The 118,322-nt window shown below is 46.0% G+C and overlaps 46 protein-coding genes and 2 non-coding genes across 48 annotated transcripts; 28 read left to right on the top strand and 20 right to left on the bottom strand.

Annotated features, from left to right (window-relative positions):
• Positions 1-4,434: 4,434 nt before the first annotated feature.
• F4817DRAFT_358074 (uncharacterized protein) lies at positions 4,435-5,768 on the bottom strand (the record flags this gene model as incomplete). The annotated part of the gene is made up of 2 exons (XM_049305984.1): positions 4,435-4,609; positions 4,666-5,768. 2 exons carry the CDS (start codon positions 5,766-5,768, stop codon positions 4,435-4,437), a joined length of 1,278 nt encoding a protein of 425 aa, XP_049160013.1.
• Positions 5,769-6,963: 1,195 nt separating this feature from the next.
• On the bottom strand, positions 6,964-7,053 carry F4817DRAFT_t70. The gene has a single exon. It is a non-coding gene; the product is annotated as a tRNA-Pro (tRNA).
• Positions 7,054-7,912: 859 nt separating this feature from the next.
• F4817DRAFT_t76 lies at positions 7,913-8,011 on the top strand. The gene has a single exon. It is a non-coding gene; the product is annotated as a tRNA-Leu (tRNA).
• Positions 8,012-8,670: 659 nt separating this feature from the next.
• Positions 8,671-12,045, bottom strand: F4817DRAFT_334463 (Metalloenzyme, LuxS/M16 peptidase-like protein). The gene has a single exon (XM_049302901.1). It carries the CDS (start codon positions 11,870-11,872, stop codon positions 8,834-8,836), a length of 3,039 nt encoding a protein of 1,012 aa, XP_049160012.1. The 5' UTR covers positions 11,873-12,045; the 3' UTR covers positions 8,671-8,833.
• A 253-nt stretch (positions 12,046-12,298) lies between these two features.
• On the top strand, positions 12,299-15,334 carry F4817DRAFT_334462 (myosin-like coiled-coil protein-domain-containing protein). Its single transcript, XM_049302900.1, has 6 exons — positions 12,299-12,678; positions 12,758-13,086; positions 13,547-13,818; positions 13,877-14,025; positions 14,094-14,337; positions 14,395-15,334. The coding sequence occupies exons 2-6, from the start codon at positions 12,783-12,785 to the stop codon at positions 14,875-14,877; spliced, it is 1,452 nt and encodes a 483-aa protein (XP_049160011.1). The 5' UTR covers positions 12,299-12,678; positions 12,758-12,782; the 3' UTR covers positions 14,878-15,334.
• Positions 15,335-17,063, bottom strand: F4817DRAFT_334459 (Low temperature viability protein). The gene is made up of 2 exons (XM_049302899.1): positions 16,812-17,063; positions 15,335-16,752 (listed from the first exon to the last, which is right to left on the bottom strand). Exons 1-2 carry the CDS (start codon positions 16,829-16,831, stop codon positions 15,441-15,443), a joined length of 1,332 nt encoding a protein of 443 aa, XP_049160010.1. The 5' UTR covers positions 16,832-17,063; the 3' UTR covers positions 15,335-15,440.
• Positions 17,015-19,494, top strand: F4817DRAFT_69752 (P-loop containing nucleoside triphosphate hydrolase protein). The gene is made up of 3 exons (XM_049307785.1): positions 17,015-17,366; positions 17,422-18,289; positions 18,343-19,494. The coding sequence occupies exons 1-3, from the start codon at positions 17,232-17,234 to the stop codon at positions 19,287-19,289; spliced, it is 1,950 nt and encodes a 649-aa protein (XP_049160009.1). The 5' UTR covers positions 17,015-17,231; the 3' UTR covers positions 19,290-19,494.
• A 1,268-nt stretch (positions 19,495-20,762) lies between these two features.
• On the top strand, positions 20,763-21,629 carry F4817DRAFT_69732 (uncharacterized protein). Its single transcript, XM_049307784.1, has one exon. It carries the CDS (start codon positions 20,946-20,948, stop codon positions 21,486-21,488), a length of 543 nt encoding a protein of 180 aa, XP_049160008.1. The 5' UTR covers positions 20,763-20,945; the 3' UTR covers positions 21,489-21,629.
• Positions 21,630-21,985: 356 nt separating this feature from the next.
• F4817DRAFT_69715 (Aldo/keto reductase) lies at positions 21,986-23,303 on the bottom strand. The gene has a single exon (XM_049307783.1). The coding sequence runs from the start codon at positions 23,188-23,190 to the stop codon at positions 22,219-22,221; it is 972 nt and encodes a 323-aa protein (XP_049160007.1). The 5' UTR covers positions 23,191-23,303; the 3' UTR covers positions 21,986-22,218.
• A 1,591-nt stretch (positions 23,304-24,894) lies between these two features.
• F4817DRAFT_334453 (HAD-like domain-containing protein) lies at positions 24,895-27,534 on the top strand. The gene has a single exon (XM_049302898.1). The coding sequence runs from the start codon at positions 25,269-25,271 to the stop codon at positions 26,787-26,789; it is 1,521 nt and encodes a 506-aa protein (XP_049160006.1). The 5' UTR covers positions 24,895-25,268; the 3' UTR covers positions 26,790-27,534.
• A 264-nt stretch (positions 27,535-27,798) lies between these two features.
• Positions 27,799-29,203, top strand: F4817DRAFT_334452 (uncharacterized protein). Its single transcript, XM_049302897.1, has one exon. It carries the CDS (start codon positions 28,178-28,180, stop codon positions 28,967-28,969), a length of 792 nt encoding a protein of 263 aa, XP_049160005.1. The 5' UTR covers positions 27,799-28,177; the 3' UTR covers positions 28,970-29,203.
• On the top strand, positions 29,204-33,454 carry F4817DRAFT_334451 (uncharacterized protein). Its single transcript, XM_049302896.1, has 2 exons — positions 29,204-29,824; positions 29,873-33,454. The coding sequence occupies exons 1-2, from the start codon at positions 29,685-29,687 to the stop codon at positions 33,282-33,284; spliced, it is 3,552 nt and encodes a 1,183-aa protein (XP_049160004.1). The 5' UTR covers positions 29,204-29,684; the 3' UTR covers positions 33,285-33,454.
• Positions 33,455-34,196: 742 nt separating this feature from the next.
• F4817DRAFT_334449 (periplasmic binding protein-like II) lies at positions 34,197-35,708 on the top strand. The gene is made up of 2 exons (XM_049302895.1): positions 34,197-34,823; positions 34,894-35,708. Exons 1-2 carry the CDS (start codon positions 34,556-34,558, stop codon positions 35,544-35,546), a joined length of 921 nt encoding a protein of 306 aa, XP_049160003.1. The 5' UTR covers positions 34,197-34,555; the 3' UTR covers positions 35,547-35,708.
• On the top strand, positions 35,678-36,948 carry F4817DRAFT_69656 (uncharacterized protein). The gene is made up of 2 exons (XM_049307782.1): positions 35,678-35,707; positions 35,845-36,948. Exon 2 carries the CDS (start codon positions 35,946-35,948, stop codon positions 36,819-36,821), a length of 876 nt encoding a protein of 291 aa, XP_049160002.1. The 5' UTR covers positions 35,678-35,707; positions 35,845-35,945; the 3' UTR covers positions 36,822-36,948.
• F4817DRAFT_334444 (nucleoside diphosphate kinase) lies at positions 36,879-38,798 on the bottom strand. Its single transcript, XM_049302894.1, has 8 exons — positions 37,872-38,798; positions 37,763-37,793; positions 37,664-37,707; positions 37,552-37,610; positions 37,449-37,493; positions 37,331-37,396; positions 37,225-37,274; positions 36,879-37,173 (listed from the first exon to the last, which is right to left on the bottom strand). The coding sequence occupies exons 1-8, from the start codon at positions 38,306-38,308 to the stop codon at positions 37,030-37,032; spliced, it is 876 nt and encodes a 291-aa protein (XP_049160001.1). The 5' UTR covers positions 38,309-38,798; the 3' UTR covers positions 36,879-37,029.
• Positions 38,799-38,892: 94 nt separating this feature from the next.
• On the top strand, positions 38,893-42,233 carry F4817DRAFT_334443 (glycoside hydrolase family 31 protein). Its single transcript, XM_049302893.1, has 2 exons — positions 38,893-39,195; positions 39,251-42,233. The coding sequence occupies exons 1-2, from the start codon at positions 39,105-39,107 to the stop codon at positions 42,112-42,114; spliced, it is 2,955 nt and encodes a 984-aa protein (XP_049160000.1). The 5' UTR covers positions 38,893-39,104; the 3' UTR covers positions 42,115-42,233.
• Positions 42,234-43,552, bottom strand: F4817DRAFT_334442 (P-loop containing nucleoside triphosphate hydrolase protein). The gene has a single exon (XM_049302892.1). The coding sequence runs from the start codon at positions 43,259-43,261 to the stop codon at positions 42,464-42,466; it is 798 nt and encodes a 265-aa protein (XP_049159999.1). The 5' UTR covers positions 43,262-43,552; the 3' UTR covers positions 42,234-42,463.
• F4817DRAFT_69480 (uncharacterized protein) lies at positions 43,376-45,465 on the bottom strand. The gene has a single exon (XM_049307781.1). The coding sequence runs from the start codon at positions 45,052-45,054 to the stop codon at positions 43,489-43,491; it is 1,566 nt and encodes a 521-aa protein (XP_049159998.1). The 5' UTR covers positions 45,055-45,465; the 3' UTR covers positions 43,376-43,488.
• A 94-nt stretch (positions 45,466-45,559) lies between these two features.
• On the top strand, positions 45,560-47,074 carry F4817DRAFT_334440 (uncharacterized protein). Its single transcript, XM_049302891.1, has one exon. It carries the CDS (start codon positions 45,877-45,879, stop codon positions 46,513-46,515), a length of 639 nt encoding a protein of 212 aa, XP_049159997.1. The 5' UTR covers positions 45,560-45,876; the 3' UTR covers positions 46,516-47,074.
• Positions 47,075-47,669: 595 nt separating this feature from the next.
• On the bottom strand, positions 47,670-49,442 carry F4817DRAFT_69453 (alpha-ketoglutarate-dependent sulfonate dioxygenase). The gene is made up of 2 exons (XM_049307780.1): positions 48,753-49,442; positions 47,670-48,692 (listed from the first exon to the last, which is right to left on the bottom strand). Exons 1-2 carry the CDS (start codon positions 49,197-49,199, stop codon positions 47,982-47,984), a joined length of 1,158 nt encoding a protein of 385 aa, XP_049159996.1. The 5' UTR covers positions 49,200-49,442; the 3' UTR covers positions 47,670-47,981.
• Positions 49,443-50,200: 758 nt separating this feature from the next.
• Positions 50,201-51,943, top strand: F4817DRAFT_314885 (MFS general substrate transporter; the record flags this gene model as incomplete). Its single annotated transcript, XM_049300465.1, has 3 exons — positions 50,201-50,583; positions 50,636-50,814; positions 51,006-51,943. 3 exons carry the CDS (start codon positions 50,201-50,203, stop codon positions 51,941-51,943), a joined length of 1,500 nt encoding a protein of 499 aa, XP_049159995.1.
• Positions 51,944-52,428: 485 nt separating this feature from the next.
• On the top strand, positions 52,429-54,093 carry F4817DRAFT_364433 (FAD/NAD(P)-binding domain-containing protein; the record flags this gene model as incomplete). The annotated part of the gene is made up of 2 exons (XM_049306752.1): positions 52,429-52,736; positions 52,911-54,093. The coding sequence occupies 2 exons, from the start codon at positions 52,429-52,431 to the stop codon at positions 54,091-54,093; spliced, it is 1,491 nt and encodes a 496-aa protein (XP_049159994.1).
• Positions 54,094-54,551: 458 nt separating this feature from the next.
• On the top strand, positions 54,552-55,439 carry F4817DRAFT_69419 (uncharacterized protein). The gene has a single exon (XM_049307779.1). The coding sequence runs from the start codon at positions 54,764-54,766 to the stop codon at positions 55,319-55,321; it is 558 nt and encodes a 185-aa protein (XP_049159993.1). The 5' UTR covers positions 54,552-54,763; the 3' UTR covers positions 55,322-55,439.
• F4817DRAFT_334429 (uncharacterized protein) lies at positions 55,250-56,915 on the bottom strand. The gene has a single exon (XM_049302890.1). It carries the CDS (start codon positions 56,581-56,583, stop codon positions 55,558-55,560), a length of 1,026 nt encoding a protein of 341 aa, XP_049159992.1. The 5' UTR covers positions 56,584-56,915; the 3' UTR covers positions 55,250-55,557.
• Positions 56,916-57,809: 894 nt separating this feature from the next.
• On the top strand, positions 57,810-59,640 carry F4817DRAFT_69391 (guanine deaminase). The gene has a single exon (XM_049307777.1). It carries the CDS (start codon positions 58,145-58,147, stop codon positions 59,498-59,500), a length of 1,356 nt encoding a protein of 451 aa, XP_049159991.1. The 5' UTR covers positions 57,810-58,144; the 3' UTR covers positions 59,501-59,640.
• On the bottom strand, positions 59,641-61,525 carry F4817DRAFT_69394 (uncharacterized protein). The gene is made up of 3 exons (XM_049307778.1): positions 61,091-61,525; positions 60,801-61,043; positions 59,641-60,749 (listed from the first exon to the last, which is right to left on the bottom strand). Exons 1-3 carry the CDS (start codon positions 61,368-61,370, stop codon positions 59,782-59,784), a joined length of 1,491 nt encoding a protein of 496 aa, XP_049159990.1. The 5' UTR covers positions 61,371-61,525; the 3' UTR covers positions 59,641-59,781.
• Positions 61,526-62,579: 1,054 nt separating this feature from the next.
• On the bottom strand, positions 62,580-64,397 carry F4817DRAFT_334425 (glycoside hydrolase family 43 protein). Its single transcript, XM_049302889.1, has one exon. It carries the CDS (start codon positions 64,118-64,120, stop codon positions 63,131-63,133), a length of 990 nt encoding a protein of 329 aa, XP_049159989.1. The 5' UTR covers positions 64,121-64,397; the 3' UTR covers positions 62,580-63,130.
• A 2,218-nt stretch (positions 64,398-66,615) lies between these two features.
• Positions 66,616-68,580, bottom strand: F4817DRAFT_69338 (putative rRNA pseudouridine synthase). The gene is made up of 4 exons (XM_049307776.1): positions 68,245-68,580; positions 68,030-68,186; positions 67,340-67,971; positions 66,616-67,286 (listed from the first exon to the last, which is right to left on the bottom strand). The coding sequence occupies exons 1-4, from the start codon at positions 68,360-68,362 to the stop codon at positions 66,739-66,741; spliced, it is 1,455 nt and encodes a 484-aa protein (XP_049159988.1). The 5' UTR covers positions 68,363-68,580; the 3' UTR covers positions 66,616-66,738.
• Positions 68,581-68,677: 97 nt separating this feature from the next.
• On the bottom strand, positions 68,678-69,585 carry F4817DRAFT_334420 (uncharacterized protein). Its single transcript, XM_049302888.1, has one exon. It carries the CDS (start codon positions 69,373-69,375, stop codon positions 68,899-68,901), a length of 477 nt encoding a protein of 158 aa, XP_049159987.1. The 5' UTR covers positions 69,376-69,585; the 3' UTR covers positions 68,678-68,898.
• Positions 69,586-69,915: 330 nt separating this feature from the next.
• Positions 69,916-72,643, bottom strand: F4817DRAFT_334417 (putative C6 transcription factor). The gene is made up of 4 exons (XM_049302887.1): positions 72,072-72,643; positions 71,988-72,015; positions 71,485-71,928; positions 69,916-71,434 (listed from the first exon to the last, which is right to left on the bottom strand). The coding sequence occupies exons 1-4, from the start codon at positions 72,488-72,490 to the stop codon at positions 70,223-70,225; spliced, it is 2,103 nt and encodes a 700-aa protein (XP_049159986.1). The 5' UTR covers positions 72,491-72,643; the 3' UTR covers positions 69,916-70,222.
• Positions 72,644-72,789: 146 nt separating this feature from the next.
• On the top strand, positions 72,790-74,515 carry F4817DRAFT_314876 (major facilitator superfamily protein; the record flags this gene model as incomplete). Its single annotated transcript, XM_049300464.1, has 2 exons — positions 72,790-72,939; positions 73,019-74,515. The coding sequence occupies 2 exons, from the start codon at positions 72,790-72,792 to the stop codon at positions 74,513-74,515; spliced, it is 1,647 nt and encodes a 548-aa protein (XP_049159985.1).
• A 288-nt stretch (positions 74,516-74,803) lies between these two features.
• On the top strand, positions 74,804-76,083 carry F4817DRAFT_334414 (SET domain-containing protein). Its single transcript, XM_049302886.1, has 2 exons — positions 74,804-75,030; positions 75,078-76,083. The coding sequence occupies exons 1-2, from the start codon at positions 75,015-75,017 to the stop codon at positions 76,037-76,039; spliced, it is 978 nt and encodes a 325-aa protein (XP_049159984.1). The 5' UTR covers positions 74,804-75,014; the 3' UTR covers positions 76,040-76,083.
• Positions 76,084-78,246, bottom strand: F4817DRAFT_334412 (uncharacterized protein). The gene is made up of 5 exons (XM_049302885.1): positions 78,116-78,246; positions 77,560-78,045; positions 77,441-77,504; positions 77,239-77,393; positions 76,084-77,178 (listed from the first exon to the last, which is right to left on the bottom strand). The coding sequence occupies exons 2-5, from the start codon at positions 77,822-77,824 to the stop codon at positions 76,454-76,456; spliced, it is 1,209 nt and encodes a 402-aa protein (XP_049159983.1). The 5' UTR covers positions 77,825-78,045; positions 78,116-78,246; the 3' UTR covers positions 76,084-76,453.
• Positions 78,247-81,896: 3,650 nt separating this feature from the next.
• On the top strand, positions 81,897-85,542 carry F4817DRAFT_364413 (carbon-nitrogen hydrolase; the record flags this gene model as incomplete). Its single annotated transcript, XM_049306751.1, has 4 exons — positions 81,897-82,695; positions 82,756-83,088; positions 83,145-83,157; positions 83,208-85,542. Exons 1-4 carry the CDS (start codon positions 82,560-82,562, stop codon positions 85,540-85,542), a joined length of 2,817 nt encoding a protein of 938 aa, XP_049159982.1. The 5' UTR covers positions 81,897-82,559.
• Positions 85,543-86,737: 1,195 nt separating this feature from the next.
• On the top strand, positions 86,738-87,960 carry F4817DRAFT_334387 (uncharacterized protein). Its single transcript, XM_049302884.1, has one exon. It carries the CDS (start codon positions 86,830-86,832, stop codon positions 87,382-87,384), a length of 555 nt encoding a protein of 184 aa, XP_049159981.1. The 5' UTR covers positions 86,738-86,829; the 3' UTR covers positions 87,385-87,960.
• Positions 87,961-90,455: 2,495 nt separating this feature from the next.
• F4817DRAFT_69104 (uncharacterized protein) lies at positions 90,456-92,626 on the top strand. Its single transcript, XM_049307775.1, has 3 exons — positions 90,456-90,948; positions 91,015-91,266; positions 91,325-92,626. The coding sequence occupies exons 1-3, from the start codon at positions 90,666-90,668 to the stop codon at positions 92,419-92,421; spliced, it is 1,632 nt and encodes a 543-aa protein (XP_049159980.1). The 5' UTR covers positions 90,456-90,665; the 3' UTR covers positions 92,422-92,626.
• Positions 92,627-92,755: 129 nt separating this feature from the next.
• On the bottom strand, positions 92,756-94,329 carry F4817DRAFT_334383 (Der1-like family-domain-containing protein). The gene is made up of 3 exons (XM_049302883.1): positions 93,979-94,329; positions 93,643-93,919; positions 92,756-93,263 (listed from the first exon to the last, which is right to left on the bottom strand). The coding sequence occupies exons 1-3, from the start codon at positions 94,023-94,025 to the stop codon at positions 92,832-92,834; spliced, it is 756 nt and encodes a 251-aa protein (XP_049159979.1). The 5' UTR covers positions 94,026-94,329; the 3' UTR covers positions 92,756-92,831.
• A 717-nt stretch (positions 94,330-95,046) lies between these two features.
• F4817DRAFT_364409 (uncharacterized protein) lies at positions 95,047-95,671 on the top strand (the record flags this gene model as incomplete). Its single annotated transcript, XM_049306750.1, has 1 exon — positions 95,047-95,671. The coding sequence occupies exon 1, from the start codon at positions 95,225-95,227 to the stop codon at positions 95,669-95,671; it is 447 nt and encodes a 148-aa protein (XP_049159978.1). The 5' UTR covers positions 95,047-95,224.
• An 854-nt stretch (positions 95,672-96,525) lies between these two features.
• On the top strand, positions 96,526-98,729 carry F4817DRAFT_358049 (uncharacterized protein; the record flags this gene model as incomplete). The annotated part of the gene is made up of 8 exons (XM_049305983.1): positions 96,526-96,853; positions 96,965-97,088; positions 97,176-97,324; positions 97,376-97,488; positions 97,543-97,681; positions 97,732-97,915; positions 97,971-98,611; positions 98,710-98,729. 8 exons carry the CDS (start codon positions 96,526-96,528, stop codon positions 98,727-98,729), a joined length of 1,698 nt encoding a protein of 565 aa, XP_049159977.1.
• A 247-nt stretch (positions 98,730-98,976) lies between these two features.
• On the bottom strand, positions 98,977-99,630 carry F4817DRAFT_314867 (uncharacterized protein; the record flags this gene model as incomplete). Its single annotated transcript, XM_049300463.1, has 2 exons — positions 98,977-99,008; positions 99,060-99,630. 2 exons carry the CDS (start codon positions 99,628-99,630, stop codon positions 98,977-98,979), a joined length of 603 nt encoding a protein of 200 aa, XP_049159976.1.
• Positions 99,631-102,132: 2,502 nt separating this feature from the next.
• Positions 102,133-102,808, top strand: F4817DRAFT_314866 (uncharacterized protein; the record flags this gene model as incomplete). The annotated part of the gene is made up of 2 exons (XM_049300462.1): positions 102,133-102,142; positions 102,348-102,808. The coding sequence occupies 2 exons, from the start codon at positions 102,133-102,135 to the stop codon at positions 102,806-102,808; spliced, it is 471 nt and encodes a 156-aa protein (XP_049159975.1).
• A 790-nt stretch (positions 102,809-103,598) lies between these two features.
• F4817DRAFT_358047 (DNA replication factor C-like protein) lies at positions 103,599-106,704 on the top strand (the record flags this gene model as incomplete). The annotated part of the gene is made up of 4 exons (XM_049305982.1): positions 103,599-104,083; positions 104,146-105,033; positions 105,667-105,887; positions 105,956-106,704. 4 exons carry the CDS (start codon positions 103,599-103,601, stop codon positions 106,702-106,704), a joined length of 2,343 nt encoding a protein of 780 aa, XP_049159974.1.
• Positions 106,705-106,839: 135 nt separating this feature from the next.
• F4817DRAFT_69056 (uncharacterized protein) lies at positions 106,840-107,549 on the bottom strand. The gene is made up of 2 exons (XM_049307774.1): positions 107,244-107,549; positions 106,840-107,162 (listed from the first exon to the last, which is right to left on the bottom strand). Exons 1-2 carry the CDS (start codon positions 107,411-107,413, stop codon positions 106,976-106,978), a joined length of 357 nt encoding a protein of 118 aa, XP_049159973.1. The 5' UTR covers positions 107,414-107,549; the 3' UTR covers positions 106,840-106,975.
• An 881-nt stretch (positions 107,550-108,430) lies between these two features.
• Positions 108,431-109,121, top strand: F4817DRAFT_358046 (Mss4-like protein; the record flags this gene model as incomplete). Its single annotated transcript, XM_049305981.1, has 2 exons — positions 108,431-108,903; positions 108,959-109,121. 2 exons carry the CDS (start codon positions 108,431-108,433, stop codon positions 109,119-109,121), a joined length of 636 nt encoding a protein of 211 aa, XP_049159972.1.
• Positions 109,067-111,100, bottom strand: F4817DRAFT_69050 (origin recognition complex subunit 2). Its single transcript, XM_049307773.1, has 2 exons — positions 109,404-111,100; positions 109,067-109,340 (listed from the first exon to the last, which is right to left on the bottom strand). Exons 1-2 carry the CDS (start codon positions 110,987-110,989, stop codon positions 109,226-109,228), a joined length of 1,701 nt encoding a protein of 566 aa, XP_049159971.1. The 5' UTR covers positions 110,990-111,100; the 3' UTR covers positions 109,067-109,225.
• A 226-nt stretch (positions 111,101-111,326) lies between these two features.
• F4817DRAFT_334371 (HAD-superfamily phosphatase) lies at positions 111,327-112,726 on the top strand. Its single transcript, XM_049302882.1, has 3 exons — positions 111,327-111,729; positions 111,803-112,141; positions 112,196-112,726. Exons 1-3 carry the CDS (start codon positions 111,508-111,510, stop codon positions 112,277-112,279), a joined length of 645 nt encoding a protein of 214 aa, XP_049159970.1. The 5' UTR covers positions 111,327-111,507; the 3' UTR covers positions 112,280-112,726.
• An 895-nt stretch (positions 112,727-113,621) lies between these two features.
• Positions 113,622-115,473, top strand: F4817DRAFT_364404 (uncharacterized protein; the record flags this gene model as incomplete). Its single annotated transcript, XM_049306749.1, has 3 exons — positions 113,622-114,107; positions 114,171-114,254; positions 114,308-115,473. The coding sequence occupies exons 1-3, from the start codon at positions 113,918-113,920 to the stop codon at positions 115,471-115,473; spliced, it is 1,440 nt and encodes a 479-aa protein (XP_049159969.1). The 5' UTR covers positions 113,622-113,917.
• A 484-nt stretch (positions 115,474-115,957) lies between these two features.
• F4817DRAFT_68998 (uncharacterized protein) lies at positions 115,958-117,064 on the top strand. Its single transcript, XM_049307772.1, has one exon. The coding sequence runs from the start codon at positions 116,102-116,104 to the stop codon at positions 116,909-116,911; it is 810 nt and encodes a 269-aa protein (XP_049159968.1). The 5' UTR covers positions 115,958-116,101; the 3' UTR covers positions 116,912-117,064.
• Positions 117,065-118,322: the final 1,258 nt, after the last annotated feature.

The raw sequence follows: 118,322 nt of genomic DNA, 5'->3' as shown, positions 1-118,322 counted from the left end.
TTTTTAAATAATATTTTATTAATATAAGTTTTATATAAAATATAATAATTAATTATTTTAGTTTAATAATATAACATTTAATTAATTTGTTTTTAAAAATGGTAATTATATTTAATATAAAAAAGTATATAAATTTGTTTATTTAAACTATATATTCTTTTTTATTATATATAATAAAAAATATATATTTATAATAATAATATTTTTACGTTACACCGTTATTTGCGATAATTTTTTAAATTTAAAAGTTTTTCAAATATTTAAAATAAAACCTACCATTGTTAAAATTATAACTATTAAATTAATAAAGTTATATTTAATATTAATAAATAATATTAAAATTATTTACGTTAAATAAAATATAACATATTTATAAAAAACAAGTTTAATTTTTTTTAAATTTAAATTATATCATTTTAAAAATTAAAAAATATTTAATTTTATATATTAACATTTTTATACAATATATTAACTTTACTATTATATACTTATAATATAAAGTAAAAATATTAATAAATACCTTTATATTTAATTATTTTTTAAAATTTAATTTATTTTTTTAATAATTAATATTTTTAAATATATAATTATTAACTTTATTACTTTTATATAAAATTTATATAAATTTTAATATTTATATTATATTTATATAATACGTTAACAACTAATATTAAATTAAATATAATAATTATATTATTATAATAATTAAATTTTAATGTTAAATAATTATAACATATTAACTTTACAATTTAAATTTATTACCGCATAATATTATTACAATTAATTAACTTTAATATTAAAATATTATAACATATTAAATTTAAAATTTAATTTAAAACTATTATATAAAAACCGATTTTTAATAACTTAAAATAAAATTAAAAAATATTAAATATTTATACTTTAAATAAATTAATTTTTTAATAAACAATATATAATAAAAAAATTAAATATAAAATATTTATATATTTAAATAAAAAGTTTAAAATATTTAAATAAAAAAGATAATACATTTACATAATATTAGTTATTAAAATTAAAGATATATTTAAATATAAAATAATTATTAAAAAAAAAATAATTATTAAAAAAAAATAATTATTAATAATAAAATAATTATTAAAACTAAAATAATTATTAAAAATAAAAATATTATAAATAATATAATAATTATTTATATAAAAATAGTTAATTGTAAAATAATAATTATACATAAAAAAATAATAATTTTTAAAAAAATGGCTTTTCCATAAAAAATAATAATTTTTAAAAAAATGATTTTTTTATAAAAAATAATAATCTTCGAAAAAATGGTTTTCCGATAAAGAATAATTACGTATACTACTATAATATTACCTATTTTAACGTTTGTTATGGCTAATACAATAATTTATATAAGGAATTATTTTGAACAACCACCCATTGCTGCTATGGTAGCCAATTACTATGTCTAAATCAACCTCCTTCCATCCTCCTCCATCCGCCACATTAGTAGTAGATCGACTATCACAAACGAGAACAGACATAATTCAGATCGTGAAGGTTGCAACTTGCGAATGCCTGAAAAATAATCCTAAAGCCGCTATCATATCTTTCGGCACATCTCTAATTAAAATCAACCCGGCCCGAAATATTCTCCAACACAATCTTAGAAGCGGTACGGTATAATCTGGGCAACACCTCAACACATAAATTCAGGTATCAACCTAATAAACTCTACGCTCCTATGATATCCAGGCGGATTTCGCTGGTACGACATATTTCCAAATCCCTCATTGTCTAGGGAGTGCTCTAATACCGGCCGTTCAATTAACAGCCGCATTCTGCCGCTTGTCTCTAGCGGCCATAACCTACGGGATAGAGGACTAGATATTTACGATATGCTACCTACTTAACCCTTACCATTTAATTTACATACGCCGTAAGGGTCTAACTAATATACCACAGGAGATGCAAATAGATCTAATCCTGTCCAACCTCGCAGATTGGGACTAAAGCTAGAAGAGTTGTGTTACAATCAGATGAGATCAACTCCCCACCCTTGCGCTATCTAGGTAACTCATGGCTGCAAAACACGTCTTCTGACAATAAAATATTAATTTAGGTATCTTTGAAATGCGAACTTCCAATTCTAGTCGTACCCCTAATTTGAACGAGGGTCGCCATTTGAAATTTTAGAGGATACTCCGGGAACACGCATTCAACAATCGGCAGTTAAAGAAAAGCTACGCCACTTTCCATCATATTCTGCAGTTAATCTGTGATATTGTTACACGACATTTTGCTTGTTTTCCTTTCAGACGACTAACTGGCCTGGCCTGTCCGCAGCGTCATCAAGTCTCGTGGCCTATCGGTTTACTTGTGGCTTATGCCAATACTACCACCCGAATGTTCCACAATACGTCTTTTCCGAAGACTAGCATTGGCAAGAGGAGAAAATGCTTCTATCACCATGCTTTATTAAGCGCCTCCACTCCCGGCACGCTCAAAATTGTGATGGTCGATCTATGTTGGAATCAGTAGTCATGCAACCTCATTCGGCAACCTGATCGGGCCTCAAAGCAGCATTGCACATGCGCTTGATAGAGTATCTTTAGTTCATATACATTTCAGCTATACCTGTAGTTCCCCTATTCGTGCCCAAACTCGGATCGAGAAAATCCCGTAGATAAACATCTATTTCGCTCAATGCAGCAGTTGTTCGTCGAGATCGGGTCCACGGATGCCCAGTAAAATTACGGCACAAGCTGGAAAGCTTGACTATGCGTTGGGCAATGTTACAATCGCGGTAGACCGGGGCGGCAAACCCTCCATCACGGATGCTCCGGCTTTCCTAAATAGGAAGCGAGAATGAGCAATATACGCAACACCTATGGAGCAAAAACTAACTCCAACAGCCGCATCCTACTACAATACCTTCACAACTTGGAGAGTGTTTACCCCCGGAAGGAATTGAGCGCCCTATCGGGGAGCCTATCGGGGGTTGAATCAAATGAATATTTAGCAATCCGTAAGAAATTCTGGTTCGTTGAGTATAGTAGTATTGACCACCCTCAAACTAGATCAAACAAAATATTCAAGAATGCCAAGTAGCAATTATTACTTTTCAGGTCCCATGAGGTTTAATTCTATATTTAGAGACGTACAATATCACGTATCTAGGTCCGGGTGACTATCGGACCACTGGAACCTGACATCATAGAAAGACAATCATGATATGAGGCTTTTATGGAACCTATATTTTCATGGTGGTTTACATGTGAATGTTACGAGGTAAAGCAAGAAGCATGGAAGCAACTTCGATATCCCGCAATGGACTTCGAACCTAACCAGGGAAGCTTTAGCTAAACATTAGGTATTGAAAATATTCTTTGTTCTGGGTGTCTCATCCAGAATCCTGACAGTGATAACGAACAGGGATGATTCAATGCGGCTCTTATGGTAATACAAACTAATAGTGACGACAGCTGCTTGTCGACCATAACATCGTATATAGTTGCGACGAAAAATGGGTGGCGGAAGGAGTTTAATAGGACACGCTTCCGGTCACAGTGGAAGCTAAAGAATCTGAGCTGGATCATGACTGATTCTAATCTCCAATTAACCCTCGGGCTTGAATGACTTCCCCCGCTACCCAAGCTACGATTATAACGCAATGACGTGAATTGCATCAAGGCGTGAAGGTTCTATTTTTATATTGTCTCTTTTCAAGGTAGAATAGTAGGTTCCGCAGAACACCTCCACCGCTTACTTCCCTATTAGTGTCAGTGATTCTCACCAGTGTGAATTGCTAAATAAGCAACGCACATTATGGAAGTTACCCAACATCTTAAAAGATAAGTGAACAAGGATGCATTACTAGATACTTGGAGTATTCATATGATAATGGCCATTGTCATAAAAACCTTTGTTTTAGCGATAAAATTTATGGCATATGAGCTGCCTGTGCGGCCTGATAACCAAGCAAGCCCCCCTATGAGCTAAGGGAGAAGCCCTTTTTATATTCTTAGGTATTGTATTATCAAAGAGCTATTAAGTACTTTAATATTAAAAAGTAAGATATCCTTGCCCCTTTTCTGACATGAGCTGCTGGTACGTATATCAATCATTTCCGTGTATACATAACCCTACATATAGGTTGGTAAAATAACAACAAGGGTCCTTATTAAATTAAAGCTTCGACTAATTGTATGTGCCTAGCTACCCAGGTACCTAAGGCAGTTTGTACCTAATGCTATCTAAGTGGTGATGGTTACCTCCTATACTTAGGTACGCTTACATCTTAGTATTTGATACCCCTCCTACGCCCTACTCCTATATGTATAAGTAAGTCCTTTCTTCATATAATATTTGTACTGCGAAACGTTCCATACATCCCCTTCATTGTTGAGGTTTTCCGTGACATAGTAGTAGGCGTAGAGTATGCTAGGTATTTTACACACGGTCTGAGCGCTCAATCAATCTTTCGATACGATCAATATACGAGTGTAGCCAACGTAGATCTCTCATCTTCCTTCCTAGCTCTATCGAATTGTTTATACTCCTACTGCTTTCCAAATATTCGAACACTCTGCTCGGGTCCTGTCCATTTCCTATGTCCCGGGATACTCTGGGAGAGTTCTCTTCGAGAAGAGCGGTCGAATATCCAGGTTCTGAAAAAAAGACGGGATGGAGTAATCTCCAACAGGAAGCGTGTTGGGGATCTGAGAAGGTATGGTATTGGGCTTCATGGGATAATCGATGAATGGCCTTAGCACCCAGTTCATTCTATTGGCTAGATGACGGATTAATCTAACTAGAATCACAATTTGTGCAGTTGAAGGTAGCGACCAGTCATAAGTATCGTTAGGACCGAATGTTGTGGCTGGAAATGGTAAGCTTTGGTGAGTCCAACTATTTGGTTGTCTATGCCCATCACTTTGTGGTGTATTCTTGAGATGTTCCGTGTTAGACCGTGTGACATTGGTATGGATATCCGTCGACAGTAAGTGACGATAGATTGAAGAGCATGTAGTTTCAAAGATACTCGTCAACCTGTGGTGGAAGGCGAGCATCATTAGTAGCACACCACTGTCTGGTTGTAAGCTTGTGTCGATCGAGGATTTGTTGCTTCTACAATTTATTGGGCTTGAGGGATCTAGCTCGCTCAGTAGCGAGTAACTAGAATGAGAAGTAAACATGTAATTAAACAAGGATCGATCGAGCTGATATTCCGAAACTTGACGATAAATTGCTATGAAGTTTCCCGTAGCCTCAAATATACCGTTGAAACTTGGTGAAGATATCGAAAGCTGCGTCGTTGCTAGGTCCCGCTCGACTTCTCTTGAAGACTGTAAGACTGGTAGATTGAGTTGGGCTAGATCTTGAATCTGTGCGTCAATGGAATTTGAACTTGTGGACTTGTTCTCCTTAACTTCGTTGTGGGTTGCTGGAAGGGTTGAAGGTGAGGAGACTGGTTCGAAAGAACCAATTAAATGTACATCTAAGCCCAAAGCTAGATCTGGGGGTCGAAAAGTTGACAGGCCTATATTGTCTATATTGTCGAATTGAAAGTGTGAGAATGGGTCTCCCGTATCAATCGTAATCCTAGGTTCACTATAAGAGTCGGTCTCGCTCAGTGTGAAAGGAGTCTGCTCCATATTTGTGGAACCCAAGCATCCGTTAATTCTTCTAACTGCTAAGCTTTCGGCGCTTTGAAAGGTATCTGTATAGTTCTCGGCGGATGTGATACCGGTGTCTGCCGAGTCTTGTAAAACGGCACGCGACATTCTTTTTAGGGCTAACTGTGCCGCTGATGGACGACCCGGTCTCTGTGGAGCTATAATTACACATAAATTAGACACCATTTATGCGCAGACCATAATAATTTCTTCAAAGCAATGGTAATGAGCAACCATTCCTTAAACCTACCACTATAGATACAAACAGTCCCTAATTTTTGGCAGCGAATGCACGTAGGAGGCCTGCTCTGAGAAACATTCGGTTGCCGCAGACATCTGACCTCCTTTTCATGACATCGATCGCAAGACTGTCGGAGTGATGGGTAAGCCCCTGAATGGGGGTTGGAAGTAAACTGACATATTATAGACATGTGGAAACTATAGAAATTAGTTGTTTAGTATTGATATTCCCTGTTTCGGATGGAAGTTATTCGGCGAAATATTTATTGTAAAATGAAAACTGAAACTTAAGTAGTAATTATACGAATAAGGATACCGGGAAGGGACGGATCTTACATCGATCGATGATGGACTAAGCACCCTCATATGTGTTGCACAAGGGGTAAATCTTATAAACGCTTACCAACAATCCCTCGCGGTGTAGGTCCTGGAGTCTAAAGTGGTATAATTGGTGCTGACGCTTCAAACCTTTAACAACAATATTACCAACATCGATTTGTACGCTGCCTTTGAACATAGTATTCAGCTCGCTATCAAAGGAACAATTATGTAACTCATATTGTAGTTATGGTTATGATTCCCCGTAACCAGTAACTCTTAACCTTCGCTTTAGGTTGGAGGCTGAGAAGACTAATCAATCATTCGAAGACTACGTTTCCCGGAAGATGTCAGAAGTGGAGCCTCCGGCGTTGTCCCGGTCGGCACCGGAGTACCCCGACACCGGAAACCTACCACCGGAATTCTGATTACTTACATTTAATAAATGTCACTTATGCTTATAATAAAATCTCACATCTCAGAACAGAGCTTTAAATAATGCCATTATATTTCAATTAATCTTAACGGTATTAAAATTTAAAGATATCATTTAACTATTAGATGAATGGCGTAAAAAGTAGTGCGAGAAGAAAATTTAAAAGAGATAAAAAAAAAGATGGAAAGAACTGACCATATTTGCAAAAGTGCAAAAATAGAAAGAAGACAAGTACCGCAGATGGATAGCAAAAAGTAAATATTCAAGTCGCTTTACCGGGCATCTTACACGATAAGAACCGGAACTAAAGGGTTTGGCCGGGGATTGAACCCGGGACCTCTCGCATGCACTGTTCAGGGTGGACCCTAAGCGAGAATCATACCACTAGACCACCAAACCAGAGACGTCTATAGGACTTCTTGAGTGAAGGTCTAGGCCTTCAAGTCCATCTATATTTCTGGCGACGAACCTTATCAGTTTGAATCAAGCCTGTGGCTGTAGGATATCTCGCGCTTGGATTACCTATATCTACACATACCTAGGATATAAGCAATCTTAAGGGTGTACACAGGCATTAGAAAGCACATTGTAAGGTTGTAGGTCACTTTGGCATGGTTATTGTTATTTGGTTGAGTAAAGAGATCAGAGGTATTTGATTTAAGAATATACTCAGTTTAGTGACGCCCGTACGCCATTACATTATGTGACATTAACGGAAACTGAGCTTTTGAACACGAGTCAGGATGTAATACTACCAAGAGGAATCGTATTCGATATATCAAAGTGGAAGCTTGGTATACTATATTACGGCAAGGACTGGATAACATCTTCAAATTAAACATTATGTTCGGTCTGATCAATTACTCTCTTGTAAAACTACTCCCGTTCATACTCATAAACACTCTCTAACGCTAGAGAAATATAACAAAAATCAGTCGGCTATCAATTTTTTTTCTTTACGTACCTACAGTAGTACTCAGTACTCTTCGGACTACCCGATTTTTCTAGCCCTATCCAATGGGTAAGATGGTGGGCTTCCATAGCTCCACCGCACAACCACTAGAGATTTCCTAGCGTCTAAAGTCTCCTCTACAATTTTGCCATTGGCTATGGTGATCTTCTAAGACCCGAATGTGTACATGACTAACCTGGGCCCTTAATTCCTAAAATGTAAAGCTGTTTTTATAACTAGTTAAACCAAATACTTTTCATCAATTCGTCTACTCCGGTGGATCAATGCCTACTTTTAGGCAAAATAGGCAAGATGGCCGAGTTGGTTATGGCGTGAGGTTAAGGTCACCTTAATTCCTACATCCTCATGGAGCAATCCGCGTGGGTTCAAGTCCCACTCTTGTCACATATTTCTTTTTTGTTCTGTGCAGCACAAATCCATTCTTTGCCGGAGGGAAGAAACGACATATATTTTGCGAATTTGTAACGGATGGGGATAGATAGTTGATTGATACAAGCTCATGATTGAGTACCTTATATATAGAGTATATGGTAACCGCCATGACAGGAAAGGGGTAAGGGGTAGTGATTTATCTCGGAACATATGGGCTGGTTCCCGTAGCTTTACCTAATCTTTAATTAAAGGTTAAAGTCATTAGGTTAATGGCAATGACAAGACTGACTGTATGATAATTTTAAATGGGAGCTGGAAAATGTAGTTTATTTAAATATACTGACTGAACAGGTGTGAAATGCACAGGTTAACTAGGTAGTCTATATCGTTTTACTTCCCACTAGAATAAGCATGTACTCTGTTCTATAGTCCAGAATCCTAAATCTAAGGAATCCGGGTCTGAAAGAACGAGCGTAGGAGGTCGGTACTTATGTCTAACAGCCCCTCGCAGGGCGTTATCCACAGACCTTACCTCTTATGTTTTGGTCTCGCGTCTTGTTGTGGTCTTCATGCTATGGTGGGGTCTCTTGTGAGAGACACCAAGCAAGAAGACGTATCGTATCTGAACGCTGAAATGGAATTTCACAATTGCATGTTGCTGGATATGACATTTCACCTTGTAGTTAGTTGACTACCGTCGAGTCGGAACAGACCAGACCATAAATGTCGGGACTATATACAATCCGTCTAATTTGTAAGAGATGGGTATATGCACAGATATTGTACAGGCAATTGTTACATCTATCGTCTATCGTCTGTCGTTGTCTTCACTCGTTACTCAGTACTGTCCACGTTAATCTCGTTCACCTTCCAGGTGTCATCCACCCAATCTTGTTTCTTTCCAAGGAAAGCGACCCTTTCCTTCCCATTTGCTAGAGCGTCAACGATGTACTTCTGAGCAGCCTCGCGGACTTGGTCCTTTGAAACGTCCAAAAGTTGTTCACGCCTCTTCTGCTGCATTTCATCTGTGACACCAGACATGAATCGGAGCATACCCTCCGCACTCACTGACCTGGGTGCATCGACACTCTGGAAAACCGATATCTTGGCCTCTTCAAGGTCTCGGTCGGACCATTCCTTATCGACCGCCCATCGGCCAGCATTTTTCATAATGGAAAGAGTATTCTGCGGGTTTGGATCTCGGTATGAGTAGAACCCGAATATTCCTTCAAGTCCCTTCATGTAAGCACCGCCTCCATATGCGCCACCCTTTTCACGAATTTCGTGATGAAGGTGTTTATGAGTGAGAAGTTGAGCTAGGATTTGAAGTGGTGCGCCTTGTGGTGATGTATAGGAGGTAGTTGGGAGTGCGAGAGAACCATAGTAGACTTGGTAAGGAAGTGGGAAGAATGCTTTGATATCTCTCGCAAATGACTGCTTTCCAGCAGCGGGAAATTGGACAGGATCAGTTGATCGAGATGCCAGGAATTGGGATAAGGCGGTAGAGTTGGCTTGAACACTATCAGAGCCACATGTTAACGCTGTGCGAATGTCGGTACCCGCTAATGCGTATTTCTGTATCTGTTTAAGTTTTTCGATTATGTCTTCGAATTGATCAGACTCCGGTCGTCCAGCCAGCGACGTTATGAGTTTAACCTGTGATAAGCCGCTTACTTGCTCGGCCAAGTAGCCTTCGCGTGTTAAACCCGACTCGGCGTACCTTCGAGCATAGGAATGCCCGGAGGAGGCAATGTCGTTCACAACACCATCAGCTGCGGCTTCGAGTAGTTGCCTTATCCGAAGGGCTGCCTCTGGACTGTCAAAATTGGTCTCCGAGATGAGCTTACGGAGTAGGTTAAACATTTCGGGTACGTTACGATCAAGAGCCGTGCCCCGTAATAGAAGGCCCTCGGAAGCCTGGCGGAAATCGGTTGGTGATGCGGTCGACAAATAGCTAACAGATATACCGCCCGTCTTAAGCTTGATTTGATCCTCGAGCTGCTCCATGGTCATGTCCTTCGTTCCCAGCCGCATGATAGAGTCTGTAAACAATGGAATGAGGGATCGGAGCTCATCTGGTAAATTTTCGAATGTATTGATAGCTCGGAAGTAAGTGAGTCCATTTGTAGGAGCTTCGTGCCACTGAATAGTAGTGCCGTGTGCCGCTTCATCCCTTACTATTACAGGCTCCTTCTGTCTTGGGATATCTTTAACGTGAACGGTCGGTAGGCAACTTAAATCTTCGGTGTTTGACTTGTTTTGTTCAACAAGTAGATCCAGTTCTCTCTGCTCGAAGAATTTTCGAGCTTCTTGTTCCCCACCGGCTTGTTGAGTAGCTTCGGAAATCTTAGCCAGCAGCCTGTCCTCTTCCTCCTTCGCAATCTCCGCGCCGTACGTTTCCGAAGGGGCCATTGTGAAGGTAAGAGTATTGTCGTTGAGGAGATATTTATCCATTAGCCCTTCTAGATAGCCTCCTTCAGTAAGCTTCGCTTCAAATGCCGCAACTGTATCGTTCCATGCTAAGGAATCGAAGGGATCGGTTCCAGAAAACCACTTCCCCTTCAGACGATGTAACACCGAAAGTCCAAAATTGGCGGTCTTATGTTTAAGACTCAATTCGAGCTGATGGAGATATCCTTCTATCTTCGTTCTCTCAAAGCCTTTGTCACGAACTTCGCGTAGTATATTTTGAATCTCGCCCTTAATCTTCTCGACATTAGGTTGCTCGACTCCGCTTAAACCGATAGAGAAGATTCCCGTAGCTGCTGATCCGTCATAGCCGGAATTTGGACTCCAATCCGTACCCAGCCCGCTCTCGATGAGCCCCCTGTAGAGCGGAGATCCATATCCATCCATTAACAGGGACGAGAGTAGAGATACAGAAAAAGACTCCAACACGTCGCTGGTACTACCAGTGACCCACGACACTGACGTCTTATACTGTTTTTCCGGATCGGCAAGAGGATCTACCGGCCCGAATACCGTCACGGTACGCGGCCCATCACTAAGGTCGATTGGCTTTTTATGTTCTATATCTGCCTGTATCTTCTCAAATGCCTTCATTTGGGCGTCAATTTCCTTGAGATGGTCGGCCAATGGCATATCGCCGTAAGTTATAAGCTTTGCATTACTGGGATGGTAATGCTCAGCATGGAACTTACGTAGCTGCTCGTACGTCAGATCGGTAATCTTTTGCGGATCGCCTCCAGAGTTGTTGATAGATGGGAAAATGTGGTCTTGAAAGCGAATGTAAAAGAGGTAGCCTGCGTCCGACATTTGACCCTTCATCTCATTGTAGACGACACCTTTGAAGACCAACTTGCTATCCTCGGCATCTTTTTCTCCATCCTTCTCCGCAACTCTGGGGTTTTCTGGTCCAATGCGCCAACCTTCCTGAGTAAAATCCGTCTCCTTTAACAGGGGGTGGAGGGTCGAGTCGAGATAAACCGACATCAGATTCTGAAAATCTTGGGCGTTGGTCGTAGCGAACGGATAGTAGGTGTGATCGGAAGCGGTGAAAGCATTCATAAAATTGGACAGGGTTCGCGGCAGCATCTTAAAGAAGGGATCTCGTATAGGATACTTTTGGCTACCGCATAATGTGGTGTGCTCAAGGATATGAGGAACACCCGTGTCATCCGGGGGGTTCGTCTTGAAGCCGATTGAGAATACATTGTTACTATCTTCGCGAGCGATGTGTAGATAGTCCGCGCCGGTCTTATCGTGTCGTAAATGCAGTGCAGTTAGCTCTAGTTCTGGTACGTGCTTTGTCCTTAACAAAGTGAAGCCATGGAGTTTCTCGCCAGGCTTCGGGTACTGGGACAGGTCTGTTATAGCTTTCCTAGCTGCACCTTTCACCACGTTACGCAACATCTTATTGATGATTAAAGGAACCAGCCGCAATCATATCAAAGAGATGAAATGATAAGGAAAGAAGAGGTAATAGAAGTAACCTGTATAATGAACCGTAATTACAGGGATTTAAACAGCCGGTGTCCAGGGCGGCATATTTTGATGGTTGAAGGAGAGAAGGTTAAAGATACGAGCGGTATGTATTCTAGAAAATTTCCAAGGGCAAATGATACTACGGGTTATGCTAGATGACGCATATGTCGGGCTAACCCCTGCCTAACAGGCTGGATATTGGAATACCGAGGTATGGTTCACGTTGACAACCACTTAATCGCATTAGCTAAAAAGCAATTGGACGGATCGTAACGCAATAGTGTTTAAGCGTATATAAAGTGCAATTAAGTAAACTTTAACCCCACATAAAACCGCTGCTCCGGATCTGCTAGTGTCAAATTCAATTTTTCTAGGCCATTTTTATTCGTATATTGTGTAGTGCTTGGGATATTGCAGTGTGTGGTAGTTGTAACTTGGCACCTAAGAGATTACCTAAGTCCGATTTGGTCGCATGTGCAGTTGCAAGGCGGCAACCCGGAGTTCTCTCGTACTTGCTTGTTGATTAAGTAACCAACACTAAAACGCCGCGCTTCATCTCAAACCCTCAAAAGTCTGCATTCATTGTAGAACTACGCTTCCAACATCCACATAGCCCGGTTAACCAAAGCTAAAGAGCTGACACCTGTTTCTCTTATCGGCCCAATAATATCCTTTCAGCTATATAAGTTCATTGCCTTAAAAACCATCCCAATGTCTTCTAGCAATCCAGTACGGTAAGTTCACACTGAATCATCATTACCTTCTGCTATGTCATAAGTCTCTTCGGAATACTAACACCGCACTCTCTCGTAGAATAGTTGTATACATTTAGGAAAATATGGCGACAACGAACCATCGTGCCGCATCCGCCACGCCAGCCCCTCTTGCATCCGTACTTAATACGAATGGAATCGCTCATTCTCATACACCACATGACGACTCATTACCAAATAGCCACCATGTTCATGTTCAAGAGCCCCGACCTGCCCCAACCCCGACGCCCGCCATGGCTTCAAATGCCGCGAAAAAGGGAAAGGGGAAAAAGACCCTCGACTCGAATGAGGCATCGAAACTTGTTGCCGCAAGAATTTCCCAGTTGGAGGTTGATACAGCCGCAGAGAAGGAGCAAGAGGCGGAAATTGGTAGGTTCTTTTTCATTTCAGACGCTATGATGACTACAGAAGGGCTGGAACGTGGCGAGACCTTTGAATTCGAACTGCGAGACTACACAACTGCCGCGAAATGTTCACCAATTCGAGATAGCGTGACCGGGGCTAGAGGGATAAAGGTGAAGCATCAAACACGATAGCGCGCTCTAGCAATGCCGGACGAATCGGAAGAGACATACCGGTGCTTTGCGATGTTATAGGTCTACAGGAAACCATCTTCCATCAGAGTAGCATATGCCATAAACCCAACAGTCAAGCCGCCGCGCGTTTCGAGGTGATATCTATGGTTTTCGATATGCAGTCCGACTCGGTTGTACGAATGCTGCTACACAACGCTAGACTAGCATGCGCTGGGAAATTCTCTGTTCGCTGGATCTGATTTCGCCAGCTTTATTTATGATGTCAGAACCTTGCTAATATTGCTTTATAATAGATCGGGAAGTACGTAGGGCGAATCGCGAGCTTAGCAACCAAATGAACAAGATGGACGATATGGACAAAATAGAACTCTTAACAAAGCGATCATCAGAACTCTTTGCGAACTTAAAACGCCTCGAGCGCGAGAACATTAGGAATAAAAAACGCGCCGATCTATTACAAAAGGAAAAAGATGCCAGCCGTACGGACCTGAGCAAGCAAATTAGCTTGAAGGAGAAGTTAGAAAAGCTGTGTCGCGAACTGCAAAAAGAAAATAACAAGCTTAAGGTACATTGAGTCCTACTGGAAATTTTGCGGAATTCGCGCTGACGGGAATGGCTGGTAGAATGAGCACCGTGCTCTGAATGATACCCACGATCGCCTCAAAGCCTCGTCTGACGAGCGCTTAAAGAAAGTACTTGACACTTTGGAAGGTTATCAAGAAGAGAAAGACAACCCGCGGAAGCAGGTTGTGTATATGAAAGCCGAAGAATTGTGCGCCATTCCTCCACCCCTAACGTCCATCTACACGGGCACGCTTTGTATTAACACTGAAGGTGTAGGTTCAAGGGAAGATTCAAATCTCTCATCGATCAATACGAATTACGGGAACTACACTATCATTCTTCAATGCGAACTAAGGAGATCGAGGTCCAATGGAACATGGCTCGTTACGAGCAACAGAAGAAAACGGCGGAAGCAGAAGCCAACCGTGCGCGACAGCTGAATAGCCAAGTGCTTACGTTCTCCAAGACCGAAACTGAGTTAAGAAACCAGTTGAACGTTTACGTTGAGAAGTTTAAGCAGGTATGCGCCCTGTGCCCCTCACTAGCCCGCCGTGCGAAGGCATTAACAAATGAGGAGGTCGAGGACACGCTCAATAATAGTAACGACCTGTTCTTAACTTTTCGCAAGGAGATGGAGGATATGTCCAAAAAGACGAAGAAGCTAGAGAAGGAGAACGAGGCCTACAAAAGGAAAGAGGGCGCCCTAAATCAGAACATCTTTAAGATGGCCGAGGAGCGTAATAGGCACCTGAAGGACCTCGAGGATATCAGGAAGAAGAACGATAAACTGACGAGCATCATCAACCAGATGCAACAGCAAGGCCGCGGTATACCTCAGGGCATGCAAGGTACGGTAGAAAGCTGTTATGCCGAAGGGGTAGAAGGCGACGAAGAAGGAGAGCTGGACGAGGGCGATGATGAAAGCGAATACGAATACGAGGACGGCGACGAGGAGGTTAGTGATGAGGGAGAGTTCGACGACGACACAGAGGAGGAACTTCCGCACGCACCCGGTGCTTACGGCCCCGAGCGCCCGCCCGCTATGAATGGTCATCGCTAGGAGGACGACACAGTAGGGCGGCATGCAGTGGAATTGCCTCAACCTGTCCACGATCTGTGCCGCTGGTTTTCTGACTTGCGGACCCAATTCTTTCAGAGCGAGAAACCTCCCGCCGAGTAAGCATCAGAGGGGCCTCCTACGATTCCACGATTCCGCAATGTCTCTTCCGCGGAACACTCGAGCACTCGAAATCAACTAGACTTCGTAGGCTAGACTTCGTAGGACCGTTCGCTTTTGGAGGACTACTGCTGGGCTTCCCCCTTTTTCGCAGAACAGACGCCCGAGTCGTCAAGGTATTGGTCTATGTAGGCAGCAAGAGCAGCTGAGGCTTGGTTGTCATCGGAGCGAGTATCCTTCCTTGCTAGCGATAACATTGTAGCAATAAATGCGAATTGATACTTCCCTCGGAAAGCGTACAAATAGGTACATAGTTCACAAGTGTGTAAAGTTGCCAATTATTGCATTATTCAGGCCAGTTTTTATTTTATTTCCCGTAAGTCAATTTATTCAACCTAGTTGCCATTGCCGTGGATTTCCGTGGGTATCTCTATGAACATGTCCCTCTACCTAGACGCCGACGCCGACGCCGATGCCGATGCTAATCCGGACGCTTGCGGCTGGCCGTATCTACCACGGATCTTAGCCGGCCCTAACTCACGCCTGATCTCGTCGAGTTCAGCAGTGCCGCTCTTCCACTTGCCCTTCTTTATCTGCTTCTTTCCACGCATCGAGTAGCCTCCCAGGAAATCATCTAGGATGTTATCAAAATCACCCCGCACAGATCCCGTCACGCTAGACGCCGTCGAGATCTGAGACATGGAGGCCCCGCCATCTTCGTCATCTTCATCGAAATCATCCTCATTGTACTGCTCCTCGATCTTGTCGAAGCGAGCGTCGAGGATACCAAGTTGTTCAGTGCGGAATAGCGACGACGATGTCATCGAGTAGCCCGACTGACTTGTAAGCGCGCCCTTGCGCTTCTTCCGTCGGCCGCCGTTGGTGGTGGTTGTCATGAGGGAGGATTGCACCTCTGACTGTGATGGTGCGACTGCGAAGGATACCTTTGCGCCGGGCTTGCCTTGGTCCTTTTTGAACTTCTTGAAGTCCTCTAGCCAGTCCTCATTCTTAACCGCCTCTCCGTCCTGATCATTTACAGTGGGAACTAGATTGGGCACTTCGGAGCGGTCTTTATACTCCTTAGTCGGCTTGGCGGTGTCGTCCGATTCCCAACCATCGTCTTCGTCAAAGTGTGCATCAAATTCGACGTCTTCCAGTTCCTGGCCATCCTTTGCTAGCTGTGCGAAAATATCTTCGTCGTCATCAACGTACGCCTCGTCCTCAAGCGCCTCTAGTACCTCGCGCAGTCGGGGGTCCATGTCCGGCTGGAACCCACCGATGGCATCGGGGATATCTTGTTGCGCCTGGTATGTTATATGCTGCAGATTCTTAGATGGCAAGAAATCATCACCGAAAAGATCATCGCGCTTGCGCTCCTCATCCGCGACGTCCAGTTTTCTCAGCGCATCCTCCAAGCTCTGCTTCTGTTTTCCCTTGCCCTTGTTTTTAGGTCCATTGTCTGCTTCGATGAAGACAACCTCCCCACCGCCGGCAGAATCTAGGTCGCGTAGATGTTGCATATAGTCATACTCGGTATCGTCGAAGAAAACGCCATGGCTGGCGGCCTCACCCTCGTTGGCACGGATGTGTTCGGCGTCAGATCCCAGCTCAGATGCAAGGTCATCGAGCTTCCTCACCTTGGAAGCATTAGGAAGAGGTGTAGGGTTCAGCACCATAGACGGCGCATCAGCGTCGTGGATCAGCGGGTCATTCTGTGGACGATGAACCAGTGTGAAGTGCTGGGCCGTCTTCTTATCGCTGGTTAAGATATTAGCAGTTCATCGCTAACCGAATGATCGCTTTATCAATTTACGTACATCCACTTGCCTTTGGGCATTTTCGCTATCTTTCTCTTTTGTTTCTTGACTCTTTCTGGGTCTTTGTTTATAAGTAATATGCAAGCAAATCTCTCAGTTTTGGTTTAGCACAAGTAGAAGTAGAGGATGAGTGGTTCTAGGTAGGTAGGTACTTTGTAAATGGCAGAATGGATACTTCAGGGTTCGGCCTAGAATTAAAAAAGTTTTGGTGGGGTAAATTATTATCGCGGGGCTTATCGTACTTAGAGTGACGCAGAAAATAATTGCCCCTCGATTATTCAGCGATTAGACTTTACAAAACTGCCTGGAAGCGACAACCTTAACCTCAACTTATGAGGACTGAGTTTCGGGAAAAGGTAAATCTTATATTATTGCATTTTGCATAACTCTACAACATCATATACCAACAAATTGCCCAACATGGTGCATGCAAAGTCCAAGACCTCGGTCGGGTTGGGCAATACGCTCATGAACGATCGTTTTGGGAAGGGTAAAGGATCCGATCGCAAAAAGGGTTCAGCAGTCACGAGAATCAACCACGCAACTGGTGAAGAGGTATGAACACTATTTCTCTATATCAGGACAGTCGCTTACCAATTTACTACCATAGTATATCACAAATGACAGAAAAGAAGCAGCATGGGTGAAGATGCGCTCCGTAACGCAGCAAGGTGCTCTAGACGAGTTCCTTGCGACGGCCGAGCTTGCCGGTACCGACTTCACCGCTGAGAAGATGAACAACGTCAAGATCATACATACAGATCAGAGGAATCCATATCTCTTGTCGGCAACCGAGGAACGAAATGTCATAGGGAAGCACGCTCAACATAGAGGAAGATTAACGGTGCCTAGACGACCAAAGTGGGACTCTTCAACTACCGCCGATGAGCTTGATCATCTCGAAAGAGAAAGTTTCCTCAACTGGAGAAGGGGTTTGGCAGAACTGCAGGAGCATAACGACTTACTCATGACCCCATTTGAGCGTAATCTAGAAGTTTGGAGGCAATTATGGCGTGTCATCGAGAGATCAGACCTGGTCGTTCAGATTGTCGATGCACGAAATCCGCTGATGTTTTGGTCCGAAGATCTTGAATCATACGTGGAAGATATCGACCCAGCCAAGAAAAACCTGTTGCTGGTCAACAAGGCAGACATGATGACGACAAATCAACGGAAAGCATGGGCGAAATATTTCAAAGAGAAGAAGATAGCCTATCGCTTCTTCTCCGCTAGCTTGGCAAAGCAATTAAACGATGAGCGCGATCTAGAGGACGAACCGGAAGAGCCTCTCAACGGCGAAAACTCGAATCCAAAAACTATTCGCAGATCTAACCAGGATGCCGATTCGGAAGATGAGAGTGACGAAGAGGGCGTAGATTCGGGAGTGTCACCCAGTCAAGATGCCGATGATGATACCAGGATATTGACAGTTGAGGAGCTGGAAGACATATTTCTTCGGCATGCACACGATCCCGATGGTATGTACTTCAGTTACTATACTACCTTGATTATAAAGCTTACAGACAAGCAGATCCGGAGAAGAAGCTGCAGATAGGTCTAGTTGGGTATCCGAACGTCGGAAAGTCGTCAACCATCAACGCCCTCATTGGCGCCAAGAAAGTATCCGTCTCCGCAACGCCTGGTAAGACAAAGCACTTTCAAACCATTCACCTAAGCGACAAGGTCATCCTCTGCGATTGTCCTGGTCTTGTGTTTCCCAATTTCGCCACCACAAAAGCCGATCTCGTCTGCAATGGTGTCTTGCCGATTGATCAATTACGAGAATTCACGGGTCCCGCTGCACTCGTCGCACACAGGATCCCACAGCCATTTTTGGAAGCTATCTATGGCATTCACATCAGGACTCGGCCGTCAGAAGAGGGAGGGACGGGAATTCCCACCGCCAGCGAGCTTCTGTCGGCATATGCCAAAGCACGAGGTTTCACAACCCAAGGTGTGGGACAGCCAGACGAATCAAGAGCTGCTAGGACTGTCCTCAAAGACTACGTTAACGGAAAGCTTCTGTACGTTGAGCCTCCTCCCGGTTGGGGTGACGGCATGGATTTCAACCGCGAGTTGTACGACTCAGAACACCTACCCGCAAAGCGCAAGGCAGCTTTAACCGCAGCCATGGGTGCACTAGACGTAGACGACGGTGAGTCGACAATTGATACGGAGATCTTAGCCCTACCAAAAGGCGCCAAGTCGGAGAAGCTTGATAAGGCGTTCTTCGCGCGCGATGCGGGAAGCGCGGGACACTTAAAGATGCCGTTCAGCCATAAATACACGGAACAAGGTAAAGCACAAGAACAAGGTCCGGCTAAGCAGCTTAGCGGACGAAAAGCCAGAGCGATGGTCGCACTAGAAACGGGAATAGACCCGCAGGACGTACAGATCGGCTCGAGTAAGAAGCACTTTAAGGGAGGTCAGAAGGGCAGAGGGAAGAAGTTTGATAACAAAATGTTGAATGAGGCTTAGATATCGATTCGATGGGTAGAGGATGAAAATCATAGATACGGCGGTATGGTGACATATGGTAACTGGAGCTAGCACCGTTAAGACGGGTGTAGCTAGAAATCATTATTGACATCAATGAAGTCAATTGGCCTTATAATTGATTCTCTCTAGTCAATCTGCCTTGTGGAGTCTTCCATATGGTCTGCGTAGGTAGGTATCATCAAGGTTACCTTGGCTAGGGCGGTTATGGCTATACAAGTCATACATAATTACTGTGACTCGTAATACCTTTTGAGTTACTAGGTTATACCTTGTCGAATCATACGTAAACTTCCGCCTTCTCTCGGTATGACGAGAGCTAGTAGAGAGTGGGCCATTCGGTTATGCCGTGGTAATAGCCTCAGTTTCTAATCCGGTCACCCGGTCTATGAAAATTCAATTCATTTATTACAAACTGATACGCACCGAAGTGGATTGTTGAGGCCCCATTACAGCATAGCTGAACTCTCGCCAAGATCAATATTGAAAAGATGGTACGTTTATGTGGACTTCTTAAAAAGCTTTAGTGTAGATTTGAGCATTAGTCAAGGTAGTTAATCTCTCTCGTACGGTTGAAATATATCGTATACGGCGGCTAGTATGTTAATAGCCAAGAGGGCTACCTTTAGCTGCTTAACATAAAACACCGAGGCTGTTTAGGTATTTGCCTTTAATATAGTGTTGAGATGCCTTGTTAGAAAGTACCAGGGAATATATAGTCTGGAGTTATACTCATCTGATCGACGCGTGTCAACTACATATGGAGACCATCGTCATCCCAGAATTTCATTCCATTCGTGTGTTTCAGGCTTTAGAAATTAGCAAGGGGCTACTGATGGTCGTTTTGGTGCCTTGCAACAATAATTTTCCAGACCCATACTACGTATTGAAGATAACGTGACATGGTTCACGATCCGCAAAACGGGATTTTTCCATCCCACTCTGACACGGTTTTTTTCAACCCACTTTACGTTGTGAACCCGAACCACCCCTCCGTTCGTAGGGCTCATGCACGACATTTCAGAGCTCGATTTCACCCCCGGCTCTCCTTGCGTCCGGAACCGCTCGCTTTTGATCTACGGGAGGGGTGTTCAGTACATAAGCAGCCAAGGTCACGATGCGGTCACGATGCACAAAGGCCTTGAAGCAATCTGTGCATCGTCAGCACCAGATCGTTTTACCATGCTCGACGACCCCACCGCAGAGTTCAGCCCTGCTGATTTTATCTCGATTTCGGAGCATCACAAACTTAGATCTAACACCTTATTTTGACCACACTGCATACAAGATCAGACCACCGCATGGAAACATGTTGGTGCAACATAGTTCGAAAGGATTGTTCTAGTTTTAGCATCCCAACGCTACCGGTAAGCATTGGAAACAACAAGGTTCAACCTACCCTTGAGTAAAGCTTCTGCGATGGTGTCCATGGTTATTGTAAATGCGATGGTATCTCCAGAGCAGAGAACGTAAATATCATATCTAGTTCCCTATATCCAAATGAGCAATTATCATTTTCTCGCAGTAGGGCATCGAGGCCCGAGAGGAAAGGAGAAAAGAATAAAAGAAACACCAAAATCGTCGAGACTGCACAGTTCCCTTTCGCAAAAAGGAGCTTCGTAAAAAAAGAAAAAGAAAATGCCCGTAGAAACAACCATCTCGACACCCCTCCCCGCCGGCGTGCAGCCCAGCGTCGTCGTCGCACAGCTGCACAACCACGAGATCTACATCCGAACCACCTGTCCACAACTCATAAGTTACAGCCGAATCTCACCACCACCACAATCTACTACTACTCTTACTACTACTCTCCTCCTTCCCCTCTCCTCCGACTCCTCCAAATCCTCCGACTCCGACTCCAACCCCAACGTCGCACCCGTCGACGAGCCCCACGCCTTCCAAGTCACGGACCGGCGACCCACCGGGCAGACGACGTACCGGCTGACGCTGACCAACCGGGCCGAGGGCATCGACGCCGCGGTCGACGGCAAGGCGCCGACGGGGTCCATGGCCATCCGCGCGCGGTGGCGCGTGCGCGTGCGCGGCGACGCGGGCCTGCTCGAGGAACACGTCGACATCGAGAGTAACATGATCACCAAGAAGCTGGTCAAGAGTAACATCGAACGCAGCCACCCAGCGTACCATCGGAGTTTTCTCGCCGAGGCGGCTAAGGCGTCGTGAATTGATATTTCAGTATTGCCTGCTGCTACTGTTACTACTACTACTACTACTAGGTACTACTTGGTGTACTTGGTGGTGTACTTGTGCGCCGTATGATGAGATGTACATATATACCGTGGGAGGTTTTGTTCTAGAAAGGAGGGGGGGGGGGGGGGGGGATAACTTGATATTTGGTTAGATTAGACGAGAATCGTGGGATGAAGATTGAAGATATTGGTACGGGAGTGGGAGTAAAAGAACCAAGATTTGCATTTCTTTGGATCATCTACGTAGCTTCATAGGACCATAAACCGTCATCTAATTTGTTAAACGTGCACTTCGTAACCACCATTTCGGAGAAAGAAAGTCTACCCCCATCTTTCTAACCCCCCAAAATCCATCCATCCATCCATCCCATCCCATCCATTCATCCATCTCCGATTCTTTTTTTATCCCCCACCTCCTTTCTATCAACGCCAAAAAACCTGAAGTTTGGTTTTCGAAATGCTTCCAACGCAACCGTCATTAGGATATCTAGCAGGCTAACATGGAATAGGTTGTATCCGGTATCCCCCTGATTAGAGGCGGATACGGGCAGTTGATTCTACGTGCATTGTTGACATTCGGTTGGTCACCACCACAACCCTACATGTCGCATCCGCCTCGACAAAAATGCAGTCGGACCGACGAATCGAGTGGTCCGCTGCTACGCGACAGAGACGCTATCTAGCTAGCTAGCCTAGCTACTACTTTATTTCGCCTCGTCGGCCCAGACGTCATAGCCAAACGTGTCTTTCATGTTGACGAAGCGGGTGTGACGGCCCTTAGCAACGCTATTGACAGCCTCGAAGTCGGCATCGGACAATTGCGGGACTTGGAAGTTGCTTGCGATGCGCTCGGGCGTCGAGCTCTTGGGAAGCACAACGTAGCCGCGGCGGATGCCCCACGCGAGCAGAACCTGGGCCAGCGTGTGACCGCTGCGCTCGGCGACCTCGATCAACGTCTTGTTAGTGCGCACCTTCTCGCCTGTGTTCGGTACTTGATCCTGGGAGCCTAGGGGAGAGTAGGCGGCAGGTAGAATGTCGTTTTGTTGGCAGAACTCAACCAGCTCCTCGTTGGGTAGGAAAGGGTGGATTTCAATCTGGTTGACTGCCGGCTTGACCTTGGCGATCTGCAACAGCTTCTTGAGGCCGGGGATGGTCCAATTAGACACACCGATGGCGCGCGTCTTTTTGGCTTCATACAGCTCCTCCATGGCGCGCCATGTCGGCTCTGGGTTCTCGGTGAGCTCCTTCTTGATGATGTACTTGCCGTCGGCGCCAATCTTAGGCATGTAAGTATCATCACGCTCGGCAGCAATAGGCCAGTGGATGAGGAACAGATCAACGTAGTCGAGGCCGAAGTTTTGGAGTGAGTTCTCCAACGACCACTTGACCTCATCCGGCTCGTGCAGATGCTGCCATACCTTAGTGCAGATGAAGATGTCTTCACGCTTCACGGACTTGTTCTTTGCGAGAAAGTCACGAAGAGCTTCGCCGACTTCGGCCTCATTCTTGTAGAACCAGGCGCAGTCCAAGTGTCGATAGCCGACTTCTAACGCAGCGGTAACTGCCTTGTATGTCTCGCCCTTGGCGCCTTCGTTTGCGAAGGTACCAAAGCCGATGGCGGGGATCTTCACTCCGTTGTTTAGAGTGAAAGTCTGCTGGTTGATTGGAGTCGCCATGGTGATGAAGACTTAGATTTTCGACTGAGATGTGATAGAGAGAGCTATGGAGGGGTGAAAAGGGGTTGAGGAGTAGATGTGAAACAATTGCGTCAGGAAAGAAATTAGTCGAGACGGTAAATACTGTTGGCTATCGTGCTGGCAGTCGGGAATGGAAATATTCGGGTAGAGAGGTAAGATTGTAAGGTTGTAAGCCCGTAAACGGCCGGTTTGATTCAAACTTAGTATGTTTGTGGATTGGATGTATGTATGTATGAATGTATGGATATATGGATGTATGTGTACGTTAGTGTATGAATGTCTAACCACACGATGCTGCACTATTGCATCATTCCCGGAAACTCGCTTGGCCGTTACCACCCCTGAGTCCCTGACTCAGCGGAAAAGAAAAAGTTTTTTGCGCTTGATAGAAGCCGTCGGTTTCTTTTTCAGTCTGATCGCTGATCAGCGACTCGGGATCCAGTTGTTTGCAGCGACAGTTGGCACGTCGTCAGCGAAAGCCACCACTCAGTTTTGACTTTGGTTACTTTAGATATCCATCAATGACATGTGAAGTGGATCATATGTAGTAAGTGATAATACGTTGGTACATCTACAATACTTGTGATACTTGCGATACTTGTGACAATAAGTGATAAAAAGAATGGGTTCGGGTAGCATACAGGGTTTTGCTATGTACAAATGCAGAAATGCAGAAATGCAGACGGCTCGTTTGCAATTGCCTGTTCCAAATATTAATGCTTTGACTGGCTTTATCAGCCTGGTATCGGTTGGATATGTACTAACAATGTTACTAAGTTACTATGTAATATAGGAGGGAAGTTGGAGGGAAGATCCATGGGTCCCCCTAATGCAAGTTGGGATAGGTTAGGGTAGGATAGGAATGCAAGCTCAGGGCGGTCAGGGACGTGCCTTATAAAAGAAGAACCTATGAAAGATTATGGTTTAACATTAGTGTACATTACCTGGCGTCTGTGGCGTCACCTATCAAATCGTTCGCTGACACCATTACAACTTTACAAGTATTGGAACACCTGAACACCACAGATCTGTAGGCTGTTAATGTGGGTAGCACCGAGAATGGCAAAGATGAGGCAAGGCGCTAGAAAACCCTAGAAAACCCTGCAGGTCGCCGTATCCACCTTCCGACTCAGGGGGCGGATCTGTAGCGGATACACAGCGGAGCGCAGCGGACCCGGAATGATGTCAGCGTGAGGCATGACAGCGGGTACCGTACGTGGGCCGTGTGGATCCGGGATCCAGTTCGGCTGGTTCTGCGGCTCCTTTTCGGACTGACATTTGATCTTTACTGGTCCCTGTTGACTCGGTTGGCTGCGTGTTTGCTGGACATGCATCACACTGGCAGCACACTGGCAGTATATTGGCAGCACTAGACGACGACCCTACATACCAGCCTGTAAATTGTAATTAATAAACCCTGAATATATCCCGATAACCTTGATAACAAACAAAACGGCTAAGAATAAACAGCGTTTACCCCCGTTTCCCAACGTTAAACTCGACGTTAATAGGTCTGAAAACTAAGAAAACATCGTAACTAATTAACTAGGTAGTTTACGCGACCGTTTCATCAAGCTGCAGCCTATGCAAGGGACCGCTTAGGGACAGGCTCCAGCGTGGCGGCGGATACCGTAGATTACCTAGGTACCTGTGTAGGCTGTAGCAAGACATCATCCATCCTCCATCATCTTTTTCGGCTCTTTGTTGATAACGTACCGTGCTTTGACAACGTACCTTGACAACATACCTCGATAATGTACCGGACAATGTACTCCTTGTCTGATGTATGAAACGTAGTTGCGTTGTGGAGGGTACGGGCAGAGCCGGACTTTGCACCGTCGTCGAAAAGTGCGAGCTATAGCGCGATAGTACGGTGAATGATAAGCATCATGGTTGAGCCGATGACTAGATATAACGCGACCCTCCCGTCATAGATGGCAAACTTCTCTTTGTTCCATATGTTTAAACCTTCATCTACTTCTACTTCAACCTACCTACTATTATTGGATTTTTTTTTTGAGACAGCGAGCTAGCTAAGACTACAGATTATATTCAAGATGCCTATGTTCGAAGATTACGACATTGCCCAAGCCACTAAGATGCAGGACAAGAAGGATGCTTCTACAGCCACCTCCAATGGCAACACCAACGGACACTCTCACGGCCACGGCACAGAGTCAAACTCTTTGCCCATTCCTGGAGAGGATGGTGATGGACCTATCGAGGTTCCCGCCTCGAGATCGTCCGTCTCTGAAGCAGCAAAGTACATGCACAACTTAAGCATGTCTCCCTCTATGAAGGAGAGAAGAGGCTCTCGTAACTCCTTCGGCACAGCTCTTCCCATCCCCCGATCTAAGAGACAATCACGACTATCGTCGGTTCACTATCCCGATGGAGATGAGTCTCTCGGCCGCCCGACGCGCCCGGGCATGCCACCCATCCAGGCCTCTCGTGCTATCCTAGCTTCCCAAGTTCAGAGCGTCGAAGTCGAGAAGGTGAAGAAGGCCAAGAACATGGCTTTCGCTTTCGACATCGACGGCGTCCTTGTCCACGGTGACCGACTCATTCCTGAGGGACGCCGTGCTCTGGAGATCTTGAACGGTGACAACGAACTCGGCCTTAAGATTCCCCACATCTTCTTAACCAACGGATCCGGAAAGCCCGAGAAGGCTCGTTGCGAACAGCTCTCCAAGATTCTACAAAACCCCGTCGACACGGAACAATTCATTCAATCACACACTCCCATGAGCGCTCTTTCTGAATACTACAAAACCGTCCTAGTTGTCGGCGGCGAGGGCTACAAGTGCCGTGAAGTTGCTGAGCAATACGGCTTCAAGGACATCGTTGTCCCTAACGACATTGTTGCCTGGGACCCGTCTATCGCACCTTACCGTGTGTTCACGGATGAGGAGCGAGCATCTTCTCGGCCACGAGACTTCACCAAGACTAACATCGAGGCTATCCTAGTCTTCTCTGACTCTCGAGACTACGCGACCGACATGCAAATCATCATGGATGTACTACGATCCGAGAATGGTCGTCTAGGTACTATGGCTAAGGACCCTCTCTCTCAACGCGTCCCCATCTACTTCTCGCAGGGTGACATGTTGTGCCCCACAGAGCACTGGACACCCCGTATGTCTCAAGGTGCATTCCGTATCGGTCTTGAGGCCATGTACCGGGCCCTGACCGGAATCGACCTTGAGCGTGTCGTTTACGGAAAGCCCGAGACTGCTACATACAAGTACGCCGACGAGGTTCTCACCTCGTGGATGGAGCAGCTCCACGGCGAGGAGAAGCTTCCAGAAAACATCTACATGATCGGTGACAACCCGGCCTCCGACATCATCGGCGGCAACATGTACGGATGGAACACATGCCTCGTCCGCACTGGTGTATTCCAAGGCGGCGAGAACGACGAGAACAACCCAGCCAACTTTGGTGTCTTCCCCAACGTTCTAGAGGCAGTCCAAACGGCGCTGAGGAAGGAATTGGGAGATGACTTCAAGATGCACTTCGACGAACGGATCAACCCCGTTCTGCACGGCGACGGAGCCGACACGGCTGCGATCATTTGATTTGGATGATATCATTTGGGATTTAAGTGGAAATTTTGGGAGGAGGGGCGTTTTTGGATCGGATCTTGATGACCTTTTTTTTTTCTTCTTTTTTGTGATATCTAGAGCTTTTACGACATCATCATCGTATTCAGCAGCATTGACTAACGAACTCAAGACGAACTTAGAGATATTGGAAGACTGACTCTCTCTGAAAAGATATTTAGAAATTTCTCGAAATCTTTAACCAGCTTCATGCGCACGGCTTGTGAGAGGAGATACACTATTGGTGCTTGTTTCTAACCTCCCTCCCCCCCTTCTCCTCCCCTCGTTCCCCCTCGTTCTTAGCTCCGTGCCGCCGACATTTACTGGGCCTCATCGCCATTTTCAGCATTTGCTAAGCCCACCGATCGCTTGTGCATGACTACGCCATCGCCAAAAAAGACTTTCGCCGTGCATGCCTCGAGAACCGAACCGTCTCTTCGACCTACATAACTAAAAGCTTATTAAACTTGTATTGTATTGACTGACTATCCTATGCTAAACAGAATCTTTCATTTTGCTACGTACTATTCGACATTAGATTAGAAATGGTATTTGATGAAGAGATTGGATTATAAATGGATTTGTCGACGTGGAAACTAACCTACTAACATCATAGAAACCCATTACTTGCCATAGTAATACACAAATATTTTCTACATACATACCTATCTACTGTGCTCACTGTAAAATTCGCAACCCGATACTCGAAAATACAAGAACGTGATCCGTGAAATGAAACGTGATATATGATCTATTGAAATGTCGATATGATGTAGATACGTTGGTTTTTAGAGCCATGCAGTCATGTTGCATCGATGGACTGCTGAGTGTGAGCCTCGTATAGAATATGAGGTAGGTAATGAAATGCGTAGGACTAAGCTGATGTGCACGCTTACCTATGTACCTAGGTATACATCGCTAGGTACGGAATACATACGTAGAACGTGGCATAATTAAATGTTACTGTATAAAAGACTGAATAAGATGTGATAGCAAGCATTAAGTAACGACTAAGATAAGACCTTGAGTTTTCAACCAATGAGCTTCAATTACGACCGGAAAAAGGGGTCCAAACCCATTAAAGAAGGCGTTTTAATGTAACATGGGGAACTAACCGCATACGGCATTTCATTCTCGGGCAATCTTACGAGGAGCGACGAGAACATCGCGAGTTTGGGCGCTTCTCCGCCCTCACGCCTCACGATATTCTTTCCGCCGATTGCTTTGCGGCTTGATGTCGGTTTCTTGCTAGAGCGTAGCTACCGCCGCAGAAGCGCGCGCGCGCGGTGGCCAGTCACTCATTAATTACATTCCTTAATATACGACATTCTCTTGCTTTATCCAGTCGCTCATTTCATATAGCAATGCGCCGCATATTCGCGCTTCTACTGTCCGTATGGACGACATCGCGCGTCGCCGCGCAGGACGGCAGCAGCAGTGGCGCCGTCTGGGCGACGCCTCATGACAGCTATTCCTCCTCGGTCGGAGTGCTGGGGTGCAAAGTAAACACCAATCGCGTAGCCTACTGGCCGGGCGCAGTCGACTGCGACAACATCTGCATCTCGCTGAGCTACGAGGACCGGTCTGTGAAGCTGCTGCGCGTGGACCGGTCCGAGGGCGCGCATGATGTTAGCTACGACGCCTGGAATTATCTCTACACGGGCTACTCGGCGACCGAGAAGCCCACGGCTGGCGGCGCCGTCGCTATGAATTTCGCAAATGTGGATGCTTCCGAGTGCGCGGATCTGATCCACACCGACGGCGGCAAGCTCCCTCTTAGCGCCGCGAATAGCATGAATTTCTTGGCTAGCTGCCTCGCGCGTCCCGATACCTGGGTCGCGAAGAATTATCTTCTATATAATATTCTCGACCCCACGTGCGCTTGGGGCCACGACGAGGTGTGCACGTTGGATTGGCCGGCTGCTAATCAGGCAAGCTGCCCTAGTACGCTTGGAGACCCTGCTACTTTGACGTCGGCTCCGGTCTACAATATCAGATACCCTTCAGGACAAACTGTTGTAGCCTCGTCAGGACAAGTTGTCGATCCCCAAAGTGATAGTAATGGGTGTGTTGGAATGTCGCCCAATTTTTTTGTTTTAATTCTGGTAGGAGTGGCTTCAAACTGGTTGGCTCATGCAGGTGGTGTGCACTTCTAGGAGCCATGTGAGTCGGGCGTGGGATTTGATGTCGTCATAACGCCGACTGGATGCCGCATGTAGGTTGGGGGTCATTGGCAGGTTGGCCGACAAGGGTGTGGCAGCCTTTACGATGCGGTTGGAATTTGTCCTATATTCAGCATGATTACGAAGAGATACCCTGTTGATTGTTTGACGTCTATTTACAAATATTTCTTATCAATATATTATACACCGAGTTTATATTTCAAAAACTCAGTCACAGACCACGAACATGAAAGAGTATCATAATTGAGGATACAAGAGCCAACCAGAGCCTTGCCGTATATCCTCAGCCTAAGCACTAGAGCCTGCTGCTGATATGCAGGATGGGGTGTAGATGATTGGATGGAGGTAATAATGCATGTGAAGACTAAGAATGTCGGTGTCAAAACCTGGCCATCAAAGCCTGGATAATGAAACCTGAAGCCTTGTCGTAACACGCATCCTGTAGCCTTAACTGACAAACCCGGATCAGGCTGAGCCGTATAGGATGTCCTACTATATTCGTAAGGCCAAAGGCCCCAATATGGATATCCAACAGCATGATACGGTAGGTATATGCATCCGTATCTACTCGGTTATATAAAGATTGGTATCTCTTCGTTTCCCCCCTTATCCTTAACGGAAAGTCAGTTCAATTCTTCCAGATGAGATACCAACATCTATCATATACGCATACTTTTCGTCTGTCAACATGGCTACCAAGACACGCAAGATTCCCCAAAACCATTGGGATCGTCATAAAGAGACAATCCTAAACCTTTTTCTGACTTCCGATCTCTCCGTTGACGAATTGGCCCAAACCATGGATAGGGATCATGGGTTCTTTGCCACGTATGTCAATGCCTTCTAATATCGTAGCCGAGCTAACTCTCTCCCCAGTGTTTCACAATATGAGGCTCAATTCAGAGCCTGGAATGCTCGCAAGAACCTGAAAGTCCACGAATGGGAGGGGATCTTCGAAATAATCGACCGCCTTTCATCTCAGGATATACAATCTAGAGTTGTCATTTCAGGCCACCCCGTGGCAATGAATAGAATTCACCGGGCAAGACGCCACTGCAATAGAGAAACTCGCCTTAGAAAGCGTCGCAGAGTGGAAACGGACCTGTCTAACGTATCAGATGTCCACAAGACCAGTGATGCCTTTATCGAAGTTCAAAATTCAAGCGGTGAATGGCGTCAATATACAAGTTCAACACACAATACCAGTTCTGATAGAGTAGTTGAGCCAGTCGCCCAAGAGCTGATCGTCGACCATGAGGTCAATCAAGCTAGGCCCGTATATGATAACGACCTAGACCACCAGCATCCCCAGAACTTACCAGGTGGTTCTCCATGGTCATTCTCGTTCCATACTCCTGAGTTTATATCTAACGAGGGCGAGAATCCTGCATATCCCACGGATCCTTCAATCAGCGGTCCCGAACCTCAGGTCGCGCAGGCCTTAATTCAGTATGAATTCAATGAAGACATCATATCTCCAGGTGTTGAGATGGTAACCTCTCCCTGGCGGCTAGATTCCCTAGGACAGTTTTCTCTCGGGACACTATGCATAAACGACTTGCCGTTTGAGCGGTTCGAACGGGGCTCGGCATTAGAACGCCTTATTCCAGCTTTGCACCCATCTCCATGGCAAGACTCTGCGCTATTATCCGGAATCCAGACTTTAGTGACGAAATTTGTTGTTGAAGTTGCCACTGCTATGTCAGAAACCAACGAGAAGCCCCCTACGCAAAACGTTAACAAAGTATGGTTTACCTTAGAAAGGTTAAAATCTATTCTACCCAGAACTCGACAGGGATCAGGACATAGCAGCTTGGCTCGGCCGTCGCATGAGATGTTCGATGTTGAACTACATCGGATTCTTTTATTCTCAATTTCTAATGGATTTGCTGGTCTAGATGAAATACCCCTCAAACTAGTATTCAGGTTTCTAGATCAACATAGCAACGTCAGTTCCTTATTATCGCGCTGGTTCCAAGGTATCCCAAATCATTTTGCAAAAGGCCTCGCAGAAAAGCTGTTTCAAGTGGCAATAGAAGCGGGAAACCACCAAGCAACTAGATTCTTCCTCCAAAAGGGTTTGGCAGATGTCGATAATACATTCTGCTTCGTTGATGGCCAGAAGTATACACCTCTAGAGCGTGCCTCTAAGCTCGGAGAGCTGAAAGTGATTCACGAATTACTCCGGTTTAAGCCAGATGTTAACCAGACATTCTTCAACATATATGACAAAGATGACTTCGACTGCGGGCGAGCTCTAGGATGTTTGATATATGAACCGAAATACATGATACTGGGCCCAGGTGGATGCTTTATCGAGCACAGGAACGACCGTGTATTTCTTCCTGAGTATATGGAAACCGTGGACGCTTTAATAGACGCTGGAATAAAGGTATCTCCTTTTTTGGTCCACATCTCCCTTGAGAGGTACGTCAAAATGGATCTTGCTAAGAAGCTTATATCTAAACTCATACCATCTGATTATTCAGAGGTTATTTCCAGAGGCATCCTGTCTATTATCATCCGGAAGATTCCAGCTGGGGATGCCTTAGAAACTGTTTCAAATATTATATCCAGTTACGAAGAAACTAGGTATAAGAAGTGTCTAAGTCACCAAGATGAGGTGAATTGGGCAATCATGACTGCCGCCAAGCAAGGCAACTTCCAACTTGTTCAACAGTTTTTCCAACATGCCAAGTCTTCAACCCAGATCCTAAGTGCAGCAATTAGAGGAGGTAACCAAGAACTTATCGAGTTCATCCTGGCTCAAAAGCCCGCTATCCGCCAGACACCTGCTGAACTAATTAAAAAACCGGACGATTTGAACGACCCTTGCTTTTCGGATTATACAACACCACTGGCCGAAGCAATAGACGGAGGGGATGAGCTACTTGTAAAACGTCTTGAAAATGAAGGTGCTCTTGAACACCTTGACAATGTGATCGCCAGCTATACTGATATACCTTCGCGGCTCGATACCGCGATTTGCGCTGCATCCAAAGTAGGAAATATCGCGTATATCAGAAAATTACTACGCATCACTACTAATATCAACGAAGAAGCTGCCATCAATGCGCTATCAGAGGCAGCGAAAAATAGACGAGAAGATATAATTCGACTCTTACTCGACTCGGGAGTTTATATCAAGAATGACGGCTCATTCGCATACTTTAAGTTCATGGCCGAATTATATAAGTGGAATATGCCGCTCCTATTCGATGTAATATTAACTTTCCCAAGCTTTCGATCAACTTACAGCCATGCAAAACTTGATCAAGGATCAGAATTCCTGGAGATATTGGATTTCCTTTTCCAGCACAACCTAATACCTAGCTTTGATTTAATGGATGGCCTTTGCCTAGCAGTCTCGCAGTCTCGCAACTCAATACTTCGCCATATTCCCAGGTTAGGATTAAATATAACCAATCCTAGCGCATTATTGGATGCCGCAAAAGGACAGCCAATTATGCTACGAACACTTTTGGCATATGTCCCATCCACCCAAGAAGGTATCCTTGGGTTTGGAACAAGTTGTGTTGTGGATGCAATTCGGCGCAGTGATCTAGAATCATTAGATATTCTTCTTGCCTGCAAAGCTATCGATTTCAAACAAGCACTTTTCCACGACCATACTCCCCTAGCAGTGGCTATCGAAGCCGATGCAGCAAGCTGTTGCTCCCAATTTACATTTACGGCAAGACTCCTCGACGCAGGTTGTGACCCCAACGAACTCGTAGCTAGTTATTTCATCCGGTCTGAGAGGTCATTCAACATCACACCACTTATTAGAGCAATTAAGGCAGGGAATAAGAATTTAGTACAATTTCTTTTAGATCGCGGCGCTGATGTTAACAAAGCAGCTACCCATGGGGTGAAACAGACCCCATTGCAGGCTGCAGCAAAATGTGCAGATCTTGACATGACTGAGTTATTGCTTCGGAATGGCGCAGATGTCAACGGGAAGCCCTCAACATGTGGTGGTGGTACGGCTCTACAGTTCGCAGCCATAAGCGGAAACTGCAATATTGCTGCACTTCTTATTGATCGGGGTGCCAATATGTGTGATGCTCCGTCCACCTTCGACGGACGATGGCCTCTGGAGGGCGCCGCCGAGCACGGCCGGATAGATATGATCCAGTTCCTCTGGAACGTCAGTCTTGGTGGCTTTCCTATCGAGCAATGTCGCAAGGCAATAGACCTCGCAGAGAAGAACGGGCATAGAGCGTGTAGGGACTTGGTTCGGGAATTGGCAGCTTCGAGTGGAATCATGCTGACACTTGAGAATTAAGGGTAAGGTTAGGTTGTTATTTTTTTTTCTTACTTACAACTTTTGAAACTATGAGATAAGGAGAGTTTAGAGTCATATAGGTTCTTATATTTAGTTTTCAGACTAGAAAATACTACTGTTAAAGGAGAGGCTTAACCTAAGAAGAAAGTAATGGCGAGTGATATGATGCCGGGGTATGACTACCTAGGTTTTAGATACTTATATTTATAAATCTGCAAGTTGGCAACACTAAATATGACTAAAAATCTAAATTACTTAAAGAGTAGACTAAGGAGTGTAGACTTCGACGTTAAGTTTTGATGAAGTGCTTCATGTAAGGGGTTAGGGGACATTCGGTGTTCATTATACAGATCTCAAAGTGCCTTCATTTCAACCTTACTGGTGTAAGTGTCCTCCTAGAATTCTCAATGAGCACCATTTTGCCAGAGGATAGTCTCAACCGTTCCTTGATTTTCTTCCTCGCCGTTAGCTTTCCGTGGTCTGCCAACCTTTCCCATCTCAGATCGGTGGTGCTTCTCCAGAGAATCGATACAGTCGAATGACGCACTGCATTGGCAAATATAGTGATTTTGATTCTGAAGCGGTAAGAAAAGTTCTACGGAAATAGTGTATTGTTTGAGTATGGTGCAGGCGCGTAGAAGCCCAAGTGCACCGCCCAAGTGAGGCTATGTGACTAGACGTGCACTATAGTCTATTGTAGTAGGGGGTTCAAGATACATAGGTGTTGAGACTCCTTGGGCTGGCCAACGTTACCTTTGTTTTGTATATGTATTAATGATATGATACTGAAATATAGATGTTGGCTTGAATCCGACTACTAGTGGTGAGTTGTTGAATTGAAATATGAAGTTTTCAAAGCATGGGAACACCCAAGTGTGATAAACAACTATAATTTAAATTAACTACCTCTAATGTATGTCTTCCTTCCCATATCAAAAATTAATACTGAGTTAATGCATATTATAATACATTCATTAATATAGGCTGTGGTTAACCTTAATAACTTGCATCAGAAGACGGAACAAGCTTTATATTGCCCCGCAATAAGCTGTCCCGCGCATATCCGCAACTGCGAGTAATTGCCGATCTGGTTAACCTAATGCATTAAGCACATCAACGTCATGCGCGGTTTGTCTCTCAACTTTTAAACAGTTGCGTCTCATTTTTCCCGTTTTCAACTAGCGAATATTTTGTCGGGACTAAAAATTAGCTGCTCATTTATTTGTAATACCTAGCACTTCGTGGTGGTGTATCGAATCAGAATAGTAGACATGGCAGAGTCTTCTCAACCCCTCCGGATCGGTTTCGTACCGGAGCACTTTTCCACGCCGCTCTACTTCGCCCAGAAGCATTTCGGTCTCACAGCCACACTGATTCCGTTCCCCTCCGGAACGGGCCATATGATTACAGCTATCCGGTCCGGCGAGATCGATGTCGGTATTGGCTTGACGGAAGCTTGGGTTGCGGGTCTTGGCAAGGAAGATACGCCTGGTGATGGCGGCTACCGCATCGTCGGGACTTACGTTGAAACCCCTCTCTGTAAACTACCTACCTAACCATAATACTGTATTGCATGAATCATATGAGACTTATTAATATTTACACATAGGCTGGGCAATTTCGACTGGCGCCAAACGGCCCGAGATCACTTCCGTGTCCTCATTGAAGGGGTCTAAGATCGGGATCTCACGCATCGGCTCCGGCAGCCAAGTAATGGGCTACGTATTAGCCGACCAGCAGGGCTGGTTGACGCCTGGTGCATCGCCGTACTCAGACTTCGTAGTACTGCAGAACTTCGCGAACCTCCGGAAAGCGGTTAACGACGGCACAGCCGACTTCTTCATGTGGGAGCACTTCACGTCGAAGCGGTACTACGATAGCGGGGAGATCCGACGGGTAGGTGAGATCTACACGCCGTGGAGCAGCTGGAAGATTGTGGCGTCGACGGCGCTGCTGCCGGAGCAAAACCCAGATAAGCGACTCTTAGACCTATTTAAGAAGCTAGATGAGGGCATCAACTACTTCTCTTCGCATTATGATGAGGCCGTCAAGTATATCAGCACCGAGCTTGATTATTCAGAGGCTGATGCGAGGGAGTGGTTGAGCACGGTACGGTTCGCTACCAAGACAGAAGGCGTGGACTTGAAGGTGATCCAGAGCTGTGTTAATATCTTGCGCAAAGCGGGAGTTTTGGCTGAGGGCAAGGGTTTACAGCCGGAGAGCATGCTGGCTAACGGATTAGGTGCGCAATTCCCGCAATAAGTCCCATGGCATTTTCATAGAAAAATAAGAATACAAGGTCTCTAAAAAAGGGGAGAGATTGTGTCCCCTTATTCTTATTTGTTTATTATCTACCTACCTAGGTACCTACATTTTGATCTTGCATCGTACCAAGCCTTTAGGATCGCAATGCGACATATATAGTAAGTCGTCATTGCTTTAGCCCCACATTGCAGCTCTCCACATACAATTCGATATCCAAGATATTTCCAAATCAAGCTTCACCTCAACAATTTCTAAAGCTACGGAAAGCCGTTTCTCTTCTCACACCCTACGACAGGATTGCCCTCCCCGGTGGATAACAATTGGACCTAGAAATTTACTCCTACAAATCTAGCATTCTCCGAAATCCACGTTACAATTAAACAGAGAGCGTCTAAAATGTCATCTACCATCCACGCCCGCTGGCTGCGACAAACCCGTTTCCTCTCCACCCACTCCCGACCTTCAAACCCAACCACACCAATCCACACCCTGCGCATCCGAACCACACCACATCCACGAAGCAGACGCTTCCAATCCACCAAACAACCCTCCCCTCCCAACTCAACCTCCGAGTCCCAAGCCCGCCAAACCCGCCGCTTCGACGCCATCCTCACACGCACAAGCCGCTGGCTCCCCAAGCGTCTTCGGCCATACCTCGAAAAACTGCGCTCGGCGCCCTTCTCGCACGTAGCCGCGTTCCTCGTGCTCCACGAAATCACAGCCGCAGTCCCGTTGCTCGCACTCGCATACGGCTTCCACCGCGCAGACTGGGTGCCGACGGCATGGGTGCTCGGGCCGTGGGCGGCCTGGGCAGAGGAGGGGCTGTCGCGGTATATGCGCTGGTTCCGGAAGAAAGGCTGGTTTGGGCTGGGGGACGAGGCGGATGGGGGGAAGGAGGGGGAGGAGAAGTTGGAGAGGAGGTTGAAGGCGGAGATGGAGAGGGAGAAGGAGAAGGGGAGGAGTGGGGGGAGTTGGTTTGGGTCTTGGAGGAGGCGGAAAGGTGAGGATGGTGTTGATGGTACATCCATGAGTGAAGAACATGTAGATGGAGCTGGGAAGGGCAAGGGTGCAAAGGCTTGGAGGAAGGTTAAGGATACGGTCACAGCCGAGAATACGGAAAAGGGGTATAAGATTGGCATACAAATTGCCGCGGCCTACGCAATAACAAAAGCGTTGCTAATACCAAGGATAGCAATTAGTCTATGGGCGACCCCTTGGTTAGCTAGGGGGTTTGTAACCGCGAGGCGCTCCTTGTGGAAAAAGCGTAGCTAAGAATAAAGCCACTCCCATCCGATTATGCAAATGTAATATCACGGATAGAGGCCCTTATTTGTCTATAATTCTTAGTTTATTGCAATGTGCACTTTTTGTCTGATCTGACTACATGGTCTTGTCTGTTTCGCTTGTCTAAGCTAGATCAAACTGCTATCACGTCATGCGGATCTCTACCACCATATTTTTTTTCCTACTCGTAGTTTTCTTACTCGTAGAGCCACTTAGCCTGGGCGCTCTCCCAGCTGACGACGTCACCCTCGCTGAACCACAGGGCAATCTCCTTCTTGGCGTTCTCGACGCTGTCGGAGCCGTGGCAGACGTTGCGGCCGGTCTGGAGAGCGAAGTCACCCTACAAGCTGTTAGTTTTGATTGGAATCTCGTGAAAATTCTGTTTACTTACACGGATGGTACCGGGGGCAGAGGCGAGGGGGTTGGTGGCACCGAGGAGAGCTGAAAAGTAACGGTTAGTGTTGACACGTTTAACGATATAGGGGGTTTGAGCGTACTTCGGCCAGTCTTGACGGCATCAAGACCCTCCCAGACCATGGCAGCAATCGGGCCGCTGTTCATGTCTAAGCTCGGGTTAGCTATGTTAAAAAGCGAAAAGCTGCTATAATGGCATACACTCAATTAGACCAGGGAAGAAGGGCTTGTCCTTAAGGTCGGCGTCTGTTATGATTGTGTTAGTTTACAAATGTTGTGCTTCGGTAGGGTGGCACCAGCTTACAGTGCTTCTCGAGGTGGGCCTTGCCGGGGGTAACCAGCTTGATGGCGACAAGCTTGAAGCTATTCTACCGTTAGACCGTAATCTGAGAATATAAAGGGGTTATTCTACCCACCCTCGGCTCTCGAAGCGAGAGATGATAGCGCCAACAAGGCCACGCTAGAATTAAGGGTTAGGGAGTGTTCGAGGGCTTCGTATGGGTGAATTGAAGTACCTGGACGCCATCGGGCTTGATAGCAATGAAACTATAAACATCCTATTAGATTTTATCCGTTCCATAGCATTTACTACCCTTAAAAAGGGCAAGGGGTAGGGTAACTCACGTCTGCTCGGTCGACATTTTGGGCTCTGGTACAGCTTCTTGAGTGTATAGAGGGGTAGGTACTGTTTGGTAAAGAGTGGTGGTAGTAGTAACCGTTGAAGTAGAAGGGGAAAAAGATCCCTTGAGGTTGTCTAAGTCGTACTTGATGCTTTGCCTAAATGTCCAAGCTTGACGATCTGGTTGAGTCTTCCAGGGAAAAAGGAAGAATAAAAGAAATAGGAGGACGGCGCTTCCAAAGATTGTGAAGAAAAGATGGAGGGTGGGGTGACGGCTATAGTGGGGTATTAGGCCTAAGAATCTCACATTGGGCGGTCGCTGTTGCCCGCGATTGGGTTTGCTATGGTTTTCAACCCTGTGGGTCTCATTTGGAACTGGAGCTGGAACTGGAGCTGCGACTGGGGCCTTGTGGCGTCTCGAAACATCCTGTGGCTTGTACATCTTGGATAACTGTATAACAGGGTCAGGTGCTTTTCTGCTTTTCTGCTTTTCCTCAACTATGTATTTCCAGGATAGTAGTCTCGATTAAGTATTTCAGGGGTTCTCGAGGATATTCAGGTCGATACACATGTGAGAGCAACCTCCGATATGATTGGTCAACTCTTTCTGATGGGTCTAAATAGGAAATAGGGGAGAGGGTGGAAAGTGTACAGAAGCAACCGTTACCTATGTATGATCACAACTTAGGAGCTTTGAGACTTATTAAAAGAACTGCAGTGCACTTGCGTAACTCATAGAGGGTGTGATGACAAAATACGTGAAGGATATGACCGCATCTTTTACAACAAACCACTACTCTGTGAGTATTCTAAGTAAACAAATTGAACAATTGGCCAATATTGTCCGTAGTGTGGCTAGTACCTAATAGAAGCCATTGCTATTGTGGCTTATGGGGCTGTTAGAGATCTCAGAGGTGCTTCCAATGGATGAGATAATAGTAGGAATAGTGGGGAAGATTAACCCCAATGTTTGGTTAAATTCGGGGAAGCTTGTACCTAAGCTATGTAGCATTGAGCTGTCTTTTTGAACGAACAGCTAGCATCAACTTCTTTGACCTCCCACAATTAAATCACATAAATACAATTGCTTGCGATTCCGCGAAGCAATTTCACAGCTAATCTCATGACCCTATATCCATGAGATCCTTTTATTTAGTCCTATCTTTTATTTAATACTTATTGCTGGTTCTTCCTACATTCATAACCCTTATAAGGGACGCCGTGCCAAGGGACCAAATATGCCCGGTGCCGGTACAAGTCGCCTATCCTCAAGATGGCCGGTTTTCTTGTGCCTTCTCACCGTCCTATGCTCTCTTTTTACACCAGGAGGTAAACATTTAACCATAGGCTAAACTAATATCCCTAGGTAGCTAATTGGAAATAGTGGCGGTTAAGGAAAACGATTTCAAGAAATGCCACCAGTCGGGCTTCTGCAAGAGAAATAGGGACTACGCTGATAATGCAGCTTCCCTGGGATCCTCATGGCAAGCACCGTATAAGATCTCTCCCGAGCTGGCCTCGTTCAAAGATGGCCAATTCCAAGCCACAATCCTGAAGACTATCGACGAGCAAGGAATCACTGTTCGGCTCCCTCTCACCGTATCTTTCTTGAAGTCGGGTACGGCACGTGTCTCTGTTGACGAGCAGAGGAGGCAAGAGAAGGACATCGAGCTCAGGCACAATAGCAAAGCCAGAAAAGAAAGATATAATGAAGCTGAAAAATGGGCTATCGTCGGTGGCTTGGACGTCGACACGGATGCCAAAGTTTCCCACGAGAGCAAGACCGGAATCAAGATCCAGTACGGCCCAAACTCTGCATTCGAGGCTGACATAACCTACGAGCCGTATTCGATCGATTTTAAACGGGATGGTGTTACTCAAATCAAGTTCAACGATCGAGGATTGATGAACTTGGAGCATTGGCGAGCAAAGATCGAGAAGCCAACACCCGAGAAGAAAGAAGGAGAGGAATCACAAGAAGAAAAGAAGGAAGAAACCCCTGAAGTAGCCCCGTCAGAAGACGAGAGCACTTGGTGGGACGAGGCCTTTGGTGGGAACACTGACTCCAAGCCCCGCGGCCCCGAGAGTGTTGCACTTGATATCACCTTTTTTGGTTACGAGCATGTCTATGGAATTCCTGAACACGCCGGTCCCTTGTCGTTGAAAGAGACGCGTGGCGGCGAAGGCAACTATGCAGAGCCCTACAGGCTGTACAATGCCGATGTCTTCGAGTACATCTTGGACAGCCCAATGACCTTGTATGGTGCAATCCCTTTCATGCAAGCTCAGCGAAAGGATTCCACAGTTGGCGTTTTCTGGCTCAATGCCGCCGAAACTTGGATTGACATCACCAAAGTTAAGGAATCCACGAATCCCTTGGCTCTTGGAATTGGTGCCAAAACAAGTACTCAAACTCATTGGATCTCAGAAGCCGGTTTGATGGACGTCTTCGTTTTCCTTGGACCAACTCCCCGCGACATAACTAAGAGCTATGCCGAGCTTACTGGTACTACCGCATTACCTCAGGAATTCTCCCTCGGGTATCACCAATGCCGGTGGAACTATGTCTCGGACGACGACGTCAAGGAAGTCGACCGTAGGATGGATCGGTACAACATCCCCTATGATGTCATTTGGCTGGACATCGAGTATACCGATGACAAAAAGTACTTCACTTGGGATAACGACATGTTCAAGGATCCGATTTCCATGGGTAAGCACTTGGATGCTCATGGAAGAAAACTGGTCACCATTATTGATCCGCATATCAAGAATGTGGGCGGCTATCATGTGTCTGATGAGCTCAAGTCGAAGGGCCTAGCCGTCAAGAATAAGGATGGCAATGACTTTGACGGCTGGTGTTGGCCAGGATCTTCTCACTGGATCGATGCGTTCAATCCTGCAGCCATCAAATGGTGGTCATCCCTTTTCAATTATGATGCGTTCAAGGGTACCATGGAGAATACATTTATCTGGAATGATATGAATGAACCATCCGTGTTTAATGGACCCGAAGTTACCATGCCAAAAGACAACCTTCATCATGGTGACTGGGAACATCGTGATGTTCATAACCTCAATGGAATGACTTTCCACAATGCGACATATGAGGCTCTCCTTTCCCGAAAGAAGGGCGAGCTACGACGTCCATTCGTACTTACCAGATCATTCTATGCTGGTTCTCAGCGTCTTGGAGCTATGTGGACGGGTGACAACCAGGCTAGCTGGGAACACCTTGGAGCCTCTATCCCTATGATCCTTGCTCAAGGAATCTCTGGATTCCCCTTCTCTGGCGCTGATGTCGGCGGTTTCTTCGGCAATCCGGAATTAGAGCTACAGAGTCGTTGGTACCAAGCTGGCGCCTTTTACCCTTTCTTCCGAGGACACGCTCATATTGATGCTCGGCGCCGGGAGCCATTCCTACTCGCAGAGCCGCACCGGTCTATCATTACCTCCGCCCTTCGCCTTCGTTATAGTCTACTTCCAGCTTGGTACACTGCATTTTACCACGCTAACCGTGACGGAAGCCCCATCATACGCCCTCTATATTGGACGCATCCAAGTGAGGAAGGTGGCTTCGACATTGACGACCAGTTCTTTGTTGGATCGACAGGCCTCCTGGTTAAGCCAATCGTGGAGAAGGACAAGACTTCTACGGATATTTACATCCCAGATAGTGAGGTCTACTATAACTATTTCAATTACAAGAAGCTACCTACGACCAAGGGCAAGCACTTAACCGTGGATGCACCCCTTGAGGCTATCCCTGTCTTGATACAGGGTGGACACATCCTCCCCCGCCGTGATATCCCGCGACGTTCCTCCCAGCTGATGAAGTTCGACGATTATACCCTCGTCGTAGCCGTTGGCAAGAACGGCGAAGCAGAAGGAGAATTGTACGTTGATGATGGTGACTCTTTTGATTACGAAAAGGGGCAATACATCCACCGCAAGTTCAAGCTCGATGGTTCAACGCTTGCTTCTACCGATGCGGAAGGTCGTGATGCCAAGAGCATTAAGGAAGGAGACTGGCTAAAGCGGATGCGCAACGTTGCCGTCGACAAGATCATCGTCGTCGGGGCACCTTCGTCTTGGGCTAGCAAGAAGGAAGTAATTGTTGAGTCTGAGGGCAAGAAAGTCTCAGTCCCGCTTACTTACTATAAGGCGGACGGTGATAGGGGCACATTTGCGGTTATAGGACGTATTGGTGCTAGGATCGGCGCCGATTGGACCATTACTTTTGCTTAGAGGATTAGATATGAATGTAGGTATTACCTATAGAGACGAATATGATGACCAGAAACCGTTACGGATTTTCCAAAGATACCTATGTATGGATACCTGATAAATGACGCTAAATTTTTGCAGTTAAAAATTCCTGTTGTATTCTGTTATCGCCAAATGCAGTGTCTTTCTTAACCCAAGTTTAACTAATCTAACCTGTATATTGGGTTAACCCTGCACCACAGGTCCTGCCACGTCCTATTATGTACCTAAGGTATCTTTTTATCCAACATATTGCTTAAACTTGAGCAACTCGTCTTCGAAATCCACGCTTCCAGGCGGATTTCTGAATCTATCTAAAAAGTCATTCATCTTAGGTCTCTTGCTGCCTGGAATGCTGTCGTACCCGTTGGTCCTTTAAAGGATGCACACGGACCAACGGGTACTTCCTCCATCTATCATCTAAAGTTGCAAGTCCCGGATCGGCGATGTTTTTCTGCGGTGGGTCAGGGATTTCTTGGGCTCTGCCTGCTCTGTCCATCTTCTGAATTGCAGAAGGGTCGAATTTCTTCGCGAAGTCTCGGATCTGCTGGATGGCGCCATCGAAAACGGTCGGACCGGTTCGGGCCAACGCGGCGTCGAAGTGCCCCTTGGTGAGCACCCGGGTTTCACTATACTTTTCCGACTTGTCGAGTTCGTCTTGGCAGATAAGCGCTGCTTGGGTGCAGATTGTCTTTATGTCTGATCCGGTGAAGCCGGCGGTGCGACCGGCTAGGTGTGAGAGATTGACGCTTGAGTCTACCTTCTCGTCTCGGAGGAATATGCCGAAGATTTTCTCACGAGCAGCGCGAGTTGGCAAGCCGATGAATAAACGCGCAGGTACACGGCGCATTACAGCGTCATCCAGGTCGTTCGGATGGTTCGTCGCAAGTAGCAAGAATGGCGGCATCTTAGAGCCTTTCAACCCGTCTTGCTGGTTTAGCAACTCATTGAGACGACTCCGTTCCCAGCTCCGGTCGTCCGGGCCACGCTTCCGGAACAGGGCATCTGCTTCGTCGATGAATATGATGCTGGGAGCAACCATCGAGCCGAGGTTGAAGAGAGCCTTGATCAGCTTCTCCGATTCCCCTACCCACTTGCTTTCAAGCTCTGCCGCGGAGACGTGTATCATCACCACTTTGTACTCGTGCGCCAAGACTCGCGCCAGTTGTGTCTTTCCTGTCCCTGGCGGGCCGTAGAGCAAGGCGCCGCGAATGCGAGACTTGCTTAAGAGGCCATATTGGGACTTTGGGTCTGAGCTGGCTAGGTCTACGAGTTTTTTAATGGTGCTTTTGGTATCTTCGTCGACTTCGATGTCTTTTCAGCTCTGTTCGACGGTGTCTAGATGTTTTGTTAGTCTTAGGAGTAAGGTTCTGTATATAGCAAGTAGGTAAGCTCACCGGAGTTGACAATAGAGTCCAGCAATGTGTTCTCATGCTTATATTTGCAGGAATCACCTTTGATAGTCTCAATTGCTTTTCGTGCGTCCTCGTGGAAGCTGTCCCATTGTCCTGGTGGTGTCTTCTCCTTTTCCTCCATCCACTCGTATAGCACCTTGAGTCTCGCAAATGCCCTTTCGACGTTCTTAATATCTAAGTTGGCGCCTAAGGCGCTTGCCAGTAACTCCATTTCACGATCCTTGAAGTCAGGGTCGTTGAGCCGTTTTGTGGCGAAACTCTCTTCCGAGAGTTTCCAATCAGCGTGTGGCTCCAATAATCCCGAGAAAGACCGGATTTTTCGTCCTTCTTGGATCTTCTCCTGTAGTTTCCGAGTATTAACTTTCTGCGTCGTCTTCTTGTGGTCCTGTTTAAGTAGCTCTTTCTGTAAGTCCGTTTTGATCGGCACTATTACCTGCACTACCTTGACTGGATTAGACCCGAGATCAGAGAGGAACTCGTCATCATCCGGAGGTGACGGTGGCCAATAACCATATATTGGATCGTCCTGGTTATCAATGGCAATAACAGCAATCTCCTTTCCTTGACTTCTGGCTTCTTTGACGGCATCCCTCAGATGCGTTAAAACATTGCGAGGGGGTTTGTAGATGTCTTCTGCGACTTCAGGTAATAATATGATTATAGGACGTTCTTGTTTTTCCGGAGTAGCTATCTGCGAAGAGCCCCTTTTATCCGATGTCGAGGTAAACAATTTTGCGAACGGAAATGGAAGCTTCTTTCTTGCTTCTTGTTTAGGCTCAGATTCTCCTGATTTGTCCGCTTCTGTTTCCATTGACTTGGGCTTTTCAGGATCTGATGTCGAATCATCTAGTTTCTCATCAGATTTCGGCGTTTCCGACAGCTTTTCAGGCTCTACAAAATAGAGATCTCTAAATGTTGACATTCCCTCAGGAAGAGAATGGCCCGATAGTGTGGCAAAATGAGTCGCAAGGTTCTCAAAATCGTGTAGTCCCAAGGTGATAATATCGGCTCCAATGTCTCTCGCAAAGCGCTGTACCACTAGATTTAGAAATTGCTGGCCGTGGGAGGCGTGTGGCATCCGGAGTGCCATAGCATCATGACAAAACTTTCTAGGGAGTTCCATATCCGAATGGTCTTGTTGCCCCTTCGTGTCTCGAGGAAACACAAGGTCAAACAGACTCTCATACATCACAGAATCAATAGCATAATGCTCAGGCTTTTCAGCCTCTGGAGCTTGATTGCTTGATGCATCATTGATAATCAACGGGATGTCGTATTCAGCTAGTTCTTCGAAAGTTTTAATGCAACTTTTGAACCAGGAGGGCAGTTCTGACTGGGCCACTTCATCTTCTGCAGTGGCAGGCGTCATTATGCCATTTGTCGAGTCGTCTGATGTAGCAGCGGACTCGCTATTGGCGTCTTCTATGCCCTCGGGGACTTTGTCGTTTATTTTTGGCTTGTCCTGGGCTGTAGACGCATTTTGCTCTGTAATATCTTCTCCAGTCATCGTAGCAAGCTAATAGTCCTACGACTTAGAGTACTACTGCTATCGGTTGACTGTTGTGAATTTGTTGCACAATCGAGGTGGCAACTTAGGCCGCTGTAGGGATAGAGTAAGACTTATATTAAAACGTAAATAAAAGGACTCAGAACTTGTTAAAATTATTAATATTTATGAAACTTGAATACTCTCTTATTCCCAAGCTTTCGGTAGTTTTCTCTCATTTCTATAAGGAAGCCGACCCCTATGTGAGGCATCCAGCGGGGCTGTGAAAATACAACTACCACCCTAAATTATTTCATAGTCTAGGTAGGCTAAGTTGTTAAGCGCTGTAGCCTGGTTGAATGCCTAATAGAATTCTATAAAATGCTTAGTTCGTAAGCACCATTGAAATCTAAGTCTTTAGGTCCTGCATAAGCCTCAGCCACTCACATTCTTTGTGATTGGTGTTTAGGATGATGAAGCTTTATGCATCTACAATTTCCTAGTTTCTTATTTTCCAATCAATAGAGGTAATTCTCCAATCAGCCTCATGCAGGCACTTTATAATATTGACTTAGCCCCTTCGGCTTTCTAGCTATTTCAAGAGTTGAAAATATGCCTTAGAGCCTCGTCGAGATTATTAACTTGGAGTGGGCGCTCTTGATGAGCATTCTGTGTAATGGTGGCTTTTATTCGGCATGGCAACTAAGTACGAGTATGAGATACTACTGTCTCCTCGGCACATCCGCCTATTGAGGCCCCATGGTGGTCAGAAGTCAGAAGACATATCATGTGAATTGGTCATAACATCCCTAGACGACGCCCCTTCTTTTGAAGCATTGCCGTATGTATGGGGTAATCCGCTTCCTCGTATGCCAGTTCGCTGCTCTGGGAAAGCTACAGAAATTAGGTCGAGCCTGCATAGTGTACTACGGCATACATGAGACAGAGTTATGGTGTCGATACGCGAGAATAGCCATCGAATCGGGAGATTTAGCACCTCTCGTACTTGTCGACACCTTACCTCTTGAGACCCGCCCAATATCGTGGGTTGCCGATCTATCCCGACTCTCCCAATCGACGATGAAAGATCCTGTTATGCTCTTATCGAAAAAGACGAGTTATTCGAAAACATCCGTGAGGGGCGAATATCCCGGCCAAATATTTTACAGACATGACAGGCAGCTCAACGCGTCCAGGACTACGAAGTCATCCGCTCACTTTTCCGATGATGGCACAGTGTTATGTATCGAAGGCATTTCTGTTGACAAGGTGGAGGAAATGACCAGTATGGCCAAGCCTAATTCCGAAGAAGATGTTCATTTCGGTGCTATCGAAAAGATGGGATTAAAATACGACGTAGAAAAAGATATGTGGGATGAAGCCGTTTCAATAGCATTCCGCAACACCGAGGGTCGGAGTCGGGCTGAGAAAGTCAGAGTCTGGGAAGAGCACGAAAGCCTGGCTATTAGATTTCGACGATAGCCTCTCCGCGGTTGACCTACAAAAGTACCACGCGTACAGGGAACGAACGCATCGGAATTCAGGGGTAAGTACCTTCGGAAATAACTTTTTCTTCGTCTAGACAGACAGTCGCTAACACATATTCCTTAGTGGATACAAGAGACGGCTGACACTCCCTTCAAGCCTAATCTTAAAATGATAATGGAAACACAGCAATTACGTGAGAGTCAAGATACACTGACGGCTGGATACTATTTCTGCCGCACTACCGAAGGACGACTGGGCTGGGTAGCTCCATATTCTCAACCCGGAGACAAGATCTGCATAATATTGGGTTCGAAATCGCCGCATGTTCTTCGGCATAGCGTTGATGGGACTTATAAGCTTGTCGGGCAATGCTATCTTCAGGGAATCATGAATGGCGAGTATTTGAAATACTTCCTTCACGAGAAAGAGGCTATTAAGACTGGAGGCAGCCCTGCGGGCTGCACAATATGCCCGAGTTTACATAATTGCGCATGTGCCAGATACTGCCCATTGAGTTACTTTCCTATTTGGGCCATGGAAAAAATTCGACACAACATGAGGGCACCCCTGCGGGGCACCACAATAGCCCGAGTTTACGAAGGTCGTAAGTTGATTACGTGCCGCTGCTGCCGGGGAAAGGCGCTCGGCACGCTTCGCGCGCCGAGCGCCTTTCCCCGGCAGCAGCAGCTGACAACCTCGAACATTAAGCTTTGCTAAAATTTTTTTAAAAAATGAAAGATAAAAAGATTAAAAAAAAAAAAAAAAAGGAGCATGTGAGATTCGAACCCAAGCTTTTGTAAAACTTGGATTACTTTAACCTAGGTATGTAATGCGTGGTTACGTGATTAATAACCGTGGCTAACCAGGCTATGGCAAAAAAAAAAGATACGTATTTCGAGAAAAAGATAGAAGTGGGGATCTGGAAGAACATGTGAGAGTTCCACTCATTTTTGGAGATGTACCCAATAAAAACGCTCCAGAGCTGCGCACGGACGAACTTCCTATTTCGAAAATTGGCCAGGCAAAAAGATCGTCTGACAATATCCCTCGTAAACTCGGGCATAACCCCTCGTAAACTCGGGCATTAGTTGAGATTTGTGATTGGTCTATTAAAACATACAAATTGTCGAATCTTGACGCGAGACCTCGTAATCATCTGTTTCGCGTGGGCTCTGCCCAACTGTTCAAAAGAGGTCATGAATTAATTTTCGAGTTTCAGTTAACACAGCATTATTCAGTCATCACTTCTATCCCTTTTATACCCTGGGCGTGGCTTGGCGAAGCTCAGTGTGGCTAGAAAGTCCGGGCGTCGGATTTCTACGCTCCATAATTTAAGCCCGTTTGAAACTATCGTCAATCAACTTTCACGACTCGGACCGTCGATAAGCATTCCTCCGGTAGAATAGCGTCAAGAGGCATATTGTTTTATTCCATTCTGTCTGACTAGGTACATTGGCCATTTAAGCAGGTCCGTCAATCTGCTTCTCGCTCTCATCCAAGAGCCCAAGAGCCTCGCGCCGAGTTGGAGCCGCCGGATCAAAGTATGGCTTCTCAGCTAATGAAGTCACACGGGTTCCGTGCCTAGGATACTTGCCATTGTAGTCCCACGAAGCGTTATGAATAGTTATGCGGTTGTCCCAGAGCGCGCTGGTTCCCGCTGTCCAGCGGAATCGCACTTGGATGTCAACGTTCTTCTCGAAGACATCGTAGAGGTAGTTCAAGATGACGTCACTCTCTGCACGATCCAAGCCAACGATGCGATCGGTCATAGCTCTGTTAACCCAGAGAGCTTTCCAGCCTGTGGCGGGATGGACGCGAACGAGTGGGTGCACGCGTTCAACGAACTTAGGGCCTTGCTCAGGGTGATCCCGGTCTAGGTACGCATGTGCGGACCGGTACACGGCTAACTTGCCGTCAATAATCTTGCGGAAATCCGGCGATAGCTTCTCGTAGGCCGAGTATCCGCTTGCCCAGAGCGTGTCGCCACCAACGGGCGGGACAGTGTCGTTGTGGAGATGCGTGATCCCGGCTGGCTGCAGCTCATGTACGAGATCTGTATGCCACCGCGAAGCTCCTCCCGGGTTTCTGAAGTTAGCCACCCGTTCGGTAGCTTGCAGGTCGGGCCAGATAACAGTCACGCCTAGGTTGCCAGGGACTTGCGCTACTTGGGGCTATTTCGGAAATAAGCATATACACATCACTAACAGCGTTTGTATTAGAATAACACTTACGTGAACCTCGACCTCTCCATAGTATTTCCCAAGCGCCAGCTGATCTTGAGGCGATAGATCTGTTTGGTTCCTGAAGAAGACGACGCTCCTCTCAGCTATGAGAAGGGCTAGTTCGTCTTTTTGTTGGTCTGTAAGGTCCTTCAATTGCAAACCCTCAATCTCAGTTCCGATATGAGCAGTGAGGTCCGTAACTTTAGTGGCGGCAGAGAGCAGTGCCGATTTTGACTTATCCGCACGCGCTCCGGCGTCGTTATGCTTCCATTCTTTGTTTCTAATGTTATAGACATCTTGGAGGTAGAGTGGCCTGGCCGGGCGGTAGGGATAACCGTTTGACAGGTCAATACCCGCCTTCTTTAGACGCTGGAGAGCGGGCTCAGGAAGGCCAAGCGTGTCTTTACGTGGCGCCGCAACGTCCCTGATACGCTCATCAATTGGTGCAGGTGCCATTGTCACAATATTCAGTCTTCGACAGAACTTTGGTATAGTAGTAATTACTTGACAGTGTTTGAATAAGTCTTTGGTAGACTCGTCTTACTTCTATACTATTACCCCCTCACTACCGTCTCGTACGACCTTTACGAATATATAACATTATAATCATTGAATTGGAGACTCCCAACCATTGACCTAATCTCCCAATGATCCGACGACAGGTAGTTCTCCATTTCAATAGGCAAGCTGTCCTGTCAGGATGTGAAGATTGGTAAGCCATATCTGCTTTGACACAATATCAGCAGTAATAGCCATGAAGTTGCTTGCAGCATCTACTGAGGAGTAGGCTGTTCCCCGCGATTTATCAAAGCCGTCATTGGAGTTCCTTATCAATACGTGATCTTGGAGAAGGATGATGCGAGAAATCTTGCGTCTCGAGTGCAGGTTATATGCGTAATGTGGTGCTATTCGATCCTTTCTGTGGGGTTATAACATGGCGTCATGGCAGCCATGTTTGAGGTGACCACCACCTTGTCGCCCAGGTCGCCTCAATCTCACTCGCTTTTTAGCAACAAAAGGACACAACATATTCAACCCCGCACTGTTGCAGCACATACAGTCGCATGAGCCGTGGAAGAGTGTAGTTCACCAACATGCTGCTCGGAAAGTAACTATAGATATCACATATCACCATATGACGGAAGTTCGCGATCGCGAGATACAGGTGACAGGGGGAGCGACCTCATTGATAATCATGAATCAGAGCTTTCTCTTGCTGGATCTATCTGGGTCGATAGAGAACAGGGGAATCTGCATGTGAGATGTGAGATGGCACACTAGAATCCTTGTTTCTCGAGGCGTGGGATGAACTTTTTCATCACGGAGGAAAGCGGGCTTAATTAACCCTTGTATAACCTCAGATAATCTAGATGTTTTTAAATCGGAATGCCCCGGGCGTTCTAACTTTTGGTTTTGAATCTTCACCTTTCCTAGAAAGTGTATTCGAGTAATACGAGATGGAAAGCAAGGAGATCTCCTCGACTAAGGTCATAGCCGAAGCCGGCGGCGACGTGACGGCTAAGAGCACGGATCATAGTGATGTTGACTCAACTCATACTCAGTCACTATCACCAGTCGACGAGAAACCAAAGCAGACATGGAGGTCCTATTTCTGGGACACATTTGACAAGTCCCCCGAGGAGAGGCGGTTTCTGTTCAAGCTCGACGCGGTGATTCTGACATTCGCTTCATTGGGGTATTTTATCAAGTATCTCGATCAAGTTAACGTCAACAGTGCCTTCGTATCCGGTATGAAGGAGGATTTAGGCCTTTACGGTAATCAGCTCAACTACATGGTCACATGTTGGACAGTTGGTTATGTTATTGGTGAAATTCCAAGGTTGGAACCCCTTTTCTCTATACTTCAACTTTGATTTTACTAACGGTAGTAGTAACATGCTCCTAACTAAGGTTCGGCCGTCAATATTTATCCCGGCTTGCGAGGTTGTCTGGTCAGTTTTGACGATTTTGCTTTCAAAATGTCAAACAGCAGAACAAATCTACGTCCTAAGATTCTTCATCGGGCTTGCAGAAAGCAGCTATTACCCAGGCATTCAGTATATTATTGGCAGTTGGTGGTATGTATTATCATGTCTTGACCCCCTTTTTAGATTACAGATCTCGAACGCGATGCTAACGTACCCCTAGTATGTTAAAATTCTATAAAATATCCATTCACCACTTTTCCTCCGTAGATTATAACCCGAGAACGGGCACGACGAATATCCCCACTTCCTTTACTAGGCGCTAACTTTATAGCAGATCGAAAAGATGAGCTCGCCAAGCGAAGTTGTATCTTCCACGCCAGTGGCTCCATAGGTAGCATGTTCTCTGGCTATCTGATGACGGCTGTGTATCGACTAAATGGTACAAATGGCTATCGTGGATGGCAGTGGCTTTTTATCATAAACACCACAATATCGCTACCGATTGCCATAGCGGGGTTTTTCTTCTTTCCAGACGTACCGGAAATCACTCGCGCCTGGTGGTTGACGAAGGACGAGATAGCGCTAGCTAATAAGCGCATGGAGTTTGAAGGCCGAGCCAACAGGGGAAAATACACAAAAGCCACGTTCAAGAAGATCTTCACATCATGGCACATTTATGCGCTTACCCTGCTTTACATCTTCTTTAACAACGGGACAGGCTACGGTGGCCAACCAGCTTTCTCGCTCTGGCTGAAACAGGAAGGATACAGCATCGCCGCTATAAATTCGTATCCTACTATTGCAGCAGCTGTCGCTGTGATCTTCACCTATATTTATGCCTGGACATCCGATTCTCTTTTCAAGGGTGCTCGATGGCCGCCTATGATATTCTCAGGGGTTGTCAATATCATCACCAACACGAGTCTCGCCGTGTGGAATGTTCCTACAGGTTGGAAGTGGTTTTGCTACGTCATTGGTATGATCGGGGGAGGAATCAGTGGCTTGACCTTTGCGTGGGCACATGAAATCTGCGGTGGTGATAATGAGGAGCGAGCTTTCGTAGTAGCATCTATGAACGAGATGGCTTATGTAGTTCAGGCGTGGCTGCCACTAATTATTTGGCAGCAAGTTGACGGACCTCAGTATCACAAAGGGTTTGTTACCATGGTCTTCTTTGCCGCCGGCCTTATCGTCACTTCCCTCACGATACGGACGCTACATCATCGAGAAGTAGCTAAAAAGGTCCAGCTATTGAATACAGGAGCGGCCTAGAAAACTAGTATTGTTACTATCAAATTCTAGACCATACTTCTAATATAAACCATGTCAAATATGCGAATTCCTTAACTTGTGCCGTACTGGGTTAAACATAACATGTCGGATTCCTCGAGGTTTTAGTTACGGGCCTAACTGAAAATAAGCCGAAATGAGACCATTGACTTATATTTGAGGCTGTTATCTTACTTCCCCTGTCAGGTAGTATGCTCTTCCACATGGTCCACTTGTGCTACGAGCATTTCTCCAAAAAGCACGTAATCGGTACGGCAGATGGTCTCATTTCACCTAGCCTAGAGGAATCCCACGATTTATAATCACACCAAAGCATTTTGAAATGGGCAGATTGTTATCTCAAGTAGAAAATGAGGTGATCAACAGCACTTTGTTCCACAGTTATCCGTAGATTCCGCTTCTATTCATATCTCGGTGTGGCCCCTTATGTCTTATGGCCTTTCACCCCTCTCCTAGAGACAATCACAATGGGCTCCCTAACTAATGATAGTAAGACTGAGAACGGGCCACTTCTCGGTAACATTACAGATGTGGCTGTCATCGGTGCCGGCATAAGCGGAGTGGTGTCAACGGCCCACCTCCTCCGGGCCGGGTTCAACGTCACCGCGTTCGAGCGGACCGGCGTAGTCGGCGGCGTATGGGACTACGAACCTCAAGCAGACAGAGCCCCACCATTCCCTAATGTTAGACCTCCTGTTCCGAATTGGTCAGAAGTCGAGAAAGAAGGGTTAAGCTCAGATGAAGTTGCGCTGATACATGCTCCGCCTAATCCCTGGTACGTATCAAAACATTATGCTTACAATTCTCTCTTCTACTCATACACAACACCAATTCTGAACACATACCGACATTGATCCCTAACCATCTTTGAGTCATCATGAAAATCTCATAATATAATGAGTTAAAGTTGTTAATTGAATTCTGACACATGATATTGACATTTTCACAGCTACGCCGGGTTAAAGAATAACATCCCAACCCCTGTTATGCGAAGCAGCCTACTACATTGGCCGGAAGGTAGTGAGGACTTCGTGGACCAAAAGGTGGTTAACACATATATCAACGATATTGCTCGGCTCCACGGCGTCAATGATCACGTACAATTTCACACCCGAGTGGAAAGCGTGTCTAAGCCGGAAGGCGACAGCAAATGGACCGTAAAAACGAGCACATTTTCGAGAACGGATTCTGGTCACACGTTGACGAAGAAGACCTGGAAGTTCGACGCGGTTGTAGTAGCGAGTGGACACTACCACACTCCGTTCGTCCCAGATATTCCGGGATTAGCAGCATGGAAGCAAAGATTTCCGGATCGAATTACCCACTCAAAGCAATATCGGACACCCGCTCCTTTCGCCAATCAGACAGTGCTCATAATTGGCGCCGGCGTCTCAGCCGTTGATATCGCGAACGAGACAGCTGCTTTAGGGGCTAAAATAATTCAAAGTAGGCGAGTAAGCAAGTATGATGTACTTGGACCGCGTCTCCCCGAAGGTGTCACCAGGGTCCCACTGGTCGCCAAGTTCGTCATCGACGACAATGCCGAAGACGATAAAGCCCAAGCATTAAAATCCGGCAATGCAATACCCGGTAAAGCCATACTCGAGGACGGGCAAGTTATAGAAGGAATCGACCGTGTCGTTATCGCTACGGGGTACATCACCACTTACCCCTTTCTTGGGGATCTAGAACAGCCTCTACTCCCGTGGCAAGATGCCGACGACAAGGTGCTCATAACATCCGACGGCTACATTACACATAATCTACACAAAGACATATTCTATATTCCAGATCCATCACTAGCATTCATAGGTGTCTCACACTACGTGTCGACATTTTCGCTCTTCGATTTCCAAGCCCAGGTTGCAGCCAAAGTCTTCGCAGGACATGCCAAGCTCCCACCCAAGTCGGCCATGAGGCAAGAACACAAGGAAAGGAAAGCTCGGTTCCAACCCGACGATAAGTTCCACAGTATGTTTGCCATAGAGGACACGTATATAGAAGAGGTCTTAAACTGGGTCAACGGAGACGCGGCGAAAGCTGGAAAAGAGCCACTGCCGGGTTTGGATGAGGAGTGGCACGGCGGCTACAAGCTCTTCAAGGAAAGACTTAAGAGCTCTAGAGGCCCGTAGAAAATTGGACGTATTGCTAGACATATCAAGTATTATATGGGATCGTAACATGGGACACAATCCAACTTACCTTGATGCATACCATGGATGCAATATTCGTGTATAAATTCCAGGAAATATTATGAGGATTCACCCCAAGAGATAGGTTCTAGTAAATATATACGATGGTCTTTGCGTTCCTGAAGGGGTACCTGCACCAATAGCTTTGAATCAAGCCGATGGCGTCAATGCGAACTAAAAGTGGCATTCATATGCTTATCACGCCATAATAAGATAGACTTTGAAAGATCTGCATAATGATCAAAGCCATAGTCAAGGCTTGTTTCATAGTTCCTACAGATTGTATAGAACTAACAGCGAGAGCTCTGCCCCTATTAATGCTCTCGTTACACTTCACTCCCTTATACACCCTCTACATGCTCTGCTAACTCGTAAGTAGGTAGCTATACAGTCAGTCGAAAAATATATCCGACTTCATCTCTATGTCATGCTAGAGGTAGCTTGACTCTGTGGTCTGTACGACAAATATTGTAGGTACATGACTGCACCATGAAATTTTTCTGCTTTTCTTGCCATTCGCCTCCAGGTAGCTGGAGGTGAGGTGATGAACTTAGAAATTCCGATTTAACTGGTATCCCCCCGATTACCAAGCCACAGCTCAAAAGTCTTAATGAGACTGCTGCTTTCACGAACATGTTGTCCTTGGTCTTTACAACCGGTGATACCGGCAGCGGCGGCAAGCCATAGTATGACATTGTCGACATTCGTAGATGAATACGGGCATGACGTCACCACATTCTTCGCATTCGCGAGGTCCTCTCTTAGAAAACCATCGGTCATGTTGACACTCGTGGTTGTGTCTGAGATCTTCCATGAGTTGCTGGATTCGCGTCCGTTGAAGGATGTCAAGGGCTGGAAATTGGAATATAGGCCGTTCTCGTGCATGTTGGAATACAGGCTGTTCTCGTGCATGTTGGACTACTGGTTGCGCCGCTACCTCTTCTATTTCACCTTCACTCTCATCTTCACTCTCTTCCTCAATTTCATGTATTATGTCCTGCTGACGACGCTCTTGATTCAAGGCCTGCTGCTGAGCCTGTTGCTGAGCCTGCTGCTGAGCCTGTTGCTGAGCCTGTTGCTGAGCCTGTTGCTGAGCCTGTTGCTGAGCCTGTTGCTGAGCATGCTGCTGATTGGCAACCGGGTGCTGAAAGGGTGGCCGACCATTTAGATGTAGTCGAAAAGGTATCGGATTTCCACGAGGTATCACCTCCTCCGGAGCATCCTCAACTTGGCCACGGGCATCAATCTGAGCAGCACGTGCGTACAGACGATGTTCATCCCAGTGCTCGCATTGGCAAGTCTTCCAGCGACCACCACAGACATAGCAAAATCCGAAACCGCATCGACAGCTATCAAAGGTTAAGTATGCATCGTACGAATCTAATAGTAAAAATTATCCTAAACTTACGTCATGTGATTGCATCCAGTGTTCAACTCAACCATCGCCCAGCAGTTTTGGCAACGTTGCCAGTGTTGTTCGGTAGCTAGTTGAAAGACTTGTTGAAGCTGTTCGTCATTTGGGCAATCGCCGTTATGGGTAGCACCCTTGCAAGTCATGCAGGTTCGATACCCGCACTCGCCACATGTCGCTATATCGTTTAGATAATTGGTTGCTGGAATAAATCGGGCGCAATTCTGGTTATGGCAGTATGTTCGACGAGGGGTAGAAAACTCAAGAGCCTTTTGGCGGAAGTGACGGACTACGTCGCTGTCAATAAATACCTGATTCTTAACTAATGGGATGGATTGTCTGCAGCATCGCGGAGGAAAGAGGGATTCATCGTTTGAAGCATCTCGGAAGAGACGTGTGAGGCACTCGCGACAATATTCATGGCGGCAGGGAGCGCGAGCCAGCTCTGCGAAGTGCTTTTGGTCTCCACAAGCGTCGCATGTCCTTGGTGGTCTACTAGGTTGGCGTGAAGCAGCCCATGAGGAACTCTCTGGCTGGTTTATGGTGGCTGTATCGTCGTCGTCGTCGTAATCGTCAGTGCCACTCATGGGATGATCAAAACCGGTATTGTAGATGACCGAGAGCTTCTCAAGGAATTCCTCATCGCTGCTCATAGCTTCAGGGGTAGCTCGCTGGGCCACGGCCTCATCTTGTCCATTGCTCAAAGCGAGTGACATTTCATGGTCAGCTTGAGCAATATCTTCTTCATCGTGGGCCTGGGAAAGGACAGCGCCGTCAGACTGAATTGCTCTCAACATGCTTCTAGTCATTCTTTCATCACTAAGACAGGTCTCTGCAGCTTGCAGTTCTTCCAGAAGAAGGTTAAAAGCCATCTGAGCGTCCGTCTCGGACCCCTCGACTTGTTTTCCCTTTCTGGTAGTAGTAGTAATGAATTGCTCGGCATCTTCCTGCATTAACCGAAAGGCGAGGGCGATATCCTCATCGCCCATAGCTGTGTAGACTGACATGTCCATGGCCATGATTGGTTAGAAGTTGGCGTCAGAAGTGTGTAAATATAGTTGGTGTTGCATAAAAGTGCAAGAAAAAGAGACGATTATGGATTTGGTGTGTGCGCGTCTATGTAATTTTAGGTAATTTCAAATGGAAAATAGCACTTTCCGTTCGGTCCAACTCCTTCCAAGGTTTTTCTTCCTTAGGCCCAACTACATGTACCTACATATGTGCATGCCTGAGGTAGGTACATACATTTCTAGAGGAGTTGACGGGGAGCAGTTGCCATTTGTTAGGTACATTAGGTAGGTACTCTTTTTTTGTCGCGTATCACTACTGCGAGGCGCCTGTATGGCAACACATAGTTGGCTACTACCTCTTTTCCCGCCACGTCAAACGCCTATCAGGGTAGCACGCTGCTGCTTCCATTTATTCTGGGTCGAGTTGGGCCAGGTACCTAAGGTACCTTCGTCATAGCATTTGTGATATTTGACAGGTCTCTTTGTATTTGGGGTTATGTCTGCTATGTCAATAAATTTTTCGACTCTTCTCCACCTTCGCAATATCTACGAACGCCTTCAAAAAAGTACATATAAATAGAGGATACAAGCCGACAATCGGAAGTACCTTTACTGATAGAACGGGTGGTCCATTGCTGGATTCCCTTTACCGGAGTTGACAGGGATCCATCTCCGACAATCTCTTGAAATACCTAGATACACTTCTTTCTATACCTCACATACGTTGACACCTTGCTTACATGAATTATATGCGTATTTTAAATTTATAAACTTCTGTTTTACTGAGGTATTAAATGCCAAGCAAGCCTTTACAGTCTCTATCGTGATGGTTACCATGGAGTACCTACCTAGATATAGCTTCTCCTCTAAACAATAAAAATGGGACTATGTATGTCTCATACTTTTGTGAGACGTCTTATCGTCGCGGGGTTCCGACAATCGCGAAAAGAAAGCGGGAAAAGTGAGTACCTAGGTAGCCATGACCACAAACCAGGCCGGTTCAAAAGACCATATATTAATGTAACCAAACTAGAGTGAGCCAGGTGGGACTTTGCGCCCTTCAACCTTCTTCAGTTGAGCGTAATTCAGTAAGATAGAACAACTTATTGAAGTCAAAGTAATCTTATACTAACTACCTAAGGATGAAGACGACAAGTAGGCTTCTGAGTACTATGTACATACTCAATCATTACAACTTGAGTAAAACACAGCTATTCATTTACAAAAGTCATCCTGCTTAATTGCCATTTCATTTAGCTATAACAGTAATTTCATCCCTGAAATAGGTAGTTAATGAGTAAAGCTACCTATCAGGCTTACAGCTGACAGACTTATCTGCCAATAGATCTTCAGCTGGCAAGATACGATATGTCTCGGGAGCTCCTCATTTACATAGTATAGAACATGTAATTTATATTCTCCCAATCACGTCAGGCACATTACTTTATCAGGCACATTACTTTATAAGATCTATAGATAGAATTCAATAACTACCTACCTATATAGCCAAAGAGCCTTATACTTTTATAAGATCCAATATTTTTTCGGGTAATGGGATGAGACGCATGAAATGGCATATCAAATCTTCCACGGCACCGTGATCCACTCACTCGGACCATCAGACCTCATCATACTCGAGAGCGCCTTACTCGTAGTTGGCGCCAATGGCAAGATAATCAACCTAGTAGAAGATACCCCCAAGGACAAAGTACCCTCAATACTATCATCATTAGACATCCCCTCCTCAGCCCTCAGGGACGTGCGCTACCTAACCCGCGGCCAATTTTTAATCCCAGGATTCGTCGACACGCACAACCACGCGCCACAATGGGCGCAACGCGGTCTAGGGCAAAGCATGCACATCCTCGATTGGCTAGAACAAGTCACCTTTCCCAACGAGGCGCGGTTCCGCGACCCGGCGTACGCACGCCGCGTCTACTCGAGCTGCGTCGACGGCTTCCTGAAGCAGGGGATCACCACAGCGTCGTACTATGGCTCGCTCCACGCGGAAGCCACCAAGATCCTCGCAGACATATGCCTAGAGAAAGGCCAGCGCGCCCTCATCGGTAAATGCAACATGGACCGGAACGCGCCGGAATATTACCGGGACGCGAACGCCGCGGCGTCGCTTGCGGACACAGAGGACTGCATCGCGCACGTGCGGCGTATCGATCCAGAGGGCGTGCTGCTCAAGCACGTACTAACGCCACGTTTTGCCATTTCGTGTTCGCCGGAGCTGCTTGGGGGGCTCGGCGTACTTGCGGCGGCGAACACGGATCTGCCGATCCAGACGCACTTCAACGAGGCCGAGCAGGAGATGAAGTTTACGCAAGAGCTGTTCCCGCAGTTCAAAGGCAGCGAAGCGGACCTTTACGCACACTACGGGCTACTAGGCGAGCGCTCAATCCTCGCTCACTGCTGCCATATGAGCGAGCACGAAATGAGTCGCGTCGCGGAGCTGGGGTGTGGTGTTGCGCATTGTCCCATCTCCAACATGACGGTTGGCGGGGGGTTTATGGCTGCGCCAGTTCGCGAGTTCCTACGGCGCGGCATCAAGGTCGGCCTTGGGACCGACAGCGGGGGCGGGTTCTCAAGCAGCATTCTAGATGCAATGAGGCAAGCCCTCGTAGCATCGAATGCGCGGGAAGTCATGAGCGGGGGTGAGCACAAAGGGCTTAATATAGGGGAATTGTTCTATCTGGCCACGTTAGGAGGCGCGAAGGTGTGTAGTCTCGATAGCAGAATTGGCAACTTCGAGGTTGGGAAGGAGTTCGACGCTCTATTTATCGACGCGAATGCACTGGGTGTTATGACTATACTAGATGATGAAGACTCCATTAGGACGATATTTGATAAATTTGTCATGACTGGCGACGACCGGAATATCAAGGAAGTGTACATACGTGGGCGGTCGGTCAAGTCTTAAGATAGAATAGGAATAAATGAAATTTTCGTCTAGCTAACTCCATGTATAGGTACGGATTGGGGTAAATAGGTTCTGCAGAAATACAATTTTTGTGAGTCTTATTCTTAGGCATAACGTAAGAGCAGCATCTAGAAAATAGGGGTATCTTCTGTTTTACTTTATTCATTTATGTAATGAGAGCTAAAGCCCTGTCGTACTGCTTTCATCTTCAATCCTAGCATATTATCAGATAGCCGCAATGTAGTTATTATACTTGTACATGGTATAAGGGTATATATAGGTTACCGCCCTGTCGGCGGAGGAGGGAAGTTGAAATTAATCTGCTTAGTCTCTACAGGACTTCCCGTATTACTGGTCCTCCGATTTTTTGCCGCGATACCGGAGGTCACCCTTTCCCAAGCTCCGCCTCCTGTCGGTCGGCTGGAACTGCGAGGTGGCATATCCCATGTTGGTGTACTCCGTTCCCAGGCGCGGCTTATGAGGGGGCTAGCAGTAGAGCCAGATATTGGGCTACTGAATACGGTGTTAGGGTTGGTGCCTATTTGTGGCGAGCTATCTGAGTACTCGGCAGGGTTATACTGCCTTAGAGGTAGAAGTTGTGCTGTGCTCTTGGTGCTAGTAGTGCTAGCAGGCTCATCGGTTGGGGAGAAGAATGCGGCCTTAGGCGAAGTTGAGTAGTGTACATTACTTGGGATCGCGGGGATGGCCGTAGCAATGTTGTGTGGTATGACCTTATTGTCTGACCTAGAGAAAGAGTTGAGACCCATGCTGTCGTTCAAAGTCTGTCTTAGTGACTCCGGGTAAACAGGGTTAGAGGCAAGGGCAGAGAATGGGCCTGCGTAAGGGTTCTCCTCTTCAATGGTACCGTCAGACGGATTTGGGAAGAACGCAGGCGACCGAGGAGTTAAGTGTGCTTGGCACCGAAACGAGAGTGTGGAAACAGTGCGATGGCGGTTCCTCTTCTGTGCCATCGCTGATGCTTTGACATCTCCGAGTAGAAGACGGCGGTTACGACGTCTACGGCAGCGTACGAATAAAAAGCCAGCTATAGCCAAAACAATGACAACTGCGCCAACTGCAATCCCCACTATCTGAGTTACGGATAGGGTAGATTGCTTCTCATCGTCGGATTTTTCGATAGAAGGATCAACAGAACTGATCGTAGTTTTGGTGAAGACTGTATCATTCAGACCGATTATGGTTCCAGTAGGTGGCTGCTGTTGACACCCTGCGTCAAGAGTGATGAGGACTGTACTAGTGATTAGTATTATGGTATTATATGAAGATGAAGGTGATTTACAGTTGGCTAAGTAGTCTTGGTCATCGGAAACGCTCACGCAAGCCTTGCACTCCGAGACTGCAGCATCAAGCATGCCATCCGAGCCACAATACGAATAACCATTCTTCTTAGGATCAAGATTGCCGTCTGTCAAAGCCTCTTTAAGCCCCCCACATGCGGTAGATGTCGCACATGGAGTGGATGCTACTCCTGTGGCATTAGGAAACCCGAAAATGCAATAGTCAAACGTATATCTGAGGTTATCTATATTTGTATTAGATGAGAATATTAAGTAGCTGTGATGTACTTACATAAGAACCAAAGCTGGTCACTTTCATCCCCCTGAGCAAAGTTGCTATCCTGAAGGCAACTCATGCATTTTCGGAACTTCTTGCCTGCAGGCAATGTAGAATATTCGGTATCATAACACGAAATATCCAAATTGCCAGTGCTTGATGAGTTGGGATCGGAAAAGTCGAGGCCAGTGGAGTCAACGCAAAGCGAGGCGCATGGCGAATTTGGCGTAACCTGCAGACTGGTGCTATATCGTACGAAGAGAGTAAGGATAAGAGCAAATGCAAGAGGAGCCATCTCGCCTGGAGATCAAATATTGGTAAATAGGAGGGTATCTCGTAATGAAGGAACGTCGATAAAGACCGAAGTATTATAAGAAGTACAGTAAAGGATGATATTAAATTTCGTAAAGTTAATACCGCCAGCCAGCTGGTCAAGGTCTTGGATAAGCTCACTAGAGAGCGTAGAAATAGAAAAGGTCTTAAGATGGAAAAGGAGTGTACAACATTCGATGAACTACTTGAGAGATTAGAAGCCCGGCACAGGCCGAATAATATATGAGATTCGGTCGGTTACCCTTTAGCTTAGGAGGCAGACGTTCATAGCGATGCATCGCGCGCAAACGATTTTACACTACTACCAACCTAGTGGTAGTCGGCGCCTATGTAGATGTAAATGTGCCGATAGCTTGCACGAAAAGGTAACATTGCAGCCATACCCACAATTCCTCCCTTGTACTAGCGAGAGAATACCCTGGGTGATATATCTCAAAGTAGGCGAGCGATGATTCTTACGCTGTTGAAAAGACCCGATCTTGGATAGTGTGAGATAGACCTACCTCTAAAGGTTATCCGATAAGAGGATGAACCAATGGGACAAGTATATGATCTATACATTCTGGTCCCTAAGCGCCGTGATTTGTTCGGTACCTATCTTACCCGGCAGCTCTAGTGGGTCGGTAATGAGGTCGCTGGCGGCAAAAAATCACGGCCATTTGGCCCCCATTTAGAGGCCGACAAGACAGGGCAGCCCTAATTTCAGCTCAGCTCCGTTTAAGGAGAATTAAAATCGTTTCCCGTTCAATTAGTCAAGTAAGTAGTTATCTAATAGGCCGTTTGATATATTGGATAGTCGTCAATATAAACCTACAATTATCATGGCTGCTTTGGAAGAGTTATCCTAAAGTGATTCGCAGATCGTCAAGCCAAGAATGTTCCAACTTGCGCAGTAGAGGTTTCGCTATTTAGTGTGCCATAGGTACTACGTAATGACGAGCAATTTGTTGTAGAGTTGCAACAGAGAGTACTAAAGGTTGCGGGGGCGCTTCGGAAGGAATATCAAGTGATCGGGAGATAATACGATTGGACGGAGAGATATAGGCAGCCCTACCGGAGAAGAAGCACATGGTATCTTCTGCTGGGCGTAGACAATGTAACTGTGATAAAAGGCTTGCAGAGTGCAGGTTGAAGATATTGCGAAGGTTGCAGATAATAAACAGGCGCTTATGTTGATACATAAGGGGAAGTACAAATCAGAAATAGTCCGTGCTCAGATTTATGACCAGACATATCACATATGTATATGCATAAAAATAGACTTAATCTATCCTCCATTTAGCTTAGACCAATCTCGGTTCGTCAATCTTATGAGCTTTGGAGAACTTCTCAACATCAAATTTCACATTATGTTCTCAGGATTCACTATAGTTAAAAGCAGGATGCGCGTATAGTCCAAAGGAACCTGTGATATTACTGATCTACTACGCTTATATAGGTCTATCCGCTTTGGTATCATTTACCCTCTATCCCGAATCCAAAGATATCAATATGAAATATTCCGAATCTATCTTTAATCTAAAGAGTGTTGTGAGCAGCGTCGGCGCGAGAAACATCAATTGAGCCATATTCCAACCTCTGACCTCGAGTATCCTCTCGTGTACCTGTTATTCTCACCCGGTTATCAAAGAAAAATTGTATCAAGACCTTGTGCTAGTCCAGCACAGCCCGTCCTTTCAGCATCGTGTTCGCGGAAATATGAATGATGAATCGTCGAGTAGCCTACATCATAACTCTTACTTCTCGGCCGTCGACCACCGTGTGTGATGTGTGCATACATCTCCCCTGTTGGCAATCTGCATGGAAAGCGATCCCAACTGTATCCCCAACATGTACTGCGGTGGCGCCGCCGGGTGCCTGCAACGTGTACTCCCCTGATTTTATTATCGGGCGCTGTGCTCGTTGAAATGGCCCCTTCAGGCTCGTCGACGTTGCGTAGTTCACGTTGTAGCTTGGCTCCAAGTAGCAACCGCTGCTGAAGAACAGGATGTACAGCCCATTGTCCGTACGCAACAAGCTCGGTGCTTCCACTAATGGACCATCCTCGTCGCTGCGGTTGAAAATTTGAACAGGCTCGCCAACTTTCGTTACACCATCCTCTTCGACTTCCTGGAGCATGATAGGCGTTGGTACAATCGGCTTTTTGGTGTTGCTGCAGCTTCCGCCATGACCGACACTATTTCCATCGATCTTATAAAGGACGTATTGTTTGCCGTCCTCGTCTTCGAATCCAGACGCATCGATAGAGCCACCGGCTGAGAGGTCGCAAGCAAAAGGTTCCTCCTCGGGTATGTACGGACCGGTGATGGCGTCTGCTACTGCCGCGCCGATGCAGTGGTGAGCCGAATCTTCAGCTACCTCGCCGCTGTAATACATAACGTATTTCCCGTTGCGCGCGCGACGCACATCAGGGGCCCAGGTATGTCGTCCGGTAGTCCAGGCAGCCGAGTGAGGAAGGGCGTCGACATCCTTTAATAGATTCCACTGCCCATCGAAGCTCTCTCCTGTAGCTACCTGGACTTGCTTATTCTTTCCAGCCGTCCCAAAGGCATACCAGGTACCGTCTTCGTCTTGGAATATTGATGGATCAGCGAAGTCATCGTCGAACACCGGATCATCGCTTGCTGTTCGGAGAGATTGTACGGGTATCGCCGACGCGGAAACGAAAATGAATGACAGCGCGGCGGCTGCAAGTAGACTAAGGAGCTTCATCCTTAATAACTCGCATATCGAGCAAGCCAGCTCGAAACAAATCTGGTGCTAAGGCTGAACCTTAAAAGCAAAGACAGTGTTTGTAGACGGAGCTGGTACGTGACTGAGAGGCGATCTATAGACTAAATAACTGGACCGAATCTCGCTTCGGCTTTGGCATGTCGATCCGGACGGTTTCGGTTGGCGCTCGTCCATTTTATAGAGAAATAATAGTATGTGTAGAACATGGCTCCGTAAGTCTAATTATTCTACGCAAGTCTGCTATCGTATCCTATTCTTCCCGATCTAAAGCATACGTGCAGTATCACAGCAGGAAGAAGCAATGGATATAGCCAATGATGTAGCCTAAATCACCGTGTAACTGGCGGTGTCGAACCATACTACTGAACCGCATATCCGTCTAGGTCACTCTGTAGGACGCTGTAAAGAAAAAGAAAGCATCCGGCTAGAACGGCCGGCTTGGCCTCTACGGATATGCATCTATGGCTGTCGTGGAGCCTAAAGTCGACCCATCTGCTCAAAACAGATTCAGATGTTCAGGAGGTCGTGACATTGTGTGATTTATGCGTCGTCATAAGTTATATTGCCTATCCCCGAGTGATTATGATTCTCAGTCGGATACGAGACGGAAACAGCGGGTCGTCTGCTTTCAAAGTAACATAAACAGGCATCCAAGCATCAAAACCAATGGAAAGACTAACAGTTCTTTCGCCTAAATCTTACTTGAAATCTAGGGGTTAATAAGGCAAGTCGTCTAGGTCAACTTACGGACAACTGCCGACAATTACCAATGCCAAATTTACCCATGGAGATGGCAAACTATTTTAATACATACCCCTGAAAGTGGCTTCTCTATGCTAGTGATGTTGTAGTGTAAAGTCAATAGTTAAAGATCTTCACCGAACTTTGTTTCGATCTTCCAACGACCAATGTTAAGGAATTCTGGATCAATATCAGTGCGGGTCTATGCAACATTGAGGCTGATATATACCCCTGTACCGACAGCCCTGAACCACCACCCATACAGACTGATCTACCTGAGAAACAGATGTCTTCTCAGACATGTTTGAACGACATATCAGCTTGGCGATCATCTAGTAGGCATGATTCTAGTCTCATAGCTACCTGTTAGTCTAATCAGCGAGCTTGAGAAATAGAAGTCGCACATATACGTATAAACTAACTTGACTCCGGCAGTCCGGATCTCCGCGAGTTGCACATACCTGTTCTAGAGCAGGCGACACCGTACATGGTTACAATAGACGTGGTTCGTGCACACTACCTCCCCCTATCTAAGAACTGTCGAGCAAATACTGTACAGATTGAGATATGGCCTTAGGTAAGTGATAATGAAGATCATGAGTGGGAATTACTCAAGCCAAGTAGGTAGGCATCAATGCCGATCACTTCATAACCACATCTTGGAACATCCATATCCCATGTCGATATGTACGCACGCACAAAATATCCCCGTTAATAACAGAATTATCGTATTATCAGTCGTAGCATAAAAAGTCTATTTGGTCTACACCACCATTCAACTCGCACAGCACCACCGCAGCGCCACCCAGACGATGTTCAACACATAAGGCACGCGAGAACACAAGCGAATTCAAATTTCCATGAGCGCGTGCCCATGTACCACCTACGGTAACACTGTCGGGGCAAAAAAGATCACGAGCTCGAACGACGTGAAGAAACTAGCACCGAGCAGACATTTGAGACAAGCACGCTTAAAAGAAGTTATTTTTTTTTGAGCTACCTCCCCACATAGGAAGGTAGATCCTCTTTTCCCACGTGTGCAACTGGCAAAAAAAAGAAAGAAGAGTCTAAGATGCTGTGGCCAGAATCACGATCCTGATCTTAGAGGGGCTGAGTCGGGATAAGAATCTCGTAGGCCCCGCAGATGACGAGAGTCTGGCATCACGATCAAATAACATACGGACGTATATATAAGCTTCATTGAGAGAACACAATACTAGATTTAGGCGTTGTTGTGATTGAAGCTGGGAATATCCCTACTGCTATAAGTCATCCCTCACAGTTTTACGCGCTGTACCAACTTATTCATTGGCAGTCTTACTATCGTCAGTTTTCTGTGGTCAAGTCTGACGATTTAACATAGATATCGTCCTAGTGCGTGAGCATATGGCTACGTACGTATTATTATGCAGCGGCGCGACGACGAAACGTTGCTTACCAAGAGCCGTGTTGTCGTGCTTATTAGCAGTTTGCCCGAGTAAACATAACACAAATGCGAGAAACATGTCGAGCTTAGAAAGTCAAGAGGGGCAAACATCAATCATCAGGTCACAGCATCTCGCCCAAGAGCGACAAAGTTGGATGAAACACTTCATGTTCAACTGGCGATAATTCGTGGTATCTACTATGTTCCAGAATCCACATGCCGCATTTCATCCTCTGAAATCTCGAGACATCGTAAAAACAAAATAAGCAGAGGTCCTAAACGCCATTTTCCAGACCCTTAAAAACTGTATGATACAGCAGATAACGCCGCAAGCCAAGGCATATACATGCAACTAGCCACTGACCGACCAAATGGTATCAACCAAATGCAACTCGGGAGAAACCCCACTCAGAACTAGATAGGTTTTCCTTTAATCTGAGTCAGAATCGTCCTTCTTTCCCAGCGAGGAGCGCTTTGCTTTGGCTGCCTTCTTCTCTGCCTTGCGTCTCTTGCGCTCGGCCTTCTCTTCGGCGGTCTCTCCATCGTGCTTCTTGCGCTTCTTCTTGTCATCCTCGGCTGTGGCAGGCGTAGGTGAAGGGGGATTCTCTTTCGAGGGAGTTTGGGCGGGAGCTTCGGTCATGGTAACATCAGCGGCAGCTGGCGTTGCTGCTACGCCATCAGCCGGAGCACTATAGTCCTTGTACTCCGACGTCCACTTGGCGGGTGTTGCCTCGTTCGCTCGTCCAAACTTGTCCAGCTTTCCAGATGCCTTCAGCTTCTTTTTCTCGGTAGCAGTAGGGCCCAGACCCCATCGTCGAGGGTACAGGTCTCGCTCCATGATACATCGCTTCACCTTTGCTACTACACCGTGATCGCAAGACGACATTTCGACGGTCGACATCATAGCAATACCAAGAGCAATAGCCTCACCCTTCGTTGTCATCAAAACAATCTCCTCGTGAACTTCAATGCCATCCTCTATAATCGAATATTAGTTTTAATCAACTTAACGGAGGGAGGAAATATCTTACCGTATCGTAGCAAGCCAGGGATCATGAGCTTTGCACCATAGCAAATAGCATTAACAGTGCTGTCCTTGACTACGATTCTCTTGTACGACGTAAGAAGAGTCTCTAGGGGCGCAATGACCTTGCGCAGGTAGGATTCATCTCTGGTATTGTCCATCATCCACTGGGCATCGAGAACATCATGAAGCGTCACAAGGTCCTTCGTCTCATCCATAGCACCACTTCGCACACGTCGCAGTTCTTGCATATGTGCACCTACACCAAGTAGGAGACCCATATGCACACAGAGGGTTCGGATGTAGGTTCCGGCCTCACAGCTGACCCAGAAAATACCGAGGTGGCGGTCATTGTCGAACTCGATGACTCGGCTCTCGTGGATGGTTCGGATACGAAGCTGTCGCTTGACAGCAGAAATTAGAGGAGGTCGCTGGAAGAGGGCACCGGTCAAGGTCTCGAGAGCTCGTGAGAATTGCGCCTCGCCACCAGGAAGCTTATCGTGTAATCGAATAACGGCAACATATTCCTTTCCGGCACCTTGCTGAGACTTGACCAATCGAGTAGCACGATCAACACAGACAATCAAGCAACCTGTGACCTTGGGATCAAGGGTTCCACTGTGACCTGTCTTCTCAACACTATATTCGCAGTCAGCTTTCATCATCTTCCTGCACGGGCCAAAGCACAAATTCATACCGTAAAATTCTCTTCACCCAAGCAACAACCTCGTGACTTGAGGGGTTCGAAGGCTTATCGAGGTTAATCACACCAGAGCTAATGTAGGACTTAAGGTCTCGAGTCAACGGCGAGCTGCCATTGGGAATGGGAGTGAAATGTCCAGTTCGGATGAGAACTATTTGTAATTAGGTCAGTGTCGCAGATTAATTTTAGTCATGACTTTATTCACGTACGCTTGTCGTAGTTCTTCAACAACAACGGCCATGTGCTCGTGTCAACAGACGGAGTGACCGTGGTTGGTTTAATAGAGAACTCGTCCTCCTTGGGCTTAATATCGTCCTTGGTCGCCATTTTAACCCGTCTTGATGATTACCTGTTTCAATTATATAAGCTTGTACGCGACGGTGTTGGCGTGAAGGAGATTTTCCAATGACAATTGCAAATGGAAGATTTGCCTCGGACGCCGGGTCTGCGAATTGAAAAAAATAAAATAGAAAAGCTCCAAAAATTTTCTAGCTATTGGATGTGGGGAAAACTGATGGAGACTTGGTCCAATCAATAGCTCTAGCCACAACTAGCGCTCAAATTGGCTTATCGATAGCATACTTAGAGCCGGAACTCTAGCCACTCAGTAAGCCCGTTCGTTCACTTTTTAACACTCCTTTTCCTCTATACACGTAGATATAACTTACTCTCTTGCATTAGACTAAATAAATAAATATCTTAGAAGTCAGCACTTAGTATCAGTTCACAGCTCATGATCCTTTATCCACTTCTGAAACTTTCCCTCCCCTTCCTGTTTCTTCTTGGTTTTCTCCTCATCCGAGATACGTTTTAGCATGCCTTCATTAACAATTCAAACGGGCACAACAAGTCTTCCAAGTCTCTCAGTGCAGCAATGGGCTCTTGTCCACCTCGCTCAGCTGTGTTTCTAATTTAGCGACCCATAGTTCCGTGTACGTATCAAACGGACCAGCTTTCAGCAACGGTGGCTGTCCGCCTACAATAACACCGCTATCATCTAGAGTTAACGCACCAAACTTGGTTACCATCTCAGGAATCTCAGAACTCTGTATAGCGGCGAAGATGCTAGCTAACTGCTGAACAGCATCAATAGCATCCTCTAGAGATAATGAATCAAATTGGGCATCTAGATCCGACCCAGGCTTGAATTCACTTATTGTCCACCCAAATCCAGTCTCGCCAGGTACTTCAGGGTACCTACATGGTGACCATGCATAGACAGCGGGAACTACCGCGTCAAGTCCCCTAGACTGAATTGACTTTCGGGCAAGATGCTGAGCTGCAACATCGTTTTCCACGCGGTTGGCGTTTTTCAGCCCTTCTGCAAGGGGGTTGCTCATGCGAACCACTAGCGTCGATATACCCTCAGCAGGCGGAGCTGATGTGCATGGTTGTCTATGGGGAAATGTTGCCAGAACTGCTGAAACTTCAAGCTCTACTTTATATATAAAGTTATTGAAATGAAAAGGGCAATGTTCAACGTATGCAATGGGTGTCACTCGTGTAGACTGCAATAGTTAGACTCATAATACACACTGCTAAGAGGCATCTTCTAATATTTACCTTCAAGTTATACTGCTGCAGTATTCGCTGTAGAGCCTCTAAACGGCGGTCGAAGCCTTCTTGGTTGAAATTCATCTCGAAATAGCAACTTATAAATATCTCAGGTCTGTTGATGTTCAAGCCTAAGACAAGTTATTTATACCCTCGAATCACAAGCAACGTTCTTACTACCTATCTTTTAATACCAAATTAGTTACCGGGAGTTCTGAGCCGTATGAACTCCGTGCCAGCAGTAACTTATAAGTAATATTCGTATAGGCTATCTAATCCTTACCTAGAGTAAGAGTCAAGACTGTAGAAACTATATCGATTAGAATCACAAGCAAAACCATGAACAGTTGGAGATAGTTGTACATTTTGAAAGAGCCATGATAAGTTTATATCCACGATTCCAAGATGCTCAGCTTGTAAGAAAACCCGAGGGTAATAATACAATACACCTACTTGCCTACCTCCTAATATAGTTGAATTCCTATCGTACACGTATTCAAGTAATCCAATTGCTCCAACCCAGCCGTTCATCTCCTAGTTTTCCAGGCAGCATAACCACAACCCTCTCATTCGACCCCATCTATAAACCATGCTTAGGTACTCACTCAACTCAAGGGTTATTATCCTGTTGAGTTAAGGGAAGCCGCTCTGTTCTACAATTATCTGATCCCATTGTATCCACTCGCTCGAGTCCATCTGGAGAGATAGAAGATCTGAGAAATCACAAGGCCCAAAAGCTTCTAAATCAGTGAAGTTCCCTTCACACACTTGAGATTGCATCCTGGTGTAGTCGAATGAATCTGGAGTAACAGGTCCACAATCCACCGCTGGACCTTTGGGTTTGAATCGTGGTTCCGACGACATTTCACGGCAGCGACGGATCCTCTCAATATACCGGGGCATTGGCGGTTCTGGGTGCCCTTCGGCTTTTAAAGCCGCAGCACACTCATTCCAAACCTGCAGTGTCCATTTTCCTATCGCTGTGAACACGGGTCCGGTGGATTCTTCGAAGATCTGGGGGTAGTGTGAGTAGACTTCTCCAATCAACTGCCACGTCCTATCAACCTCGGGACCTTTTTTACGATTCCGGGTCTCGATGAGCACGTAGAGCATTGTACCCCAGAGGTAGCTGGTGCCGATTTGCCACATGTACTTTTCCATATTATTCAGACCGCCGTGCAACACGGTTAAATATTCCAAAAGCTTCATACAGTTCGCGAATACTATGTTGCGCTCGCTCTGTGGCATTTTGATCGGTCTGTTGGCGGGCGACCGAGGGCTGTGGCCAAAGACTCTCATCTTCCCGATTGATGACCTAACCATGATTGATATGAAAGTATGAAGCGAGTTCAATGGGTCGCAATACCGTAGATACTTAGTTTCGAGGTGATCTTCAATCTGATCTATGATGCGGTTCTTTTCGGTGAGGGGGATGTCTGAGCCGCGAAGTGCATCCCAGTGTAACCCATTAATAGATACCGGCGCGAACTTGTCCAAAGCTTCTAATATCTCGCATCTGATCAAACAGAATGAAACGGAAGTGATGCCGTTACGCTCCGGGGGTAAATTGGCCATATTTGGGTCGAGATCTTCGTCGTTGACATTCAGCGGTATCTTAGTATCCTTGGAAACAAGGTCTAACGAAGGCCTTGTGCCGAGGATGTCGGCCAAGCGAAAGTCCACGTGGACGAGGTGCCACCAAAGCCGCCTCCGCATTTCAGTTTCGAATGGAGATAGCCCTAGAAGTGAACCGTCGCGATGTAATCCCATTTTCCGAGCCAGTCGGATCGCAACTCCTGACAATACGAACAGGGTATCATGTCTGTAACTCTTTCTTACACACATCTTCTTGAGTTAGAATGAGAGCGTACAGACGTTCAAGGGTAATAGCTTACCATGAAAATTGCATACGCCTGGAGCGTCATTGGACTGGAAGTAGACAGAAATCCAGCATGTACTAAAGCCTGGCGAGTTGCAATTCTGTAACGGGAATTGAGTATCGATTTCTCTATTCCAAATAAGTTTCGGCACTCCTCATCCGTTAATGATGTGACGACTACAAAATAGAAGGCTGATGCTAATGCTTCCAAACTTCTAGAGCGGTTATGAGGGTTCCGTAGCATGTCTGTTAACGCGGTCCAGAATGTAGGGACATGGAGTATCTTCGTCAGAGGATCAACTCGATCGATAAATACTTCCTTCATCTTTGCCAATATCGGCAAAGAAGGATGTAGGCTTGCGACATTGTCGAAGGCGTAATTTGGTTCCGACTCGAAGAAAATCCCACTTTCGTGAAAATTTGCCTCATCTGTTGGCTCACCAACCTCTGGATGTTGAAACTAGGCAACGCTTAGAAAAAGCTGGCAGTTGAAGTGGAGAAGAGATAGTAAATACTTACTTCCTCTCCTATAGTAGCCCAGGGTGTGCTAAGGAATGAATGTCAGGAACTAGGTATTAGAGAAGGAGTTAAGAATGAACATACATATCAAAATATCTCGACGTCCCCTCTTTTGTTATAAGCTTCGGATTACTCTCTTCTAGCTTGAAAAAGGGTTCGCTATGACTTGGGCTTCGAGACCTAGCTATCTCATCATCTGGGTGAGACATCGACTCCGAGTCGGAGTCGTCGAGATCATCGGACAGCTCAGTTTTCGCGCCATAAGATTTCAATAACTCCTCAAGCCGTTTCAATTTAGCATGGAGACTCTCTTTAGGTGGTTTCGTTCTTTTTCTCTTTCCTCGCACTGGGGCGACGAAGCTGCATTGCTTCTCTGCCTTGACGCAATTGGAACAGGGGTTGCGCCGGTCGCATTTGACCTTTCGCTGCCGGCAAATCACGCACGAGTAACTTTTAAGATCGTCCTCGGGACCGAGCGGCATCGTTACCGCAGATTGAGACATTTTTCTAGACTTAATAATTCTATGGAGATAAATGGAGGTAGTGTTGCAGTTCGCGGAGTTGCATAACGAGTGAGTTGACCGTGGATGTTTCTCGGTGCTCGGAGGCGAAAAATCGATTTTTGAACCCCGAGCAGCGGATCCGGCCCCTTTACGGCGTGGGTCCCCGTCTTATAAGACGAATTAGGGGAAAATCCAGCAACATTTCTAGATGTATAAAATGCTGCTTGGGTGCTTGGCGAGGTCTTACTTACCTATTATTATGTTCATTAGTTAATCATAGCTCTTCTTTCGAAGTCACTATGTCCCAACATACCGCGGATAGTGAAAAGAAGCCCCTTGAGGGCGCTGGGCAGGCGAACCACAAGCCAGAGATCGATGAGTACCCTAGCACTCAAAAGAGGGTTGTCATCATGATGGCACTTTACTTGGCGGTTTTCTTAGTTACTTTGGTATGTGATATTATAATTTTAGAAAGTCACCGTTTCTATCAGGGTTCAGATCGATTGCTAACCTTCAGTTCTATTGCAGGACCAAAACATCATATCGACAGCTATTCCCAGTATAACCAACGAGTTCCACTCTTTAGACGACATTGGGTGGTATGGCTCGGCCTATTTACTGACAATGTGCGGCCTCTCACTTGTCATGGGCAAGGTTTACAAATTCTACCCTGCCAAGCCTCTCTTCCTAGCGGGCTGTCTCCTATTCGAAGTTGGCTCGGCCATCTGTGGTTCGGCTCCCAACTCTATTGCCTTCATTTTCGGCCGTGCTATTGCAGGAATGGGATCGTCGGGGCTATTTTCGGGGGTGATGGTTATCATGTTCCACACCGTCCCGTTACGGCAGCGGCCGATTTACCAAGGCGCTTTCGGAGCCATCTTCGGAATTGCATCAGTTATTGGCCCCCTTATCGGAGGTAGCTTTACCGATAGGGTAACGTGGAGATGGTGTTTCTATATCAATCTCCCAGTCGGGGCGGTATCGATGATCGTCACCTCGTTGATCCTACACTTACCCAACCAGAAGCTCGACGCGAAGGCAACAGGTTGGGTTGAGAAGATCAAACAGCTAGACCCTATCGGCAACCTCATATTCCTCCCGGGAATCGTTTGTTTGATTTTGGCTCTTCAATGGGGAGGGACCGTGTATCCTTGGAACAACGCTCGCATCATCGTCCTTTTGGTCCTTTGTGGTGTCCTGTGTCTCGTCTTCATCGGTGTACAGGCTTGGAAGAAGGAAAGTGCATCAATCCCACCGCGTATCATAAAGCAACGCAGCATCATCGCCGCCGTGTGGTATGGTTTTTTCAACGGTTCCGGTATGATGGTCCTGACGTACTACCTCCCTATCTGGTTCCAGGCTGTAAAAGGCACCAATGCCATTGGTTCTGGAATTATGATGATTCCTCTGGTCCTCTCAACTGTTATTAGCTCCATCTTATCCGGTATTATGGTCTCCAAGCTTGGGTACTACGCCCCTTTCTTCTTGGTCAGCTCTGTTATAATGCCAATAGGAGCTGGTCTTTTGACAACATTCACTCCATCCATCAGCGAGGGTAAGTGGATTGGCTACCAGATACTCTTTGGAGTTGGCCTTGGAGTTGGCATGCAACAGCCAATGAACGTTGTGCAAACTGTCCTAGAGAGACCAGACATCGCAACCGGGACCGCAATCGTGACGTTTTCGCGCTTTCTCGGTTCAGCTATATTCCTCCCAGTCGCTGAAAACGTCTTTCTTAACAGCCTCATCTCGAAGCTCTCTAATGTTCCTAGTATTAACCCTAGTTCCGTCACTGGAGGTGGTGCCACTGAGCTGAGGAATATGGTTTCTGGAGGTGAGTTAGAGACACTTCTTTCCGACTATAACGCAGCCATAATCGATGTATTTTACATGGTGATAGCGACATGCGGTATCACTATCTTCGGCAGCGTTTTCGTGGAATGGCGCAGTTTGAAAGCTCGCGCCCAAGAGCAGGCGGGCAAAGCTAAGCCTGGGGAGCCTACCAAGGCCCAGGAATCTGTCTAATATCATTACATTAATCAAACGAACCAAAGTGTATTATAGACTATATCTTTTATAATTCCCCTCTTGTATATAACTGGCTGTCATTATGCTACCTGAAGCAGTTGTGATCTAGGCTACTGTGAATTTTCCGAAATGGTTTAAATGAGTAGAAATGTAATTAAATTACCATTCATGTACGGCGACTACGGCTTTAAATGAGGTTATGACGGAACGAAACCTGCATGTTACCGTAAATTGCACGTCCCGTTTGCATCACAGTGTTGGCGTGGCATCAGAGTGTCACGAGGTGGAACGAAACAGTATTTCGTTGTTCTGCAAGGAACTCTAAACTATCTATGAAGATCTTTCGTCTATACATACTGAACAGTTCCTTTGCTCTAGATGTCTCATCTAGAATCCTGACACAGAGTCCGAAATTCAGTTGTAAGGCACCGATAAAGCTCAAGCTACCCTACTTCTTCATTCCACGACCCCCGGACAGCAAGCATAGCAATAAATAATGTCCCAAGACCATCGTAAGCCTACCCATAACTTGGGTGCATCCCGTAGCTTACCCCTTTAGCCTATCGCAGACTCCAAATACCTAAAGATGCGCCTTTCGAACTAAGACCCTCTTCACCTGGGAAAGGCTGGGGTGCCTTCGCTACGAGGTTGATCAAACAAGGAGACCCGGTCTTGATAGAAAGACCACTCTTCGTTATTCCGAAACCGTCCCAATACATTACAGATGGAGATGTTTTTGCAGCATTCCAGCGGTTGACACCGACGGCAAAACAACAGTTTTTACTTCTTCGTGACAATGCCGGTGGTCCTTTCGAGAGCTTAAACGAAGCCCTCGCGGAAAACTCCCTCGCTATGTCAGCCAACTCAGGACATGGCCTGTTTCTGCTCCATTCACGTTTTAATCATTCCTGCGTACCCAACGCCAAGATCCCAGAGACCAGCGGTGAGATCATCACGATGTTTGCAATAAGGGACATCATGGCTGGCGAGGAGATCACTTTCTGTTATAAAAACGATTTTGAGTGCAGGACCAGACGTGAGCGCCATGAAGCACTACGTTTTGTCTGCGACTGCAAAGCCTGTCTACTCGGCACCCCCTTTCAACAGCTTAGCGACATACGACGAAAATTCGTTCGTGGGTTGCGGTACCTTACACTTGGTTTTGACATAGATGGGAAAAGACAAAATTCTTCGTCTCCGATAATCGCTGACCGTAAACTAAAAGAAGCAGCAGAAAACTTAAGTATTCCTCACTGTAATAGACTAATCTATCAACTCTTAGTCTCATTCTTGCTGGAAGAGGAAGGATTACTAGACTATCTCACGAGGGAAAGACTCGAACCCTCCATGGTAATAATGCCGTCCTTATTTGAAACGGAGAGCAATGCTAGAATCGCCAGGATTGCCATGGCGGAACAGACTTGGCTAGGAAAGGTTCAAATGGCTTTCAGACTCTATGGGCGAGCAGATGCTGCCGATGAATTACTTTCCAAGGCGTTTCGGACACTACGCGGCATCTGAAGGGCACTTGCTTTCGTGGTGCTTAACCTATTGGCATTTCAAATGCAATGACGATAAGGTGGGATTGGGTGAAATTGAGTGAAGGCTTGGTACTGGTGATTCATGAGGTATGGCAATCAGAATTCTCAAGACGAATCTATACCCTCAATCAATTGTGTAAACCAATTAAACAGTCAAATCAACTACCATGGTATAAATCTTCCCCAATCAAATCAAGGCCGCCACCCCTCAACCCGAAATTATAGCATATATTCCTCGATGATCAAGGAAATTCTATCGTGACTCGTCAAACACGACCTTTAGGTATCTCATCGTACACCACAACTCCTCGCTAATATTATAAGAGTAAAAGATTCAAGCCGCACCATATCCAACGATACCACCTAATAGGCGGTAACTATGCCGTACCCCTTCTTACTCTCGCGGGCTTTCCCGAGATCCTGTACTGCGTCTCCCGTAACCGGGATGGTTTAGCAAAGGCGGGTTATAGGCGTGCGAGGGTTGAATCCTGTTTTCGTAACCGCCGGCACTGTTCACGCCCTCTTGCAGCTCGTAGCCGTCATCTCCTACACTTGCAACCTTTTCCTTGCCCTTCTTATCACTCCATGGCGAGTAGACCTCACGGTCCGGGCTTATTGCAATACCGATATTATCAGACTTCTCTATTGGCCATGTCATGTTAGGGCCTTCGACCCCGCTGACGGGACTATTATATTGAGAGGAGTAAGGCGAGAAGTAGGGTGTGAAGGCAGTCTGGGTTGATGCACTGATAGGCGAGTCTTGCCAGCCCCGGAGAGGCTTCTGACTAATGGGTGTCTCAAACATCTCACCACCGCCTTGAGATGAGGGCCAGTTCTTAGTGGTTTGCTCCCGACGGCGGAGGTATGCCTTTCTCCGGCGCTTGCCATTGACAATGATCCCACATCCGACGATGGTAAGAAGAACGGCGAGGCCACCAACGACAATACCAGCAATAGCACCGGAGTCCAAGGGGCCTTTCAACCCTGGAGGAGAGAATGTGGCTGTAGGCGTAGGATCCGTCACATTCACGGCGTCCGTAGAAAAGATGTTACCTTGCAAGGGAAGGGTAGCTGGTGGCTCAAGTCTTAGTCTGCAAGCGCCATCCAGAATCGATATATCTGTAATAGGAGATGGGGGTCAGCTGTTGCGGTAGTAAGATAATTTACGATGGACCATACAGTTGCTAAGGTAGTTGTTGTTAGGTGAAGAGGTCAAGCAAGAGCGACAATTGTTAAGGTTATAGTCGGTCCACTGGTCACAGTAGCCATATATCGAGCTACTGGATGTAAGATTACCGTACTTGATCGCTTGTTCGATGTTACCGCAAGCGTAGCTGCTGAGGTTAGCATCGTGGTGGAATGAGAAGCGATAGACACATACGAAGTGATGCACGGGGTTGTTCTAGCGTCGAATAAACATACGTTGACAGCATATCGCATATTATCTGACAATATGAATTAGCAGCTATGACGCACATAAGAGAGCGAATGAAGCCTTACAGAGCATATACTGTAAGTCGGATTTGTTTTGTGCCCCGTTTGGTGTTGCGTACGAACTCGTCGACTCGCAGCCGATACAGGCTTCGTAGACTTGGCCTGATGATTCGACGCTGTATTCCGAATCCTCGCAGACTATCATATCGTTTGTTGTTGAGCCAAGTACATTACCGCATTGCGTCTCGCATGGTGACCCATCTGCGACAAGTAACGCAGCCGATGCATGCCAAAGGGCTGCGAACGACAAAACTCGGAACGTCGCCATCATGTTTTCTTGCCTCCTACCCGACGTCTGTCTACGGTCGAGAAATGCCGGGTATCGAAGTAATATAGATTTAATAGATATCGTACCTAAGATATCCAGTTCTTTCGGTGGTTATGAAATCTCGATACCTTTACTCAGAGAGAGCCTCCGCTCAACCGTGAAGCAAGGGAGCAGTGAGGGTGCTTCGTCAACGTGGTTTCATCCCTATCTGATTGATGTCACTTCTGAAGAGAAGACTGTAAGCGCGAACGTCTTGATAATATTTGCCTCGACCGCCTCATCGGATCGACGCACATCACCTCACTAGATCCATTCAGTGGACGAAATAGTCGACAGAGCTACATATGCAAATCATGAGAGGGGGGCCGTGCGGAGGCCATCACACACTCGATCAAGTCGGAGGATCGGGACTTTGCTATGGTTGTATAGTTAGTCCGGGGGGCAGAATCCAGGGGGAGAAGGAAAGGGTCCAATAGGATTTTAGAGCACGTGTATTGACATTGGTTCCGGATGCAAGGCCCCCTTGCTCATGGCACCTTACCGAGTGGGGATTCAAGTAGATGGCTTTGGCTACGACCGTTTATTGGAGATCAAAAATGACTCCGCTAATATATTCGTCCAATGGTTGAGTAAAGGAACGTTGCTCAACATGTCCCCCAAATCATCGATCCACCGAAATAACCTCAATCCGGAAAACGAACGCTTCGTCACACAAGCTGACAGGGCACGCTCACCTAAACACACCCTAATATGTAATTACTATGCAGAAAGTAACCCTCTTGGCCCTCATAGCTTCGGGGCTTTGGGGGGCCGCCTTATGCATGCAATGCGAAAATGGCGACGAGCCGAGAAATTAACCGTATCTATCGACTGTCATGCGGTAGGTAGATGTATTCTCTACGATCCTACTACGATCCTATTGTGGCGTGTATACCTGATCGTCCGTGTGGCTGTTTCGATCTACGTACATGATAAGAGTTCAACCGGTGGTAATTCTATGATCGGTTTCGTCTCACGTAACAAACGAGGAGTTTTATACGAGCGAGCCTCCAGGAGAATGTCTGTGTGCTGGGCGACCCAAACTGTCGGGACTCGATGACGGAGCCGTTGAAAGATCCATTTGCTCCTATTCTCCTAAGAGGTATGATGTATGATGGGCTCGTACTACGTAGCTAAAAAGCAAACACTTGATAGAGAGCGGCTAGAGGCTAGAGGCTAGAGGGCATATATTAAAGCAAGGCAGAAACCAGAATATGTCATCTAGTAGTTTCCTGTTCGTCATTTTCACAGATCGTCGCAATTTTGGCCAAGATCTAAGTGGCGCAGCTTAACTATGACCGAGACGGCATGCCGATTAATCGGATAACTCGACTCTCTTCCATTGCCAATGCCCCGAGCCGACGGGATCATACCTCTTGCCTTAATAAACCGACATGCTATGAGCCTAAGCGCTAAATAAACATCCTAGAGTAGGAAGGTTTGGTCAATGAGGTTCGAAGATTCGACCATTTTGTAGATTGGATCTATATTCACTTTTCAATCTTGCACCAACATACATACAGCCCCCTTCGTGCTATTGGACCGTTACCACTAGGTCAGTCTTCCACCAGAAAATTGAGAGAACAATGTTAGCTCAAAACACACATGCTACCTAATGTAGCATCGGACTGAATCGGCGCGTATTTGAATCTAATAGGTGGTAAGCCGAGAGGGAATGAAACGAATGAGGCATGTGAATTCGTTTCGGATATATTCGAGCCTAAGCCGAACGCTTCGTCCCGAAATCTCAGAATAATCGGGAAGCCGAGTATGCAGAACTGGTACACACCATTAAGCTTTCCGATATGTTTATATGTAAATCCATATCCTTGCCCGGGAGTCTTGATTCGCATTGCGAACATTACCTCGACTTTCAACACTTTCTGTTCTTCCTCTCGCTCCCCCTCTACGCGTAGGGTGCCGTACTATGTGGGATGAAGACTCTAGATCAACGGCGCGCCTGTTACTACTAAGGAGTACAAGACATGGATAGTTAACATTGGCTTTTGCCGATCAAATGGTAGTTACCTACCTATCTACTGTCTACCGGGCGTATCTACCAAAGAAGTGTTAGTTCCATGGGGCAGGACTGATTGCCCTTTGATAGCAACGTCTACTTCATAAAACGTGAGACTTCCGCTCTTATATGTATAAATATCATACGGAACTAACACGGAGTGTCAGCTCTCCTTAAACACACAGACTTGCTAGTAGTGGAGATATTTAGTTATCACTGAGCGTGAAATAACTCTGCGATGCTTTGCTACTCCAGGCCGACAGCATTGACCTTGGGTGGTCCGTTATACGATTCTTATATATCATGGTCGGTGCCTTATCCAATTTATTATTCCAGCAATCCCTCTTTCGTATCTCATGAGAACGGGATGGTAGTGATGGGTCTACCCCTTTGCTTCTCAAGTGAGATGTGCACTTGGTCTACTCGGCTTTTTCTCTTGATAGAAGCTCTATGCTCAAAGTTACACACAACATAGTCGCCTCCACTAAGGTACCTTATGGCTGATAGGAGAGTCGCGCCGAGGCTAGTGGGCCGTGGCTTCTCATACTGCGAGCTTCGGTGCTCAAGCTCGAGTTATTGAGGGAAACACTTCTATGCTAGAAGCGCCAACGAGTTTTTCTTTTATGTCTCTGCTTGCGCCTAGATAACTGACTATGCTAGTCTGGGCTAATAGTTTATAGATGTTAAGGTCTAAAACAGAATAGCCGAAATGGGTTTTATGTACTTCATAGGCCCAAGAGTCTAGTCTGAAGAGTTCCATATCAGCTCCTTGATATATGGCATAGTCCTTCGGCTCATGGCGACCGCTGTGAAGCTGTTTCGAATAGGGGATATACACCCTTCCCCATCAATTTTACGAACACCCAAGTCAAGATATCCGGCGACATTGGAGACGCTTCATGCTCTGTCTACAAAATACTGTGGAAGATTACGTCCTCTAAGGACTCAGCAAGGCGTCTAATATTGACGCTCTTGGTGACCCTCGCCAGCTTGGTTCATCGCCTAGGAACGCTGGACTGACCGGCTACACTCTTCCATTCATCATCAAAACTTCGACATTGTGGGGGTTATGTTTTGAATAAGGCTTCTCATCTCCTATACCTAGATCGTTGTGCTCCTTCGAAATATCATCTCGGTTATGCCACTATCAACAGCACTAAGCTAGGTACGTCACATTTCTGCAGGGGCTCATCCCACTATTTTTTCATATTTTTCATTCCAGCTGTCTACCTGTAGGTACCTATCTTGTGTTTCCCCAACTAAGACTTATCGGAAGTTCGAACCGGGTTAATAAAGAAACAAACGCTATATAGGTTAGGTAGGTATCCTCACCATACTTCGATAATGGCACGTGTGGAGAAGAACATGTATTCTCTGGCGTCTACATACGCAATATCGACCCATAAGCCCCTCGTTGGATCCCATCACTCTGGAAGATCGCATGCGGAGCACTACTCTCGCTATCTCACCCACTCACGGTGGCGTATTTAGCGCTTTCGAGGTTAGCAGGGGTTCATCGGCAGACCATTGGTGGGCTCTGGAGACTTTCCTGGCAGTCTACTGGCCTATCCGTGCCTCTGGGATTCTTCAGCGGCCTTTCCCGCCCCACGACGTTTTGAGTTACACCACAGCTACACCACAGCCAGAGATGTTCTGCAGCGGATCATTAATTATCGCCCAGCCACACCTTGAAGCCAGTTCTTTACTACTACACCACCATCGAAGCTTCACCGGTGGTTCATAATGATTGCCCCAAGTCAATTGGGTGATTCATGGTCATCCGAGCCACCCGCCAGCTGGATACGATGGGTTACCGTCGTTTTCGTAGTCCACACCATCCGTTAGGTACTAATCGAGTCGCGAACGAAGTAAGGTTGCGCAAGAATCCAAGTGTCGGAGCAGAACTGACGATGGTTAGTTTTGCTTTGCGTTTAAATCTTTCGAGTGAGTTATACCTATTCTTGGTGAGCTCGATATATGAATCATAACTTGAATATTTCGCTTGATGGAACTGCTCAGTAAGGCCGCGAGGCTAGGAAGGTCAGTCAATAACCCATGAAGCGCTTATATTCGCAGTACTGTTGGCTGCGCGATTAGACCCTCGTCCGGATACACGCATACTACTCTCAACCAGTCTCCTTTTATTCGGTTTATTGTAGCTGTACCTCAGGATCACCCCTTGTCTTAAACGTGCTATCTCGTAGGCCTCGTTGGTAATAGACGTAGCATCACAACTTGACCCCAGCTATAATTAACACCCCATCCTGCCCATCCCACCTTAGCCTACATAATATATGCTAGTGAATATGGTGTTATACATCCCCATCGATCGCCCTCTCCACTCTTACGCTTTCCTTATCACTCAATCTGGTATTCCTTTTACCATATCCCGAACTTCTGCTTTCGCTCGTGGGATCTCGAGTCGTGCGATCGTTGGGCGCGATACGATATCTGTACGCCGCTGCAAGACGGACGAGAACATTAGATTTAATTATCTTCCACGTTCTACTTAAGCGACAGTCGTATCGGACCCAGAACCACCGATTCCGACCTCTTCCTAATATAGTTACTTGGGTACAAAATTAAACCTTAGCACTCCTCTTCTCCTCTTCTTCTCCGTCATATTCCTAGAAATCGACAATACGGCCGCGTCTTCGGTTTCTATGAGACGGTGGATGGAAAATGAGGATAGGGTGTCTGCAATTCGCCCCGAAGCTCGGGGACGTTAATAATAACCTCAACCGCGCCGACGCAGTCTTGAGTAAAGCGAATCCCGAGAACCTCGACCTGCTTTGTCTACCCGAATTAGCTTTTTCAGGTATAGCCGTACCTAAAGTGCGTTTGAGTGTATTCAAATCATAACGCTGACTCCATCAAGGCTATAACTTCAAGTCGCTTCAACAAATCAGCCCTTTCCTCGAGCCTCAAGGCTCTGGCGTAACTGCGCTCTGGGCGAGAACGGTTGCACTCAAATACAATTGCGTTACGATAGTCGGATACCCAGAGAGTTGCGATGTAAAAGCAAAATGGCCCACCGGACCCGAGTACTACAACTCGGCCATCGTCGTCAACGGCGAGGGAGAAACAATCGGCAATTATAGAAAGAGTTTCTTGTATTATACGGACGAGACATGGGCTCTGGAAGGCGGCGAAGGGTTCTGGCAAGGATCTATCCCGGGTCTTGGGAACAGAAACACCTCTCTAGGCATTTGTGTGTATAGCCTTCACTATGAATCTTGTTACTCTTCTTGCTAACAATTTGTCTAGGCATGGATATTAAGTGAGCGATATGACTGAACATGTAGTTAACCCTACTGACTTTTCCTTTAGTCCATATAAGTTCGAGGCTCCCTTCCACGCTTTCGAATTCGCATTTCATGTCCTAGAGATGGGATCAAATCTCGTCATCCTTACGATGGCCTGGCTCACAAGGGAGGATGGTCGAATGTTCTCGCGCATGCCCAATGATCCGGATTTGGACACATTAACCTATTGGGTATCCAGATTAGAGCCGCTCATCAGAGCAGAAAGCGAGGAGGAAATCATCGTAGTTTTTGCAAATCGCTGTGGTATCGAGGATGACGCGGTTTATGCCGGGACCAGCGCTGTGATTGGGATAAAAGATGGCGAGGTTAATGTTTATGGGATCCTTGGTAGGGGAGAGAAGGAGCTTCTGATTGTTGATACAGATGCTGCCCCTTATGCTAAATTGGTGTATCGGCCTGATGACAATGCATCAGCGGTTACTTCGACCGATGACGAGTCAAAAGGCGGTTCGTCCAATACATCGGCTAGACCTGACAAGGAGGATACTTCGAGGAGGTCGGAACAGCCTAGATCAACGGGAGGAAATGGTTCTACTAACACTCCAACGACCCAGACACCGAAAAGCACCGACTCGGCCAGGATGTCTAAGACGTCCGCTCAGCCTATTTCACCATTGAGTGAGTCTACGCTCGCTAACTATGAATCGATATCACCTAGTGGAGCCACCAAAGACTATGATTACGTACCCTTGGGCCGTGGTCCCAGAGCTGGAAGTGATAGAAGTACGAAATCCATGCAAGGTTCAATCGGTTCAGGCCGTTCGAGTACATCAAAGAAGTCAAAAGGTTCAAGTCTCACTCGAGCTTCTAAGGAGACCCTTGATTCTAAGGGCTTGGCCTCCCATCGATTATCGTCTAAGAAAGTCAAGACAGCATCCCCTCGGATACAGATCCCACCTCCTAAGTTAGCAAATGATTCGATTCCGACTCCGACAGCACCAAGTCCGACGCCCTTGGCCGTCCGGCCTAAGCTTTCTATCCCGAAGGATGCTCATAGGCGCCCGCATATTCCCACACCCCATCCTGATTCGGGACAAAGTTATGTTCCAATGGAACAGCAGAATGCAATCTCAACTCCGACCACAGCTTTTGACGATTTGAGTCCGCAATTTCCAGCTAGGTCCTTTTGGACTCCTTCTGACTCGCGCCTGTGGAATTCGATGGAACTACGCGATGGGTCACCTTTATTAGAACACTCATCAATGTCCCCAAAACCGATTACTGAAAATAAGTCCAGAGCCGCAGAAGTAGACATGGAAGGCAGAAAGCCCTCACCACCTAAGTCGCGTATTACCAGCCGGTCGAGAAAACTTGAACGCTCTAACTCAGCGTTTGGCCAGAGGCCCGATTCTAACGCACTTGCTCAACGCCTTGAAACCACAAGTCCACGCCCGGAGTCTTCTCTTGGGCAGAGAGCCGATACATCTTCGCCTTATCCAGATCGCCCCTCTTCGCCGAAATCGCGAAATGCAAGTCGAAGTCGGCCTACTAACCCTATTCTCGCGGACGACCCTATAGAACAACAATACTTCGATGTCGCAGACGCTTCAGTCCTAATCGGCGCGAGCCCTAGCGTACTTAATAGCTCAGCGGCTAGAGGACCTTCTGCCATATTCCGTTCAGACACCCGCATGAGCAACGTCGAATCGACATATCGCCCTACATCTCAGGCCCCCCGGTCGCGCAGTAACAGTTACAAGACCCAAGGTCCATCAGTTCAAGGGGCTGTAGGAAATTCTTGGCAACCCCGCGCCATCAGCCGTGGGCGGCAGCGAGTACCGAAGGGCTTCACTGGAGCCTCCGACCATGCAGATACTAGCAGGAGAGGTGGCTCGCCCGAGTGGTCTGTTCAAGGGCACATGGACAGTGGGGATGATGATGAGATTGTGGAAGAGATCATTGTGCGACGCTCACCAAGCTGCGCAATTCATGGGGACAGACATAACCATATTGGCACTCCAGGACGAGAATCCAACCTGTACTCCAAAGATTCTAATGGAGAGAGGTTTGATTCGTCACGAGTTACTCCTGAGTCGGGTGGATCATTGAAGATTAAAAGTGCAACTGAAACCTCAATTCAGCCTCTCGACGAACTTGAGGTACACTCAAACTTTTACGCATCTTCTACCGAGACTCTTGCCGGCGCAGAAAGTTCGCTTGCCGCACCTTGGTTCTTGTTTGATCCAAAGACACCAAAAGCCATGGTTTTTAGGATGGATGAGAATCATGCTACACCTAATACGCCTCGGTCCGCTCCTTTCGCCCAGCCTCTGAAGATCGCGAAGCACATCGGACAAGAGGCGATAGATAAAGTTAGGCCAAAGAGTGCTGTTTGGTAGTAGTGGCACTTTAACGTATAATGAGCTTAGGAATGATTTGATGCACCTGGAAAATGTGTCACTATATTAAGCGAGGAGTTGGTTTGGTTAAAGACGGACATTCTTTCGATTTAGGCTCTGAATTCAAGTTATACCAGGACATGTAGATACTTACGTAGACATAGCAATGGCAAGTCTCATTGAGGGCCGATTGCCGGGCTTTGGCTGTGTAAAGTGAAAAGTTAGCAATGTCCTCACATTTCAAGGGAAACCCTAACAAAATAGATTAATTTAAGCGTCATATGCATCTTGGTGTTTCGCGGTTCGTGTTTTGAATATAGTTGAGCTTACGACTACTTTAGACACGATACAAAAGTCCCTTCACATTTAACATTGGCCATTTTGTCGGGATTCTCCTATACGGAAAGCTCTAGGAATAGTAGAGCGCATAGGTATCCGGTGCTTGCCCCAGACATGTTGCAAAGCAAGACGGTTACCTAACAGAAGCTTTGCTCTTTTGGTGCAACGGCAAACAAATTTCCCGGAGCATGTAGGTAAACAGCGTCCGAATCTGCTGTGAAACTGTAAGTATTCGAGTCAAGGAGCTTGTAGTCGTAATCCTAGTGTTATTACATCGTTATCCATGTAACTAAAAGCTACTACACGGATATCTGTCACACGATAATATGATATTGGCTCCATTTGTATGGTGCAGGCCTCCCAGCTTACATGGCACGACCAGTCAACTAATAACAATCAAACTGATATACAGAATGGCTATGACGTTTCGTACTGATTAGTTCGTTAGAAGTTGAAACCATGTTTCTGCTTTATTCCTAGCCTTTCTAACTGGACGCCTTACATTGATCGTGACCGATGCGACCAGACGCGTGGCTTTCCCAGGCTACCATCTACGGTTCTAAAGTGGCCAATGGTGATTGATCGTACGGAGTTATCCTACTATCACGCCGGAAGGCTAGAGGATGTTTACGTGGAAGTTGGCTTTGCGAGAAAGAGGAAGGGAAAAGTAATTGCGATCGTCAAACTGCCTGTCTATTATCCCGACGCGATTATGGTCTAGGATTGCGGGTGTCTGCATTGGTAGTCAGATCTGTGGGATGTCTCATTTTACGTAGAGTCCCGTCTCGAGGAGGACAATATAGCGTCATCTAAGGAAGCTGTATAAATACCTACGTAGGCATAGATCTCAACGATAGTAACTAAGAATATGGACAGTTCATCCTGAATTAACCATTTTACTTTTCTTTCTAAGGTAAATCTCTGATACCGTCGATATCCTATCTCAAAATGCGGACATTTGTAATTCCATTACTTTGCCAACTCTTCGTGCTTCTAACCCACGGACAGAAGCATCCGCAGCCGGTTGGTAACTGGACCCTTTCCAACGCCGTCCGAACTCGCTCTGCTGGTAACGAAACTTGCGACTGGAAGTTCCTGCTTTCTCAGTCCGAAGCACCATCGAACGGCGCTCCTACACTCTGCCAGTTCACAGTGAATGCGGATAATGGACATGATTGCGACACCGCTACTTTCTCTGGTGTAGCCTGCAATGGAACAGAGAGGTATAGCATTAACGGCGGACATGCCCCGGAGGGGTTCATAGTCATGGTTCTACTTGATTTGGAGGAGAATGTCGAGGCATACTTCGGGTTCGATGACAAGGCGTTGAACAAAGGCGCGCATATTCCCGAGCAAATCATTGCTGCTTACCCACCAAAGACCTCCGGATCACCTCGTGCTCGAAGCCTTCTCGAGAGACCCCTATTAGCGCGAGAGAACGGTACCACGTGGACTGTTAAGAATATGTATCGGGGTTGGTTACGATTCTATACTGCACTTTAGCTAATAGGATGCTGATATCATGTCCAGCTATAATACCATCAGAACATCGTATTCTCATAGACATGCTCATCCTGGACGGTTCCCCTGACGGAGTGGTTTGCCAGCTCAGGTTACAAGCCCCCGAAGACGTGGATCCTAAGACGTGGGGATTCTCAAATGCCAAATGTATTGATAACGACTGGACAGTCCATTGGGGATATCTACCTGCCCAAGATGCAGGTGTGATGACACTCGTCCCGTAAGTCAACCTACGTCTTGACTATTCGGAGGAATTATTTGGCTGATAGCTGATGTCGTGAACAGCCCGAGCAGGGATAGCAATGCGTTCTTTGGATATAACGATATTAACTCGCACGAGGCATTAGGTACAGCTGGGCCAAGTCAGGTGCTGCCGTGCAATTGTGGTTGAGCTCAATGAAATCCTGCTGGATGGCTTCGACTAACGGATGAGAAATTAGGAGGGTTGGTGGGGACGTCGAGATATAAAGATTGACAGATAGTAAACATGCTAATTTCTTTGCGTTTAATTCCACATAACTCTTGCCTACTATCGTGTATTTCAGGTCTAGCCCCCGGGGATAGAGCTCTGTGTATTATCTTGGCAAACGGCCTCAGCCAAACCATTCTTATATTCAACCTTTAACAATATTCTTGAGCTACTGGCTTTATGATCGTATCATCTATTTGAATATAATATCAAGTGAGGATAGTATCCACGAGTCAACAGCCTACATTCTGCAGGTCATCGTAAAAGGCAAGGCCGGGACATAGAAAGCCTGAGCTAGCCAACTCCATACGATAGTGCAGTAGCGTAAGCCCATTCCGCTCTTAGAGTTCACAAAATGGATTGACCACTTCGAATCTACATTAACGTGGCACCACAAGGGTTGCCTTCCTACATCTTCATATGCAGACGAGGGGGTTCAAAGATATTACGCACATCGATCGAGTAGTTTTGTATTTGACGGCTAACCGCGCAGGTTGGAACGCCGTAGATATGAATTAGCGTGGATTAGGTAGATAAATATCCTCCTACTCTATCTATTTGGCCGTGTGGGAATTTCACATAGATATTTCTGTTTAGTAGAGCAGCTAGTCGTACTCCTCAGTAGCCGTGCGGCACAATAGAAGACGCTAAAGAGATGTAATGGAAGAATTTCGTTCCAAGGTATCAGAAGAGATGACATGTGAGGTGAATAAACGACTCCTAATCTTTTAATATTTAATATGAAACTCTGCAAAGCATGGATGGATAGCGGCAGTCCCTTCTTTATATCTGAGGATATTCTGGAATTTAGATAGTTACGATCGTAAATTTACGTCCGGTAATCTATCATGTACGACCAACCTATGCGACTCCTCGGGTCCAGTGGCGTTTGGGTAGGTAACCCGACAGACGGTAAAGACAGCAGGGATGTATCGATATCATTCGCGCGAGAAGCTAACCCCTTCATATTACTTAAGCGCGATTAGGCCGTCTTTTTGGGCTAGTTCCCGCGCGCAATCTTCTGCGTAGCTTCAAGTTTAAGCGCCGAAGTAAGGGAACAGGCACTATTCACCCGGCAGCAGGGTATCGGGATATTAATGTCTAACAGAATCTGTATGCACACGATGATCCCTACTATGTACTCGGATAAGTGTTGACAAACAAGGACGGTGTTAAATAGAGAGCCACGATATTTACTTGCTAACGTAGCATGAAAAGGTAGCGATCGACTCCGATGATATATATTTTGTGTTTCAACATTCGCTCCGTTGAGCAACGGTTCTTATAAGGCAATGATCATCCTTTGCAGGGAGAAAACGTCATCCTGGTTTTAATGATGGATAGGTATCCAATCCCGTCAATTTGAAGATGTAAAAATGGTTCTTAAAGTCGCGTAGTGCCCGGACATGAGATTAGATATTCCGGAAAAACTGGATCCCGTGCCGAAAATGAGTGGAGCTTCGGCGCATCTTAAAAGAGGCAAGGTCGGGTCAGAATGCACCTGCAGTTCTTGCATCTGCAATGCAGCCGCTATCACTTTACGTGCATATGTAGTACATACGCGTTTAGATTCTATTCGTGGTTGTCCTACATTTACACTAAATCTTACACCAACAAAATAAATGAGCTGATTAAACGCGTTGAGGCAGCGAGGTCGGGCAAGCCTTGCCATATTTGCATCAAGGCTCTCATCTTCTCGAATTTCTCAGTTTCTGTCCTATCTACCTACCTTAGGTAGGTTATCTAGGTAATTTCAATTATTACCTAGGTTTGAAGAATATAGCTATAGCTCATGAATCTAGCGGAGCCATGACCCCAAGTGGTAATCTAACTTGAGTTTCCCGTTCTGCTCGTTCTATCCGCTATTTCGCGGGCTCGTGCTCATGAGCGTTTATAGAATGTCTTAAACGAGTCCTACGAGGGGTCATCAAGTTCATTAAAGCTGAGGACCCCGGCCGGCCGCTTCTCTGGCCGGCGTTTACCAAACCTGCTGGATCTGTCTGGCATCGTTACATGATAGCCTATCATTCTTCATACCCTTGTCTCTTCTTGGGCTAGCCCCAACCTCCCCCCGTACGCAGTTGGCCAATCAATACCAACGAATCGACTTGGCTTACATTTCGCGCTTCTACCTCTTCCCGCTCTGTTGTTATTGGCTACATGTCTTGTCGCCTGCCCATCCCCGGACCTTGTCATTGCTCAGAGGCTTGCGAAGACCTGCCAAAGCGGACTCCTTGGCCGGCATATTGGCCGCTCTCAAGCTTTCGTCTTCACTTGCCCAGTCCCGTTGGCTAGGGTATTGTTGCCGTCCCATTGGATCGTCTGTGGCCGTTTTTTCTGGCCAAAGAAAATCCAGTACTATTATCAGAAACATTCTCCACAAACGGACATAGGCAAGCTCTTAGACGCACTCTTTACTTAGCACAAGTGTAAAATTGCCTGCGAGCGAACAGGATGTTCGACCTCCGTCATCTCCGCGCAGCCGCTTGCCTTGCGGTGGGATGCGGGGTGGGCTGAGGTAGACGGTCATATATGAGATGGAGACCCTCCAACACGGCGGGCTTTGAGCCTCATACTCTTTACGGATATTGTTATCCACTGGCAGAGCCTGTTACTGTTGAACTTCGGAGAGGATCTTGTCTACAGAAGTAGATCGTGGATCGTGGATCGTGGATCGTGGTACTCGGAGGTTTGCCATGCGTTCTTCAACCCTATAGGAACCCCGTCCTCATAACATCCCTATCACTCCGCCTGCCCTAGATTTCTTCAACCACAGACCGTCATATCCGTCAAAATGGTCTCTTCAGTCCTGAATATTGGTGTACTACTTCTGCTATTCGGTTTTGTCAACTCTCTCCAAGTTACGCCAGGGTCACCGTGTGCTGCAGTGTGCTTAGACCACCAGGATGGCAATACACAAAACCCGGCAGCATCGTCAACGAACTCGTCAGATATCACTTGTCTCGATAGCGATTATGGTTCTTCGTCAACTGGTATCAAATTCGAAAACTGTCTCAGCTGTCTAAAAGATAGCAATGCTGTTAGCGGCTCTGAGAGTGATGTCTCTTGGTTCCTATGTGAGATTGCAACCTAAGTTATGATATTCCATATATGACCGTAATGACTGACATGGGCCTTAAAAGACAACTTGAGATATGCCGTCGATGTATGCGTTTTTGGCTCTCCAAATGCCCCAAAGGCCATCTCGTCCCCGTGCGATATTGATTATGGGTGTGCCCCTCTGGCCCAGTCGCTCCAATATGGCATATCAAACCCGAACAATGCGTCAGAATTCGGATATTGCACAGCGGGAAATGGCGCTTTCAAGAGCGAATCTGTTGAGGCGTGCTACCAATGCTTTCAAGCAAGCGATAACCAAGCTTACTTAGCTAACTGTATGATCTATATCAATATCCGGTTGTTAGGTAAACGAGACTGACTAACGGATAATAGTTCTCATTGCTCTACAAGCTGGTTGCGAACAGACTCCTGCGCCGGGTAGCTTAATTGGTTTCTCGGGAACACTGTTCTCTGATATTCCAATAAAAATCACCGCGCCGCCTACTGATGACAGTGGTAATGGCACTGATACGTCGAAGACTGATGACTCAAATCCGACATCGATGACCACTGGTGCCATAGTGGGCATCGCTGTTGGAGGGGCGCTACTATTTCTTGGTAGCCTGGGACTTTTCGTAGTTCACCATCGCCGCGAAAAGAAGGCCCGGGAGCGCGATGCCATGGGTTCGGATTACGATCCTCGGGGAGGAAGTGGCTCTATCTCAGCACCGAGCAAAGGAGCCTTTGCATCCTATGATAGCAAGCCCTCTGTATCAATGATAAGCGACTACGAGCTCAAGGCTCAGAGGGCATACACAAACAACGCTAATTACTACGACCTGGAAAAGGAGATGGCGGCGCGGCGGACAAACTACAACTTAGATCCACGACAACTTCCTACTCACCCTGCCTACATTCCCGGAAATACGAGTCGAGGTCCTTCTAGAACGGCTTCCCCCGCGCCTCCAGCAGCTGTGAAGTATCGCGCACCAGACTCGTACGTCATGCAGCAATATCTGAACGCGGTCGAAGACGTTGTTTCGATACATCTCCCACCACCACCACCACCACCGCCATCGCACCCCCCATCTCGAACCTCGAACCGATCACCCTCTCCAGCGGATTCTGCAACGACGAGGCTCTTAAAGAACCCCCAACCCGTAGCTCAAGTCCCACTCCCCCCTCCCCCAGCTCGCCACAATAAGGTTCCGTCGCTGTCTATGCCCACGGTACCACATATTAGGGTACCAAAGAAGTACTCTCCGCCGGTGATATCTTTACAGGGCGCGACGCCGGCCGACACACAAGAGAAGCAGCCTGGCGGCGATGCGCAGATATCGAAGCCGCTGACAATACACGAGCGGCGGTTTCAGGATCGTGGACTGTATATTACGTCCTCCACGGATATCCTTGAGCAGCAAGTCGCACCGCCACCGCGGCTAGGGGAGAATCTGAACGTAAGGACAGGGAATAGCTCTTTCTACGGTTAAACCCGTATTGTGTACGATTTATGTATGGGTGTATACATCTGCATAGATACCCAAGGGACTTTTGGTAATATTAGGGATGGCGTTCTGGATGCTTCGCTTGGGACGAGGTATTAGAAAACTGGAATGGCATAGCATTGAATGGGAAACGAACGGGAGACGATGCACTTAATTGTATGGCGCATACAGAAGCTATCTTACAGTTACTAGACGTAACAAGCTGTCCATCGCGTTGGTAATCGGACCTCAGATAGCGTGGAATATTGTATATAGACTACCTCCTAGTCATATATTACAAGACAAAAGAAAGGAAACAAAAGCCCGGTAATAAGACGGTAATTAGGTTATTAGGTACTTTGTATTGACTCATCCCTATGGACAAACTACTATTGGTCTATCTAAATCCGTAGCATCTAACCCAGACGTCGTCCAGGTCCCTGACTCCGCCACGAATCTGGCAGAGGACCAGTCCTTCCTCCACCGGTAGAGGGGGAAACCGACTGCCCGTAAACAGCATTCTGGACACGAGGCGTGCTCATGATCCATGAAAGGAACCGCGGCGTGGGAATTAGATTTGGACCATGTCCAAACTCGGGGTATATCCGAGTGAGAAAGTCGTGGAGATGAGCGGCGACTAGGCCGGTCAATCCAATCTTCAAATTCTCCCAGCCGTTCGGGAAAAGAAGCTGTACGACCAGAAGGCAATAAGGCATAAGTTGCGCGGGAATAGTGATAACGTAGAAGTGTGCGTTCATCCCTCGCTGATCCTGTGTCGCCGTGTAGCACAATGCGATAAGCAGCGCTTGTAGTAACACGAAGCCACCTGTGAAGAGAGCATTCAAAGGCTAATGCGCTAGTTAGCAAACTGCTCCTATCTCGAAGCAATGTCAAGATTATAGGAACTAGGGCTAAGTATGTAGGGCGCTACAAACCACCCGAGCAAACGCGTCCGAAGACATTGCTCGAGTCATCCAATTAGACATCCCACCATGCCCACACTCCGGACTGACCCTAAATGAGGTATGCGAATGACGGGCCAGCCACAGTGCAGGGGTGATCTTCCTCATCTCCAGGAACCGTCATAGCTGTAGAGGAAATCCACTATGCGGGCAGATATGTGAGGTGTTTTAGGGTGTAGGGTAGATATATAAAGTTTTTGGTGAAAGAGACGATCCATCTCTTAAACAGGTGATGGGTTACGGACGGTAAGGAGATATGACCTACCAGTATAATGCTAGCGATGAAGAAGAGGTACCATATCAAGTCCTCCTTCTTCGAGAACTTTGAGTTACCCGTCTCGAGCTGGCTCAGATATGTGAAAACGAAGTAGGTATCAAACAACACAGCCATCCCAGGTCCTGTCAAAAGGAAACTCGTTACGATTAGATATAAAGCGGGTGGGAATTGGATGAGCCGCGAATAGTGGAAGATGAAGGGCTCGGCATTTAGCATGCCTGTGTAGACTCCTACAGAACAGAGGAACACCGCCGTCGCGATCGTCCTATTAAGATACTGTTAGGTTTGTGAAGTTATCGAAGCAGAAGCGAGAATGCGACTAACCTGGCGATCGGAGGGGTGCTCATGTAGACACTAACCATGTCCGCCATGATTGCGGTATTTTAAGGATAGGTATTCAGTCAACTGCTTCAGGTATGAAATTTTTTACGAGATGTTGGTAGGAATAGAGGTGTTTTGCAGTTCCTATTGCAGTGAAGAAATAGAAAGCAGCAAAGACACGTATGCTTTCAACACGACTACAAGAGCCTCAAGGTGGCAATGACGAAGATGGTGGCACGGCACACGGGGAGGCAGACAGCGCTGCCGTTTGCATGGTTGGCCAATTGGAAATCTACCTCGGTCGGAAGAGGAATGACAGGAATAGAAGGTGAAAGAAAGAAGATTTTTTGTTCCGTGTCAAGTTTGAGCGAGAAAAAATACTTAGTTCAATACCTTATGTAAGCTTCAATCTAGCCTCATACGCCCCACTTCACTAGTACGTAGAAGCACGTGATGCGGCTAGCGGCATAGTGTCCCGCTCTTGTACGGATTAAGTTATTACATAGAAGTTGGGAAGAGCTAGAAAAGAACCGTTGAGTCTAATTGGCTAGAACAACTCTTGCATTTCATAAAGATTCTGTCTTGACCTTCAATCATATTCTGATCAATTTTATTGACGATTATCTTACTAGTCTTTGGTCGATAGACTTAGAGAATGGTTTCTAAATCTACATTATGAGCTACCTAAGTATTGGTAGTTAATTAATAATGTTATTTTTAATGTTATTTTCTATTATAAGCAATGGTTACTGCTGAAGATAAAAACTATTTCCGATATCACTAATAGACTATAGTGACATTCGACCACATATGCAATCATCCACTATAGCTCTGTAGGTTTCAGATACGACCGTTCGCAGGACAAGACTTTCTAGATTTGTATTTAGGACGCCACTAAAGAACAACCCGTCTAACTTACAGAACTTAGACGCCCCAAGTTTCTGCTGAATCTAATTTACTACCTATTTTAACGGCTAAAGCAAACCACCCCTATTAGAGGCACCTTCGCGCATATTAGCTACCTAAGCTATGTGAGGTAATTAGGAGGTATCTTTAAACTCAGATAAGTTGAAAAAGTTCAGTAATAGACTTTCCTCAAAAAGGCCCCTCGCCTTACGGAGAAATGTTGCTTATGTTTATCAAGAAGCTCTAAGCTTTCTAGAATATAAATATAACAGTAGGTCGACTTTTCAAGGCACTTATTCGATCATTTTACGTGCTTTGATCAAGTAAATTTGCTATAATCAAGATGCGCTTCTCCATCCTAGCTTTCGCTGTCGCCGTTCTTGGGCAGGATGTCCAGCCTTTGGACACTTGGACGCTCTATAACAGCACTATTACATGCGACCTTAAAACCTGTCAGTATAGCTTCTTCACGCACAAACACGGATCAGGAGAGACAGTTCAGTGTTACCTCAATATGAGAGGAACTCCCAGCTCGACGACTCTCTTCGTCGACCAGATCTGTCAGCCGGATCCCCTTCACACACTTACTCTGAGTTGGGCACCCGACCATTCAGTTATACTATGCATCGCAGACATCCATGAACGCGCGAACGCTTTCTATAGTCTCGAGAGATGGGAAGTTGCCGATAACAGGATCGCCCCGAACAAGACGGAATTCGCGTGGCGGGCTGGCGAGGTTCCGCTTCCAAGCACTACCTTCACACGCCCAGCCCCGACATTGCAGGAGTAATATCTCATGGGTACCTCGGATCCAGCCCCGGCATGCTCCGTTACGATCATATCAACCTACTACGACGGCCATTCTGTCTCGACAAAATTGATCCCTTGCTTGGAATGCGCTCGATCGGAACACTGGGACTCATATGCTAAAAATGATAAATGTTAAAGCGTCTTGTGTTTGGAAAAGGGGGTGGGAAAGAGGGAGATGCATTAGCGATATCTATGTACGATATGTTATGATAGCGAAATAATCTGCATGTTAGACTTGTAGACGATACATACCTACTTGATGTTTGCTGTTAAAACCTACACTGGGAATTGTCATGGAAGTTTCATAAGTTGAATAGAATTTAAAAGATCTACACACTAAAGCTGACGTTCATAAATTCCCATATACTCTTTAGATCAAACAGAATGTCCCCTCCTGTATTGATATGAATGGGAAGGTGCCGGTAAAGGGCTATTTAGAAAGCAAATTTGAAGGTGAAATCTGAGGTAGGATTATACCATTGTCAATATTCTTGAGGACAATTATGTAAAGCACGATTGCTTCATGTAGTTAGTCTCTTTTTTCTTCACAATTTCGTCGTATCTTCTCTTTCGAACTATAACATGGATTATGATAGGCCAAGATTACGCTTCAATCCTTTACCGGTGGGGTACCGAATATATATATCCCTGGGTCCCCGAATATCTAACATGTTTTATCCATTGCTCTTCTGTTTGCGCTTACAGTGTCGTGCAACGATTCTAAACCTTCTTTCTATAGTCACACTCCTCTGTATCAACCTCTGGCAAACGAAACAAGATATCGTCGAAACCCTCTACCCTTGATCAACGTATTCTCTCGAAAAAGGGGTAAAAATGTCGGGTCACGTGTTCGACGTTCGCTGCTCTACGGAGATCACCGTAGAGCCTAATTTACAACAACGGTTGGTGATGGCTCCTCATACTGACGTGAGCATTGTTACTGATGCAAGCTTTATTGCTCCGTTTAAAGAGGCAGAAAAGCGTTCTGAAGCCCTTAGTGAGAAGAATGACCAGCCATCTTCGGTCACCGACTATCCGATGACTGAAGACGAAGTACGCAATCTCCTCAACGTCGTCGACAGAATTCCCACCAAGCTTTGGGTGGCCTGCCTCGCCGGTATCCTTGAACGGTTTGTATGGTATGGGGCGACTGCCCCTTTGCGTGAGTGATTCATCTAATATATAGTGTAAGACGTATAATTTGCTGACTATTTTTACAGAGAACTACCTTCAAAACGCTCCCGGAGGCGAAGTCCCAGGGCTCTCGGTCTAGGACAGGCATCCGCATCTAATATCGTGAATGCGCTCATTATCGGGTCTTACATTACCCCTGTTCCTGCTGCTGTTGTTGCTGATAGCTGGCTTGGTCGTTACAAAACCATGCTCTATGCTGCTATGTATAGTGGAATTCCTATCTTAGTCCCCTTCATTCCTCCCTTCATGCAGTTTATTTTAGCCAAGAATTTAAGTTAACAATGTGCTAGCATTGAATGTATCGGGGCAACAATTCTATTCGCGACTTCACTGCCTGCTGCTATTCACGGGGGAGCTGCTCTCGGTGGCGTAATCCCCGCATGTATACTGCTGGCTGTGGGATCAGGGGCATTCAAAACTACCGTGGTCCCGTTTATTGGTGAGTAGGAACATCCGGACTTTGTGGGAACGTTGCATTAATCTCTTATAGCCGACCAGTACGAGCAAACCGAGCCTCGGATCTACACTAAGAAGACGGGTGAGAAGGTTGTTACCAGTCAAGAGTTGACTATTACGTATATCTATAATGCATTTTACTGGTTCGTGGAATATACTCATTTTTTTGAATGAAAGGAGTTTAACAGGATATATACCTAGGCCGTGAATGTAGTGGGTTTCTTTGCCGATTCCACGCCATTGCTAGAGAAATATGTTGGTTTTTGGGTCGCATACTTAATTCCTTGCTGTTGCATGTGGCTAGCCTTGATCCCGATTCTTCTCGGTCGCAATTACTTTGGTCAGTTTCATTAGCTAGTACATTATAATGGTTGACTGACGTCTTTCCAGTTCGGGAATCCCCAACAGGTAACATCATGCCTGATGTGGTGTCCGCCTTGCGCTATGGCATAGCCGGAGGCTTCCAAATGGATGCTGCAAAACCGGACGTCCAGCTCCAACATGGTCGTCAAGTCACATGGACTGACTCTTTTATCGAGGATATTAAGCGAAGCCTTCTAACCTGCCGAGTATTGTACGTATGGATCTTTCCAAATATTCTGCTTCATCATCTAATGTTAGTGTGGCAGGCTCCTTTTCCCTATTCACTGGCTCTGCTACAATCAGACATTCAACAATTTGATCTCTCAGGCTGGGCAAATGGTCACATACGGCATCCCAAATGACATGATAAAAATTGCCGGGGCCATTTCCGGTATCGTCGTCGCGCCCATGATCCAGAAAGGATTATATCCTTTCCTTACAAAGAAACAGATTTCGTTTAGTCCGATTGCACGTATGTCAGTTGGATTCGCTGTTCTGACCCTTTCTATGGTCTACGCAACCATAGTTCAAAAGCTTGTATATCAGGCAGGGCCGTGCTATGACACGCCGCTAGCGTGCTCGGCTGCTCTTAATCGTACCGTGCCTAACCAGATTTCGGTCTTTCTTCAAATCCCAATCTACTTCGGAGGCGCGGTGGCAGAAGTTTTGTGCTTGACCACGGGTACCGAATATGCCTATAACCATGCCCCTAAGAGGATGAAGACGCTAGTCCAATCCATTTGGCTCGCCATGGCCGGGTTTGGATCGTGCTTAGCCCTTGCATTTACGCCGCTGACCATGGATCCTCACTTGGTCACGATGTATGCTATCTTGTCCGTACTTTTAGGTGGGGCAACCATCCTGCTATGGGTGCTTTTTCGGAACGTGGATAAGGTTAAGAACGAAAGTGATGGAATCATTGAAAACATTAGTCACACGTTCGATATGTGGGAAGAAATAGTGCAGGGAGGGATCTAGGAATAGGAGCTTGTGCATGTTCCTTAGTTATGTTGGTAGGGCTTTAGTATGGAATAAACTAATACTTGACGAATTGCTTCAAAAAAATAGTGACTAGAAGCTATAGAGTTTGTTTGATCTAATTCTTAGGATATGAAGAGCCCATATTTTCTTCGTTGTTGAGACCTATCTACTCATATACTATGGGCATAGGACCCTTCTTCTCTTTAGTGATGTGGTTTAAAAACCCCTGGGCATCCTCTCTGAAAAAGGCCTTCCGGGTCGTACTTCTTGCTGACCTCCACAAGATACCCCTTATTGCGTTCGCCGTAAGATCCAATAGGGTCCTGGTCGACGAATGCATAATTCATATATATATATATAAGGTACCAATTTACCTTTGTCAGATGCCTCTGCCTTGATCTTTTCGAGCGCAACTATCATCTCTAAAACCCTCTTATCATCCTCGGCATCTTGCCAATAAGAAAGTAGTAAAACTGATACGAGGGGTCCGTTAGCTGCATTTAGACCCAGGGAATTACCCCCATTCTGAGCTGACTTTTCTAGTAGCGAGACAGGATATGGTTGGAGAGTGAAGGAGCACCTTAAGCCTTCTACCAGCTTAATAGGTTCGAGTGCTATCTTGTATATTTCGGAAGCGGCTATAATAAGGCCTAGGTCAACGGTGATACTATTTTGGATATTGGCGCAACTGGGCGCTGGTTGTTGGCCTCCCCCACGAACGGCAAATTTGGTGTCTCCTTTTGAGGCAAAAGGCTGGATTGCCCTCACGAACGCAGCCACATCTTGTTTAGATCGGGGTTGAAGTATGCAAGCTGGTTTAAGATCGCTTTCTAGCTGAGAAAGATACGAAGAGTTCAAGTTTTCGTACTCTGCCGTACCCCGAAGAGAGAATTGACCATCTGGGATAGCGTGCCTTAACGCGTCGATAGCCAGTGATGAATCCATTCTGACTGGTATTGTAATGATACGAGATAGATGTTATTTCCCAAAGTCCTATCACCTCTTTAACTTTCTTTTTCTCTTTATTAAGTAGTTGTCTATCCTTTTATAGGCATCTAAGAAATAAGGAAATGGTGCTATCCTAGATTAGAGAAGAATGAGCGGGCAGGGCTCTGCGGCACATCTATGACCGCCAAGGCGTAGATCCATCCTCTTGGCTTAACTTGATGCTGTATATTAGGTAGTTATCCGTAAGAGTTTGAATCAGGTTAAGAGAGACAATGTAATGCTATCTAACAAATCACTAGTCGTAAAATCTATAAATAGTCTTTGTCCCGGTGATGGTCTACATAAGCTGGAAATTCACATGTTCACATTACAATAGAGGTCCCTAACCCGATCTGCTGCCAGCGGATGAGTAGAATGTGACACTGAAATTTTAAAAATGACGGAAGCAGAGCCTGAAGCGATTCGGTGTCTTGAAGAATATGGTTTCTGAACGGAACAAATTAGCCCCCTAGATTTCCTTCGTTAGGTATGTAAAGTAATCCGAGTTTGGCGCTCTTGGCAACCGGGTATAGTGCACCGCCGGCTTTCTCAGCAGCTTACATGTGTGTAGTCAGTCATATAGATCAGCGTTAAAATATACCAATCAGAAGTCATTGTGCCACACCTTAACCTAGTATAACTAGCTTAGTAAAACTAAGTCAATAATAGTATAGCATCATTACTTCCTAACGTACCCAGATAGTATCGTCCTCGCATCCCTTCAGTCCGTGGAGATTTCGGGGCAACGGTTTAGAAGGCTAACAGGCTGGCAGGGAGCTGTCAACACGGTATTGAGCACTACAAGAGCTGGATTCCAGGAACGGAGAAGACTTCTCATAATGTCCTCTTCAAATTAATAAACCATTGAGACAAAATGGCTTACGGTATAAACTGGTTGCAAGATGGGAGCACTCAAGATGCTGTGCCTCTCGTAGACATAGCTAGCGCAAAGCATCCGGACGACCATCATGATATTCACATCGTGTGATACGACTCCACACACAAAGGCTGATAGGAATGGTTTGGTGTGTTTAGCCTTATAATGATACTAGTTAGCTCATTGATGATACTTGTTGTGATATCTTTCTTGTCAGTCATTTAGAAGGAATGTCAAATCGCCATCCGCTATAACCATCATTGCGGGTCACTTGTGAATCATAGCCACTATTATTTTGTTATTTTCCTTGTTTACCGACAAGTCAGAGCTTGGGAATATGTGGCAGACATTTGCACAAATAATCACAACTGATACTACTCCCATTCTAAAAGGCACCAGCAATCTACAAGATAAAGAAGTAGACAATTTAATACAATTCGGGTTCTCGGACTTGAGGGGGAACATAGTGTTAAGTTAGGGAGGATAAGGAATAATACTAAGAGCAAGACAGGTAAATTATTAAGGAACTTAGGGTAATCAAATATAACTTAGTATATACTTGAGTCAAAATTGTGTATTCTATTAAATCATGAACTTATTATGCTTATTAGGTCTGCTATAGAAAGTATTGTACTAATTTCTAGAATACTAGTAGCTAAAAAGGTGATATCGTCTTGCTAAAGCTTTTACCCCTATATTATCTTGTTGAGATTATTGTTATGTTCACCTACCAAGGCTTAAGAAAAATACAAGAGCCATATATTAGTGGTATCTAAATTAATTACTTGAAAGTATAACGGTTAGAAGATGTGAGTACCTAGTAAGAGACATCAACTAATATAAAGTTGCTTAATTCACCATTGTTTTCTCTTGATGTACATAGGTACCTAGCCATATTGTAGAAACCATACAATTATTCAAACTCGTACTTTAGTGTCTCTCTGGGGTAGTTTTCCTCTCTTGCTTATAAGGTATTCCATTCTCTGAAATACATTGCTACAAAGCATACTGCTAGTAGTATTGTTGGTACCGTAGGAGGTATGTACCTCCTAATGTATGCCCTGCGTTCTGACCGTCACCGCGTTGCCATGCAGCGCCGCCTTCACGACTACTTCGTTCACAGCCTTCTCTACCTAAGCACCGTAGATACAGGGCCTTTAATTAGGTACCTACACTAGGTGGGTACTTACCTCCAAGTTACCTTAGGCACCTAAGGCACCAGCCTATTATTCGTATGGCTACGTGGGTACTCCTTTTCGCTATACTCTAGGTCGTAACGGCAGGGGTTGTAGGTAGTAGCAGGTACTTGTTTGTAATTTAGGCAGTCGTCGTTTCCGTAGGCAGTTGCAAACTTCTCAGGAGTTGCCGCCACTACAGTAACGAGGCTATTCAGATTTCTATTAGATTTTTCGCCGACAGGAGCAAAAGGTCGTCTTCCTTTTCTTTCTACAACTTGCGATAAACGCCAAATCCTACTCGTCGCCGGAGTATGGTCTCCTATCTTCAGCAAGCAATCACTCGCCACACCTACATTTGAAGCAATACTAAGTTAGGTGACCAAGTTGAATCGGTCATGCACAAAGATGTCTGAGGGTGAGTTCCCCTAAACTACCTAAAATTCCCTTTCTACCAGTCTCAAACCCTGTATATTATGTACTATTTCTTACAAAATATACTTAATACTGGGGATATAAACCCATTAACACTTGTTTAATTGTAGAAACTCCCCCTATTTCGTCGCCGACCGGCAATCCGACCGGTGGCGTTCCCGATGACGAGCTCTCTTAGCAAGAGAAAGCCCGAAAGAAGGGACGAACACCGCTCCCAAGCCTCCCTCCAGCGCGGCTGGCAGAAATTCACAACATTGACCAAGCAAGAGTGGAAGCGGACAATGCTACCGACAAGGTGTTCACGGGCCGCCCACAACAGCCCCAGCCCAAAGCCACCAAGCGCCGAGAACTTCCCTACCTGCCCTGCGATATTTGCGGAAAGCTCCTCAAGGGGCCGACTATCTTAAAGTGTCATAAGAGAACGGTTCATATCGGTACGCGTTGCTATTGGGGGGCTTGTACTCAGACGTTCATCAGTACCGAGGAGCTCATCGAACACCTAAAAGATCACCAGACTATAGCATCGACAGGCGACAAGCCTGGCGATTTAATCTGCCACTGGCCCGGCTGTAGCCATCCTCATTCATACATCCACGAGCTGTACCGACATATTCGAATTCACAACGGTGATATGCATCAGAGTTACTAGTCGAAGAGTGTTCAAGCCTGCTTTTGTGAAATGGATATAGTAGCTACCGCCGTAGCAACGTCCATATTGACGGCTCTTTTTAGGGCCTTTTGATCTTCTGATCTTTTGCATGCAACCATCAGAGAAGTGGTTTTCTGTCTTTCCTCAATTAGGAACATGACTTCAACTGTGCTATAGCTTTGCCTTTGCGTTATTTTCAATCACGGTTATAATAAAGACTTTCATCGCACGTATCTGCACAAAATAATGAACAAATTCACCGTGACTAGTCGTATGCATCCTGGCTATTCTAGTCAGCTGCTGTTATAGATGTAGCCTGTAAGTGCTTATACACGTGACTAAAGTACTTTCGTGTTAGAAGTAGCAGGCTGAATGACGAATGACACTAAAGACATGAACTGCACTTGAGTAATTTGTTATAAATAAGCTAACTTCGGATTATAACGCTACGTGAGAACTTTAATGGGGCGTGGTTGATGCTTTTGATAGCAGCATGGACTTGTGTAAAGACAAAAACGCTAACCTTTCTGCCTTTGCACCTAAAGCATTACCTATGTAGAGATACGCTTAGGGGGATATAAGTACCTACTTAAGGACGGTCCGTTGACAGCTGTACTCACCTGCTCGACACGTGGCAGCACCCCTCAGCGGCTCATACCGTTCGGCAGTTAAAAAACCGCCAAGTATGAGTCAAAATCGATCCGCTTTCTTAATTCAATTGCCCTATAAGAGTTCATCGTGAGAAACTCGATCTGTCGTTCTTTTATTTGGGCACGGTCGAATGTTTCCCATGGCTCTTCAAAGCTCGTTGTGTCGGGTTTCCAGCCAATTGCGTCAATTGACCACCAAAGTCCCGGGTGCTCGTTTCTACTCAGCTCCTGTCAGTGGAAGCATTCCTGCTGCAAAGAGGAAATATGTCCCAACTAGCGGTACTTATCCGCAAGGATTCAAGGTTTCGGGAACGATAGTTGGTGTTAAGCCAAAAAATACAACCAAACCCGACCTTGCTTTCATCACCTCAAGCACACCATGTGCTGCAGCGGCCGTCTTCACCAAGAACAAGTTCCAAGCTGCACCGGTAACTTTCAGCCGGTCGCTGCTCCAGGAGCAGAAAAACTCTGGGATTAGAGGTGTTATTATCAATTCGGGATGTGCAAATGCCGTAACTGGAAAGGGTGGCCTTGAAGATGCTGAAAAGATGGCGAGAGAGGCCGATAAGGCACTGGGAGCTGACAAGGCAACAATCGTGATGAGTACCGGCGTGATTGGCCAAAGGTAACTATACTCTACAACGTATGTCACATCCATAACCTTCTTTTATTCTGATTGATTTCTAGGTTACCGATTCAGAAAATCTTGGATGGGGTTCCCAAAGCCTACGAAGGGCTTGGCGATACCCATAAACACTGGCTAACATGTGCCACAGCTATCTGCACGACAGATACATTCCCTAAATTGATCTCAAAAACTTTCAGTCTACCGTCTTCGCCATCAGTAGAGTACCGCATTGCTGGAACGACTAAAGGCGCTGGGATGATTCACCCGAATATGGCAACGCTCTTAGGTGTCATCGCCACCGATGCTCCCATTTCACCCTCTATCATCCCGCCTATTCTCAAGTATGCTGTAGATCGGTCTTTTAATAGCATCACAATTGACGGAGACACGTCTACCAATGACACGGTTGCTTTACTGGCAAACGGTGCTGCAGGAGGTCAGGGGGTAACTACGGAAGATTCGGCCGATTTTATCGCATTCCGAGATGTTGTCACTGACTTCGCGACTGACTTGGCTAAGCTCGTCGTGCGGGATGGCGAAGGTGCTACCAAATTCGTTACCATCCGGGTAACTGAGTCTTCAAGCGAAGAGGGTGCTCGAAAGATCGCCAGCACCATTGCAAGATCACCTCTTGTCAAAACAGCGCTCTACGGCAAAGACGCTAACTGGGGTCGAATCCTCTGCGCTACTGGTTACTCACTAATCAGCGAGCCTGGACAAGCCGTCAATGACGTGGCGGAAATAATACCCGAGAAAACCAATGTGTCTTTCGTCCCCACAGACGGGAGCCCGGAGCTGAAGCTCCTCGTCAACGGCGAGCCGGAAATTGTCGATGAGACCCGAGCAGCGGAGATTCTCGAGTTTGAGGACCTCGAGATCCTCGTGAGATTGGGAACCGGTAAGAAGGAGGCTACTTACTGGACCTGCGATTATAGTCACGAGTACATGTAAGTGAGGTACAAACCGTTTCTGAAATATGCATACTGATGATTTCCACTAGCACTATCAATGGTGATTACCGTACCTAACCGTTGGATATCTATGATATGATGAAGAAGGATCGATTTCTTCTATAGGTAGTTCCTAGACTTAAATTTACTTAGAACGGATAATTTAGGACCCTGAATTGGCATACAGTACGAAGTAAAGAAGATATGAAATATGAATTAATGATATTGATCCCTCGTTATATGTCTAAATACTATAAACAAATATTGCCCCTTGCATTATTGCATAAGGCGTAGGTATGCCCCACCAAAAGCACCCTTAGAAGCTTGGGCCATTTTAAAAGCTTAGACGCGTCTCGGTTTGCAAACACGCGTAAATTGATTTTGTATCCCGCTAATTAAATTCCCACCGGCGTCTTTCCGCAATTACACCCGCTCTAGCATAACACAGCAACGCAGCAACGCAACAATGCCAGCAGCAAAAGCGGAAGAGAGAGGCGAGTCTTCGACTTCAGCCGCTAAGAAGGCCTTAACTGGTGCCTCCAACGGAAATGTTACCTACGAGCTGCCATGGTACGTCGCTTTCCTGCCAGTCTATTTACTACCAAGCATGCGCTAACACACATTCTACAGGGTAGAAAAATATAGGCCTGTCTTCCTTGACGATGTAGTAGGAAATACAGAGACGATCGAACGGCTCAAGATTATTGCGAAAGATGGAAATATGCCTCACGTTATCATATCTGGAATGCCCGGTATTGGAAAGACGACGAGCGTACTATGTCTGGCCCGCCAACTGCTCGGAGACTCCTATAAGGAGGCAGTGCTGGAACTCAATGCGAGTGATGAGCGAGGTTTGTCCACCTTAATTTTCATATAAGAGTAACAGGAGCTTGTAACACTAACTGCTACCATTAACTAGGTATCGACGTGGTTCGAAACCGAATCAAAGGCTTTGCTCAGAAGAAAGTCACGCTACCAGCAGGCCGACACAAAATCGTAATCCTCGACGAGGCCGACAGCATGACTTCGGGTGCACAACAAGCGCTGCGGCGTACGATGGAGATCTATTCCAACACGACGCGGTTTGCCTTCGCCTGTAACCAGTCGAACAAGATCATCGAACCGCTACAGTCTCGATGCGCGATCCTACGATACGGGCGATTAACGGACGCACAGGTAGTCAAGCGGTTGCTACAGGTTATCGAGGCGGAGAAAGTACAGTACAGCGACGACGGGCTAGCAGCGCTCGTGTTTAGCGCCGAGGGCGATATGCGGCAGGCCATCAACAACTTACAGAGCACACACGCTGGTTTCGGCTTCGTCAGCGGCGACAACGTGTTCAAGGTCGTTGATAGCCCCCACCCTATAAAAGTCCAGGCCATGCTTAAGGCCTGCTATGAGGGCAACGTGGATAGTGCCCTAGATACTCTCCGCGAGCTGTGGGATCTTGGATACTCCAGCCATGATATCATATCTACTATGTTCAAGGTCACCAAGACTATACCCACCCTCAGCGAACACTCCAAGCTAGAGTTTATCCGCGAGATCGGCTTCACCCACATGAAGATCCTCGAAGGTGTCCAGACCCTACTACAGCTGAGCGGGTGTGTCGCCCGGCTATGCAAGATTAATATGGACCCGAAGCGTTTTGAGACCAAGGCAAAATGAGAATATGCTATATAACTTTATAAACGAGGGTGGAGAGAGGTGTATGTGAAAGAAGATTGGCGAAATGGCTTGAGGTATTTGCATGGCATTGCACTGGCGTTTACGAGGTCATGATTCCCTGATTTCTTTCAGAAAGCTGGTTGGTACAGGAGTGTCGAAAAATTTCAAGACATATCTACATGCTTTTAATATAGATGCATGGCCTAACAGCACAAAATACAAGCTTTGCTGCTACTGGTTACTCGAAATGGCAGTAAATATCGTTGATATCTCACTTCTTATTCTGCTGAGAGGGTGCTCCTTCGTCCTCCAACTCCATCAACTCCTTCTCATAGTCCGCCCATACAGCACGGTTCTGAGCTATCCTTCGTTGCATGCGTATGCGCTGCTCATACTGCCTCATGCGATAGTCGGCCTCGATCATGCTGCCGACGATCATGCCGGACATTTGGAGATATCTAGTCCGGCTTTAGTTCTTTTTTCTTGTTCTCCTCATTTGCGATATCATTTAAGACATCAATTGGGGCCCTCGGACTCACACTTTAAACTGGACGGTGAGTCCGCGATATAGTGGTGAGAAAACGTAACCGATACCGCCTAGAACGGCAGACACAGCGCCCCATTTCACGGCTCCGACGGCGGCGCCGCGCGCAGCTTCCCATTGCGCCTCCTTCGCATCGTCGCTCTCTAGGGCTTTGTGGGCGCGCATTGTCGCAATGTCATCGCGGGTATGTATCCTTCCCGGGTGGCAAAATCACTTCACGACACGACGCAGTTTTTTCGCCCAAGATGAGGTTACATACACTTTCGTCCCTCTCTAACTAATCGGAGCTGTTGGATTGAGTTAACCCCCGGTCTCGTGCCAATGAATCCCCGAAGGTAGCGTTGGTATGTGTAACTTAAGATGTATCTATCATGTATTTCGAATATTGAATTGAACGAGTCGTTGATATTTCTTTGATTGAGCTTATTTAGCGGGGCCTAGCCTGGCGCCGAGGTATGATTTGCTGATGTTAAAGCTGCAAGATGCCGGCGGGGTAGCGGGTTGCTGTTAAAGCTACATATTGGCGTCATTATTTTATTGGCTTTTCTTATAGAACTATGTACACTATACTTTAACTATCATATCTTTGAACAGTTTCATCTCATATTATGTATAGCTCATGATAGCATAAGATGCCCCCGGAAAGTCCTCTTCGCAACGACGTCTTACATGTAATCACTTTGCTCGATCGAGCTCCATTAACGTCATAATACGTAGATAGATGTCAAAAGCTTCCGAGGGTTCCAATGCGACGTTGATGGACCCTGCATTGATATACCATGCTAGCTTGGTATTGGCACGAAGCTTACCTCTTACACGGGCACACGAGTTGGTATAAGTGACGACTTATATCAATAATGTAGGTTAGATATTTAGACTGTAAATATTGACCTTGCGAGTTTTTAAGCCGCAATATGAGGTATCTAGTATTTAAATAGAACCACAATGGAAAAGAACATTGTCTCCCTATTCTCTGTTCTTTCATGCTAAAGAATGCTCAAACCGCGAGCGCTACCAAGTCGAACCTGGCGATCCAGTCTTCGACGTCATCATTCGCTCTGTGCCAAACCCCCATCTACGCCATCACCATTAATACCCACCACCACAGCCTATCCAGCACAGCACACCCATCCAAAGTCCTCACCGCTGTCAAAAATACGGTTTCGCCCCGCGCAGAAGAACATGGGACAGACGAGATCAGAAACAGAAACAGAAACCGGGGCCGAGACGGGAGCAGTCCGGGATAGCACCGAGGACTGGAAGTCGAAGCCGCCGTACCGCACTACGCCCGGCAACGAGCACTTCGACAAGAAATGGACGGCGCATTGTCACTGCGGCCGCGTCAAGTACTGGCTATCGCGTGACAAGCCTCTCGCCGTCAAATTCTGTCACTGTGTCGACTGCCAGGCCCTACACGGCGCTCCCTTCCAATGGGCCGCCATCTTCGAGAAGCAGGATTTACACTTCGAGAAGGGCGCCGAGGGCCTCGCTTTCTACCATTCTCCAGACAAGTCGACGGTGCACCGTCTGCCGTGCAAAGTGTCCTGCGCGTACTGCCACTCGCCTATCATGGACGAGGGTAGGAATATGGTGCTCATGTTCCCCGGCATTATTAAGTTTAGCGACGCCGAGCATAAGAAGCTGTTCGATCCGCAGTAAGCATTGCCCCTTAAGGAAATAGTATAGGTTATGCTGATCAATTTACTCTAGATGTCACATCTTCTACAGCCAGCGCGTAATAGATATACATGACGGAAAGCCTAAGTGGTCAAAGTTAGATAGGCAGAGCGAGCTCATGAAGGAAGTCGAGAGAACGGACTCTAGCGAGCACACTGTATTAGGCGAGGCTAGAAATGAAAATAAGGACGACTGAATTATCCAAGGGTATCTCGTGCACGCGTATTATATGGTGACCATATACCTTTATCCTGCCTGCTTGCTTATAATCGTAATGGCCTCTATATGTATATCCTTTTCTCATGACATTAAGTCTTCTAATATCGCCTCGAGCTCTTCCTTCTGGAAAGGTACGCTTAAGAGCTCGGTACCTAGAACATCCTTGCGACTTGTGATCATCTGGTGGTCGTGGAATCTAAAGCGAACGTGTTAGAATAATACCGGTATTTATATCAAAATAGGCGTGATGCAAACTTACTCTTTCAGCAGTGTCCGGAAAGCCATCTCCGAACTGCATATAAATTCCTCCACCGCCTTGTTATACACCATCCTGTATTCCACGCCGGGGTTCTCCCCGTCCGATCCGCCCTCGTCATCCATAATCGCTAGAACTTCGCCAACGAGTAGTCGGAACAAGTTCTTGGCGTTCTCTGGTAGACTGCGAAGAACATACGTCACGCCTTCCTTCCCACCAACGCGCCTAGCCTTTCGGCCTAGGAGCTCATGCACATCGTCGACAACTTCGAGCTCTGCCGTAAAGGGGGCAAACGTCGTGCAATCGTGGAACACAAAATTGAACGATGACCGCAAGCTACTGTCCCAGAGAAGAGAGAAGTCCGACGTGTCGGCAGAGCAGATGAGCCGAATATTCGGGTGTGCTGCTAATTGGGCGAGGACGGGCTGTATTCCAACCCTTCGTAGAGGAACAGCATCAACAGAGTTCAAGATCACTGTGACAACCACCTCATGAGAGGAAAGTAGAGCTTTCACGCTATCTAACATAGCTGAAGGATTTCCAGACGGTATTTTGTGGGCGGGGTTTACAGCGCTCGCGACGGTGCCCAGGATTTCCCGCAGAGAACTCGTCCGGACATATCCGTTGATAATAACAATCTTATTAGCAACATGATCTGAATATTTGTCATATACGTGCTTCGCAAATCTATGCAGAAGCGCTCTCTTCGACCCATACCCATATAGACACACACTAAACCCCTGAGACAACTCGAATGTCCACTGCGGGAAAGACTCGAGGTGTATTGATTCGAGGAATTCTATATCTTCGGCATGCGGGTCCTGGTAGTCGCGGAGGATTGAGAAGTATTCGTCATGGGTCAGAAGTTTTAAGGATGCTAGAGTGTTACCGGACGTCTTCGAGGCGCCAGGTCTATTTTGCGCAAAATAGAGCTCGTGAGGGGGTAAGTCTCGGGGTGGAGTTGGTGATTTCTTCCTGGCTCGCTTCGTATGCTTTGTCTTCGGTCGACCACGTCGAGGTTTTCCAGATGGGGTTGCAGGTTCGTCAGGGGGGGGTTCTTCGTCTTCCTCTTCTTCCTCGTCCTCATCACTTGACTCGTAGATTTCTCTGGCAATATCTTCGTCCGCTTCCTCGTCACTCCCATCTCCACCTATTACTTGCTCGATCAGTGCTCTAGCACTCTTCTTTCTCGCAGAGCGATCGTTCCGTTTCCACCTTGGTGTCTGCGCGCTGGTACTGCCATTTGTCTTTGAGGGTGTTACTACGTCGGCCTCGCTTTTCTTTCGACCTTTTGGAGTGGAAAGTCCACCATTCGTTTCAGCCCGTTTCCTTTTGCTCGGTGTCTCTTTTACAGACTGGCCAATTTCATCTTCGTCCGAAGGAAAATCATATGCGGAATGGTGGCCATCTGTGGTACCGTTGGAACGTGTCTTGGATTTTATCTGAGTGCTGCTCCGTTTGGATGGGGTATCTGGATTTTGGTCTTCATCCTCACGGTGATCGTCGTGGTGAACTCGTTTCCGAAGCGAACTCCTAGAGCTAGGCCCGGGTTCTGCAGCTCCGGGCTGCGGTTTCTTGGTTCGTACCATTATAAATTACCTATGACAGGAAATGCATCGCGATTAAGAGCGTTACGGCAAATATATCAGAACTCCAGAGAATGTTGCAGAAAATACAATTGGAAGAATAAGAATCTAGAAAAGAGATGGAGATGATTTCAACTTCTATCACTTATCGATCGCGACAGACGCGTCAATGCTATTTCCTTGCTGTGGGGCTCAGGCATTAGACCCTGGAAAGGCAGGGGCCAATTTAATCCACTATTCGGGCAGTTTTCCAGGGCGTCGGACCGTTGCAGGGGGGGTGGACGGAGGAAACTTCGATAAGTTCGATTGGAGCCGCAATATTACATAATACCGAACCGGACCTGAACTGCCAGGATTTTGTCAAAATCGGCCATAGCTACCCGGGTGTCGCATTGGTACCTACCAGAATAAAACTCGGAGGTTTCCGAGACGGTTAATTATACCTGTTTTAGTGGTTTTCTCTTTATAAAGGCCGACACGATTCCCCATTTGCGGGAATCGTTATCCTAACTGCAGTTAACATGAATCTCAACTTTTCTGGAACTATCAACGTCTTTAAGCTCCTAACAAAACCCTCATTATGTCTTCCTCACGCAACAGCCTCCACATTCAATGATATACCAACCCCTCTCAGCAAAGCGTTCGAAGGTCGAGGCAAAAAAATAGATATTAGGGCTGTAATACTCGACAAAGACGATTGCTTCGCTTATCCTGATTCCAATGAGATATACCCTGCTTATTTGGTGAGCAAATGCCGAAAGTCAACCATTATTTACGTTTTGTTTCGTCCGTGGCAGCCGTTGATTTTTGAAATAGGAAAGATTCCAGAAACTTCAAGAAGAATACCCCGGCCATCGTCTTCTCGTAGTTTCCAATACAGCCGGTGCGACTACTCATGACCATGATGGACGCCTAGCAAAGGAGCTCGAGGTGGCTACTGGAGTTTCTGTACTGGCTCATAAAGTGAAAAAGCCCGGCTGCAGCGACGAAATACTAGCTCACTTCAAAGCCCACCCTGAGGCCGGCGTAACGCATCCAAGCCAAATCGCTGTCGTTGGAGATCGTCTAATGACTGACATTATGTTGGCCAATATGATGGGCAGCTGGGGTCTATGGATTATGGACGGCGTTAAACCATTAGAAAAGAAGAGCGTAGTACGTTACTCGCATTCAACATGATACTTGAACTTATCTACTAACTTCAAACAGTTCTCTAAATTTGAGCAGCGTCTCGGGCCATTTTTAATGGCACGTGGTTACCGTGCCTCTGATCCTCTATCCCCATTCGAGTAACCTCTCCGTATATTATATCAACTCTCAACTTATATGGTCAGATCCGTAGGACTGACAGCGGCTGTCTCTCTTATATTAGGTAACCATTCAGGTAATTATAATCCCCCAAGCTTATATAGGAGGAAATCTATCCTTCTAAATAGCAAGGGGGGATATTAAGCTCCTTGGCTAAATCTCTCTTTACCATTTGAACTACTAAGGTATAGATAATGTGTTAGTAGAGATGTTCTATAGGCATTTTTTATTCATATATGCCTTTTGAATTGAGTCTAAAGTATATCAGGCCACGGTTTATATTTACTTCTATATGTTATAGTGTCTTTCCTTCTTTGAGGCCATGTGAGTAGAGCGTCGAATACCAATCATCCTCTCCTTTAATTTTCGTAGCATCGCGCTGTATATATCACTGATACAGATCCACGACAGAAAGTCAGCTTTGTTGTTCGTCATGTAATTTTGTAAATTCGCGAAGCATCTTCCTCTCACATGGCGTAACAATGCGAGCACCACATGTGTATCTTGAATATATCCCTTTGCGTGAATACGGCTTATCTAGACCCTTTTAGGTGACGCTTTTCTCACGCAGAAGCGTAATAAGTCGGTAGGGATCTAAAGCATGTTCATATTTGTTCATATGATCGTGTCATTAAAACAACACATAGGCAAACTTTTCAGAATGAGACGACTTCGGGAACCCCTGAGCAATTTAAGTACGTCTTGATATCCTATCCGACTCGTTAACTACCTAATCTATATACGTAAGGTACACAGGTGCCTCGGCTGCACGATGTCTGTCCCTGTTAGTAAAGGCTTGCTTATCCTGCTAGCTGAAAATAGTGAATATCATGGGGTCCACGCAAGGAGAAATACCTATATTAGTGCCTAAGGTATGGAGGAGTACTTTCGTCTGAACTGGTCCACTGTAAGCTATCATGCATACCATGCAGTTTGACGCCCCTATTTACGTCTAAGCATGCACTACCTAGTTTGTATTCAACTTTTAGCGCCTCATCAGCCAGTAGCAGTTGGGATAATATGATTATGAGATACACTCATTGATCCACCGTTCAGACGTTAATATGCAACCATTCTTATAGGTTATATTATTCTTAGTCATTCCTTCCTACCTGTTGTAAGTTTGCAGCAGATTAGGCTTAAACATGAGTTGTATCGTGATAATATTGGATGGTTTACCCACTGAGCGCAGTCCGAAATGCATAACACGGCCTAATTCACCATAGGCCCTGCAAAAGTAGCCTTACAGTGGCCTCTAATCGTAGTACTTTGCATTAAGCCTCCTGACTCAACGCTTTTTTACATGCATTGACCAATTGCTATCTAATGACGCGGGTAAACCAGCTGCATTTACCATTGCACTGTAGAAGGTAACCATCTACGTACCTCTGTCAACCACATAGGTAAGTACCTTACAGACTGTATCATTCCTCAAATCTTTTTCTCACACTTTCCAAGGCATCATCATTTCTATATAACCAACCTTATTCCAAGACCAAATTCACCTTTCCGTGTCTGACTTCTTTTCCTTATCCGCAACTAACCTCTTAGTTTTCACAGCCAACAAAAAGCAATTGACACCATCGCCATACATTACCTCTTTATCAGCACCTTTATTTCATCATGACCGGTAAATTTTGGTCTCCTGCAGAGGAGAAGTACTTCTGGAAGACTGTCGTCGCCCACTCTGTTAAGCGTGCCCCTGCCGACCTTTCTAACGACGAAAAAACGTGGGAAGAGCTTGCAGTCGACATGCAAAGGGAAATGGAGCGCCAGGGCACCGCTCGCCGATGGTACACTGGCTCTGTGTTGTGTAAGGATACTTACTGTTTTATTTAGTGATTACAATGAGAAATACTAACAGAGTTCTATCTAGTTGAGCACTATTTCCAGAATGTCGAGGGAGACAGAAGATCTCCAAATGCTACGCCGTATGTCGTCGAGTACATGAAAAAGCTTGGTATGTCCTTTATTCTTGATGCTTTTTGGACTACACTAACGGGATTGCTCAAGGGCCGTTCCGTCGCATCATCAATCCTCGTTCGGGCCCTCGTGGTGGCCGTCCTCGCCGCAGGGAGGTGACTATGGCTGAGCCCCAGGGAGTCCAGGCTCCGCCTCCGAGTCCAGACGGCTTCACAATTACCCCCCTAGAGGAAGATGATGTCTTCTCGCCAGAGTATGCAGCACGTCAAGCTCGGCAGTCTCGTCAGTCTCATCAGCCTAGCCAGTCCAGCCGGTCCAGCCAGTCTAGCCAGTCTCAAGAATCTCGGTATCCTAGTCGCCGTCTAAAACGTCGGCGCCTGCAGCAACTTGCCCCGGCTCCTCACCCCCGACCAGTCCAAGAGCCTTCATTTGACACTACTTCCCACAATCCTCATCAAATCACTTGGGGTTCCCAAATGGACGGGCAATCTGTTACAGAAGAATCTGTACCTGGATCATCCTTATCACGGTTTGATACCCTTCTCGCGGCTGCCCAATTGATGGATGCGGCAGACTACTCGACTGGGGAAAACCCGGTGCGAGACCACTTTACAATACAATCATCCTATCCCTCACCGTCGTTCCAGCCCCAGAATATCTCTGGCTATGGAATGGGGATTCAGACTGCCGATAATACGTCGTCTTCCGAATTCGCTTATAGCGGTATTGCTATCCAGGACCTTAGCCAGAATACCTCCGGCATCACTCCAGTTTTCCAGACACACTGTACATTAGCACATCGTACCGGAGAACCCTCTATTTCGCGTTTATCATCTAGCTCATCCCTATCTACTCTGTGCGGTCCTTCCGTTAACGAACATATACCAACCGGTGAAACAACTGAAGAGGAACTATCTACTGAAGACGAAGGAGAGAACAAAGAAAATGAGGGTGGCAGAGGTGATGAGGACATTCAAGTGCCGGGCTTCAGGTTGATACGAAGCAACCCAGTTCAGCAAGACTTCATCATCTATGAAGACGGTCAGATTGTCCAGGGCTTGCAACTCCATAGGGTTCACCAGGTATATGGGAACTTTGACACCTATGATGCTAACAAAGAGAACGAAGGTGTTCAAGGAGCATATGATGCGAGTAGCTTTGGTCTAGCGGGCGGTGTTGGTGGTGCACCGAGTAGTATCTTCGACACTACTGAGGGACTACATCCCGGAATTATCCCTTCTCTTGCCAGCTGGTAAGCTCATGCATGGACTACATGCGGTGTGGAACATGTTGGTGGTGGTGGTGGTGGTGGCAGTAAAGGTGGTATTGACCTTGTTGCATCATTCTAAAGATAAAGGCGCTGCTTTAATTGTATGAAGAGGTGGGAACAAGCTGGCTTACAAGAAAGCTGCCCTCAACTGCGAATAGTTTATGTGTGGCGCCAAGCCGTGGGAAACCAGGACAAGGATTGCTTTCGCAGACGGGATAATACTTTCATTATCCCCAGCTCTTGTAATGCCTTGAGTCTATGGAAACCTAGACTAATAATATGTTTTGTGTTCTCCGTTCGACTCTGAACTTGAATGATTACCTAATGAATGTCGAAGATTGTCTAGATATGTGTGATGATATATGTGATGAGATAATAAGCCTGAAATTTATACCCGTCCGTTATCATGTTTATCGATAACGGGTATTTACATATGCATTTACCCCATGTCAATCAAGTTTAGAGGCGCACGGACTCTCCCCCCTTTTCTTCCGAAACATACAACGTCGACTGACACTTACCTCACAGCTCGGGCTCAAACGGAGTGAAACTACAACCCTACGATAAAACAAAGATTAGTATTGAGTGTATTGGCGCTATTGTCACGGGAGATTATGACTATCGGTCTTGAAATACCAGTATTTGGTGCGAGTGCTGCTTCCAAAGCCATCGAGTTAGGGGCATCACGCATCGAACTTAATGCTTCAGGATCGTACTCAGATGGAGGCTTGACACCATCACTCGAGGAACTGAAAGGTTCCTCGTGCGTCAGAGTTCCACTGCGCGTTATGATCAGGCCCCGTGGTCCTCCGTCAGAACTCCAAGCCCGTGACTTCATCTACTCCGACGAAGAATTTGCGCAAATGGAGACTTCTATACAAAGGTTCAAAGATGCAGGCTTATTAAATGAGGGACGTGGCGATGGCTTTGTTTTTGGAATCTTGAAGGAGTCCCAGGATGCTGCTGAGACCGGTACTGGCAGGAGGAAATGCTGGGTTGATAAAGAGAGATGCAACCGTCTAGTTGAAGCTGCTCGCCCATTCAAAACCGTATTTCACCGCGCATTTGACGAAATAGTCAGCTGTGATGACACTGGGGTAGCTATCGATGATCGGCATGCTTGGCGGATAGGGCTGGACGATCTGGCGGCGTGTGGCTTTGATGCTATACTCACATCCGGCGGGCTCGGAAATGCCATCCAGAACGTAGCTATGCTAGACAGAATCATCACAAGAGCAGAAGTTTTTGAAATTGAGATCATTGTTGGTGGTGGTGTTCGAAAACACAATATTCAACGATTGTCTCAACAGCTGAAGCTAAAAGAAAGGCCGTCGACATATGTCCATTCGGCATGTCTTTCTAATACTGTATCTGAGGGCTTCGATGTTGACGAAGCTATTGGCGTCCTGTTACACTTAGGATAGAATCTACGTCTCTCTACTTTTAAATGGAATTATATAGATATAATTACTTAGATATTCCGCTTAACGATAGGTAAGTGAATAGATACACTCAGTTTTTTTTTCTCCTTTTTTTTTAAAAAAAAAAGTCCTAACAGGTAGCTACAATGAAATAAATGCCAAGCCTGGGTTCACAGTCTTTCCGTAAGCTAAAATTCCCGTGTAATCTCAGAAAGCATGGTCGTGTATAATATATTTCCAGTCCCATATTCGTTCGATATTGTTTTTAGATAGAACCGCCATCCCGCAGGGCCTTCGGTAAAAGTTCAGACTTTAAAGTGATGGTCCCAGTGTAACAAGGGCTGTAAAGGGCTTGGAATATAATCAGGATTATTAATAATTTTCTAAGGTCTTAAGGTCTTTAATTTTCCCTTTCTTTTCAAAAAAAGATTTTGGCTTATTTATAAATAATTTAAAGTATGTATTTTTTAGTTTAATTAAGTTTTTATTAATGTATTGGCTTTATTTGCATATAATTATATGGTTTTATAATATTTTTTATTTAATAAATTTTAAAATAATTATTTTATATTTTTTATTGGTTATTTTTTTTAATTAATAATTTTTTAATATTATTATCCGTATAATATTATTTTTTTTCTTTTTAAGTTTATTTTTAAGTTAAAATTTTAAATAAAAGGTATAATTTTTCCTGGTAAAATTTAAGAGTTTATTAGCTTTTTTAAATTTTATTAATAAAATGTTAAAACTATTTATTTAACATTTTTATTATTAAAATAATTAAAAGATTTTTAAATTTAATATCTTTTAATTAATTAATTTTTTTATTTAATTAAATATTTTATATTTTTTTAAATTTATATAAAATTTTTTATCTTATTTATATAGTATTTTTTAAACTTTATTAAAATTGTTTTTTATAAGATTTAATTAAGATTAAATAATGCTTAATTGTTAATGCAATAAGGTTTAATAAATAAAATGTAAAATAAATTATGGATTTTTTATTTTTTAAATAAATAAAATTTAATAATAGTAAAAAAAATTACTTTTTAAATTTTAAAAAAGTTTAATATTTTTTTATTTAATTTTTTAATAGGTTATTTTATTTTAATATTTTTATTATTTAATATAATTAATTGGTTTTTTTTAAATTTTAATGTTTTTTTTTTTATTAATTTAATTTTTTATACGTTAACAATTTTTCTTTAAATATTATTATATTTTGGTATAAATTTATTTTATTTAATATATATATAATTAATTATTTAAATTTTAAAAAATATTGGTAAATAAATTATAAATTATAAAATAAAAACTATAATTTATATAAAATAATATTATATATAATAATATTAATTTTAAATTATTATATATAAATTTTATTATTAATAATAAATTTTTTTAATTAATT

Source organism: Daldinia loculata (genome assembly GCF_022478755.1).
Source record: "Daldinia loculata strain CBS 113971 unplaced genomic scaffold F4817scaffold_18, whole genome shotgun sequence".
Lineage (NCBI taxonomy): Eukaryota > Fungi > Ascomycota > Sordariomycetes > Xylariales > Hypoxylaceae > Daldinia > Daldinia loculata.
This window is presented reverse-complemented; position numbering and strand designations above follow the sequence as displayed.

Excerpts from the sequence above, each read along its gene's own strand:
- F4817DRAFT_334420 (XM_049302888.1), bottom strand. The coding sequence starts at position 69,375 with ATGAGCAACCCCCTTGCAGAAGGGCTGAAAAACGCCAACCGCGTGGAA.
- F4817DRAFT_68998 (XM_049307772.1), top strand. The coding sequence starts at position 116,102 with ATGACTATCGGTCTTGAAATACCAGTATTTGGTGCGAGTGCTGCTTCC.
- F4817DRAFT_334387 (XM_049302884.1), top strand. The coding sequence starts at position 86,830 with ATGCGGACATTTGTAATTCCATTACTTTGCCAACTCTTCGTGCTTCTA.
- F4817DRAFT_334451 (XM_049302896.1), top strand. The coding sequence starts at position 29,685 with ATGGCTACCAAGACACGCAAGATTCCCCAAAACCATTGGGATCGTCAT. Across the intron at positions 29,825-29,872 it reads GATCATGGGTTCTTTGCCAC|TGTTTCACAATATGAGGCTC; the intron begins GTATGTCAATGC and ends CTCTCTCCCCAG.
- F4817DRAFT_69656 (XM_049307782.1), top strand. The coding sequence starts at position 35,946 with ATGTCATCTACCATCCACGCCCGCTGGCTGCGACAAACCCGTTTCCTC.
- F4817DRAFT_69419 (XM_049307779.1), top strand. The coding sequence starts at position 54,764 with ATGAGACTGCTGCTTTCACGAACATGTTGTCCTTGGTCTTTACAACCG.
- F4817DRAFT_334443 (XM_049302893.1), top strand. The coding sequence starts at position 39,105 with ATGCCCGGTGCCGGTACAAGTCGCCTATCCTCAAGATGGCCGGTTTTC. Across the intron at positions 39,196-39,250 it reads CTCTCTTTTTACACCAGGAG|TGGCGGTTAAGGAAAACGAT; the intron begins GTAAACATTTAA and ends AATTGGAAATAG.
- F4817DRAFT_69752 (XM_049307785.1), top strand. The coding sequence starts at position 17,232 with ATGGTGCATGCAAAGTCCAAGACCTCGGTCGGGTTGGGCAATACGCTC. Across the intron at positions 17,367-17,421 it reads ACCACGCAACTGGTGAAGAG|TATATCACAAATGACAGAAA; the intron begins GTATGAACACTA and ends TTACTACCATAG. Across the intron at positions 18,290-18,342 it reads GCATGCACACGATCCCGATG|ATCCGGAGAAGAAGCTGCAG; the intron begins GTATGTACTTCA and ends ACAGACAAGCAG.
- F4817DRAFT_334429 (XM_049302890.1), bottom strand. The coding sequence starts at position 56,583 with ATGGCCATGGACATGTCAGTCTACACAGCTATGGGCGATGAGGATATC.
- F4817DRAFT_69338 (XM_049307776.1), bottom strand. The coding sequence starts at position 68,362 with ATGGCGACCAAGGACGATATTAAGCCCAAGGAGGACGAGTTCTCTATT. Across the intron at positions 67,972-68,029 it reads TGGGTGAAGAGAATTTTACG|TGTTGAGAAGACAGGTCACA; the intron begins GTATGAATTTGT and ends CTGCGAATATAG. Across the intron at positions 67,287-67,339 it reads CCCTGGCTTGCTACGATACG|AGGATGGCATTGAAGTTCAC; the intron begins GTAAGATATTTC and ends ATTCGATTATAG.
- F4817DRAFT_69480 (XM_049307781.1), bottom strand. The coding sequence starts at position 45,054 with ATGACTGGAGAAGATATTACAGAGCAAAATGCGTCTACAGCCCAGGAC.
- F4817DRAFT_69732 (XM_049307784.1), top strand. The coding sequence starts at position 20,946 with ATGCCCGTAGAAACAACCATCTCGACACCCCTCCCCGCCGGCGTGCAG.
- F4817DRAFT_334449 (XM_049302895.1), top strand. The coding sequence starts at position 34,556 with ATGGCAGAGTCTTCTCAACCCCTCCGGATCGGTTTCGTACCGGAGCAC. Across the intron at positions 34,824-34,893 it reads TTACGTTGAAACCCCTCTCT|GCTGGGCAATTTCGACTGGC; the intron begins GTAAACTACCTA and ends ATTTACACATAG.
- F4817DRAFT_334459 (XM_049302899.1), bottom strand. The coding sequence starts at position 16,831 with ATGCCCAAAGGCAAGTGGAT. Across the intron at positions 16,753-16,811 it reads ATGCCCAAAGGCAAGTGGAT|CGATAAGAAGACGGCCCAGC; the intron begins GTACGTAAATTG and ends TATCTTAACCAG.
- F4817DRAFT_69715 (XM_049307783.1), bottom strand. The coding sequence starts at position 23,190 with ATGGCGACTCCAATCAACCAGCAGACTTTCACTCTAAACAACGGAGTG.
- F4817DRAFT_69453 (XM_049307780.1), bottom strand. The coding sequence starts at position 49,199 with ATGGCACCTGCACCAATTGATGAGCGTATCAGGGACGTTGCGGCGCCA. Across the intron at positions 48,693-48,752 it reads ATGGAGAGGTCGAGGTTCAC|CCCCAAGTAGCGCAAGTCCC; the intron begins GTAAGTGTTATT and ends TTTCCGAAATAG.
- F4817DRAFT_334462 (XM_049302900.1), top strand. The coding sequence starts at position 12,783 with ATGGCGACAACGAACCATCGTGCCGCATCCGCCACGCCAGCCCCTCTT. Across the intron at positions 14,026-14,093 it reads TATATGAAAGCCGAAGAATT|GTTCAAGGGAAGATTCAAAT; the intron begins GTGCGCCATTCC and ends CTGAAGGTGTAG. Across the intron at positions 14,338-14,394 it reads ACGTTGAGAAGTTTAAGCAG|GTCGAGGACACGCTCAATAA; the intron begins GTATGCGCCCTG and ends ACAAATGAGGAG.
- F4817DRAFT_69050 (XM_049307773.1), bottom strand. The coding sequence starts at position 110,989 with ATGGTACGAACCAAGAAACCGCAGCCCGGAGCTGCAGAACCCGGGCCT. Across the intron at positions 109,341-109,403 it reads TTCCGGACACTGCTGAAAGA|ATTCCACGACCACCAGATGA; the intron begins GTAAGTTTGCAT and ends CGTTCGCTTTAG.
- F4817DRAFT_334442 (XM_049302892.1), bottom strand. The coding sequence starts at position 43,261 with ATGATACACGTCTCCGCGGCAGAGCTTGAAAGCAAGTGGGTAGGGGAA.
- F4817DRAFT_69104 (XM_049307775.1), top strand. The coding sequence starts at position 90,666 with ATGGTCTCTTCAGTCCTGAATATTGGTGTACTACTTCTGCTATTCGGT. Across the intron at positions 90,949-91,014 it reads TGATGTCTCTTGGTTCCTAT|ACAACTTGAGATATGCCGTC; the intron begins GTGAGATTGCAA and ends GGGCCTTAAAAG. Across the intron at positions 91,267-91,324 it reads CCAAGCTTACTTAGCTAACT|TTCTCATTGCTCTACAAGCT; the intron begins GTATGATCTATA and ends AACGGATAATAG.
- F4817DRAFT_334440 (XM_049302891.1), top strand. The coding sequence starts at position 45,877 with ATGTATGGGGTAATCCGCTTCCTCGTATGCCAGTTCGCTGCTCTGGGA.
- F4817DRAFT_334425 (XM_049302889.1), bottom strand. The coding sequence starts at position 64,120 with ATGAAGCTCCTTAGTCTACTTGCAGCCGCCGCGCTGTCATTCATTTTC.
- F4817DRAFT_334463 (XM_049302901.1), bottom strand. The coding sequence starts at position 11,872 with ATGTTGCGTAACGTGGTGAAAGGTGCAGCTAGGAAAGCTATAACAGAC.
- F4817DRAFT_334453 (XM_049302898.1), top strand. The coding sequence starts at position 25,269 with ATGCCTATGTTCGAAGATTACGACATTGCCCAAGCCACTAAGATGCAG.
- F4817DRAFT_334371 (XM_049302882.1), top strand. The coding sequence starts at position 111,508 with ATGAATCTCAACTTTTCTGGAACTATCAACGTCTTTAAGCTCCTAACA. Across the intron at positions 111,730-111,802 it reads AGATATACCCTGCTTATTTG|GAAAGATTCCAGAAACTTCA; the intron begins GTGAGCAAATGC and ends TTTTTGAAATAG. Across the intron at positions 112,142-112,195 it reads CATTAGAAAAGAAGAGCGTA|TTCTCTAAATTTGAGCAGCG; the intron begins GTACGTTACTCG and ends AACTTCAAACAG.
- F4817DRAFT_334412 (XM_049302885.1), bottom strand. The coding sequence starts at position 77,824 with ATGATGGCGACGTTCCGAGTTTTGTCGTTCGCAGCCCTTTGGCATGCA. Across the intron at positions 77,505-77,559 it reads CGACTTACAGTATATGCTCT|ATAATATGCGATATGCTGTC; the intron begins GTAAGGCTTCAT and ends TCATATTGTCAG. Across the intron at positions 77,179-77,238 it reads CAACAACTACCTTAGCAACT|ATATATCGATTCTGGATGGC; the intron begins GTATGGTCCATC and ends CTCCTATTACAG.
- F4817DRAFT_69391 (XM_049307777.1), top strand. The coding sequence starts at position 58,145 with ATGGCATATCAAATCTTCCACGGCACCGTGATCCACTCACTCGGACCA.
- F4817DRAFT_334417 (XM_049302887.1), bottom strand. The coding sequence starts at position 72,490 with ATGTCTCAATCTGCGGTAACGATGCCGCTCGGTCCCGAGGACGATCTT. Across the intron at positions 72,016-72,071 it reads ACGTCGAGATATTTTGATAT|CACACCCTGGGCTACTATAG; the intron begins GTATGTTCATTC and ends TTCATTCCTTAG. Across the intron at positions 71,435-71,484 it reads AGGCGTATGCAATTTTCATG|ATGTGTGTAAGAAAGAGTTA; the intron begins GTAAGCTATTAC and ends TAACTCAAGAAG.
- F4817DRAFT_334383 (XM_049302883.1), bottom strand. The coding sequence starts at position 94,025 with ATGGCGGACATGGTTAGTGTCTACATGAGCACCCCTCCGATCGCCAG. Across the intron at positions 93,920-93,978 it reads AGCACCCCTCCGATCGCCAG|GACGATCGCGACGGCGGTGT; the intron begins GTTAGTCGCATT and ends GTATCTTAATAG. Across the intron at positions 93,264-93,642 it reads TCATCGCTAGCATTATACTG|CCTTTGAATGCTCTCTTCAC; the intron begins GTAGGTCATATC and ends CTAGCGCATTAG.
- F4817DRAFT_69394 (XM_049307778.1), bottom strand. The coding sequence starts at position 61,370 with ATGGCTCCTCTTGCATTTGCTCTTATCCTTACTCTCTTCGTACGATAT. Across the intron at positions 61,044-61,090 it reads TGACCAGCTTTGGTTCTTAT|ATAACCTCAGATATACGTTT; the intron begins GTAAGTACATCA and ends ATACAAATATAG. Across the intron at positions 60,750-60,800 it reads CCAAGACTACTTAGCCAACT|TCCTCATCACTCTTGACGCA; the intron begins GTAAATCACCTT and ends TCACTAGTACAG.
- F4817DRAFT_69056 (XM_049307774.1), bottom strand. The coding sequence starts at position 107,413 with ATGCGCGCCCACAAAGCCCTAGAGAGCGACGATGCGAAGGAGGCGCAA. Across the intron at positions 107,163-107,243 it reads CTCACCGTCCAGTTTAAAGT|ATATCTCCAAATGTCCGGCA; the intron begins GTGAGTCCGAGG and ends AAGCCGGACTAG.
- F4817DRAFT_334444 (XM_049302894.1), bottom strand. The coding sequence starts at position 38,308 with ATGTACAAGCCACAGGATGTTTCGAGACGCCACAAGGCCCCAGTCGCA. Across the intron at positions 37,611-37,663 it reads TCTCGCTTCGAGAGCCGAGG|CTTCAAGCTTGTCGCCATCA; the intron begins GTGGGTAGAATA and ends ACGGTAGAATAG. Across the intron at positions 37,397-37,448 it reads CTTCCCTGGTCTAATTGAGT|ACATGAACAGCGGCCCGATT; the intron begins GTATGCCATTAT and ends ACCCGAGCTTAG.
- F4817DRAFT_334452 (XM_049302897.1), top strand. The coding sequence starts at position 28,178 with ATGCGCCGCATATTCGCGCTTCTACTGTCCGTATGGACGACATCGCGC.